The 143,675-nt window shown below is 45.2% G+C and overlaps 7 protein-coding genes, 2 long non-coding RNA genes and 2 other non-coding genes across 19 annotated transcripts; 3 read left to right on the forward strand and 8 right to left on the reverse strand.

Annotated features, from left to right (window-relative positions):
* Positions 1-2,636: 2,636 nt before the first annotated feature.
* LOC144932576 (UBA-like domain-containing protein 2) lies at positions 2,637-16,106 on the reverse strand. The gene is made up of 3 exons (XM_078856783.1): positions 15,841-16,106; positions 14,148-14,210; positions 2,637-4,899 (listed from the first exon to the last, which is right to left on the reverse strand). Exons 1-3 carry the CDS (start codon positions 15,958-15,960, stop codon positions 4,543-4,545), a joined length of 540 nt encoding a protein of 179 aa, XP_078712909.1. The 5' UTR covers positions 15,961-16,106; the 3' UTR covers positions 2,637-4,542.
* A 38,641-nt stretch (positions 16,107-54,747) lies between these two features.
* On the reverse strand, positions 54,748-59,105 carry RPSA (ribosomal protein SA). The gene is made up of 7 exons (XM_078856784.1): positions 58,998-59,105; positions 58,403-58,572; positions 58,151-58,269; positions 56,669-56,914; positions 55,944-56,072; positions 55,078-55,246; positions 54,748-54,971 (listed from the first exon to the last, which is right to left on the reverse strand). The coding sequence occupies exons 2-7, from the start codon at positions 58,533-58,535 to the stop codon at positions 54,871-54,873; spliced, it is 897 nt and encodes a 298-aa protein (XP_078712910.1). The 5' UTR covers positions 58,536-58,572; positions 58,998-59,105; the 3' UTR covers positions 54,748-54,870.
* On the reverse strand, positions 56,419-56,573 carry LOC144932811 (small nucleolar RNA SNORA62/SNORA6 family). Its single transcript, XR_013636954.1, has one exon. It is a non-coding gene; the product is annotated as a small nucleolar RNA SNORA62/SNORA6 family (small nucleolar RNA).
* On the reverse strand, positions 57,860-58,014 carry LOC144932810 (small nucleolar RNA SNORA62/SNORA6 family). Its single transcript, XR_013636953.1, has one exon. It is a non-coding gene; the product is annotated as a small nucleolar RNA SNORA62/SNORA6 family (small nucleolar RNA).
* A 534-nt stretch (positions 59,106-59,639) lies between the features above and the next one.
* NDEL1 (nudE neurodevelopment protein 1 like 1) lies at positions 59,640-70,795 on the forward strand. Of its 3 annotated transcripts, none has more exons than XM_078856787.1 (9): positions 59,640-59,681; positions 61,403-61,543; positions 61,658-61,811; positions 66,372-66,520; positions 66,638-66,774; positions 67,981-68,193; positions 68,382-68,473; positions 68,625-68,761; positions 69,101-70,795. In XM_078856787.1, exons 2-9 carry the CDS (start codon positions 61,458-61,460, stop codon positions 69,198-69,200), a joined length of 1,068 nt encoding a protein of 355 aa, XP_078712913.1. In that variant the 5' UTR covers positions 59,640-59,681; positions 61,403-61,457; the 3' UTR covers positions 69,201-70,795. The 3 variants fall into 3 exon arrangements, with proteins under 3 accessions (XP_078712913.1, XP_078712912.1, XP_078712914.1); XM_078856786.1 differs by lacking the exon at positions 59,640-59,681 and adding an exon at positions 59,688-59,995; XM_078856788.1 differs by lacking the exon at positions 59,640-59,681 and adding an exon at positions 59,688-59,991.
* A 172-nt stretch (positions 70,796-70,967) lies between these two features.
* On the reverse strand, positions 70,968-76,510 carry SLC25A38 (solute carrier family 25 member 38). 4 transcript variants are annotated; one of them, XM_078856789.1, is made up of 8 exons: positions 76,184-76,510; positions 75,496-75,620; positions 73,449-73,533; positions 73,224-73,297; positions 72,642-72,747; positions 72,395-72,563; positions 72,002-72,165; positions 70,968-71,662 (listed from the first exon to the last, which is right to left on the reverse strand). In XM_078856789.1, the coding sequence occupies exons 1-8, from the start codon at positions 76,196-76,198 to the stop codon at positions 71,540-71,542; spliced, it is 861 nt and encodes a 286-aa protein (XP_078712915.1). In that variant the 5' UTR covers positions 76,199-76,510; the 3' UTR covers positions 70,968-71,539. The 4 variants fall into 4 exon arrangements, with proteins under 4 accessions (XP_078712915.1, XP_078712916.1, XP_078712917.1 ...); XM_078856790.1 differs by lacking the exon at positions 76,184-76,510 and adding an exon at positions 76,080-76,165; XM_078856791.1 differs by lacking the exon at positions 76,184-76,510 and adding an exon at positions 76,060-76,146.
* Positions 76,511-77,671: 1,161 nt separating this feature from the next.
* MRM2 (mitochondrial rRNA methyltransferase 2) lies at positions 77,672-78,780 on the reverse strand. Its single transcript, XM_078856184.1, has one exon. It carries the CDS (start codon positions 78,778-78,780, stop codon positions 77,935-77,937), a length of 846 nt encoding a protein of 281 aa, XP_078712310.1. The 3' UTR covers positions 77,672-77,934.
* On the forward strand, positions 78,777-80,852 carry NUDT1 (nudix hydrolase 1). The gene is made up of 3 exons (XM_078856185.1): positions 78,777-78,990; positions 79,730-79,875; positions 80,214-80,852. Exons 1-3 carry the CDS (start codon positions 78,842-78,844, stop codon positions 80,378-80,380), a joined length of 462 nt encoding a protein of 153 aa, XP_078712311.1. The 5' UTR covers positions 78,777-78,841; the 3' UTR covers positions 80,381-80,852.
* A 2,300-nt stretch (positions 80,853-83,152) lies between these two features.
* On the forward strand, positions 83,153-116,331 carry LOC144932580 (stromal interaction molecule 1-like). 4 transcript variants are annotated; one of them, XM_078856794.1, is made up of 13 exons: positions 83,153-83,379; positions 83,622-83,851; positions 84,023-84,115; positions 100,878-101,005; positions 101,994-102,108; positions 103,171-103,282; positions 105,349-105,464; positions 105,772-105,949; positions 106,401-106,728; positions 107,842-107,942; positions 108,679-108,824; positions 109,405-109,675; positions 110,778-116,331. In XM_078856794.1, the coding sequence occupies exons 3-13, from the start codon at positions 84,043-84,045 to the stop codon at positions 111,082-111,084; spliced, it is 1,875 nt and encodes a 624-aa protein (XP_078712920.1). In that variant the 5' UTR covers positions 83,153-83,379; positions 83,622-83,851; positions 84,023-84,042; the 3' UTR covers positions 111,085-116,331. The 4 variants fall into 4 exon arrangements, with proteins under 4 accessions (XP_078712920.1, XP_078712921.1, XP_078712919.1 ...); XM_078856795.1 differs by lacking the exon at positions 83,622-83,851 and having other exon boundaries at positions 84,001-84,115; XM_078856793.1 differs by lacking the exon at positions 83,622-83,851 and having other exon boundaries at positions 84,021-84,115.
* Positions 116,332-121,775: 5,444 nt separating this feature from the next.
* Positions 121,776-125,700, reverse strand: LOC144932239 (uncharacterized). Its single transcript, XR_013636872.1, has 4 exons — positions 125,645-125,700; positions 124,997-125,041; positions 123,782-123,896; positions 121,776-122,222 (listed from the first exon to the last, which is right to left on the reverse strand). It is a non-coding gene; the product is annotated as an uncharacterized LOC144932239 (long non-coding RNA).
* A 12,145-nt stretch (positions 125,701-137,845) lies between these two features.
* On the reverse strand, positions 137,846-141,763 carry LOC144932582 (uncharacterized). Its single transcript, XR_013636921.1, has 4 exons — positions 141,708-141,763; positions 141,064-141,108; positions 139,827-139,941; positions 137,846-138,711 (listed from the first exon to the last, which is right to left on the reverse strand). It is a non-coding gene; the product is annotated as an uncharacterized LOC144932582 (long non-coding RNA).
* Between the last annotated feature and the right edge of the window lie 1,912 nt (positions 141,764-143,675).

A 143,675-nucleotide genomic window follows, 5' to 3' on the forward strand; every position in this document is an offset into this window, starting at 1 on the left:
GTGGCCAGGCTAAGCTCATAGCACCAGCTGCATGTGCCCATTGCTTCATACCACCATCGTGGCGGTGCGGCAGGCACACACCAACAGAGGTTGTTAGAAAGTATTTTGACAGCTAAGGCAAAAAAGAGCCCTCAAAGTCTTGAGAAATTAACAAAGGGACACTGACACATTTCGGCGCTCCTGCCACGGTTATGTAGCTTGACCACCTGAATGTGAAATTGAAATTGTTGCTCTGAATCCACATTGGTCGATAGATTGTGATAGTTTTAAATATATAAAAGTTACGGATTATGTGCAGTACTACAAATCACTGTGTATGTAAATATTAGTGCAGAAAGTGACGTGAAGATTTAAATGTCTGTGATGTGACGCCAGAGTATTGTTACATGTCCATGAATGCCAAAGGGTGTTGCGTAAACTACAACAGTTACAAGCCTTGGAAACTGGTCACTTGCCAACTGTGATGGATTACCATTACCCCTCATGAATGATCCACGTGTTATGCTGATCTAACTTCCGGTCACAAGGTCAGTGGCACATTTCCTATCATGTGATCACCTCCCAAGGTCATACACCACTAAATGTCACTTAGTGTCGTTTGCTGTGTACATGGGGGAATTGCAGAAATCCAGTTCCCCCTCCTATGGAAATGCATACAAGCCGTATGTGCAGTACAGTACTGTTATTCGATTACCGTGCTACACTCAGCTGACAATTCTCCATAAAATTACCATTTTTAGTTGTACAAAAATATTTAAATCTTAAAATACTTCTAAGTAAGTTTTCAAGGTGCGTTATCAAATGCACCTGCATTGCTGCAGTGTAAAACAAAGGCCAACTAACTGCACAGCTTCCATGATTCATATTAAGTGTACAATATGCATGTTTATTATAGTAAATGTTTAATACTTTATGTATACAGTATAACACCCATTAAGAGACCAATTATAAAATGAGAACAAGAATATTGCATTTAATTTTGCATCCAAGTTTCCTCTTCAGTAACGTTACATAGTGTACTCAAAGGACTTAATACTGGACAGTACGTGGATGATTTTCCCCACATTTAGGGTATAGATACTGCATTTTTGTCCGTAATATACATTGAGAGTCACCGACAAAAACGACTGGTCTGGAGTGACATTTTTTTTTTTACGTCAGTACATTTTGACCTCCTGAAGCTGGACTCGTGGTTGGTGGTAAGGGTGTGGGGAAGAGGCTTTCCGATTTCGGGGGGTTGCCAGACATACTGCAAATAATTCACTTATTCATGCTTGCGACAGCGACGTGACATTTATAACGTAATTAACCCGGAACATATTTAAATAACATTTAATACCCGAGTAACTAATTATTTACTAACTTAATACTTACATTTTAAGAAAACCAATTCGGTCACGTGTACTGCACCGTTTACCATCACTCGATGTGGAAGGCTGAAGGTTAAACTTTTAAATAAAAAACAATGTGGAAAACGAGAGCACTACAGGAAAGGTCAAGTGCCCATCCAAGGGCACAGGTTCACCAAATTCTACACGATAGTGAAGTGCATGCTTTAGAGAGCTTATGAAATGCGAGTACACAAATGCACATCAGTTATATCTGCTGTAAGTGAATTACAATTGTCAGGGGAAAAGTTGAACACCCCCTAATCGAAATAAGTGAATATGGACGTATTGGCGGTACACCGGTGCAGCATGACACACGTGATACAAGTCTGAAATCTAAATTTTAATCAACAAATCTGTGATCAGTCTTTAATTGACACTGTCACCTAGTTTGACGCGATCCTAAGGGTTATTTCATTCGACTGAGACTTGCTATAAAAAAAAAATGCCAATATTGACCGTTCATTGGGCTCTGGGCACTTGATTTTTTGGGCCGACCAGGAGGTTCGAGCCCCTGGGGCAACAGCAGCTTTCTTGCGAGCCTTAGGTGGGACTGGAGCACCATCTTCGTTGTCGTCGTCGTCGTCTTGAACCGCCGATGGATAGTACGACAAGCAGAGTGTTGGGGTCTCTAGGGCTTTTGTGATATCAACGATAAATGAGGACAATATATAAATATTTCATGAAGAACCAAATTATTCATGAAAAGTCAGTGCTCGTATTTATCTAACCCTGACCTAACCCTAACCATCCCACCACGTTTAGGGCACGATTGAAATCTGACACGAGTCAAAACACGGAGCCAATCGTCATCAAGCTGGGTGCTGTACGGCAACAGACCGTGAAGCTTTATGTTAAGCTGCTCATAACGTGAGTCTTCCGACTGCTTCGACATCATGAGAACTGATTTTGACGCAATATTTTCTGACAAGGGTTGCGAATCGCAGGAAAACAAATAAAACAAAGAATTATTGCGAAAAATGTGCATTTTATACTGAGCACAGGTGTACCACCAATACGTTCATATAGTATTTCCTAAACAAGAGAGGCATTAGCTCATGCTGTATCCTACCGTTTCCCGAGACCAGCTAAATTCGGCTTAACCTGAATTCCGGCTTACTCGAGTCAGGCTTCGTCAGAATTTTGTTGACATCAGTCGCAATAGGTGCAGGTGTACATTACTTCACATTAGCAAGATAGGCTACATACTGTGCGAAAATAAGTTCAACATACATGCATTCACATTATCGTAAACCAAAATGCCACCACAGAAACATGAAACTGGACTTATATGTTTTATCTTTAAATGACTAGATTCGAGAAATCTCACAAAACCACCACACCAAGTGAAAAATAACTAAGAATTTTATTTTTCACACAAGCCATGCGCTAATCTCTGAATGCAGCGCTCCCAAACGTTTGTGACGATGCACGACAAGCACGAGGAACACACATCATAAATCGGTCACTACAAGCGATACATTAGTAACTATTTCCATGAAATAAGTAGGCCACTTTGGAACCCGCGTAATATGCTACTTGAGTCTCCAAAATTGCATCACAATATGCAGAGGTGATTTCACGGAGATGACATTAAAAGGCATTAAACCAACATGATTAAGATGCCTTATTGTCACATTTTATGACAATTAGCTGGTGACTTTATCTGGAGTGCTATTATGCGGGTCTTAACTGTGCTTTATGAAAGAAAAACACAAACAAGTTCAAAGCCTGCCTTCCTCTCTAAGAAAACCACGGCTGGCCCTGTGGCCATAAAAGCAGGTAGAAAACTTTAATACAAAAGACTGACCAAAAGAAAGGACGATTTATGTATGGAAAAAAGTTTAACAAAACTATGTAGGTGAAAGGATGTACAAATACAGCCAAAACAATGAATGCTATTTTCATTTTTTCGCACATAAAGTGTATTATTAAAAACCACCGTACTCAAATGACAATATATTAACAATGTGCTACATTGCCAAACCATGGCATGCATTTAAAAATGTTTCCTGACAAACAAATGAAAATGTGACGTTTTGATGGCAATAGGTGTTGCAATGCTATTGCTGGTTATCAGTGTGCTGACCAGTGTTTCAATATCAATGTAAAATCATCGTTATAAAAGAGCTCATCGACGGTTCTAACGATCGGCGATGTTTACATGATATAAACGTGTTCTATCCCCAATGTTAGTTACAACATTTAATTCTACAGCATTTAATATCACCTTGCCAATGAAATCACAATTTTATTTTATAAGTAATTGAGTAATCTCAATTGTAGATTTTAAAAAGGTCCAAGTTAATAGCAATTTCATGATGGCAAATATCATACTTTGTTGTCATACCTTCGCATTTAAAGAAAGAAAAAAAATATTTAAATTCAGATATGTTTTTTAAATTACATTTTAAATATAATGTAAATGTGACTAACCACCTTGTCAGCTATGAAGAAACACTGACAGCACTGAGGAATACTGATAAGAACTGAATTTTCCTTGTATGAAAACTGAGAATAAAAGACTTGTTATACTTAAAGTTAATCGAGTTTCCTCCAAAACGTATAAAAACAAGATAACTCTAATGATAAACCAATAACTATTCCTATGCAGTTATTAAACGGATTTTATTCACATAAGTGCAGTTACGACCTTTGCTAAATTTCATTTTTAAACATTGCACTCTCATGCTTTTTGTTTAAAATCCCATAATTTTTTTACAAAAGCCTAAAGTATATCAAAGATGCAGCATACATTTTGAAAAAATGTTTCCCATTATTTAGCTTAATGGGAGGTTTAAACCACGTTACCAAAAAGCGAAGTTATGAGCTGACGCACATTTACACCAGACAGCTAAACATTTCCCTGATCAAAATGTGTTTCACAAAATGAAGTATGCAATTATACCACACAGGCTTGCTGCAAACCCAATATAATGAACACCATAATTAACTACTTCACCACAGCACTAAAACAAGACAAACCATTCTGTAATTTTGCAGCCTTCCAAAACGCTGCAATTCCAAATAAAGAGGGAAATCAACAATGAAAGTTTTAAGCCAAGCTTTCTTCACGTTTCAATAACCGTCCCATTACAATGCAAAAGTAATCTTGAATGCACAAGGTCTAAAAGTTGTCCTTTGGTGCTGAAAGTCATCTCTCTGCCTCTGGCACGTGGTTTGCTTGCGGTTGCTGGTAGTGCATTTGTGCAGGTGCTCCAGGTTGCATCCTGGGATGGAGCATGAGGGGAGGAGACATCGCTGCTGTAGCTGCCACGGTGCCACCAGACATTGGGCCACGAGCGCCCATGCTGGGTGGGGAAGAGGCGGACGCGGCCCATAGCTGACCGTAGTTGCTGTAGCCGCCACAGCTGCCAAAGGCTGGCGGCGAGGTGGCCATGGCAGCGGGGCTGCCACCCTGGAGGGCTTCCGATGTCCTGAGTCGCGAAAACATGGCCAGCGCATCGGGAAAATTTGGCGGCGTTGCTGGTGTGTTGGCTGGGGTGCCCATCTGTTCCAAAGAATTATAAGACAGGGAAGGAAATGAAAAGAAATGACCCAACACACAAGTGTTATATGTTGTGATAGACTAATTATAAAAGACCACTTCATGAGAAGATAATTGCTCAGAAAGATATGCTATCTATCATAAGCAAGAGGTTCATATTGTATATTACTTTTTTCTCATAATGAACCGTTCATATGCAAACGTTGAATTCCTGTCATTAGTTTTAAACCACAAACCAAAATGCAATTGTAACATCATTATTATAAACGTTTGTTCCCAAACGTAAACAAGCATTAAGAGTGATCATCTCCATTGGCAGTCCTAAACCAGTGAAAATTGCACATTTGTATGGTGGGGGCCAGATTTTCCATTGGACAACCACTGCTGACTTGACACATTAAAATGCACACACATTAAAATATGGCATAAAAGTTGATAACACATTTACAGGTTAAATGTATTTATTTTACAGAAGAAATGTGTGGTGGCAAGAAAATAACAATATTTCATTAAATGTAAGTGAAACGTATCATTACTATATAACTTTCAAAAATGAAGCTTATTTAAAAATGTTCTGATGTAAATGAAAGACAGTTTAAAACTAATTTAATCGGTGGCACAAATCATGACCTTATTTGACTTTCCATGAGAAAAAAAAGTTGTGCCAAAAATCGTCCCAGTACCATTATTTGCAAGTAATTTTTTTGTTCAGCACAGCTCTATTCTGAACGTGAATATGGAATTAAATTTCATGTAAACAGACCCTGGCTATTTATATAACCTGGCACAGTACAACAACTTCTAACCACTCAGGATAAAAAAGATGCCTGGCAGCACACTGCTCTTCACATTTAAAATTCACAAGCGTCCGGTTCAAATAATATGGCTTTTTGTGATTTTAAACTATTTATTTTATGTAACGTCACATATTTGTTGTGAGTCTTCTCATAAAGCATAAAGTCATTTTTTGGTTATGAAAATGTTTTCATGTAAACATACTCTTCTTCGCACAACCTTGTGAAACCAGTGAAATCTAATGCAGAAACAAGTTTCCCAAATGTTAAGAACTTGTGATGCATACCTGATCTTATCAAGCCTTACATATAACTGTTGGAAATTCACACATTGGTAAGCGCATTTTTATTATTGCTGGTTCTGCAGTAGTCGACAGTCCTTTGGATCTTCTGGTCAATATGTCCTTACTCAATTCATAAAAATCCTCCCTTTAAAGTTGAAGGAAATTAAATGTTTGTGTTTTTTTACATGGAGCACAATATGTTGATCACTAAAACTTTTCAAACAATAATCAGTCTGCTTTCTAAGTGTAGGAACAAAACAATAAAAACAGATGACCCTTATTGTATGGCTAGTGGCCAAACATTCAGCAACGGAATGCTCTCAATACAGCCATACAGTGTGCATTCACTATGTGTAGCAACTCAGATGCTTTTCGGTCTGTTAGCTATGCACTACACTGGCATGCTTGAGCAGGTCATGTGATAGCAAGAACATTACTGCTGCGTGTGACTTTACAGTACTTAACGCATATCGTTTTACAAAAATGCTGTTACCGCTTCCAATAATAGCACCGTTGATTGCACCCACCCTCGAGTTGAAATGAAAACATTGCACTTTCAAAATGTAACAGAAACTAAATGTTCTTTTCGTCAGGCAACGCTATTAAAAGAACATGGATCCGACCCGACTCAAAATCAAGTGGCTTTGTTTGCGACCAAACATTTCATTCTCTGAAAGTCACGTGCAAAAAAAGGTTCCTTTCCTTAAAAGTTTATTTCCTTTTTCAATTTCATCCCGCTGTATTGGCGATGAGGCAAACTAGTATTTCTTTTGTCAATCCAAAAATGTGCATTCGCCAATTTACGTTAACAAAAATATTTGCACGTGAAAAACGTTATTTTTTCCATCGAGGACTGCAAAAAAAAGCACGAACCATTTTGGAACCAAATCAAATAAATTATTTGCAAGGGCTTAATTAATGTCCAGACAGCAGTTTAACGATATGATGCAATGGGCTAAATTATTGGTCAGTCATATTCATAGTTTAAATCCAAACCAGTGTAGAGAGAGAGAGTAATATCCTGAAATACTAAATATATAGCTTGTACAAAAGCAAATGTGTAATTGTTTTCTACTGTGCATCATCTAAATACCAAAACGTGTTATTTTTATTAAAACATACGTAACTAATACTATACGTGTAATTCAACCAAATAAAATATCAATATTTTTGCGACAAATGTTGTCACGGTAGGACATGGTTATAAACAATAACCATGACAACTCCATTGTATGTTCCTGATTGTCATTAGTTATTGAATTAGGTTATCGGTAAATTACAGATGTCATGTTCATTTCATGGTGAGACCATGTGCTTTGCCGTAATATCCAAAGCCTGACATCTCTGCGTGGCATGTTTTAAATGTGAATAACATTTGTAAAGTAACCTAGGTGCGATGGTGTAAATGTCACAATTTTTCGTAGCTGGTTATCAAGACTACCACCCTACCTTAGGGTTACACTATACTGTACAACATGGAAATTAAATAATTATTCCTCGCTTCCAATGCACGCACCACAATAGAGATGCTGAAAACGTGTCAAATTAGTTTGTGTTCAGTTCCATCGACCATGAAACAACCCATACATTTCACTGCATCGCAAATCCCTCCTATCACGAGATCCATAACCAGCAATTCATATTTACATAATCATCAATAACCGCAAATGCAGTTTGAAAATGAAACTCGGCGTAAGATGCAAGAACATTTTATCGTAAACGTGCACTGCACTTCAGATTACAAGATCAAACACGAGCTGGAGTTCAAACTTGACTGGCATAAGGGGGAACAGCATTTCACGGTGTGCCATTCTTCAGGAGACAATGTTACCACCATCGCCGTCTCACTTGCTAACACTGAATACTTGCATCTCATATTACGAAGACTACCCTAAGAAAAACCAGCTCCCAGTAAAAACACAGGATGTTGTCTCAATTATTCCTTATTAGATGTTATGCTGTTTAACGATAATCGCACGTGTAAAACATTTCACACTATTCAAATGTTTACCTGGCAACATTCAAACTGCATATTAATTATGTAATCCTCCCCATATGTTGACAAATGGTACTCCTTGGATAACACCCCCTGTAATTACAGTACTCTACTTACAGAACTAAGCTGCCTGCTTATGCAATTGGTTCGGATCTGGGAGGGGCTTTAGAACATTTAGTTAATTCTGTATGAGTTTAAGATTTATACTCTAATTAAGGGGTATTTTGTTAAGAACTACAGTACAACCCGGTATACTTGGTGCTGTCTGATTGTATTAACTGTAGATAAACCTGCCTTGTTTGCACAGATCATGGACACGATCTTTTCCAAAATTGTCTTTCTATATATACTGTACTGCATAGGACTTGTACAACCCCTTTGTTAATCCACTGCTAGATGTAATCCTCCCCACATCTAGCGGGTTGTGGGGGTTTTACGAACTACTTAACTATGCTGTATAATAAGTAAACACATTGAAACACTCTTTTTAATCACACTGACACATGAAGGCCTCCCTCCCCATGCCATGTCACCATAAAAATGTGTTTGACAATGCTTCACGGCACGAGCCAATGCTGGTTTGTGAAGGAAGGGGGACCAGGCGCATTTCAGGTATCTATCATTCAAAAGCTTGACAATCGAGCTCAGTGCCCAGGTTTATCGCGCAAGGCGCAAACCACTGCTCCAACCCTGTATGTTGTAAAACGTACATCTTAAACTGAAAAGTTATGATCGCTTACTGAGAGCCCAGAGTAATGTTAATAAGCACAGTCGACCAACCCTGCTCAAGTTATGAGATTGTGGTTAAGAAACAAAATGCCACTCTTAATTATGACAGAGATATTTTCAGGTCTGTACATGTAAAAAGATGCTGCTTCGTTAACAAAAAACTATACTTATTATGTTGAACTTCTTTCTCACCGTACGTAGCCAACCGTGCTAATCGGAGGTGCGGGGGAAGGACAATGAACTAAACACATATATCCTGTAGTAAAATCGTGTATAATAATATAAAAGGGAAATTTGTGAATGTGTCTGTTAGAAATGTTTAGCATACTTCCCAAAATGTTACAAACTTGAAATTTGGCATGTGGGTAGCTTCCAGACTGTACACAATGCAAAATATATAAAAATAGACTTTTGTATTTTTGGAGGGGGGGCGCAATAATGCATTAATATTTTGCACGGCAAGTGAACGGTGACGTCACATCTGTGATGTCACCCGCATGCGGCAGCGTTACTCAGTGTGCCTGCTGACGTAACGCATCTCTCCCCATCCTCCGCGTAGGCCGTGTATTAATCCAAGACAAGAATCCAAATCTCGGGCGAAGCCAGGTAAAGCTAGACGTGTATAATAATAACTAGGCCGCAGTGACAGACTTATTTCATTTAAAGGTTATAATCCCTTGTTCATCATGACGTCCTTTTTACTTCTATGTCTCAAAAGCGTTATGGAGATCGCGTGACGTGAGGGTTCTGCCTTTGTAGTCAGGGTTGTAAGTTGACGCCGAGGAGGTGGGAGGAGGTGCCTCGCCCCCCCCATGTGAAGTAACGTCCCCTGCTCATGATTATTAATGAGGGGGGCGGGCCGACGTGGAGTGACGTCACGCGAGGGACACACAGACATTCTTGGCTCATTATAGTAGTAAATTAATGCAATGGGAAAGTGGCCAGATAAAGAGGGATGGCCTCTCTACAGGGAGTGGGGGATGGCGGAGGGGAGGGGACATAAACCCGAAATGTCATCACGCCATGTCCTCCTCCCCATGTCTCCCCCGTCCTCCTACCAACGCCTCACCCCTTCTCCCAGCCGTCCCCCCACTCCTCGTGTCTCCCATGCCTCCTCCTCCCAACGACTCACCCCCCCCCTCTTCCCATGAGCACTCCAGCTTATGTCTCATGAATCTCGTGCAGCTGGCTATACTCATGCTGATTTTACATGGCACCGACACAGTTTGCAAGATGTGTCTTGAGCTGGTTAACAATACAATTTACATAAGTGGGAGTCCAACTAAAAATAAACAATTAACTTTTGAGATTAATAAACATTTCCAGCCTTTTGTCAATCCACTTCTGGATGAAGGCCTCCCGTGGGAATTTTCACACCGAATCAGTTTAGATACCACTCATCACCGATGTTCACCATGGCTGAGAATCAAACTGAAGGCGATCGGTTGAGTGTAGTGCGCTAACCAATGCACCACCACCACTACACCCCGACTTCCTTTTCAACTAGACAATGTCATAGACAGCAGAAGCAAAACTTATATGTTATATATACAATATAATTTTACCTGCAATTACTTAATTCAAAAGGCACCCAAACGTATCTGGAATACCAAGTACTGTATGTACTACAGTACAATAACAAGTGTTAACTGACACATTGTGGTGATTAAAATCTATCCTGTACAGCTCAGGGTATAATTTGTACAAAAACGTTATTTATATGTAGCACTGAATAAAGAACTGAATATAGAAATATTAAGAATCATGTAACATTTTTAAGTCATTAGCTTTGTAAGTGAATTTTAGAAATATCGAAGTGCAAAATGTGTGGTACATTAGCTAAACAAAAGGCAGGAGCCGAGTGGAAGATACCTGGTTATTCCTGCAAGTGGTGTTAAACACAAGTAATTTCTTCAAATAAATTAGTAAATCACATCTCCCATGCGTAATAAACTTAAATACACTAAGGTGACTCACATCTCACTTTGCCAGTAATGCTCTTGATTAAAATATATCCATTACATTGTGTTCTTCCTAAGACGGGATATATTATTTTCAGCGAACCCGGATGCCTTGCTATGGCTTACAACATAAAAAAACATTGTATACCGCTTCTTTTTCGAATACTAAATGCAATATTATTTTCAGTCGAACAATACTTGGCAGCTATACACCATTATATGCAGATAACGTGCTACAGTTTCAGAAACTTCTGTACACAAGTTACTTGCATTGGTGAAACAAGATGTCAAGATTTTGGCGAACATACTCCTGAAAACTTAAGTATGGCTTGCCAATCAGAATCTACCTTTAGTCTTCATTGTAACATTGATCTATTATTCTTTTCAACTCATCCATATATATCGAAGAACAATAGCAACGAGAGCTCAGCTCTCATGGAATAAGTTAAATGTTTACATGGTGAATTGAACTGAACAAGCATAGAATGCAACATTTAAAAATTAACCATTCTGGTAAAATATTGTCTCCACCTTTCATCCTAACAGAAGTACAAATTAAAGAGGGATAGGAGTTTGTGATATTTACAGAGCAGTTAATTCACAAGCATAACTTTATAACATGTGTGGATTTTAACGCTTTCTCTAACTGAATTACTAGAAAGCAAAATAAAATGTGGGAGCGTTTGAAAGTTTAGTTCTGCAGTAGTTATTTAATGTTGATGTCAATGTCATCTAATAAGAGAACATTGGGTTAGAGAAGCCTTTACCTTCAAAACCTGAACATCACTTCTCCCAAACTGGATGTCTGTCCTGTTTTGTGTAATGTAAATTACACAATCTTTTAGATTTCCATTTTGGATTACCATCATTCATTGTATTTCTAAGCAAATAGTTCTTCTTCTAAACGCCATTAAATCCAGAACGCTGTACTGCTACAACACCAAACAAAGAATATGTCAGCAACATTCTTTGGAAACAGTGACGCTGCACCCATCACTCACAATTCCACTCACATCCCTTCCACCCATGTGATCTTGTTGCATGAAAAGTACACTGGAAGCCTAAGACGATGGATCCAGATCAGGTTTACGCACATGCATGTGCCAATAACACATATCTTCAAACAGCTCCATATTAAGCAACCTTATGTGTGCTATTAAGACAGTCTTAAAACCAGAACCATATTTAGAAACCTTGGGTGTGGAGCCAGAACCAAGTGTCATCAACGAGTTTTCCAAGCACAGCACAAGATTACACAAATCGTAGCTGTAACAGAAGCACGGTATGGCAGGATCACGGCTGTGTGTACAAACACTTCATTGTTTAGTGTTTCATCAGCTAATGATGCAACGCGCTTTGGTTTATATATAATTAAATAATTTGTGCCCACACAAATGTTGAAATAGGATACCACTTGAATAACAATCATATTAACAAATAATAGTAATTCTTTAATTCCACGAGAGCTAAATGGAAGGCTATGATCGCCGACATCTTTGAAAGAGGACATGACACGTATACAAAGAATAATAAACACACGTTAAACAAAGGTAGGATAGGTACTACCAAGTCTTTATATAATCAGATGTCTCACAAACAAAAGCTTAACCAGAAAACTTTGAAAGTTGTGTATACATTTACAAACACATGCTACAGTATTTGTTAAACACGCCTGTGTGATCATGTTATGCTTGGGAAAGCCATGCCCGGCAATGGGTGTGGTGTTTCCATTCAAATCCTCCCAGTCTGAGAAAACCCTCCAGTCATAACAACGCAGCCATGCAGGATTCCAACAGAATCCCTCTCACATGCACACATCCCACATAAACGTTCTAATAAATGTAATTTTCATGTCAAACAACTCGTATCACCCTGCAGCAGTGTAAACAACCAGTGCTATTTTCGTGAAAGATCTGTCAATCTGTCAACCATTAACATTGATGCTACTTATTGACTAACCTTACCCGGTAAGCATACATGTAATTGTGTATTCACGGGCAGTCTCTGACCCCCCACCCCACCCCTGCCGATAAAAACATTTCCACGATGCCGATGGTCAGTAAGTTCTAAGCTTCTGATACCTAAACACCATGCGTGAATCACAGCAGTGTATAAAAAAGTCATTCATGTCAGCCGTGCAATTTCCCACGGCCATTTTTGTTCGGACGACACGTCCAGGGATGACACGTGCCACGGGTATTATCACTTCCTCGATCTGGCGAGCCAAGGGTACTGAATGTACCTCAATTCCATGAAAACGCGCAGACAAAATCAATGCTATCTTGAATTCCTACGTCAATGTACACAGTGTAGCAACTCATAAAGGCCTCGGTTAGAAATTGTTTTCCCGTGATGTGCTATGTTAGTTAAGTGCTGTTGTTAATGTATAAATAAAACCTAAGAAAGTGCAACTGGGTAAAACAAAGAAAAGCCCCAGACGGCATTACGTTAGTGACAGCAGCAACTGCTGCTTTAATGAAGTCCATATGCACTGCGCAATAATTAAAATAAAAAAATATATACAACGCAATTTTGCTCAAAGTGAGTAAGTTGAATGAATGGCAAGGTCAGCGTCTTTCCAATTTCAAGTGCAAATTCTCGGTCAAACATAATGCTTACGTAAAGCACTGTAACACTACATAACCGCTTTACAAACATGGATGCTATATATATTCAAGGCCACATTGCAGATTAGTTAGGTTATGGACGCCGAATTGTCGTAGTGGCATTGTAATCATCACAATATAGACAACATAATGTTGTATATACTTAGTTGTATATCCACTAATCCGATGCCCGAGTTCTATTCTCCAGCGAATGACATCTGAACACGGTCCTGGTGGCTCTCCCCCTGCCCTGGCCCCTTCACCAACCCGCAATGACCACCGTGACAAAGTATGGTCAAACTACCCCTGTATGCATGGAACTCAACTCCTGCTTAACCCATAGTTTCACACAAAGGTGAAAATGTTCAAACATGGTTGGTACTTTCATTTTTACCTGGTCACCATGGTTGCAGTTGACAAAGAGTTGTAATATCCCTCATTTCTCAGCAGTGTTTGCAGCATATGCAGACTGCTCCACAACTGGTGTTAACAACCAGTGTGCCGCTAGATCCCGGCAGAAAAACAATGTGAGCACGTGATCCACTTTAAACATCTCCAGCGACAGCATCGTGACCACGTCGGCAAAAGCCAAGCGTAATCAGAACTCACGCATCATCACCTACGGCAAACACTTGTACCAGTGGATTTGCAGGGCCTGCAACTGCACATCCGGGCCCACGGACCCAGGCGTCAGACCAGAGAGATGACAGGGGAAGGCCACATTTCAATACTGGCACCAGGGTCCACACTAACCAAGCTACGCCAGTGACAAGTACATGTACCGCAGTGACCATTATAGCATCGTCTGCAGTTCAGCCGATGGACAGGGTGGCTTGGGGTCATGGCATAGTCAACGCTGGGGTCATGTGGCAGATACTCACCATCTGGTGGTACTGATGACTTTGGGGCATATTCCCGTCTTGAAAAAACGTACTCAGTGCAGTCTGGGGGATAAAAACAAAAGAAGACATACGTTGGGGAGAGAAGAGGCAAGAGGAGATGGACCAGGAGGGAACGGCGAGTCGGAGAACGAGAATGCAAGACGACGGATGAGACAGGGAGAAAACTGGGAGATAGGTTAGAGACACAGGGTCGAGACGGGAAACATTATAATAGACATAAAGATAACACGTAAAAGGGGAAAATGGCGAGACAGGGAATACGATGAAAGCGAGACAGAGAGGGGGACACTTTTAGATGTGTCGGTGTCAAATGGGGAACGGGTAAGGAGATGGTCAGGGACAGGTGGACACTTGTGCAGTGATGATCGGCAGGGCGCAGCCAAGGCAGAAAGGGTGAGACACAGTAAGACAGGCATAGAGACGCAGTAAGACAGGCATACATAGACACAGTAAGACAGGCATACATAGACACAGTAAGACAGGCATACAGAGACACAGGAAGACAGGCATACAGAGACACAGGAAGACAGGCATACAGAGACACAGTAAGACAGGCATACAGAGACACATGGGGGGGGGGAGGGTGAAACAGGTAGGAGACAGACACGAACGGGACACGAGACAGCTGAGAAATAATGGGAACCGAAAAACCAATGGGACTTTGACACGTGGACAAAGTGAGCAGACAGCCAGACATGGACAACCAAGGGACAGAGAGACAGATGAATAGACAGACACGGCGAGGGTCGTGGTGGTGGTGGGGGGAGGAGGATAGGGAGACAGTGGCAGAGGAGGAAGAGAAGGAGGAGGGGGGCTCAACGAGGCGGGTCGCCATGTTTAGCGCTCAGGCTCCTCTACGGCAGCACGAGGCTCTCTAACATGGTCGCTGCTGTTGTTGTTGTTGTTATCCTCCACCGCTTCCATTGCTGTAGTGTCAGTGTCATTGTTATCCTCTACCGATTCCATTGCTGTCGTGACAGTGTCGTCGTTGTTGTTGTTACGTGTGTGTTGGCTGTTTGCTCGTGATACGTGTGTTCTCATGCTTGCGATTGTAGTGTATTGTTATGGGTTGTTGTTGTTACGTGTGTGTGTTGAATGTTTGCTATTGTTACGCGTGTTCTCATGTTTGTAATGTGTTATGGTTGTTGTTGTTGTTTGTGTGTCGGTATGTTACGTTGACTTTGTGCTGTTATTGTTGCAGCTCTGTGTTGTTGTCTTGTATGTCTTGTTGTGTACGTACTGCTCGTTGTGTTTAGTTTACGCGAGTTTTGTTTGTGTATTACGTTTCTGCCGCTGGTGTTGTTTGTGTTTATAAGCGATTGTTGTTGTTTATACTTACGTACTGTATTCTGTTAGTTATGCTCTTATTATTTCTGTTGTTTTGTTACTCATATAATTATTCATATCATATTTATTGTATGTTATTCCTGTTTAAACGGTCGATGCCGTTATTTGTATTGCTTGACGACCAAATTGTATTGCCAATAATGTCATTACCATTAGTCATTGCCGATGTATTAATGTCGTTTGGCGCTCATCTTATTCGCAAGTTAACATCGATGTTGCTATCCGTACCGTTCCAACTCTCGACGTCGCTATGCCTTATTATTGTAACCCTTGTAGTCATGACTTAGTTGTCATTATTTACGTGTCGTCGTGTTGTCGTGTTCACCTCGAATTGCCAATGCGCCGCCTGCAGCAGCTGCTTCGCCTGGTCCGCGGCGCAGCCAGCGGTCAACACGAACTGGTTGATCATCACCTGGTGCCTCAGCTCGTCCATCTCCACCGACATGACAACAGCGAGCACAAATCGACCACCGCCAACCTAATACTTGAACGAATACGTTGTTAATTGGGCGGCAAGGCCTCGTGAGCTGACGCCGCCTGCGCTAATGCGTCCGTCCGTCCGCCCGCCGCGATCTAAATATTTACATCGGCGCGTGGGGGGTTCGGCCGGCGCGGTGACGTCACCACGCCGGCGTGACGTCACCACGCACGGCGTCAAACGCCGTGGTTTTCGCCGCGGCGGTCGCGCGTCATCTTTCCGAAGGGCGCAGAGAGAAGAGGAGGGCGGTTGAGCGCCTTGCGTGCTGACGTCACGCCCCGATGAACGCCTTGCGTGGTGACGTCACGCCACGATGAACGCCTTGCGTGCGGATGTGACGTCGTCACGCAAAAAAGGGGGATGTTTGTGCGGCGCTCGCCGGGGGGAAGAGGGCGTTGCGCCAGACGTCAACACGCGGCGCGTGACGTCACCACGCAAGGCATTTTACAGCGCCGACGTCACCGCCCACGTTGCGGCGACGCTCGTGATGTCATCGCGCGCACAGGGTTGTAAATCGACCACGCCATGGGCGTGTGACGTCATAAGGTGTGGGCAGTTCCACGTGCGTGGGAGTGTTTCTGAACGAACACCTGCGGTGTGTCGGTGGTCGGTTAACAAAACAAAACATTGAGTGACTTTCTTGTAAAGGCCACGTCGTACGTGGTGACTCTTGTGAATGAAAATCCCGTGAGGTATTTTAACACAAATCGAGTCAAACTTCTGCCTGCTCAGAGAAACAATTAATGGGGTTGGGAATCATCTCCCATCGGGGAATGGTTTTGGATTACAAATTACCATGGCATGCACGTGTCAGTCTATTCGTAGAACATCAACAAATACAGCCGTTCATCCACTAATACGGCTGTTAATCCACCGACCAAAATTGTATCCGCTGGTCAGTGCGGGCGAGTGAACTGAGTGGGGTGCAAGGCCCGAAACGTCTCAGATCTCACGAGCCACTTAATGCCAGCCATGGCTGGGAAACAAACTCACCGTGCTGGAGTGACAGCGCAGTCCGTGAACCACTGCACCACTACTCCACAAAATGATTTCCCACAAAATGGTACTCATGTTATCGATTCATTAGGGAAGACGAGCTGAGTCATCTCCATCCTAGACTTTTTGTGAGTCACAGCATTACCCGGAGCACCGTTTAACATGTGAGGCGAGCAGGCCTTTTATGTCAGCACCGAGGCTTTACAAAACTAAACTATAAAAACAAATTGCCAGGTTAAGGCCCACTGAGCTAAAAACTCTTTTTCATAAGCAACCTGGCCACAAATGTTATCCCAACGAAATGGCTTATGTGTAGATTTATAGCAGCCAAATACTATAAACACATGATGTTGATTCCTAAATGTGAAGGGAAACCCCCGAGGAACCGGAGAAAGATCCACACGGCCACGGGGAGAACATACAAACTACAAATATACAGGCATCAGGGTCGGGGTCGAACCTGCAATCTCCTGTATATCAGGCGAGGTAGTTAACATTTCACTACCTTTGCACGTGGTGGGGTTTGATTTCGTGGGAATTTTGTCAACAGGTTTACTGGAAGGGTAATAATTAAAGGGGAATATATTTTTTATTGAGCATGTGAATTATAGTTAAAGGTAAACGTGCAGCCTTACCAGTGTTTGCTCACGCCACTGCTGACGGAAGGCCCTCTACGAGTAGGTGATTGGCCTACTCTTCAATGCTGGCCAAATGTCACAGAAGAGGTACGTGACCTGCCAATCGACAACCAGTGACAGCTGTATATTTGAAGTTTGCATGTCTCTCTTCCCGTGGTCGCATGGATTATTCTCTGGGTCCTCTGGTTTTTCCCTCCACATTTAGAAACATGCGTGTCAGGAGGAGCGGAGTGTATTGCTCTAATGTTGCCTCTTTCGTTTAGGGTATTTGGCTGCAATTAATTTCCACATGATCAGGCATTTCGTTGGGCTTTCATTTGTGCCCAGGTCGCTTCTGGGCCTTACCTGGTTAAATAAGAGCTAATACTGTTGGGTGGCCAGAGGTGAGGGAAATGAAGTGGAATAACCATTACACTATGGCAAGATCCCCAAATTACAGTAATATTTACTGAGATGATTTTCTTTGTTTTTAAAGTGGGGGATAAGTCATCTCCAGAACACACCACATGCATTACACGCAGTATTAATGGACACACCTGACGGAGATCAAGTGCATTTGAGCAGAGCTTTTAAGTCTATCATGCAATAGCCATCACTTTTGCAGCATGCACTGGGCCTCAATTTGTTATAATAATGGTGGTTTGATAAATTTCCCCACCAACTACTTTTGTTCTCGAATATTAGCATCTGTCACCCAAAATTTTATGAGAAATTTCACAGCTTTGTTGCTTGCTTGCAAAGGTAGATTTTTCAGAGAACATACACAATAAATACAAGGTTGAATAAAAACTAGAGATATTAATCTACCACGGCAGAGTGATGTATGAAAACTAGGAATGTATATATATATGTGTCTCTGTCACTGAGTCTGCTGTGTCTATGTGTGTTTCTCTGTTCCTCTGTAAATGCATAACACATTTGAAGGGTGTTGGACAAATATCCCAATATAAGACCCTCACAAAAAAAGGCTTGAGACTTTTCCGGGAAATAGAGGATTTTTCTTGGTAAATAAATATCATTACCGTATTATTAGGTGGAATTATAATTGGTGTGAACAGGTGGTGTAGTGGATAACAAAGTACGCTATGAAATTCGTGGCCTGAGTTTGATTCATTCCCACGGGTAAATCAGTGACAAGTGACACGAACCAATACTGGGATTCTCAATTTATCAACCCTTGCTTGGAATTGCGAAGTATGGTCAAATAATTACCATGCCTGGCATGATTTTTTTTGCCAAAATAAACACAAACCCGTATTTTGTTCGTCTTGTGGATCAACAAAAATGTTTCTACAGTAGGTTCACAAGGTTACAACGCACTACAGTAATGCTGCTGGTAGAATCGGAAACTCTCGCCTGCCAAAACGCCCCCAACGTCGGCTCGATAATCTCCCTACTGGCTCCAAATCCATTCCTGGATCAAATACAAGACTGCATTCACCATCTTCAAGATCCTCCGTGGATTCGCCCCTGAGAGGTCGCTCTATCTCCTGCGCTACCCACATAGCCTAAAACTCCCCTCTGCTATTGGTGCTCTTGACTACCCACCCCTGTTCAAATCGAGGTTCAAGACCTCCCTCTTTGAATCTGGCTGTAACTTTCCATGTATAAACGTAATAAATCAACATGCCTACTTTCTGCAGGATACCCAGATCCCATTATTCTGTACAGTGTCTTGAGATGTGGTTGCATTTAGACACTGTACACATCCAAATACTATTATAGAGAGTGTACGGTATTTTAAACACTGCGGTAGAAAACACGACGTTGTTTATTGTTGTCTGTATTGTATAGAGTTGCATATAATTTCAGACATCCATCATGTTGTTACAACATGACACCAGCAGTATGGGATATTCGGTGACAGGGTAAATCACTAACAGTTTGTCCAAACTAGAGGTGGCAACTGAGGATGCGTTCACACAACTTTCTGATTGCAACAACCAATCCTTCATTAGATCAGATAAAGTAATGATTATTTTGGGTTTGGCGGAGGCTTTATAAAGAATTAATTTCAACACATCACGTGTTATGAAATATTTTTTTTAATTAAGGATCGTACATGTTAAAATATGCACTTATGGTTAAAAATGTTCATATTCTGACCTTATACACTTAGTATTGATTTTGCACCAGTGTGCGACTGTGGTCATTCAGAACAGGTCATACAACATATAACGATTTAATGCCCGATCCACAAATACGAAGTAGACATCACAATGATACAATCTGCTTGCACCTGACGCGGTTGTCTGGCTTGACCACCTGCATGTGAAATTGTAGTTGTTGATCTGCATCTACATCAACCATACAAAAGCAGACGACTGCAATGTTCGTATAATTATTCAACATATTTTGTACATGAATCCAGGTGTTCCTAGCAAGAGAGACTTATCTTAATGGTCTCTTTACCTGGTAAGGGTAACGGACCATTCATAATGCCATTGTACAAATGCCACCGTCCAGCATATGCCAAGTGACGCTCTTGTGAGTCCAAAGTCATAATTGTGAAATAATGTGACAAACATTTACTTAAAATGAACCTCTGTAAGGAGGTTATTATAAGCATGATGTATGCACTATGTTGAAATTATTTCCCACCTTATGTAACCAACCGTGCTCATCGGAGGTGCGGCACACTTAATTAATCTCAGTCTATTATTTGATTCTAGTGGTAGCTTCAAAAAACACATTTATATACAAATGTAAACACTTCAAATACAAATAATGGTTGTTATCATTATTATCATTATGTACAGGCCTTTGCCAATCCACTGCTGGATGAAGGCCACTCCACGCCATGTCAGTTACGTGCATTTTTTTTTACCATACTTTACCATGCTGGTCAGTGTGAGATGGTGAATATGGAGTCCAACACCCACCAGTTCATATATCACAACTCCACTGATGCTAGCCGTGGCAGAATATGTAAGTCAGGTCACAGGGTTCATGTGCGAAAAATTACTGCGCCACCGCTCGCTATACTCATGGTAACAGGATATTAATATCGAAGTAAAGTGCAGCACATTGGAAACGCATGTTTTGCTGTGGTGCTGTGAAATTGGCCCCATTGCTCAAGGTGTCGTTCTTGCTCCCGCCTGCAGAACAGCTGCTGTCCCGTCTCCGTGTCACATGCAGCTTTGCAGACAGAGAGTAATTTCCATACTATGGAGAACAAAAATAATGTAGCAGCTCGCACAATTTTTGCCCAGAGAAACACATACCGTGATGTGTTTAATGTATGTCAATCAAAACCACAATAATTTAAAATTACAGTATACCGCAAATACAAATAACTGAAATGCAATCATTAAAACATACGCAAATTAAGTTGGTGTAATTTCTCTGTTCCTGCAATGTGGCTAAAGTGATTTTGATTGTAGGCTACATACCACCAGTGACCAAAATCCATTACTGTGGTACTGTGCTTCTGTCCTATGCTGCCCGCCTTCACCAATCTGAGGCCACGGCGTGGTGAAGTATGGGCAAATAACGACGGTACTGCTTTTTAATTTTAACAATCACCGGGATGTGATGTTTCAACAACAGCTTGCGTTGCCAAGGAGTCGCGATTATGACGTTCTCCTTTAACTGTTGGGGTGGAGAAAATGACGTGCACTCATTGTGACCTATACAACGCCGGTAGAATTGGAGCCGCAGATATTCACACAGTGAACAGTGTTTGAAAGTAGGGAATGCATAAAATAATGACATCATTCGAACTGTTACAAAAAAAGTCATTGTGCTTGGGGCAGGACACCTCGCTAGAAGGGTAAATAATTATCATGTTGATAATTTGCAGATGTAATGCGCATTTCAACCGAAGATTCCAAATAGCCAGATGGCTAGAAGTGGCATTCGAAGTGTCTTTAATCAAAAGCATAACCGAGGAGTCAAGAATAAATGACAAGAGTGGCAGCCGAGAAAATGGTAACGCGTCCGGGAGGACAGCCACTGGGGAGATGCAGCAAATGAGATCAGAAATCAACCGGTGGATCATTACCTTGGCAGGCTCGTGAGAGAAAGATGTACCTGTCAACCCATACTGTTTATCCGTATTCTTATACAGGGAAATTGAGTTTTCAGGTCCGCACGGCGTACAGCCGTTTCAATCCGGCCAAAAAATGTGTTGTATATTTGTTTGTGTTTCTCCCTTGTGATGGGACTTTTTAGGATGAACGTTGAGATGTATAAGGGGCACGGGGTGACCAATAAGGTCTGAATTGGTCTGTAATAAGATAGGGCACTGATAAGGGTATGACAGGCATGGAACTATGGCTGGGGAGACCTTCGTATCCAGCAGTGGATTGATCATGGCTTGATGAGGATGACGACGATGCATCAGTGAACCTCATGAACGTCATGTTGAGGGTGCACAGGCTGGTGCATTGTGTGTAACACGGGTTGGTGGAAAGCAACGCGCTTCTCTGGGACCCAACAGCGAGCGCAGTGTTTCAGCCTCGCCTCGTATTCCCACCACCGTTAAATGTTCACACCACTGTTCACAAACACACAGCACAATACTTGAGTATATATATATTTTTTTTCAAATCAATAAAAATGTATACATTTACTGTGTTCCGCTTGATTGAATGCGCAGCAGCTTTTGTGCCGAGTGCAGCAACACATCAGCACCCGCGTTCATCTTCAATGTAACACAAAAGATGGTGTTGGGGTGGTTGTTGCTGGGGGTGGTGTGGAATTCTGGCTCACCGTACGACTTGTTTTGGCTCGGAGGGCTTCCGGACTTCTGCAAGGACAGCCAAGTCAAATTAAACTCAAGTCTCGTCACTCACCGACTCCTTACATTTTCCCCACCCCATCCTCCCTTCTCCTACCTAAGAGGAGCATGCACGTCTGTCTGTCTATCTGCTGCGAGCCACAGCTTAACCCTGGAAACAGGAGCGTGACCACTGGCAGTGCCATTTGAAGTGTCTTTAATCAAAAGCATTTTTCTACGTGCTGCCTCCCCCCTTACACACGGCTCAACTTGACTGGCAGTCTCCCATTCACGGAGACCTATACCATTTATTATTTAAATGGATTGAACTTTAAATTCAACGCACGCAGAGGCCACACACACACACGGGTACTGTATGTAGTGCACTTACACTCTTCTGTCTCCATTGTGTATCCCTATACAGTGGTATTGGATAATACTCATCCAGCAGTGGAATGGACAGCTCATGATTATGTATATATACAGTGCTGTAGTCAGCCATCACACACCAAGGGGTGCAGTATTGTCATAACAGTTCGTAGGTGCTTTTAATAAGGACCTCTCTTAATGTGTTTTTTACATACATTAGCTGCACAAGCAGTACATCTTGTGTGGTAAATGCAGTACAGATGTATTTCAAAACAGTACTCTATTATTGGGTCTCATTGGTGCACATTGGCACATTCTTACTCCAGAATGGCAAGATGTCTCTATGTGCATGTCAAGTACGGTCAAACAATACCGACGACACGTGGGCTGGGGGTCTTTAGTCAGCAGTGCATTGGCATAGGCGTGGTAAATTCTTATTACAATAATTACAGGATGCTCGTCATCTCAGATACTGTAATGCAGTACTGTATAGTATTCACTTTATTTGAAACAGTTCAATAAATGTAATTCCCACATTTGCGTATCGCCATTTACCCCATTCCCCTGGCAGTAAATGGGGTCATTTATAAGAATCGACTGGAGGAGGTGAGCCATTAATAACATAAACATTCCCTCGTTATTCGCGAGGGATACGTTCCGGAGATGCTCGTGAAGAGCAAATTTCGTGGAAAGTTACCTTAAATTAATACTTAAATAGGCTATTAAATACATTGCAATTATCACAACACATATTTTTTTTTATTGGTTATGATAAACATAAAGTAAATACAACATGAATAATAAAGTATTAAATCATAGTTTATTAATGAATTTACCTTCAGTTCTGATGATGCTGCGAGGTAGAAGGATGATGATGGTGACGATGATGATGATGATCGTTGTGATGTCGTTACTGCTCCTACATATACGTAGAGTTCCAGATGCAATTCGCAGATAGCCAAAAACGCGGATAGCAAGTTCGTGAATAACAAGTTCAAGTTCATTTATTAGGTAAAGCCCTGTGAGCCATTCGGCTCTTGAATCGGGTGCAACCGCAACAAACAAAAAACAAAAACATGAACAAGAAAACATCTTAAAGTGAATATGTGACTAAGTGCAAACAGAAAATCCAAGAAAGTCAGCAAAATATTGCAGAAAAAACACCGTACACCAACGCTGTGCAAAAATCCCAGTGGGATGCAAGGCAATACTGAACTAGCAACGTTTTACCCATGCAACACCATGGGGATAGGAGTAGAGTCAATGATCTCATGTATAGGAAAAGGAAAAAAAGAAACGTAAAGGAAAGAGAGAGAGAGAGAAATTGTAAATGATAGGAAATGATAGGAAAATTATAAGAAGAACCTGATCAAAGGCTCAGGAAAGATGATAGGGAGGAAGAGGCTCCGTGCAGCGCCTGTTTTCACAGGGGGCAGGGAGAGGGGAGCGATTCATAATGGGGTGGACACATAGAAGTCGCGTAATTTACGGGTGATTTAGATATAGATATTTGATGTGCTATAAAAAAAAATACAGATCTATAATGCATATTGAAGTGAGCTGTGCATTGAGAGTCATCATGCTTGGTAGACTTGGCAGACCTTCGAATCTGCCAAGTTGGATTTAGTGCAGGTTGGTGGAGGGAACCAGGCAGAACCGGTTCGAATATCATTGTCACTGATGTTAGCCACGGTTTAGGAACCGCACACAAGAAGCCACCACGTTCGTGATACAGTGCGCGGACCACTGCGTCACTACTCCCTCCATGCTTGTAATTGTTTCTCCCAAAATAGGGATGTGATCCCTTGCATTGTTGTATTTAACCCATGTGAACATTTATTTAAATGAACTAATTGCAGCAATTACTAATTGTGATTAAATCAGGCACACTTTACATTGATTAGCTAATTGTAGTGTGTAATGGGCCCCGTGCTTTATGCAAATCTTAGACAATTTTAAGTCAGGGTTTCATAGAGAAGTGGCAGCTGGTATGTTCTTTGTAGAGTATTGATCTGTACTTGATCCCTAAGGAGCGAGGACATTGCATAGTCAATGGAATTTTGAGACGCATGGCTTACTTTGCAAACCAGTTAAAGGAGCTGAAAGTGGCAGGGGTGCTGGCTGTGGGGGAGGATGCTTGAAGATTCACGGATAATCTGACCTTGTGGGTCTTTGCTTAACTTAGAATTATCATAAGAAAAGGGTTGCTTGTTCGAAGCACGCATAATAGCGCTCAGTGAACCCAATACACTACGGATTTAACGCACTGACTGCAGGTGCGTCCTGTCCTCAGCACAGCACTTTACTGTATTACAATTGCACAACTGACACTTGTCCGACTCAACCGCTTAATTACCACTATGGGTAGGCCAGCCCACGTGCAATTATTGTCCAAAACTTCTCCGTGGCTCGTTTCGAAATCGATCAAATGTTTTCACGGGCAGTTCACCCTTTGCATATGGAATGCTTACTGGGCACATTCACAGTGGCGGCCTTGTCCCATTTATAAGTTGGTGGGCATTACCCTACCGTTCATTCATCCACACAAATTTACGCCGCCTAACAATTTTCCGGCTGGGTGCACCATCCCTGGAATAAGTAAATAAATAAATAAGCAAAAAGGACAAATCCTGGTTGCACAATCACGACTTTCTACTCCATCACAAGAGGGCTTTTTTTTTATTTGTCCGGCGAATGTGCGTTGCCACACCGTATCAAGGGAGAAGGAAGTGAGGGCCAGTCCCGGTGTCGTTTCACTTTATTCTTTGGTTCTTTCGGTTAAGTCACGTCTAAAGATAAAATAATAAATAAAATAATAGCATATTACGACGTTTCGATTGCAACACAAACAATCATCATCAGGCATAAAAGAAATAGCAACAAAAATCTAACTAGAAAACTATAGACTTTGGTTTTGATCTCATAAAGTTGACAGCCAGCAGGTGCACTGCTAATTTCGATTGCTAAGCTGATTTTTACATATAATGTTTCCCTGAATTGTTATCACTTTAGCCACTTTTAAATGTGTGAAAGTCGTTTGTGTTATGGTTGCCTACACGTAGTAACATTTACAAGGGTTTACGATGCGACAACAGTTTATTGCAAAATAATATAATTGGCTGAGGTTCAAATCGAGAAACCAATTATATTTTAAACATTGCAGTAGTGTAGTTTTCAGGTTACACTATCGCTTTTTGTTATTTTGGTGACTCCATGCCACTCTTGCAAATGAGGCTGTCTTTGTCTCTTGAGTTCTCACCTGGCTAACAACGTAAACTTGAAGTTGGAAACTTTAAATGTTAGCGCCTTTAAAGCAAGCTGCATAGCTCACAACAATTATTCTGTTTCATAAAACGTACAGGAATCCACGTGTAATTCGACGCATGCAGCAATATGAATCCACGTTATCGTCCCAGCACTAAGTGTCGCAAGAGTGTTCGCAAATGCATTTCTTTCGCATGCTTTGCTTTTGTAAGGCCAAAAGGAAGCAGTGACCTGAGGATTGTGTGTGTCAGAGAATAATGTCGACAGTAACAGCTGGTCTCAACATGTGGAGCGACGCACACTGTGGGACAGGGCGTCCACACTCGGGAGGATAATAGAGTCGTCACTGGATGACATCATTGTTATTCATTCTGATTCCGAGAAGGGATCATCGTGTGTATGTGCGGTCATGCAGTAAACATCGCATGTCGCCGTGTTGCACACTGGACTTTCCATCCAGAGGTCGATCGGTTCGATCGCAGAAGTTGAAACATCGGGAACGTTTCTCAAAGCCGCTCCATCTCTGTCCGAACTACTACCTGTGGGCACAACACAGTTAGTTAGTAGTTCGGGGCAGGTTTTGTGTGGAATCATCATTTATATATCCACAGTATAAATGATTCCAGCCTGATAATTGGTTCTTTACCCTTCTATCTGGCAACAAAACTGTCAGTTTTGTTGCCAGATAGAAGGGTAAAGAACCAATTATCATATTTTTACTGGCAAATGAGGTTCCCATAGTGATTCCAGCCTCTTCAAAATTCAGTCAAATGGTTCGCGTTATCGCTTTGTCTTTTGCGTATGTCATTTATCTGAATGTTTTTTTCATCTCATTCAAGCACTGGCTGATCTTGCTTTTACTGGAATTTTCAATACCAAACTGACCACTTTACTAAAGCATCCTGTTCATTCGTCTCATCCCTTTGTGATGCCGTTGCTCGCACAGAGTGGTTTTCATCCCGTGTCAGCTCTGTTGGTCTGGTCATACCAAACTCCCTGTATGTTATGGACTGCTTCCTTCTCCTGCTTCAAGTTGTTTTAAAAGCCTCCTCTTTTCATGTCAAAATTATAGCCTAGACTCTCAAGCCTTCCTCCTCCAGGATTCCGGTTTCTATATATCACATTTAAAGTCTCACTTCGGCACTTCTCTTTACGTTTGGAGGGGAAATAGGACATTTGTCCAGTGCCAAAAACTTATGAAAATAATAGATTCCATGTTTACAAGTGGGACTGTTTATGCATGTTATTGTGTTAATATGATGAAGAATATTTGTATAAAGAGTACTGCACTACCTTCATTAGATTTAGTGTTTTTGGATGCGTATGGGGAGTAGTGGCGCAGTGGTTAGTGCACTGAGCTACGGACTCAGCGACCCGAGTTCGGTTCCCGCTCACGAACAACACCAGTGACGATTATCTGAACTGGTCGTGGGTCTCCGCTAGGTCGACTCAGCCTGAAATTAATACCTGGTGCGATGTGTAAACATCACCACTTGGGAGAGCGTGGTGCTTATCACCCACCCCTTTGTGTGCCGTGCCGGTCTTCATCGGTGCTCGCTAACAGCATTTGAGCCAAAAGTTGGTCAAGGCTACACGGGGACCTTTGTCTTGGGGAGGGGGGCAGGGGGTGATGTCTTTTCTGCTCTGATGTCCGTGGAGAAAGGAAGCATAAATTCGGTCCTGATGACCATCCTGCCGATCCTTGCGCAGACATCTCTTCTCTCACTGCTGCTGTCCTAAACGTGTGTTAGTTAATTATCTATCTGACAACGGGGTACATTTAACCTTGTTGATTGCCATAGGAATGTTGTTGTTCGTGGAAAGATTTATAATTTACCGTCAGTATGGGTTATGCTCGACTGATGGATACTGAGTACAGTTCTGTTATTCTACATGGTTAATTACGATCTTTTTATATTGTCGTTTTGTGGCTTGCCTTTTAAAAAACTCATTAATGACATTATTACACATGTGCAATATGCCATAGTACCTTTCTAGCACATGGGCTAATAAGATCAAGATACCAATCTTTAATTGACTTTCGTTGTCATTTTGAATGTTAATGAAATCCGGTGTTCATTTGTAATGCCAATATTGCACCATAGTGCTGAACAACGCTGATTTTTTTCGGATGAAATTTCATTAAGCCTGTAATAATGTAGTAAAATGTCAATCCCTTCGAGTTACAAAAACAGGTATTCGATCCACAGATTCAGATACAAACGTACTGTATTTCGAGTGCCATTACCACTCACATCAATTTCAGTGACTCTATTGGCCAAAACAAACCTCTGCCTCATTGCAAATTCATGACTCAACGCATCACAGGACTGTGTGTACAAACCATTCAAGCAACAGAGACACGCCCAGAGGATCGGAGTCGGTGCCATAGAGCCCCATTGATACATGGTACGGTTTTCATTGCTGTAAACAGAACTACAGTGCTGCAAATGAAATACAGTACCATCATACACGGGTGTGACATCCTGCTACCGTTGGATCTCCAAGTTTACATTTGCTAAACATATGTGCGGGCTTTCCCCGTTGATTTTGGCTCATTTACACGAGCACAGTCTAACAGACAAACTGGAATAGAGAAACGTAATTATGGTAATTTAGAAGCGTATGTGTGCAGAAGGTTTGCGATGAGAGGTTAAGGTCTTATGAATGAAGTCAAACTTCCGCAACAAGAAAACAGGATATCCTTATGGAAGGAAGTTGGGGTTGTTTTGAAAACATGGCACTGTATTATCAGGACATATATCCAAAGTACAGCATATGAACGAACTAACCTTGAACATGATAAGCAAGGCAGAGAAACAGTATTTCAAGATCACACATTAATTCTGGAGGGAGCACGTGTAATGTGGCGCATTTTAAAAATAACGTACGGTCCTTTTTTTCATGAAGAATGATTAGCCTGCAGATAAAAAATGCCAGTGGGTGCATAGTCACGAGAAATGATATGATCATGTGTTGTGTATAAAATACATAGTTGACAGTTTTTAGAAAAATAAACGGCCTATGTGCTGAATCACTTTTGCCCGTGTTTACCCGTGATGTGCACATGCTATGAAACATAATATAGCTTTGTGTTTTGCTAGCAAATTTGAACTTTATACTGTACAATAATGCCCATGGAAATAATCTCACGTGAGAAAAAGCACGCACCATCTGTGGTTTTAAATGTGTATAACTTGTATAAAACTGGATGTAGCTATTATACCGATTGTATGAAATATGATATTATGCAGCACTTTGTCAATGCAACTACTGGATGCAAGTATTTCCACGTCGGGTCGTTCAAGGGGGTTGTTTTCATCAAACTTCAACATGCCGGTAGAGAGCAGTACAAGACTCGTTCGGCTCTGTTGGTCTCTCGGCATCTCCACTGATTTTATCCGTGATTGGGAATCAAACGCAGGTCGCCTGATTCAAAGTGCAACACGCCACTGCTTCACTCCTCCACCCCTGTACACAGCAGTCGAGTAGAACTCCAATATTCCTGGTGGAGGGAAACCTCCAGCGGACCCGTAATCCGCGACACACCATGACAACCCTACAAAAAGGAGAATTGTCAGTGAGTCACGGGTTTTAGGAGGAAATATCCACCTATCTCATATTTTTTGCATGCTATAGAATTAACTCGGCACGTGACTAGTCACTGGAAAAATCTGTGTTAAAAAAGCGGATTACAAGAGTTTTGTCATGTTTTTATAAAAATCAAATCGACAAAATCTGCCATATGGGACTTAAGTTAACAATATTTTAGCCTTCATATCTAAGTGTAAAAAATGCAATATTCCCTAACTACTAAAAGATCACGTCAGCACGGTATGTGCAACATAAACCCCCCAAACAGCAAATTAATCCGAATGTATCTTTGCATCTTTATTTACCTCTTTCCATCTCCTATTTGTCTCATTGGACCTCTGTCTTTGTGTATCTCGGAGATAGTCAGAGACGCGTGGGAAGCGCTTCAAATAAAGTCGTCTCTGTATGTCGCGAGGCACCGCAAATGGCATGCTTTTTGTTGTTGTATATCGCAGTGGCTGCTTTTAAACTCGCCAAGCTTAAAAAAGAAGAGTCAGCGTGGCGGACTTCAAATCCTTGTCGAGAGCAATAAGGTAGACTGCACTTCTGCGAGGAAAATATGGCCAGTCTGTTACTGTATATGTAGTCAAAGATAGAAAACATTTTTTAGAGTATGCTGAATTTCATTGTTTAACGTTCGTACACCACGACTCTACTGGAAGAATATACAGTCATCAAACAAACATTTTACACACTCAACTGACTTGGTTATGCACACACCAAGCCCATGGCCAAACAAATTGAAACCCGCCTAGTCTGGAATCAGCAGGAAGGGGTCACAACCTTAGCAAGCAGACATAGGCATCCAGACTCTTTTAAGGAAAAGTGAAGTCACTTCAGTACAGTTCAGTAAATGACATCTGGAGTAGATACAGTTAAATACCACAGTGTGTCTGTAACCAAACACCATACTTTGATGACTTTTTTCCAGACTGATTTAAAAATATATTACAAACCCATGCCAACATAGTCAGAATTTAAACTGTTGTATGCTATTTGACACTTTTTAAGAACACATTCTGCGAACTGTTCTCTACATTTCACACTTTTTAAGAACATTTTACAGAATGTATTCCACGATTCTAAGATCGCGTGAGACTGAAATAAATTACATGTGACCTACAGTAGTGTAATTTTACTTTTACGTTCATTGGAGACAATGAAGGAGAGTGCCCAATTTGAACAGGCCACGTTATGGATGTTGACAAACATGTGTAAGCTGTGTTAAATGTTCGCAGGATGTGTTGGGAGAATTGTTAGGAGCAGGGAAAATGACCCTGTCCCTTGAGTGTCAAAATAAATAAGCAAATAATGTCTCTTTCACACATCCGTCTTTCCATATAAAATAAAAACTAAAATATTTCTAACACAACCCATCATTGCACGGCCTTCTGGGACTGCATAACTTAAGCAGCATTGATTTAAGCAAACTCTGGACTAGCTTTGAAGCAGACAGTGTCTCATCAGCAGAGTCATGCTTACTTGAATCAATGCTGGTTAACCGCCGACCTTACCGGCAATGACCCTCTCTGTCCCTTGAGTGAATGCGTGGCTATAGTGTCGGGTACACGGTTTAATGGACGTCATGCAGTCTTGCTTAGGTACATTTGCTGTCTGTCAGTTGATCTGTTGTACGTGACGTGAACCATCAAAGCGCTAGCGTGGCAAGCTCACGATGCTGAGGCAGCTGCATTGTTCAATACACAGTAAGAGCGGTTTAAATCTTGGCCACAGTTCTCTGTAATCCTCCACTGTCTCTGTAAAATGTAATGAATCAATTGGCAAAACACTTTCAATTTTCCAAATGTGTTTGGTAAGAGTGGGACAATTGGCCGAATATCCTTCAGACTTTCATTTCATGTACATAGAGCAATGCCTCCTACACTGCAGTTGGGTTGCACAATCTCACTTTTACTGTCATTTGCATTATTTATCGTTTTTTGCTTGTCTTTAGACTCTCAGTGGGTTCTATCAGGGGTGTAAGCTACACAGTATGGTGATATCCTGTGACATGCCAAGCATGATGGGAGGACAAAGCTTAAGGTCACATTTGCACCAACCCAGGTCACCCTTGCAAAAGAGCCAATCTTGTTTCATGTGTCTCAATGGGTTTATTTCATCTCCTGATTACATAAAGGATACATTCACACATTTTTTCCCTGTCTACAAATCGTCCAATTTTGTCTGATTAATTTCTATTCTCATTCCTTTCCAGCCTGCATGCACCTTTCTCACCGATGAGTTTCTTGTCGTTTGTAGAAAGTGTTAGATTTGGTTCTATGTGTAAGGCGTGCAAAGCTAATAACGATATTGCACTGCAGTGGCATTGGTGGCGCAAGATGTGGCAAGCTATATTACTCGCGTGAAAGTACAAGCCGTACGTATGTTGTTTTCTTTCACATTATGAAAGTCCTCGGCTTACGAACAACATTAGTTCCTGGGGCCCATTCGTAAGTCGATTTGTTCATATCTCGGAACTCAATATTTAATTGCTATGGCTCAACGACAAAGGGAACCATTGTTAAACTCACAAATAAGAAGCAATATTGTACATTTCCACGTAATATTGTAATAAATACTGTATAATAAAATAAAACATGAAGTGAAGTAACATGAAAAGAAAAAAATGAATCTGTTTTATTTTCAATTACGTTAAGTCCTGATGCGGGCTTGCTTGTCAGAAGGAGCGTGCATCATGCGGGATGCTTAGACTCATTACATCTAGGGGAAGATCGATCAGCTGAACAAAATAGTTGCGCGGTTCAGTTCGTAAGTACGACCAAACGCTCATAAGTCAGATGGTTAAAACAATATCTTATTGTTCGTTCGTAAGTGTGGATGTTCATAAGTCGGGTGTTCGTATCTCGGGGACTGTATGCACATTAAAATTAAAATCTTTCAAAGTTTGACCTTGAAACAATGAGTATGGATTTTTAACATTCTCGTTTACGTTACATATGGAAACAGTAATATAAAAAGAGAGATATAGGGGCAGGGCGTTGAACAAGCCTTTGATCAATCAATCACAATACATGCATTGTATAAGATACGATAATTATAAGTTCATGTACTGGATACCTTATGTATGGATTCACCTAATCCTTACAGCCACTAGAGGCGTTACCTTTCTCTGCAACGTTGAAAATACAATTTAATCAAATTGTAACATTGAATCATAATTCATACCAGCCCTCATACTGTACTGTATCAACATTCATAGTTATAAATTGTAGAACTGCGCTTTATATGAATGCACGTTTGGTAATTAGCAAAGGTGGAGATTTAAAAACAATCTTTTGTTGGGTTTTATAAGTAAATGTTATTTTGGTTAGATCTTCCTTTAGATGTATTAGGAATAAGTTTCCTTACGTGTATTTTTATATTAACGTTACGGTGTGGCTGGTTTAAGCTGAATTATTGCCAGAAGCCAGTGCTCTTGGCTGGAGGCTAACACCAGGATAACCCACGAGACACGACTTGCGAGGGAGCCCATACAAGCCACCCGCACACACATTTTCATTCAGCCCTGCATTGAAAAAAGAAACCGTTGGAAATCGCTTTAATCGATCCCTATCGGGACTTTTGGCCAGTGACTCATTTCGTGGGCCTCCACAAGGGTTATGCTGGTGAGATCATGTGGCAAGATGTCGCTCCCATCGCTAGCAGCCAATCTCTGGGCTTTTTTTTGGTAAGTGACACCAAGTTCTGGCACTCTTTAGCTGTACAGGGAACCGGTTTTACGGGAACTGGTAAGGCGGGCCGTACCCTCTCTGTGTATATTTCCTCTGTAAATATCAAGAAATCATACATTTTTAGGGTCTGAAGAAGGGGCGGTGGGGTTGGCGACCTATCGTCACCCCCATCGCCCCTGTAGGATCCTACCAGAGGTGGGACAAAGTCATTGTTATGCAAGTCCAAGTCGAGTCGCAAGTCATCAAATTCATGACTCGAGTCTGACTCGAGTCCAAGTCACATGACTCGAGTCCACATCTCATAGGTGGGACAAAGTCATTGTTATGCAAGTCCAAGTCGAGTCGCAAGTCATCAAATTCATGACTCGAGTCTGACTCGAGTCCAAGTCACATGACTCGAGTCCACACCTCTGGATCCTACACTGGTGAAATCTGAACCTATCCAACTCACACTGATCAGCATGGTGAAGGATGGTCAAACTCCATGAAGGAAAAGTGAGGAAGGCTTCATTCAGCAGTGAATACATGATTATTGTGTGACAATTCCCAGTGTTATTATATATATACGAATAATACATTATTCATGGCACGATTTACGATTCCAATGTTCCTGTTATTCGTTTTGTCAGGTTTAAACTGTTAGTACCTTATTTCTAGTGATGTTTGTATACATTTTTACATTCAAAACACTGCCTTGTCATGCATTACACAGATATCAGATGTCGGTTTATAACACAATCTGTTATCTATACCAAAATAATATTTACACCTTATCTTATTATCAAAAGGGATGCTGTAAATCAAAGGGCTATGATTTTCATTGAAAATAATGAACTAAACGATAAAGTTAAGGTGCTGCTGAGACACATCTCATTGTGGGGTGGTGAGTGGATTCAATTATCGCATGCGTGCAAGATAGAGGTAGCGAATGGCCAGAGTTGAGAGTGAGTTGCGTCATGTTGCGTGTTGTTTACAAATATGCTGTTATCATAGCTGCTGACAGGGCTGTGTTGACCAACTGCAGCCGGTGCCGCGGTGGTTGAGATGTTAACTATCTCACCTGGTATCCAGGGGGTCATGTGTTCGTTTCCAACCCCGAACCTGACGCCTGTATATTTAGTGTGCATGTTCTCCCCGTGGTTGCATAGATTTTACTCCGGGCCCTCCGGGTTTTCCCTCCACATTTAGACACATGGGTTTTAGAGCGTTTGGCTGCTTTACATTTCCACATGATGAGCCACTTCGTTGAGCTATCATTGGTGGCCAGGTCGCTTCTGGGCCTTAGCTGGTAAAATACCAAAATAGTTTACTTTTCGTCGATGAGCCACCGATTTTCTTTTTTTCTTGGGGGAGCACTGGAGCCAGCAATTCCCAAGCTGTGTACCGCGGACCCCTGGTGGTCAGCGAGGCAACTACAGAGGTGGTCCGTGGAAAAGAAACGAAAAACATCATCCTCAATCAAGCGAATGTACCATTTCAAACAGCTGGTAAGCGTGCGGTGGTCCGCGAAATGTTTGAAGGTTGAAAAGGGGTCGGCACATTCGAAAATGTTTGAAACCGCTGCGCTAGAAGAATGAACATACTGGGCAGGCTAACCCAGGGGTTCTCAATCATTTTGTTGGCTGCTCTACCCCTTGTTGAATTTTGTTTCCAGCGATTACTCCATTGCAGTGGCGGCTCCTGCAAAATCTCTCAGGGGGGGGGGCAAATGTCTGGATGATTGATAAGGATAAGGCCCACCCATGCAATGGATAAATTAACAGCTTAAGCATGTAAAGGCAATTTCACTTCTTTAATATTAATGAAAAATAAAGTGACTCTTACAATACATCTTGTTTGTTTCTATACTCACTATTAAAACTAACCACTCAAGTTTATTTTATTAAAGATTCCACTAGGTGGCGACAAATTATATTGTTGGATGAAACGTGCTCACGTATGATAACGTAAGCATGTATGATGACGTAAGCACGTTAGGGCGAGCCCTCCCGGAAGCCATAGAGAATGCATTGAAGCGCCCCCGTTCGAAAAAAAACATCTTTGAATGTAAGTCTATGGGACCACTCGGGGCGATTCTCAGCCGGAGGGAAATCGCCCAAAAAGAGGCGGTACTCCACAGAACGTAGCATGACGCTGATTGGACTATATCCAGAGGCACAGTGACGGCTAGCGTGACTCTGTGGTTGAATGACATTGGTGGTGCGTCGCCCAATCGCCCTAATGAAGAAACCGCCCCTGCTCCATTGCCTGGCCCAACATGGTTCTGAGAAATAAATGTATGAATAATGAACATCAATATTTGAACCAATTGTCCATTTTGTTAGGTACCCCACACGAGCTAGCAAGCGAATAGAACAATTCTAGATTTGAAGTTTTCGTGACTGCAAGGATCCATACTCTTTGGTTCTTTCGGTAAAGTCACGTAGGTGAAAAAATAATAAAATAAGAAATGAATAAATTTAGATTTAAACCAAGCTACGTGGGATGAATTACATCTAATCTCATTTCAATGAACACTTGAAAATATGAGCAAACTTTCAACCAATGCTTAAATCACCATCAAAATAGTAAGTTACACAATTTACCAGAGGTGGGACAAAGTCATTGTTATGCAAGTCCAAGTCGAGTCGCAAGTCATCAAATTCATGACTCGAGTCTGACTCGAGTCCAAGTCACATGACTCGAGTCCACATCTCATAGGTGGGACAAAGTCATTGTTATGCAAGTCCAAGTCGAGTCGCAAGTCATCAAATTCATGACTCGAGTCTGACTCGAGTCCAAGTCACATGACTCGAGTCCACACCTCTGCAATTTACAGGACATTATTATTATTAAAATAATGATCTGAGATATTTATCTGACTTAGTGACTGATTAACAGCATCAAACGATTGGCTAATGAATGTTTTTTCAGTGATATGGTAAAATATTTTAATCCAGCACATTCGTCAAAAACACACGGATCTTCTTCACAACGGGGTGTTGTTAAGTAAAGGGCCGTTGACTAAAATGCTTTAGGGCGATGCTGTTGAAGAATTTATCGAGTTTTCTTTTTCAGTGCTTGTGCATCACTACCACCACAGTATCACATTTTTTGTGGAATATTTGTTTTTTTGTATAAAGTACTTGCTCTCATCAATCAAATAATGAACATCGGGTTGATGTTTCATGTTTTCCTGTGGAATATTTATTTTTCTCCGTGAGTGTTAACCTTTGTATTCACCATCTTTTATCATATCTGTGAGTGCACATTTCAAACCCCAGTGAAGCATTCAAATTGGAAGGAGGAAAAAACCCCTCTTGTGAAATAGCTGGTGGCAGGTAAACCGAGAGGAAGCAGAAAGAATGAAAGACGGCAGGGTGACGCAAAAATGTGTCATTGTGCTTAGTTTAGAAGGTTAGCTTGTGAAATCGAATCTAATATTTGTGGTTGGAACAACGGCAATATTAAGTTGTCCATCCTGTCAATAACGTTTCAACAAGGCCTCCATTGCCCCCTAGTGGGACGTCAATGACATTCACGATTGTGACCACTTGGGCATGCTCAAGTGTAGTTATGAGTACTGTATTGTTTTCCAATACAGGTCTGTCTGTACTGCACTGACACTGGCCATATTAAATACACACACATAAGGGTTGCCGCGATGTAGTTTTCACGATATATGATATTTTACAATGACGATTATTGCGATATCCGTTTCCCGTAACTTTGCAATTATAATTTATATGGTATTGTTTCGTGCTTTGCTGTACTTCTATTACGAATAAAGAGTACATGACAATTGTGCAGTTACACTCAGCATAAGCCTACTATACTTATAACGCACATGCTGTCTGTTTCCACACATTCATGCAATAATAACACCAATTATGAAAATGATGATTACATATAATAGCCATCACTAAGGCAACCGGTTAATTGGAGTGGTAACAGGTGTATGTGTTAATGTGGATGTGAATTAAAGCTGTTAAAAATGCACCACGGGGAGTAGTGGCACAGCGGTTAGTGTACTGTGCTGTTAATTCATCCAAGTTCGATTCCATGCCATAGCCAATACCAGTGGCGTGTGATATCCGAAATGTTTGCTGGGCTTCCTCTACACCCATTTGCACTGGCCAGCATGAAGAAGCATGGTCACACAATCTCCACGACCGATATCACGAGGAGACCTTTATCCAGCAGTGGATTAACAAAACACTGTACATAAGTCGTTGTTCTACTCGCAGTTCTGTTGGGAGTATGAAAAGTGGTCTGTACCCGCGTCATGGTTCCACAGAATTCCTACACAAGCCCGAATCTAACTATGTTGGTACTTGAGATTTCTATGCATGACTCATTCTACTCTGGGTGTTTCTCCTGCCCACTTGATTTTCCAGAGACTGCGCTTGTACAGGGTCATGCAGAGGTTGCATTGTGGATACCTGTACGTGCGTCTCTAAGCAAGGAGCCGTCAAGGCTGCAGATCCCTTCGCATGGAGGCATAACGGCAGGTGTCTGCTCTAACAGTTCAGCTTTAAAACCGCGACCTGAAACGCCATCACAAAATCTGTAGACGACATTTCACCAATTTGGATTGCAATGGGAATAAGGATATTACATCAAAATTGATGGTATGTGATGTGCATATGAAGGCTTCCCTAAGCTGTCGCTGCCTCTAGTGGGTCAATAATCCGTCCAGCATGTGCAAACTCGCCTATTTCATCTCCACGTCTGCAATAGATGTCTTCTCGGACGTGGTATCTCCTTTGGCTGACCCTCCGTCATTAATCTTGACCATCGGCTACCATCCGTCCGAGTATCAGTACATTATATTTTTCTTGCGTGCGGAAATATGTTCAGGAGCTACATGCCAATGTCGAGGTCTTTCTAGCCACAAGAGTGTTTCAGGAGAGAGTTGGTGTAGTTTTGCTATTGCTCCTCCATTTAAGGAGCTACAATGGTTTACTCTATGGTGCGTAGTTTGGGTTGCATGGCCACAGTTATAATTGTAGCTTTTCTTTAATGTTCCATTTACGACGGAGATGTGCTCAACGACCTGTTGATGTTCTGATGCGGTCGAATGTTACTCCAGTGTCTTCGAGGAGGAATGTCAAAGCCAGGAGGTGCGATATTTGGGTCTCGAATAAGGTGTTTATTTTGGATGTCCGCATTGTTGCATTCTGTTCGTCAGCGTTCTTCCAGATCTGGGTGAGATTCTAGGATGGTGACAGGACGAACCCGTGAAGGCGATCGGCAGGTACGTTGCCGAGGTGAGTGGCCTCTGCAATACCAAATCTTGTCCACCTGGCGACGCACCACTCATTGCGCTCATCACCTTCATTCTCTCACAGCCACACCCCTCGAATCTTACCCCCATCCTTTCCTCCATCAGCTCAGCCACTTCCACCCATGTCAGGCGCCATCTCAGTCAGAATCAGAGTCTTTTCATTTATTTATCCTGGAGCAATCGGATGAGCAAAAAAGCATTTTTTTACACAGATGTCCATAACCGGCGTTTCAGAAAGTAACAACAACAAACAATAGAAAAACCGATAGTCACTGATTTTCTTAGACCAGATCGATTTATAGCTTGATCCATGATGCTCTCTGACAACTCGATGAGTTTTTTAACGTATTATTATGCTTGTTTACCTAGGATAACCTAACTGGGTCTCAAAACAATCTTTCAGGACGATCATGCTAAGTTTTCGGAAAATGTTGCCCTGTATAATCCCAATTTGAGTAATTTACAGGTAATTTTTCAGCATTGGAAAGTTTGGCCAATGGTAATTACATTGTATCTTTTTTTAGCTATGGGAGGAAATCGGGGAACCTCGAAGAAACCCATGCAGAACTTGGGGGAGAACATACAAACTCCACACAGCACAGTGCCCGAGTCGGGAATCGAACCCATATCCTTGTTTTCAATTGTGCGGTGCTTCAAGACGTATTTTTTGGTGGGACGTGTACATTTCAACTCGTATGTTTAGGTGAAAATGCTCAACATAGGTGAGTGTTTTATGCTATTGCTTGTATGTGCAGGCGAGTACGCACACTCTTATCAAGTCAAATGCCACGTGTCGTCTTCTTCCGCTTGTGGCATCACAAGGTGCAGCTGCATCCCCAGGCACCTCCCGGGTGTGGCTCGCTTCAAGCGGCACCCTCACGGGGACCCGACCAGGAACTTCGGTTACAGTTAATACTAATAATAATGGTTCGTGGTGATTAATTTCTGACATTTGGTATTCGCGCCAATATAGCAGAAGGCTACCAGGAAGGCGCCATGTTTCACGGAAATAGCTTGCAGTAGTTTCACAGGAGGAGGCGATGTTACGATGCATAATCCCGTTTGAATAATTTGGTGATATTAATGTTTAAATTTGGAAATTACGGCAGCACACAATGCCCTACTCTTTTCCAATTACGTCAGGAGATCTTTAATGTATGTGTGTATGTTTAACAACAAACTAAACACAAAAGGTCCACTGTGAAGCAGCCAACACGCATTTAATATACCTGCAGTATTTACCAGTGGGACCTGCTGGACTCAAACCTCTGCAACAATCAGTGAACGCATTGACACTCGGCCATCTCAACGTCCATTCGTCATTGCTCCTCACCCTCCCCCAACACCCATTCCCCATGCCTCGATAGTCCTCCCCGACCTCCACGCGTCCGATGATCACGTGTTTATGTAACTTTGTATTTACCTGTAATAGGAGTTCCCTGTTCATCTCCACCTGTGGAGCGCTTGGTGTGCTGCACACTGCTGTGTACATTTCACCTCACCATTTCCTCGCACATGTTTGGAAATATTTTTTTAACACTGACATTTAAAAGTAGTATGTATGCAATGCGTTGCAAATGAATGATTACATCATAAAACGTGTGTAATTATATAAAAAATGCTTTGAAGAAGGGCCATTTCCAAAAACGTCTCCTCTGATGTATTTTTCTTTTAAGGCCAGTATTATTGACAAATTATTTGAGTTAATTACTTCTCCAAACGAATGTTCTTGGTCCACGAATATGGAAATGAACCGTCACCACAAACACAAAATTTTGTTTTATAATGCGTCTCCCTGCCCAAACCAAAGGGTCCCCCTGCCCATTCGACCAAAGTGGGCATTCTAATGGTAACCATTTCACAATTCTATAACAAGGTTAATCACATATAGCCATGGATTAACTTTCGCCGTACCGTCCTGTCTGGAAGAGAGTTCCACAACATATTACCCGCAACCTCCTTCTGCACCTCCGATTATGACGTTTGATGTATGCGTGTGTGTATACACACACGCATACATACACACAACAACCGCCATTCGCCACTAAGTGGCGGTGACGTCACCACGACGCTTGTGCCAGGCCATGTGCACCTTGAGGCCACGTGAAGTGTCGAACGCCCGCTGGCAGGAGGTCACGGGGCAGACCCAGGTGCCACGGGTCGACTGACCGAGATGACCGAGATGACTGGCTGATGCACCACCTGTGCCCCCTACTGTGCCAACTTGCTGTGCTTTAGCCACCCGGCGCTCCGCTCGTTGTTGTGAGCGTCGCTCCTCCGCCCTCCGTTGTTGTTGGAGGGCGACTGCCTCCAACTGCCCAGTAGCGTCCTTCACGAGCCTCCTCCACTGAGGCCGATCTTGACACCGCTGGTACCAGTCATCGGCAAGTCCACTCAGCTCCACGTCCTCCTGTACCACATCACTCCATCTCTTCTCTAGCCCGTGCCGCGCCCGTTTAGCCCCCTCGATCCGGCCGAACAAAAGCTGTTTAGGCATGCGGTGGCTGGGCATGCGGGCTACATGACCCAGCCAACGCAGCCTTGCCTGCCGGAGGAGCTCACTGATGGGACTTTGCCCAGATCTTTCAAGGACTTGTGAGCTCCTCACACAATCCAGCCTGGTTAAACCCAGGATGGATCGTAGGCAGGCCAGCCTAAATGTTTCCAACCGGCGAAGATGCTCCACTAGGGGGGTCCACGTTTCGCAAGCATAGAGAAGGGAGGGAATGACCGTGGCCGAGAAGACCTGAAGCTTCGTGCGGAGCGACAGACCAGGTAGCTTCCACACAGCGTTACGCAACCGATGAAAAGATATTGCCGCTCGACTGATTCGGAGTGAGACCTCTGCTGATAAACTGGAGCCGGTCATGAGCACACTGCCCAGGTATGGGAAACTCTCTACTCTCTCCACAACTGCCCCATCACCGATTGGGAGTTGTGGGGGCGGAGTGCCCGATGGTACAAAATACCCAGGCAGGTGCTTAGTTTTGGTGGGGCTGATGGTAAGGCCCCACCTCTTAGTGGCACGCTCCAGTCTCAGCAGCAGCGTCTCCAACTCCTCTTCTGAATGAGCAGCTATTACCAAATCATCGGCATACATAACGTGGTTGACCAATAGGGAGCCATCCCTTGATCGCACCCGGGCGTCGATCAGCCTCCCATTGTATCTGTACCAAATGGTAATTCCCCCGGTACAGCTATTGAAGGCTTCACGAACTACGCAGTCGAAATAGATGTTAAATAATGTGGGAGCCAGAGGACATCCCTGTCGCACCCCAAGGTGTACAGGGAAAGGCTCCGACTCCCGGCCACGTAGTTTTACCCGGGCCCGCTCACCATCATGAAGGTCCTTAATGATCGTGAGCAGAGGGTCAGGGACTCCGAAAGCACGAAGAACAACCCAGAGCCCAGTCCTACACACACATACACACACGCACCGCCCACCGCGCCTTCCCCACCCACTGTGTCGCGTCCGGTGGGTTGTGTGGGTCGACAGGCTCCGGAAATTGTTCCATGAGAAATTAAGCTCTGACTGAACATTAATAGGGCATTATGGAATTTTTTGTACTTTTCTTAGTTTTTAACAACATAGCTAACATCGCTTCAAATGAAAGCGCTGCTGCTGCCGCGGTGCCCCTTGCAACTGACGGCAGAAAGTGCGACCGGCGCGCACAAAGCTGCGACCACCTCACGATGCCACCGCTAGCTACTTCAGAATCACAATCTGTATTTATACTGGAGGAATCCGATGAGCTATAAAGCTCTTTTTTTCACAGATGTCCAGTAGGGACGGGTCAGAACGTTACAACAACAAACAATAAAAAAACACGATAAGAGTGCAAAGTATAGGAAACGTCCATAACAGAGGTTTTTTGGGATTAGATTATGGACAATATTGGTCGCGAAAGCCTACGTGTTAATCTATAGGAAAGGTACAATATCACTTAAATATTTCTACAAATAAAATATAACTTTTATCCTACCAGGTAAAGCCCACCGAGCGTATGAGCTCATTTTCTAAAAGCGACCTGGCCACAAATAATAGCTCAACAAAGTGGCTTGTCACGTGGAAATCTATCGCAGCAAAATCACCTAAATGCATGTTTCTTGATGGAAATAATAACGTCTTCGCATTCTTCTCCCCTGCAATGCGATGCGGCGTAGGAATAATCGCGCAGCAAACTGCGCAACCTTTTGCCAGGTGTTATGGCTTCGTGACTCGGTTCTATTCGCGAACTAAATGCCAATGTCGAGGTCTTGTTCGTGCTGCGATGGGGTTTCCACTGCCTCGTGCCCACCCACGTGCTTCGAGACGCGCACATCAACTCGCACCGCCTCCTCCACGTGGTCTTTTGTCGCGCGCTGATCAAGTCGCCGCTTGCGTTTTTAGAATTTCGCCTAGCGTCTCTATTTTCCTCGTGCGCACGAGATTCTATATACAGTACAGTAAGGGGAAACTGGAAAATGCCATGTACGTGTGATTAGACTTTGGTTAAAAATGCAACTTACGAAAGTAAATATACGTGTGAGATGCTCAAAATGAAAATGGATTCGTAACACTGAGACACAAGTTACATGCAGATACGTGGTGCAAAACATTTACATTTAAAACTATCCGGTGTGCGACTGTGGTCACCCAGAACAGAACGTTGCACGTGCGATTATCAACGGAGACGGCAGGGGTGCTGGCTGGGTCTGTGCGGTGAGCCTGCCTGTTTGGCCGCTCTGGATGACTATATATTTGTATGTTGAACTTCTTTCGCACCGTACCTAGCCAATCGTGCTAATCGGAATTACAGAGGAAGGACAACAAACTAAACACAAAAAACAGTGTTAAAGATATGAGTTTTCAATCTATATTTCAAAGTGCATAGCTCCAGTGGCTTCCTAATATCGGAAGGAAGAGTGTTCCAGACGGCCGCAGAAGCGTATCCGAAAGAGCGCGATGCGGTGACCGTCTTTGTTCGATGCCTGGTCGTATGAACATGGCTACGTTTCTGAGCGCTATTGCCACATTTTAGGCCTTGGCATTGCATCCTCTGGATTCGACTCCTGCACTGTGATGGGCCCTTTTGCAGCAAAGCAAGTGAGTCTTAGAGACTGAAGTCGCATGCAACAGCATATCCAGATTATGCGCATTGCACAAAATGTGGCGGGGAAACATCCGCCATGGAAACACGTTCGTCATCTGCATGGAAAGTTTATTTAGAAGGGCGCATTGCAACAGTTGTAAACCTGTTGCTTGAACGAAACTAAACATTCCCCGAGCGGTGTTACCAAACGTATACATGGTGATTCCCAGTCCGTGACAGTCAGGATAGATACGTCATGCCTCTTGGCCACAATATATGCTCACCACCACCACATGCTGATTAGTCTTCTAGCCTCGAGGACTCATGGAGGAAATAGAGAGTGCAACAAAATTAAATGGTGTGGGTGCAGCAGGCAAGAGATAGACTGCAGAAGAACATTAGGGTGATTGATGGAGTACATCAGGGGCCATCATCATCAGCTGCCACTGCCAATCCACTGCTGGATGAAGGCCTCTCCGAGCAGCTACTATCTCTCAGTCCTGCGATATAATAATCCACCTAGCACTTGCAGAACGAGATGATTTGATGGCTCCGTCTCCTCAGCGTATGGCGTCTCGAACGTGTCCCATCCCTTGGCTGACTCTTCCGTCATTATTCTTGACCATCGGCCATCATCGCTTGTACCAGCGTGCTCTACCCAAGCCCACATATTTTTTTGCACATTTTTTATTACGCCAATAACCTACATATGTATGCTCTCTAATCCATGTGTTTCTCTTTCCATCTCTCCGTATGATTCCAAACATGTATCTCTCCATGCTTCTTTCGACACTATTCGAGTTCTATATTGTCGTGTTAATGACCGTGGTTGTTTCTGAACCACGTGTCATAGCAGGTTAGCAGAGGTGGGACAAAGTCATTGTTATGCAAGTCCAAGTCGAGTCGCAAGTCATCAAATTCATGACTCGAGTCTGACTCGAGTCCAAGTCACATGACTCGAGTCCACATCTCATAGGTGGGACAAAGTCATTGTTATGCAAGTCCAAGTCGAGTCGCAAGTCATCAAATTCATGACTCGAGTCTGACTCGAGTCCAAGTCACATGACTCGAGTCCACACCTCTGCAGGTAAGACACACTGATTTAATTTAAAAAAAACTTCTACTTTAAGCACATTACTATACAATGATATATTTTAACATCACAATCAGCTTTCAAAAATCACTCGAAGCCCCTCTTGTCCACCCCTTTATTTTATCTCTTTGATTTCGGTCCGACGTAAATAGCTGTCCGAGGTACAGAATACTCTGCTGCACCCATCTCAGGCCTATAAAAGACCTTGTTTCATTAGCTTTCTCTCTCTCACCTGAAGACGGTCGCTTGTGTTGCGATCGAAACGTCGTGATCTATTAATTTCCTATCTACGTGACTTTACCGAAAGAACCAAAGAGTATGGAGAAATTTGAGACAGATGCCATCCAGACATCCGCCCTATGTCCTTTCTTGTGGTAGAGATACGTAGATGACACGTTCGTCATCTGGTCACATGGCCAGCCAGCACTAAACCAATTCTACAACCACATCAATTCCATACACCCAGCCATCAAATTCACCATGGAAGTGGAAAAGGATGGTAAGTTGGATGTTTTGATCAAGAAGAGACCTGATGGCTCGTTGGGACATTCTGTCTACAGGAAAGCCACCCACACGGATGCCTATCTAAAGCCTGACTCTCACCACCATCCAGCCCAGAAGAATTCCCTCATCAAAACACTACACCATAGGGCCCATTGCATCTCCGACCAGCACCACCTAGCCAGTGAGCTGGAGCACGTACACCAAGCCCTCAGAATGAATGGATATTCTGCCCTGTCCAATCCGCAAAGCTGTCTCCCCAGCCATGGAGAGACAACCATCTGAGGACCCAATCAAAACCATCACCTTGCCATACATAGCAGGGGTTACCAAAAAGATATCCTAAATCTTAAACAAACACAAGATACAGGTTCGTTTCAACACAATACACAAAATCCGTGATTTGATCCCATCTGTAAAGGATGTGATTCCTGACATGCAATATCCTGGTGTCTACAAACTAAGTTGTGGCTGCGGCAGCAATTACATTGGGGAAACGAAACGACATGATTCGGACCGTGTTCGCGAACACAAGGCAGATCTGAAGCACGGTAGGACCAATACCTCTGCCGTTGCTGATCATTGTTTTAACGCCGTGGGCACACACGAAATAGATTTTTCCAAGACGAAGGTACTCTACAAACCCACTGGATATCATCAAAGATTTGTTCATGAAGCCATCCAGATATAAAAACACAGACACAACTTCAACCGAGAAGATGGGTACAAATTGAGCAATCATTGGAAGGACGTGATTAACCAGGTAAAGTCTTAACCTGCTGTGATGTTTCCATCCTTCCTGCGATTTTATCTGACTGAGTTTCATTATTAGGTTGGATGTCTTTGTATTGACGGGCTGGATGTCTTACTCGCTCTGTCACCGATGCTGCGACATACTAGGCAAGCCACCGATGCTGCGGCATACGAAGCTCGTACATTGACATGCTAACCTCTCACAACACAATGGCCACTTCCACAGCCTCAGGGAGACCATCTCTAGCCCCGCCCTCTTACCCTGAGGGGACTCCCATCTCAGGCCTAGAGAGACCTTGTTTCAGTAGCTTTCTCTCTCTCACCTGAAGACGGTCGCTTGTGTTGCGATCGAAACGTCGTGATCTATTAATTTTCTATCTACGTGACTTTACCGAAATAACCAAAGAGTATGGATTCCTGCAGTCACGAAAGCTTCAAATCAAGATTGTGTTTTGTAGCTTTATATCTTCTGACAAATGTCGCCATTTTAGTGAACTTGTTGCACGGGAACCTTTATTATCCTGGGCCCAACTTGGCAGCCTTCTCTACTATTTTTGTAAAATTTCCAGCAGTTCACTGCCAGTGGACGTTATAATGACCATGCTGTCAGCAAATATCAGATGGTCAGTCAATATTGTGTCCACTCTAATTTTCACAAAATATCTCATAATGTCCGTGTAAATAACTTTGACTCCCCCTTTTAATATGAGATGTGTTGGTTATTTCTTTATGTTATATCATTGTGGCTTTTTTGTTTTTGTAAATGGGTTTCATTGCTTTGCAATATGTTTTATTTAGGCATTGGTTTTCAAGAGTTTTGATAACTGCATACATTTTTACTGAGTCAAATGCTTTTTCATAGTTCCCATAGGCCAGGCACATTGGTACCTAATTATTAGGCAGCAGTGTTGATGTTGACCAGGTGCAGTGCAGATTCGACTGTGAGTTTATCGGGGATTAGACTGTGTGTGCAGCAGAGATAAGACTGGAGTGCAGTAGATATAAGGATTCGACTGGGTATGTAGTGAGGATTAGAATGTGTGTGCATCAGGAATTAGACCGTGGGTACAGCAGAGATACGACTGGGTGTGGAGTAGGGATTCGACTGGGCGTGAAGTAGCTATTTGCCTGTGAGTGCAGCAATGATTATACTGCGTGAAGCAAGGATTAAACTGTGCGTGCAGCAGGGATTCGACTGTGTGTGCAGTGGAGATGAAACCGGGTGTGAACAGGGTTTTAACTGTGAAGCAGCGCTTAGACTGCCCGTGTGTAGCAGGGATTCAATTGTGAAACAGGGATTAGACTACGGTTGCAGCAACTATGAGGCAAGTCATGTTCCCCATTCTCTGCGTGCGCTACATGGATGAGCGAGAGCTGGTTCTGTAGGGGACGCGAGAGCAAGGCATGGAGGGAGGGAGCTGGGCCCTGCAGGGGCAGCAGTGGCCACGACGTGCGGAGGCTGGCAGTGTAGCGATAAGGCAGTGGGCAGCACTTCCTGTTGTTGGAGTCGCGATCTGGAAAAAAGATATAATCTCGCGTTTATGCGACATTATTCTGACATCTCTGTTTTATAAATTCATTTCCTAAAACATGTATGTTGAACTTATTTCGCATCAAACGTCGTGAACCATGCTAACCAGAGATGCGAAACATTACTAATTCGTACATAGTAGGGGTGTAAAAATGCATAATTTAAAGAAATGTCAAATGTCTTATTCTTAAACTCGCAATATATATATTGAATGCCACGTTGAATATTCATATATGGCTTCATGTGTACCTTTTCGCCACTATAGGCTGCTACATTCACCGCATTTGCTTGAAAAAACATTAGTAATCAATCAATTCGTGACTGAATTGCAAGTGGATTGAATTGCGAGTGGGTACATCGTGGTGGCACTCCGTATAGACAGCATTGCATATACCTCGAGTACAGCGTCATCGCAAACGGTCTCAAAAATTAGGAGGATTTCACAGCGAGTAAAGACATGCCAATCAAGGACCTCTCCACACCATGCGGGTCGTGGAGGTGGTTATTTTACCATACTTCACCACGCTGGTTACTTTGAGTTGGTGAAGGCGGGAAGCATTAGCTGTGGGAGCACACCATAGATCCACAGCCTATAACACCTGTTGTGCCATGGTAGTCTCCCTATCCAAGCACTATCTTGCAGGCTGGCAAGAAGTAATGCACTCCGGGTCATTTGTTCACGGGCTCACAGTGTCAGACGCAAGCGACGACCTCTTTGCAACCAAGGCAATGAGGGCCGATTTTTTCTGCAGGTCAATCAAGGTGCCTCGTTGGGTCCAGAGAGAGAAACCCATCCTCAAGTGTGCTCTCCCCTCTCCCAATACGTACACAATTCACACAAATACAAGTACGCATTTCTGTGCTGACAATATAGTACCAACTTTAACATTGATCGAGACAATTTTGTACGCTGTTTCCCGAGTAAATAAAACCACCCCAACCCTCACGATAGTGGCAAACACGTGCCGTGACAGCCGGGCCTTTTGCCCCCCCCCCCACCGAGTGAGCCGCACGAGGAAATGGACCGGGCATACATCGGTCGGGGCCCGGAGGCGCCGCGTCGATTCCCGTAAAGTGGCGCCGAGCAGATGCCTCCAAAAACCCAGGTCCTGTGGCGATCGCCGTGGTCGCAGCTGCGGTGGGCTGTGAGGTCATGTCAAGAGGAGATTAGCCCATTTTCCAACCGCATCAACCGCCCTGCACGTAGCCTCCACTGCACCCCCCCCACTACACTGCTGCCCCCCACTTCTCCCCAGCCTACGCTTGCGCCCATGAGCGGTCACACCACCCAATCGTAGAGGTCGATACGATCACGCGACAGGCAACCAAGAGGAGAGGCAATGGTGATTTTGGGTAACTCTGCGAAACGATTCTGCTTTACGTCAACTGCAACGCACACGCCAGGCGATTGACGTGTGCTCATCATCGTCACCACCATCATCCGATACCAACAATTAAACACATGTCCCCCTGGCATTACCCATCGTGCATGCTAGCACAACGAGAAGCGGGGGGTTAATTATTTACTTTCAAATGTACGGGGAGACAAGGGGCTGACTCCTATGGCAAAACGCCACTCTCTTTGCGCGGACTGCAGAAGGCAGGAGGGCAGCTGCTCTTCAGCTCATTCATCGTCTGGTGCTTGTCCTACCGTACGCGTACAACGCACATGTAAATCCTTGACAGCCTTCCAAGGGCTACATTTTTACCTAAAAACCCCGAATCTTGACCACACAGGAACAAGACTTCTGCCGAGGTGCGTGCCCGGGTCGTTGTAGCAGAAAGTCGTGAGTCCGTCGCCTATAATTTCAGTCGCTTTGCCCAAGGTCCTCCAAAATGCTTAGCTCAGCCCTGAAGCAATGGGACGTCCAGAGATTTCAAGGAGCAACAACCATCGCGGAAACTCCGGTCATCTTCGCAGCGCCAGCTTTTGGCTGGCCATCGAACAAAGACCGCCACTGCAATCGCGCGCTTTCAGATGCGCTTCTGTGGCCGTCTGGAACGTTCTTCCTTCAGATATAAGGAAGCAAATGCGAGCTTTGCACTTTTAAATCGAGATTGACGACTCATTTGTTTAGAACAGCTTTTTGTGTTTAATTTGTTATCCTTCCACCGCACCTCCTATTAGCACGTTTGGCTAAGTACGGTGCGAAAGAAGTTCAACATACATCACTGCATGCATACGGTGGCGACCGCGTTACGTTAGCACTCATTTATCAATATAACTCGTTAGATACCGTGGATCCAAATAAAATACATACACTAACTTTACAGGCAGTTGAGAGCTAAAAGTAACAACACTGCGGTGTAGAAACTGACATGGGAAGGCGATAATATAGTTGAGTACACGACTTGGTGGGCAGTTTAGGGAGAGGAAAACATACTTTACTGCAATTAGAATCGTGCACGTTTAGGACAAAACATTCGCTTTATAATTCCAAGTGTTTTCTGTACAGTTGTATAAACGCAGGAATTCGGGTGGAGGTGGATGGGAACCCTTTCGAGCCTTGGCTTAAATCTTCTGAGAGGCATCAGCAGCAACGCGGATGGTTCGTGGATGAATTGGAGCCGCCTCTGTCAAACAAAAAAAGTGATTTACGCAGTTACCATCGGGTCCTTGTGAAACTACACTGCAACACGTTACTACCAACGACGCGAGCTACGTGGCCCTTATCACCAATGCCGCGTGCATTATTAACGCCATACAGCTCACGGAGAGATCTACTCTCAGATATGAATGGCGTGTGGGAGGAAGTCGTGCGGGCTGGGTGCGAGGTGATTGGCCACCGTGAGCTGATAAGGCCACGGGGCGCCCTTAAGTACTGGCACTGGGTAGCTCCACCGCGAGCTTGTAAGTCAATCCTGTTCGTCGGCACAGCACCGAGATTGTCTCCTGTCCTCCTTACCTGTCTTACCTGGCGACCCGTCTGCCTCTTGCCTACTTGGTTGTTGTTGTTGTCCGCTTTGCGTTGCCTGCAGTGCAATCGGCCGGCTTCTGCCACCCGCGGAGAAATGAGGTACAAAACCAAGGTGCACGGGCTAATTGACCCCCGCGAGAAGATCCCCTGCTGTGAGATAAATTGAAGAATTGTTAACTGAAAGCGCTGCCTCGCCGCGTGAGTGTTCGGTGCGTGTATGGCAGGTTCAAATTGCGCGCTTGACATCTGCAAAGGTAAACGTGTTGGCGGGCACAGCGTGTGCACAGACAGAATTGCAGTGCGTGATGCACGTAGCAGCTAGGGAGGTTTAGACCGCGACATCGAGATGATGTGTGTACCGTGAGGCATAGTTGGGGTGTACGGTGAGACGGACGGATCGCTACACTTCGATGGGAGTTGCGCCTCCATACTCGGGCACCACCGTGAAGGTGGATCCGGGGGATGGAGACGCTTGTGGGGGGAGGACGAGGCCCTCTCTGGCCCAGCACCTCGCTCCCCGCCGGCCTTCACAACTGGCTGCTTTACTGTAGAGGAAGGGGTACAGCATCCAGTTGTGTGAGACGGTGGTGGGCTCTCTCTGCAGCTCAAATTGCGTCCCTCGTTGACTGGAGTTGGCGGAGCCACGCGGGAAGGGGAGGCAAGAGGCCGATATTGCAACCACGACGGTGATAGTTGTACCACTGTGATTGTCATTTTTTATTCTCTCACATCGCTTGTCATTTTTGTTTCGTAGTTGTTAACACAATTCCAGTCGTTTGTTATTGTTGTGCCGTTATGTTGCGCATTTGTTACCGCTGTGTTAACGTTACGGGCCAGCAGGGCACGTGGCGTTCCAGTATTGAATTTTGGTTGAGTTTCTGTCGTGGCGTTGAGCAACAAAATAATATAACGTCGGTCCTGCAACGTGGTGGCACGGTTGAAATATTATGTTGATGCGATGTTGAAGGAAGGTTGTGAGTACAACACAAACTGAAGTAGTATCCCAGTAAACATAGAACTTTGGGGCAAGGTTGGTCAAATTGTTTCAGCTACGTTCAAATGTTGGTCCTACGTTGAATATTTACTGAGTTTGTGTAATACATATGGGTATGTGTACTTGTGGAACATATTACATTTGCGTGCAATATGATTAGTATACAGATCAACTGTTCATGCACTAAGTTACTCGGGGTTATAGTGACAGAGTTAAATGGTAATGTTTTCAATTTAAAATATTTAATCATTGATTTTAAAACATCGATTCAAATTTGTAAACACTAAGAATGCTCATTTTCAGAAAGTAATGCTTGGACAAAATAGTTCCATATCGTGCCCCACAAAAAAAACGTGAGACCCAAAATAAAAAAAAATACTTTCAAAATGTTTAGTTATCAGTATCACACCGACTCCATTTGTGTACATTCACAATATTTCGATGTTAAATACCTATTTTATAGTGGTGTTAAAGTTCCAAATTGTACCCCTTAAAATTGGAGGGCTAAAACATATTTTTAAATTTTCAGGTTTTTCTCATCATCATGAACACCAACATCATCAAGATGAATCTTCCATATTTAAGTGTATTAGCTCTTATATAAGTAAAGTTCCAAATCGTGCCTCTCCACGATACAAATAAAGATTTTGGGGAACCAAATTCCAAAATGAAATATAGAAATGCGGACGTTTATTCAGCGTGTGCATTTCTACATCAAAAACGCTTGCGAAGCTCAACCAAATCCTGGCATCAAAACACGAGTGTTGCTCAATGCCAATTCAACATGTTTTGGCAGCTTAAAATTATATTGTTGGTGTTATTTTGTTTTGTGGATGTTATGGTGATTGTGTTGGGGATGTTTTGTTGTTTGGTGTTATTTTGTTGAGTTATTAGTTTTGGGAAGGTCGTGTGTATTATTGCGTTGTGTAGTATTAATTAATTGTGTGGTATAATATTGTTAGTGATATTGTGGCAATTTTCCTGCCACTCGGTTGTATTCCTTATTACATAGATTTACAGCTGTGTGTTACCACAAGGTCGTGCAAGAACATATACCAGTTGCTTGGAAAAGTTAAAATGTGCCAGTTGCTTGTAAAATTGTAGTTTTTCACCACCGTGTCATTGTGAATAAAAACGCGAGAACTGACACGGGGTCGTAAGCCTCGTCTCTCGCCGTGGTGTTCCAGCCCCGCACTGCGGCTCGAGGCGGCTTCACCACAGACCGAGTGAGCTCGGGGCTCTCACAGCAAAGTGCTTCTTCCTCTCTCGAGCCCAAAACCCCACCGCACTCGAGCGGATCCGCATTTTCTTCTTTCGCATGGCTGATGGAGATGCAGAACAACCGAGCCAAGCAAGGACAGCAACAAGCTCAGCCTTGCAGGGGTGACAGGGACATTGCACCTCCATGATCCGTGTTCACAAATCCACAAACCCAGCGCTGCGCATGAAGATGCATAACGGACTGCTCCGCGAGATAGACACATCCACTTAATCACTGTGTCCAAGATAAACTTTTTTTGTCCAAACTGGCTCACATTTATCTATTGACCCACTTGTTCGCTTTCTTTTCAGCTCCTTTCCGTTGACTTATAATTACTATATTGTGAGCGAATTTGAAATGTTTAATACGTTATCTATATTTTTTCTTTATTTCTCCAATCCAAATTGGAAAAGTCACCGTGAATCGTTTTTGATGAGAGCACGTCTCACAACTTGACCTCCATTCGAATTGATACTCTTCGATTTTTCATGCAATTTCAATGTATTTATTCAATTGTTACATGTTTTCCTCCATATTTTCAACATCTTTAAATTAAGGGTCTAAGTTTATGAGCTTGGTTGACATCATCAAATTAATTTCCAAAGTCTGAAAACGCCCAGACTTTGGTAAGACCGTTCCATATGCTTTAATGGCCTGGCAGTTCCCATTGATCTCCTCGTCACAAAGTCGTAAGCTTGTTTAAAAGTTCACAAAGGAACATTCAAACATCCTCTCCATAATCCCAACTTCGCTCAGCTGTCGTGCTGTAAAGATCTGGTTGCCTAAGTGCACAAAAGTTCTCAAGCTTTGCCATAAGTTCGGCAGGCTACAATTGTAACACGATTAAATCGTAAGAGATTACGGTTAATAAGGAAACAAATGTGTTGAGACATTGAACTCCCACTCACGCAGGATCTGTTGATAGGGATTATCACGACTCGCACTGCACCGGCCAATGAATCGCCCGGGGTGAGTGGCACGGTTGCAATTTGAGCGTCAAGGATGTCGCAGCTTCTGTCGTTTCCTCAAGAACAAACTTTGTATGTGAAGCTGGACACGTTACCTCATTCTCTATTTCTTATGCACGCAAACTTCCTTTTGCTGCCCGATGTCCCGAAATGATTCAGTGGATCGTGTTCAAAAGCTAACCACACCGGCGCGTCTCAAAACATTGATTCCATGGCAATTTAGAGCTTGTTAAATCTGCATGGCAGCGTTTGCCCTGTTGTACATGCGTCATTGAGTTGAGGCCCGGGCAGCAGGCCGATAGCTGTCGTTACACAAATGGAGGGCGAGAGGTGGGGGCTGAATTGGCCACTGCCTTTGGGTCGTGCATAAATGACGTCACGCGATTTTTACCCCCCCCCCGCCAGTCAGACCCCCCTCAAATGACGTCACAAAGCTCTGCCCCCCCCAAATAAAACATGCTTCAAATCGCTTCAAGCTATTGTCATTGTAGTTCGTAATGTGCCGCTGCACTCTTGATGTTGGAGAAAACATTTATTAAGTCTATTCAGTAGAACGTGTTGTCTATATTTAAAGTTGCGCATTTTTATGTGACGTACCATTTCTCGAACCCCCCCCAGGTGCGTGACGTCATTTATGGACGGCCCTTTAGCTTGCCAAGGTTTTCCCAAGAGTCCAAAAATACACAACATACTCGAGACTTAGCCGTGGGATATCGGTTGGAAAGCACTGCCATAATCGAGTTGAATTATTGATCCATTACATACCCATTGCTTAAGTGTGTGTGCAATGGTTGAGGCAGCAAAGTCACCAAGAGAGCAATGTTACCAATTCCCCAAACAATACAGCCAAGTGTTCAAATGACCTGTGCCAAGACAGAAAAGTGCTTCATTCCTGTCTTTATGACATTTGCAAGCATTCCATCGTGCAGTTATGCATCTGTGCCTCAACAGTTACGTGCGTCTCGCACTATTTGCACATCACCATTGTAAAGTGTGCCTTGCATCTCATTGAGATTATTTTGACTTGGGTTGAGCACTCATCAACACATGCTTGTTGCAGTCTGTACAAGTCTTAGTTGTATACACGTTATTGGAAAGTTAAATGAATACAAAAAAGCCACAAATCACAATTGTTTTTTTTATTGTGCCACAGTAACGCCGCCTTCTCCACACGGATAGATGCAGAAGCGGCCACTGGTCTGGCTGCCAGGAGATTGTCCCAGCGTTCCCGTGCCTACGGTGTGGTCCTAAGACCAATCGGCAGTGGCTCCACCCCAGTCCTCGGTTTGAGCTGTGGGGGCTGCAGTCCAGTCCTCCATGGTTGCTTGGAAGCCCCAAGTTGCTGCAGCTACACAAACAGAGGCAGCATGTTACACGAGGCCATGGTGTACAGCTGTCAATCACCCTATAGCACACTCCACCGTGTCACATTTTCTGCAGCCATTGAAACTTACCGGTGGGATTCTCAGTGACGGGCACGGAGGGTACCGGCACTGCCTCGGCAGCCCAGTCGGCAACCTCCGGCGGCGGCGGAGCCTCGGTGGGCTGAGCAGCCCACTCGCCCTGGTATTCCGGCTCCTTCACGGCCGCCTTCTCTGCTGCAGCCTGTTCCTCCTTCTCAATCTATAAATGAAAACATCACGAGTCAGGGCCACAAGAAAATAGCATGCACAACATACATCATCCAGTGCAATTGCAGTAACCATCGGCTGTCAAATACTTTAGTCAGTATGTGAGTAATAGAGGCAGACATTGCATTAAGGATATAGAACCAAACATGATTTAAAACCTTCCTGAGGTTCCACAGTAAAATGATAAACCAATGTTGCTTCTTGTTATCAGTCTAGAAAAAATGTATCACGTAGCATTGTACATGATTTTAGTGCAACATGAAAATGCATTTCAGTAGGTGGAAACAAGAATAAAAAAATATATCAGTTACAAAAGCAATTTATAATGATGGAACAGCTAGAGGCTGCATTAATTAAAATCAATCGTCAGATAAGGACACTCACTAAGATTATTCAGTGACATAGAAAATGTTCTGAAGATCAGTTGGGAAAATGCATAAATGTAGTCAGTGACAAATAATATAAAATATAAGCTAAAAAGTAAATAAACAAGCATGGAGGAGGGTGTACACTTGGAATGACACTGGAAAACAACATTTATAGACTCACTGGTCCAGTATAAGCACCACCATTTGAAGGTGCCAATTTAGACTGAACTGGCCACACGTACAAAATGTACAAGTCAGCCTCCAAGTATGATTAGGAACAGAGTACTGACAAGCCCCCTCGATGATTTGTTATGGCTCTACCTCTTCTGGGTCACGGTAGAAGTAGAGATCAGGCATGATGTCCCAGGGGTGCTCCCGTCCAATGGTGCCACGCAGACGCAGCACCTCACGAGCCAACATCCACCACATGAGGCCGATGGAGTGAGCTCCCTGAAATAAGGGACAGGGTGCAATAACAGGGGACAGAGAGGGGGCGATCAGGGGCACAGGGGATACAAGAAAACAGTAGAGATGGACAGAGGGGACAGTTAAGTGGCGACCACACTATTCTTAACTCGGCTTGACAAAAAAGCATCAGATACAATGACAAAATGTATTAGTAATTGCATTTAAATTGCAACTCGTTTGCATTCAACACCATACCTTTAGAAAGTAATTTGTACTTATATATGATATAGTCTTAATTATACTGAAGCTTTTTAACTCGACTGTTTGCCAAGAGTAAAATAACTTTATTGAAAGCCTTAACCATAGGAATTAACATGATCTTTTGCGAAATTGTAGCAGGGCCTACTACCAACGGCCAGTCAGGGGGCACAAGAAGCCCTACTGGTGTCAGCGAAAACCCTGCAGATTGCTGTTGCACACAGACTACGCTCCGCGTTCATCGACCAAGTCTGGTCTCAGCGCAGAGCTCCAGCTGTGTGCCGGCTTTACGCCACGTGGGAAGAAGGGCTCGAGAGCTTTTAACTATTAAAAATGTGATTGGGCTTAAGCAGAAGAGATGGAGGAGACATCAACTGTACCTTGTTGTTACAGGGAACAGCAATGTCCACGTAGCGCAAGGGCGAGTCAGTGTTGCACATGGCAATGGAGGGGATGTTAACGTAGGAAGCCTCCGTGAGCGGCTGATGGTCCTGTCGAGGGTCGGTCACGACGAGCAAGCGTGGCTCACGAAACGCAGCCTGGATCTGGTTGGTGAAGGTTCCGGGGGTGAAGCGCCCAGCAATCGGTGTTGCTCCGGTAGCAGAAGCAAACTTCAGCACTGCACGCTGAGCAGCACAAGATGAAAGCAACTTCATCAAAAAGGCTGCAATTATTATACGAAAACATTCTATAAAACGTTAATGTTCATTGGACTACATATCTGAATATAGTGGCTTGTGACTGCCACACAGGTAAACTTTGCTCTTATAAACAATTTAGAATTTTATATGCAAAAAATCTTGTCCAATTGGTTTAAGTTATGGAATCATTATAGCAAGGCCAAATTGAACATGGTTGATTTTTGATATGAGTGCGGAGATTTAATATTCATGCCATCATTTATAAAAGGGAGCCATTTCAGAATACGAATATTTATTTATACCGGAAGAATTTAATGAGGTATAGAGATCTTTTTCAGATGTCCAGTGGAGGCGGATTAGAACATTACAACATAGAAACACGACATGGGTGCACAGTATAGGAAAACAAATCCCATACAATGTTAAATAAAACTTAACTATTTTTCGCTCCGGTTATTCTTGTATATTATTATTTACTCAATTACTTGCCTGGCTTTTATTTACAAGCCAAGCAGGCGTTTATACCATGAGCCGAGTTCTCCCAGCCAGGCAGCCCAGGCATGAAAGAGAGGGGTGCAGTGTTCCCGCCTCTAACGTACGAGGGATCAGACACAAGGGGCCCTCACTTAGCTTAAGAACCCAGTTAAGCGAAACCGTGTTCCATAACATAAGCAACATCATGACTTTAACATGGTGTTGTACATTTGCAGAATAACTTCTTGACGTGTGAAAAAGAGCTTGACAGTTCATCGGATTCCTCCAGTCTAAATAAATATTCTGATATTCGTGCAGAATAGTTGAACATTTACAATTTTTTACGCCATTATACCAAGTTCGCTCGATCAATCAATTTAAGATTTGAAACATGCCATATTCAGCAAAAGGGTGCAAGCTACCATACATCTGGAGTAATAAGTTTGGGTGGCTTACAAATGTAGCAGGGCCTACTACCAACGGCCAGTCAGGGGGCACAAGAAGCCCTACTGGTGTCAGCGAAAACCCTGCAGATTGCTGTTGCACACAGACTACGCTCCGCGTTCATCGACCAAGTCTGGTCTCAGCGCAGAGCTCCAGCTGTGTGCCGGCTTCATGCCAAGTGGGAATGAATGCGCCTTTGGGTCTCATCTATATCCATCAGAAACGCGTTTAGACTAACGCGAGTGGGATGACCGAGTAGTCCCAACAAGTATCTGGCCATTTCACGCGAGGCCACGAGCCCACCTGGCCATAGGGGCGGGAAGAAATGACGCAAACGTCCGCTGGGTTCTCAATGGCAACGATGGCCCTGGCCGCCAGAAGCAGCTTCTCCCACGTCTTCTTCAAGTTCAAAATGAAGATTCCTGAAAATTGGAACCACGCAAGTAGGCAACCCGCGTTACTACCGTAATGTTCAATTGCAAATCTTCGTCAAGCAAAACAGGCATTCGATAGAGAAGTAACTTATTTTTAAAAGCGTGTGGCGAGACGTCGTACCGTCGTTCTTGCGCTTGTAGACGTACTGCTCCATCTGGAAGTCACAGTTCGTGGTGCCAAGGTGGGAGTTGGCGGCCAGGAACTTGAGCACGTCCTCCTCGCGCATGGCCAGCACATCTAGGCCCCCGGACATCGTGTCGCGTTTCCCGAGTAAAGCAACGATGGGAAACCTGCGGCACCACAGATGAAGTCGCCCGCCATCAACAACGTGGCGGCGTGCACGTTCAGCGCTAAGCTGCAGCTCTCATGGCGAGCGCCAGGATCACCCAGCGACCACCACTCGCGGCTGCGCCTCCACGAGCAGCAGCCGAGATAGCGAGCGCCGACACATCGCGGGTTCGTGCGGCAGGAGCGAGGGGTATAGGGGGTGGTAGGGGCCGGGGAGGGGGCCCCAGGACAACGCAGGGCCTAGGCCGCGAGGCTTCTCGTCCCGCGCTCCACGTGCCTCAACCACATCGCGCAGCCTCCGCGCCGCACGATACATTCGCGGAGGGAGATGGGGTCGAGTGATGGTGCGGCGAGACATGGTTGTGTGGCTAGGTTAGGGTTGGAGTCGCGTTGGGGGCCGCGTTACGGGATGCAGAGCGGAGCGAACCTGAAAACGACGCCGCATGGAAGCCCGGCCTGGTGAGAGAGACGGGGGTGTGGGCTGCGCCGAGCGATGAACGCGCGCGACGTCACCGCGCATCATTGCGTCATTACGCACAGCCAATCAGCGCGCTGAACGTCATTACGCACGATGCAGCTCGGCCTCCTGACGTCACCACGCTGCCCGTCGGTGCCACATGGAGCCAATGAGCGCCCGCGCTGGCCTCACCGAACCGCGTGTCGTCACGTAATCACGCACAAGCTGGCAGCGTGCGTCGTGACGTAATCACGCACAGTCTCCCAGCGTGCGTCGTGACGTAATCACGCACAGGCCATCGGCGCGCTTGGGACGTAATCACGCGCGCAGGCTTCCGGCGCGCATCGTGACGTATTCACGCACAAGATGGCAGCGCGCGTCGTGACGTAAACACGCACAAGCTACCGGCGCGCGTCGTGACGTAATCACGCACAGTCTCCAAGCGTGCGTCATGACGTAATCACGCACAGGCCACCGGCGTGCGTCGTGACGTGATCACGCACAGTCTCCTAGCGTGCATCGTGACGTAAACACGCACAGTCTCCAAGCGTGCGTCGTGACGTAATCACGCACTGCACGAGCGGCCGTAGCTACGTAAGCGCGTAGCGCCACGGCGGCTTCACGTGACATCACGGGGAGCGATCACCCAGAGAGGTGAGAGAGAGGATCGCGGCCTGGGCCGGGGATCGCGAATCTCCGCGGCTCCTTCCCCTCCCGCCTCTCGTTCTCACGGGCCTCAGGCTCCAGCTTCGAGCCTGGCTCCTGTTTCTGTTGGGTTCCTCTCGCGCTGATCTGCCGCAGGAGATACGGAGCGGAGCTGGGGGGGCACCTTGGTAACGGGTTTTTTGAAAAATACAAAAAGTGACATCACCGAGGCGGCTCGTCGCCGTGACGTCGTCGCGAGGCCGACTGGGAAAGGAGAGAGAAGCCGGCGAGCCGAGACAGCTTCGTGTGGGCAGGAGCCGTGAGTGAGTTGTTATTCGTGTGGGCAGGAGCAGGGAGCGAGTTGTTATTCATGTGAGCAGGAGCAGGGAGTGAGTTGTCATTCGTGTGGGCGGGAACAGGGAGAGAGTTGTCATTCGTGTGGGCAGGGAGTGAGTTGTCATTCGTGTGAACAGGAGCAGGGAGTGAGTTGTTATTCGTGTGAGTGAGAGCAGAGAGCGAGTTGTAATTCGTGTGGGCAGGAGCAGGGAGTGAGTTGTCATTCGTGTGAGAGCAGAGAGTGAGTTGTTATTTGTGTGGGCAGGAGCAGGGAGTGAGTTGTTATTCGTGTGAGCAGGAGCAGGGAGTGAGTTGTCATTCGTGTGGGCAGGAGCAGGGAGTGAGTTGTTATTCGTGTGAGGAACTGCGTGTGAAGGGCTTTAATGTGATGAGGAAACCGTGTGTGAGCTACTGGTATTGAGGTATCTTCGTGTGAGGAACTGCGTGTAGAAGAAGTGTTTGCATGTGATGAGGAACCGTGTGTGAGGAGTTGAGGGTGAGGTGTTTTTACATAAGCTGCTGGTAGTGAGGTATCTTCATGTGAGCTGCTGGTAGTGAAGTGTCTTCACCATGTGTGCGTTTGAGAGTGAGGAGAGCTCCAGGAAGGCGTGAGGGCTGTGTCGTCGTGAGTGCAGTTCCCAGGGTGGGTCTGCGTGTTGTGCCGAACCGCGTAGGGGGCTGCGTGTCGTGCAAGAGTACCGGTGTCGATGGGGTTCAGTATTAAACATTCAGAAACGAGAGGTGATTTATTTTCATACAGTAGACCGTGTATTTGACACGCCCAGTATAGCGCAATTGAGGCAATATGGGGGAGACGAGAATGTGGATTCGGCGTCAAAATTGGTTACTTCTGCAATCTCAGATTGTGAAGGAATGCCTTACTCCTCCCCACAAACGTTTTTTTTGTAAATATTCTATTCCGCACGTTCATACCTGTCATCCCCATACGATTTACCCGTATTCTCGTGCAGGGATATTGAGTTTTCATGTCCATATAGCCGTTTCAATACGGGCTTTGTAGGATGAACGTTGAGATGTATAAAGGCACGGCGTGACAAATAAGGTATGAATTGGTCTGTAATAAGGTCACTGATGAGGCGTTGAAAGGTTTGCATGTTTATCTGCAGCCATGTGTATAAAGTGCAATGCGTCAGATTGCAGATTGAGCTGTACACATCCCTGTCCTCCCGATTTCCTTCCCCCACCTCACCACGGCGTGCCTATTTTAAGCCCATTGCAATGGTGGAAAATATCAGACTGATCATGACTATGATCTCCTTGCTATAATTGAAACGTCTCACTTGTTATATTAGAGGTGGGTGTTCCTGAATGTTACTTTTAAGACGAGCGTGAAAATAATATTGCTCAACTAACTCTGGTTTCTGCCAACACAGAGAAGCTTGCTGTCGCATCACACTGCGGTGTGAAGGGTGACTTGACTCTTAAGTCATGGATGAAGATGAACAAGTGGAGTTTTCAAGCGTGGAGGAGGAGTTGTGCTATTGGAAGCAAAATGCATTAAAATACAAAGCAAGGTAAGGGCACACATCTAACGGTGCCTCTCACCACTCGGTGAACATGCCTGTTTGTTCTGAGGCTGCTATGGCATGAGGCTGAGCTCATGCGAGTGTCTTCATGTCTGTCTTCAGTTGGATCGCTGCACAGGAGGAGCTTGAGGAGTTCACCATTGGTAGCCGTGAGCTGGAGGCAGAGCTGGAGGCACAGCTGGAGCAGGCCGAGGGCCGCACTCGCGAGCTACACGCCACCAACCAGCGCTTGATTAATGACCTGGAAATTATCAAGGTGTTGTACAGCGCACCGCTTTACAGCACCATCACACACACAGACCTGTACAAAAACAACCGCCATTCACCGCTAAGTAGTGGTGATGTTACCATGGTGCTTGTGGCATACTAGCTGCACTTTGAGGCCACGTGAAGTGTCCAAGGCCTGTTGGCAGGAGGTCATGGAACAGTCCCAGGTGCCATGAGTTGACTAACTGAGATGACATTCAGATGCACCAACTGCTCCTACTGTTCCAACATTGTGCGTTTTAGCCACCTGGTGCTCCAACCATTGTGAGTGTTACTCCTTTCACGTCCATTGTTGCTGGAGGGCGACTGCCTCCAACTGCCCAGTAGCGTCCTTCACAAGCCCTCCTCCACAGATGTCAATCTTGATACCGCTGGTACCAGTCATCAGCAGGTCCAATCTGCTCTACATCCTTCTTTACCATATCAGTCCATCTCTTCTCTAGCCTGTGCCATGCCCGTTTAGCCCCATCTGTTCAGCCAAACAGAAGCTGCTTGGGCATGTTGTGGCTAGGCATGCATGCTACATGACCCATCCAACGCAGTCTCACATACCAGAGGAGCTCACTGATGGGACTGCGTCCACATCTTTTAAGGATCTGTGAGCTGCTTATACAATCCAGTCTGGTTAAACCCAGGGTGGATCATAGGCAAGCTAGCCTGAATGTTTCCAACCAGCACAGATGTTATTTTAGAAGGCTCCATGTTTCACAAGCATAATTGTGGTCGAAAAGACCTGGAGCTTCGTATGAAGTGATAGATTGGGTAGCTTCCACAAAGCACTATGCAACTGATGAACGATAATGCCGCTCGACTGATTCTGAGTGAGACCTCGGCTGACCAACCAGAGCTGGTCATAAGCACACTGCCCATGGTAGCTGCTTTGTTTTCGTGGGGCTGATGGTAAGGCTCCATCTCATAGTAGCATGCTCTGGATTCAGCAGTAGCATCTCCAACTCCTCAGAGTGGGCAGCAATCACCAGATCATCCGCATACGTAACATTGTTGTCAATAGGGAACTATCCCTTGACTGCACCTGGGCGGTGATCAGCCTCCCGTTCTATCTATACTGGATATAAATTCGACTGGTACATCCATGGAAAGCCTCTCGAACTACGTGGTCAATGGACATCTTTGTCGCACCCCAAGGTGAACAGAAAATGGTTCTGACACTCAGCCATGCAGCTTTACCCGGGCCTGCTCACCATCATGACGGTCCTTAATGATTGTGACAAGAGAGTCTGGGACCCCAATAGCATGAAGTATAATCCAGAGCCCTGGTCTATTGATAGTATCATAGGCCTTGTCCAGGTCAATAAAGTAAAAATGTAGGTCCTCTACACCTCTGCTGTAGCAGATGGACATAGAATATGGTGTCTGTGAAGGACCGCTCTGGCCTGAAACTACTTTGGGGCTCTGCAAGCCTCTTCCCAGTGTGGCTGGCAAGGTGATGTTAAATAATCCTTGCAAGGACCTTTCCCGGCACACTGAGAAGGGAGATGCCCCGGTAGTTATAATTTGTGCCGCCCCCCTTTTTAAAAATGGGGACAACCAATCCTGTCGACCAGACAGTTATAATAACGTCACATCAGGCAATCTGCACACAAATGCCACCCTCAGCAGTTTGCTTGAGAGGTAATCCCTACCCGGTATAAATTAGTGCTAGGTGGAGGGGTTACCAGCCCCTCGTATACACTGATGTTGTTACATACATAACAAGTATAACCCGTAAAAACAAAGTTTTTCACTATAAATCCTTTATATGCGTGGCGGCGAGAGTCCTCTCGTCCTCTGGCTTGAGATGGCTCCCACCTATGGGTCAGATGATTGCATTGCACCATTAAGCAATTGGTAATTAAATATAATATTTTTGACCTAAAAAGTGTAAAATTTTGGAAAAAAAATTTCACGAACATTAATTGTCACGCACAACGAGTCTGTGTGGAAAATGTCAGCTCGATTGGATCACGGGAAGTGGGTTAAAAAACGACCGATAGATTTGCACGGTCGCAAGCAAGCGAACTTAATATAAAGGATTTAAAAATACACCCTATTCACACTTTCAACCTCACTTCTGGCTCAACACACTCACCCCTATTCACACTTACTTAAGCCTCACCAGACCCCACCCCGTTCTCAACCCTCTCACTCAGGTAATCTTCACCGTATTCACCCTCACACTTTACTAGGTCTGACATACACTGCACTATAAACCACACAATACACTACACTATATTTAATTATATCACAGACTACAATATTTAGAATACACTACGATACACCAGCCTGTACATCGCATGACACTATAGCCCTCTTCATCCTACTCTACAGTACAGTAGTGCACAGTACTCCACATTAAATAAATCATGAATACACGATCATGCACACACACATATATAGACACAGAAACACATAAATACAAACACATATGTTAATTAAATAGTAAACAGGTGCAAAAACCCTGTTAAAGACCTGCACAGCACCATCACACATGCACACACACCTCTACAGAACCACCACACGCACACCATGACACACGCACACACCATCACACACACTTCCACAGCACCATCACACATGCACACACACCTCTACAGAACCACCACGCACACACCATGACACACACACACGCCCATTCACACACATTTCCACAGCACAATCACACACCTCCACAACACTCTCTTGCACATGCATATACCTCCACAGCATAGTCATGGACACCATCAAGCACCGGTCTCCACCCTGAAAAATATTATGCAACACCCTTGCGATAACATTAAATTAACTTAAATCTAAACCTATAAACAACCAACTTTACCCTACAACCTGACATTGCCTGACAATACCGTGACCAATTGGCATGATTAATGATTGACTTAAAGCTTTCGTGACTGCAGGAATTCATACTCTTTGGGTCTTTCGGTAAAGTCATGTAGATAGAAAAATAATACAATTTACGACGTTTCGATCGCAACACAAGCAATCGTCTTCGTGATTTTTTTTCTATCTATGTGACTTTACCGAAAGACCCAAAGAATATGAATTCCTGCAGTCACGAAAGCTTTAAGTCATGATTTAACCGCCTCTGCGGGGAGGGTTTCCACAACCATTAGATGATTTAACAAACTCCAAGACAAGAAGATCCATCTGATCGAGTCGCTCACTTCTCTGAAGAGAAGCTGCGACACCAAGGTCATACCAATCGCCTTTATTTATGTTTGCATTCTGACCACAGGTGTTGTGGTTAATGCAGACATGATTAGCCGAGGTATACCTAGCTCTGCGATCTTACATTGACTTGCAAATTCCATCTCTAGCCCCGTCCACTTACCCTTGGGTTGTACCCATCTCAAACATTTCTGACCTTTAGCTGCAGTAGCTCTCTCGCTATGTTTCTTCCTGCCTCAGCAGTCCGCCTGCTGTATTTTTTCGCCTGAAGACGATTGCTTGTGTTGCGATCAAAACGTTGCGATTTATTTTTTATTTTTCTATCTACGTGACTTTAACGAAAGACCCAAAGAGTCTGTATATTTTTTTTTTCAAGGCCGTGCTTTTGACCATTGTAATAAATACAATTGATGTATGCTTATGAATGAAAAAATCACGATTTTTCGATCGCAACACAAGCAATCGTCTTCAGGTGAAAAAATACGGCAGGAGAACTGCTGAGGCAGGAGAAATATATATATTTTTTCCTGCGATCGAAACATTGTGATTTTTTTATTTTTTTATCTACGTGACTTTACCGAAAGACCCAAAGAGTATGATGAATGATTATTCATAATTAATTATTATGAATCATGCCTGACAAGACAACAGATTATTGAGATGGTACCAATACTACAAAATATGAATGAATAAAAACAAGGCACAATATAAATGGGACACCATACAAGACAGTAAAAATGAACCTATTTAAATCAGGTAATATCTGAAAAAGTACAAACAAGATGAGACAATTATAATTCTAGATTTGAAGTTTTCGTGACTGCAAGGATCCATACTCTTTGGTTTTTTCGGTAAAGTCACGTAGCAAAATTACTGTTGCTGGAGCAGTCACACCTGATGACGGAGGCCTGTGTTGCTTCCGAAACGTCGTGATTTAATTTAGTAGTTTTCATTTTTATTTTGTTTTCACCTACGTGACTTTACCGAAAGAACCAAAGAGTAAGATGAGACAAAATTAATACAGTACAAGCAATACAAACTTTACATGTGGAACAAATGATTTAGAACATATGAGACACAACACGGGAGAAAAACAAATTACATTTTCAAAATAGCAGATAGAAAATTCAAAGAAGACGTACAATAACAATTTGAAAAAGTATGAGATGGACAATACAAACAAAGCAAACAATACAAATGAACCAGAACACATGATACCTTTAATACATTTGAGATACATATTACATATGAGACTGTATAAATGAAATAGAAAATCGTTCTTGAATTGAATCATGACCCAGAATAATGACAATGAATAACATCATTTTGTGTTGATTTTTTTGTTGAATGTATACTAACGGTATATCATGACTTGTAATGACAGGAAAAGCTGGAGCAGCAGCATGGCCAAAGCTATCAACAAATATCTTCCCTGGAGGAGCAGTTGGCACAAATCACTGCTATCAAGGATCAGCTGCACAAATATGTGCGCGAGCTGGAGCAGGCGAATGATGACCTGGAGAGGGCCAAGCGGTATGTTACACAGTGCAGTTACAGCACACGAGGCACAGTGGTGAGGTTTATGATGCAGAGCACCCATCATGGCCCCGTAAACTGACAAGAGTGGCTGTGCTTTTTGCTGGTTCTTAGTGCAACGTTCGTTTCCATGGACGACTTTGAGCAGCGAATGAACGAGGTGATTGAGCGCAATGCCTTTCTGGAGAGCGAGGTGGACGAGAAAGAGAACCTGCTCGAGTCTGTACAGCGGTTTAAGGATGAGGCTCGCGGTAAGTGCACCACACATCCCTGTGGTGTGGTGTAGTACTGATGTTGTGGGACTCGTGTTTGTGTGTGTGTGTGGCCTTAAAGTGCACATAGCCTGGTGACAGTGGCAAATGTTGTTTGCTTATTTACATGACGGTTATCTAAACTGCTCCTGGGTCTCCCCTAGGTCGACTTGGTCTCAATGAATACCTCGTGTGTGTAAACATTGCCACTGGCGAGACATAGTTGGCCAGGCATGGTGCTGGCCACCCAGGACCTCGTGTGCCATGCCGGTCTTTGTAGGCATTTGCTGACAGCACCTGCCCCAACCGTCTGTTCCAGGCTATACGGAATTTTTGTCTCGTGATTGCATGGTGTCTTTGTATGGTTTATTGGTGTTTGGGTGTTTTTCCATGGTGTATGTGTTCTGATGTGTACCATCAGCCTAACTAACACATTTGTGAGACACATTATAAAAGTGGATACTCCACCCGCTCAACTCTCCTAGACCAGTCGGGTGGTTATGGAGAAGTTCGAGAAGTTTTCGTTACTCGGCATTGTGCTCCTGGCCAGCTCTGCTTTGGAAACAGGCCTCGCTCATAATCATATTTAGCACAAGCTAGAAGGGAGATGGGCTGATGTGGTACAGATGGACTTGGCGGTGAGTAGACTTGCCTTTGACTAATACCAATGGTGTCAAGATCTACCTCTGGTGGATGCTCATGAAATATACTACTGGGCAGTTAGGGGCAGCTACCAGCAACTCTGAAGAGTGGAGGAGCAATGCTCACAACAATAAACAAACTGCTGGATGGCTTTAACATCATCATCATCATCATATATGCGTAGGTGGCATCAACCCTTTGCACTAACCTGTATCCATGTGCCACCACGTTGAAAGCCTACTGCAAGCCAGTTTCACGACAGATCTGATGAACCCACGAGTCCCTTGAGCAGCTGACTGGATGTTGCAATTATAGAGTCAGTCGAGATATGCTAAAACACAGCAGGGTGGTCGTGGCCACGACAGGTGGTGCATCTATCTGCCTGTTATCTTGGTGATACCTGGGCCTGTTCTGTGACCTGCCAGCGAGCATTCGGCACTTCATGTGATCTCAAAGTGCACCCATCCTGGTACAAGTGCCGTGGTAACGACCCTGCCACTTAATGGCTAATGGTGGTGTTGTATACACGTGGTTGATAGGCAAGTGTGTGTGTACTGGCTGTAGACCTGCGCCAGGAACTGGCGGTGCAGCAGAAGCAGGTGCGACGCTCGGCACCAAATTCACCATCAGCAGAGGTGGCTCCATCACCGGCTCCATCACCGGCTCCATTACCATCTCCATTGCCTGCTCCAGCTCCAGTGTCCGTGCCATCACCTTCCACCCCCCGTGTCCCTGGAGACATCGCCTTCGAGATGCCTGTCACTCCACGATCAAAAGGTACCTCCCTCCCACTGCCATCAAATTTCAGGGTGGCCTCTTTGTAATTGTGTTTAAGAGGCCAACATGCAACTATAGACTGGGTAACATGTGTGAACCCCGAAGGTATGTAATAGACTATGGAACATGTGTGAACCCCTGTGGCAGTATGTCATAGACTGGGTCATGTGTGTGAACCCCTGCTGCAGGAATGCCCAATGGTTACGGAAGTTCGCCACTGACCCCATCGGCTAGAATCTCTGCTCTCAACATTGTTGGTGATCTTCTCAGGAAAGTCAGTGTAAGTACCACGTTGTCTTTTTGTGTTCGTTTTGCTGATTGCCTGATATAAATATAAAAATATTAACACTGTTATGTTCAAATATTTAATTCCTGAGGTGAGGGTGTCTGCTTCAAGGAAGGTGCTGTAGTGGGTCCGTGCGGTTTTTCAGGCACTGGAGTGTAAACTTGCCTCTTGCAAGAATGTCATGCGGGACCAGCAGTTGCTGGGAAAAGTGAGCGGGAGTCTCTCGGGTACGTCTCGGACCCCCCACAGCCCAAGCCCTCCATCTCCCGGACACGACATGGGGTGAGGAAGGACTGCACACCCCAAGATGCCCGTAATCGCCCTCTCGTACTTCCCATACAAGAAACTCGTGCATTTGATCCATATCTCAATCCCCACGAAGCCAGGAGTAGCAGAGCTTCAGGCTGCACATGCCATTTCCCTTCCGAAAGTGTGCACAACGGGTGTGAAGCACTTTTTGTTTGCTCATACGACATGGTGCAATTGATCAGGAAATGCATCAAGACACTTGCAATAGTGTACGTCTACGACATGAATGTTCAATGGCTGTTTCCCGGCTGTGTTTCATGAGGATGATGCATAATTGCCTAAATAATAATTGTCTGTGTGTACTCTCTGCAGGCCTAGCAAAAGGTTGGAGAGAGCTTCCTATTTGCCCTTTGCGGGCCCAACCCCACCCACGCCTGCCTCCCCACCGGGTGGCATGCAGATCACTGTTTGACCTACAATGCCACCTCTGCAACCTGCCACCACAGTACCATAGCAACCTTGGAGCAACCACAGGCACCCAGCACACCCTACCTCAGCATAGGCTGCATACCCCAACACAAACTGCCATCCGCACCTCTAAATTTATTCGGTGTCCTCTGCAAGTACTGGTCCCCCTATAGTTGTGTTCTTTAGTTGTGAAGTCCATTCGAGAATCTGCACAGAGCAGATGGAGTTGTAATGTTCACTTATGCCACAAACCTTTAAAGTGTGCGCCTCGTGCTGCCAGCTATTTACTGCGTATTTATTGTCTCATGTAGGGATTTGCTCAGCATGCGCGTACATATAGGCGGATCCGTCTGTACGCTCGATACAAGAGTAGATTACATTGTGGAGTGAGTTCAAGGCCATGATCCACTTGATAATTTTTGTAAAGGCAATCGTTGCTTGCAATGCATTTACCATGAGAAACTGGAAATTTGGTGGGAAATGGAATGGGGTGATTGAGTTCTGTCTTGCCTTTAATCTCTTGAAATGACTCGGGGCCCATCATGCCTCTCATAACACATATTTTCACCACCAACTCCACATCAGACTGCCACACCCCATCTCTCCACACAAACACACTATCTCTCCACATCATCACAACACTACATCATCACATCATATCCACAACTCACTCGTGCGGGGACTTAAAGGCACCATTTTTTAAAATGCAGATTGTGTGTCAGTCTTGTGAGCTTTCTGCGATCTAATTTGAAGTTGATGTCCCAGTTGCCCACGAGGGGGAGTTGAGATCAGATTCAGATTTTGGGCAACAATATGTTAACAATGGGTAACGCTGCGGCAACCATTGCTGATTTCCGGCAATGATGATCATGGCCTTGAGAAAGTGATTTTGGATTCTGTGCATCTTAACATGCCGGAGGTGCCTACGCTTGCTGCTTTGGCCTTTGAGCCACATAAAGCAACGTGCGGTTTTATTTTCAAAATGTGTTGTACAGCAGACAGAACTTTTACAATGTTCCCCAGTGCTGCCAGAAAGCTTTGAGATTGCTCTGCCCAATTCAATTCTCTGTTTCAATGGTGGACAACAGAGCTGTAGTTTCAGGTGCATAGCAAGGGTCCCAATGGCACTGCGTCTGTAGCTTGCAAGCAGGTATGTGCTTTTGCAACTGCACATGCTCGTAGTGCCATGTGAGTGTTAATGCAGAGCGGTGGTACTATGATTTGCTGAAACCCCCCCCCATCACCAAAGCAATGCTAGAGGTAGCTGCAGCCCTTAATCACCATCACAGCGTGATAAGTAGCAACCTATGGCGATGCAAGGGCTGGAGCAGCAACTCCGCGCAGTTGTGGCAGAGGTTAAGGTTTGACTTGAAGGGTGTGTGTGCTGCTCTATCTTCTTGCTTTTGTTGTAATTCTCTAACTTTTGTCAGCACATTTCATTGTATATACGATTGTTCTTGTAAAGTGGTGGACTAAGTGAACACGACTATTGTACATAGGTTTTGATCGCTTGAGGAAATGCCTTCCACTCAAGTGACTGAAAACCGTGTGCTTTATCTTTTGTTATAAAATGTATTGGAATAAAGTTGGACTTCAAAAACATAACGATTTCTCTTTGAACATGTATGTACATTAGAGCACTTCACGTTATTACACCATCTCTAATTTATCTTAATTCCACGAACTTTTCAATGTAGAAACCAAGCAACACCAGTCTACACTGAGCCCTAAATACACATTGCTTCTGTAAGGCAGCAAAGATGCATGGCAAATTAGCTTTATTGAAATCTGTACAGCAGCGGTAAAACATTCATTAATGTAACATCCTTTTGCGTATTTATAATCACATCTTCTGTAAACATTACGCACATGCTTTTTAAATACTCAATTGGACCCTTTTATTTAAAAGGCACAACTGCACACTGTCGAGATTAGTGCTAGATGGCATCAAGTTCTGGTAAGTTACCCAAGTAATATAGAACGTTCTTGCTTGGCAAAGTCCTTGTGACTTTTGTAATGTTATCTCCGAACAAATTCAAATGCCGGTTGATTTGTCACGGTGGCAGCATGGTCATGTGGGTCTGTTCAGCACCACCACTCAAGCGAGTACTCGTGAGACGCCTGGGTTACATGGATACCTGTGTGGGAATTGGTGCAAATAGCGAACGCTTTGGTCGTGTAAGACTCATCGCTTTGACTCCACATGCCAGTGTGACAATGAGAAGCAGTATTATGTCATGTGTGTTAATGTCATGTGGCATTGTTAGTCAGAGGCACTTGTATCACGCGTCAGACTGTCATGTGAGAGTCACTGTCCGGTGTGCTGCAGCCATGGTGGTGGTTTCACGTCTTCAGGCCCAGTCCCACCATCATCCTTTCATACACTGTCCATGCCATGGCTGTTACCAGTGTGCGGCGTAGACATCGCGGCACAGCGCCATGGAAGAGACCTGTCAGACCATGGCTCTGTGCACATGCGGACGGAAGTCGCACACAGCATGCGCATGGTGGCAGTCAGGTCCTGTAAACGGCACGAGCAGTAGTGTTCTTATGGAGCCCAGCTACATCCTGTGGCCAAGGACACCCGTTGAGGATGTGGAAAGCGAGCTGGGCTTGTTTTGTATTCATTTGGTGGCAGCAACTTATGACGCCTCTGTCTCCATTGGGTAATGCAGTAAAGTGCAGAGACCGTGGCTATCAATACCGAAGGGCTGTGAATACTGGGCTCTGCCAAGTGCACTGAAGGAAATAAACATCCCTGTAGGTAAAGCTCAGCATTATGGGTGCATGTAAAAAGGGACTCACTCTGCAGATGGCCACAAAAGTTTGTCCTGTGTGGGAAAATCTGTGAGGCTCCATTTGCATGTAGGTTTTGATGGTATCGGCTGGTTGCGTGACGAGAGATGCTACCACTCCAGCCAGCACCCCGCACGCAAACCGCGTCGGCGCCTGGCCCTCCCTCTCCACTCCTGCAGGACACAAGATGCAGTCGGCACCCGATGCAGGAATCGTGGCTACACAGTTGGCATGGTAAAGGCACCACTCTGCAACCCCTGCCTTCACAGAGCCCGATGCAACCAGACCGGCCAGTGCAATTTTCCAACCATTAATGGAGGTCACACGAGGTGAGGACTCATGTCTTCTTTTAAAACCCAACAGAACCCCAAGTGTGGAGATGCTGGTGATAAGGTTTTGTACCGTGTAGCAGCATGTGCTTGGCCTGAGTGTAGATCATGACGTAGATCCCCGAGAAGGGCGCATCGCGAGCGAGCGTTGCCGTCAAGCCACTAAAGAGGGCGCGGATGCCTTCCGTCTTACGGATGCTGCTCAGTGCTCCGAACACACTCCTGTACTTGAAGCGGCCACTCTGCCTTGGAAAAACACAACATTTAGCAAAAACTCACGGTGTTCGCGGGTGCAAAATTATCCGAGGTGGTGATTGTACCTCATATCGTGTTTTTACAACAGTGACGGGCAGCATGCACACTGCAGATACGGTCCTTGCCGACAGCCCCAGCAGGAGCGAGTCCAGGGCGGATGGAGCACGATCCCTGCATCCCCACGGCACAGGACCCAGTGACGTCACTCACTATCTCTACGGAGCAACAACAAACCCCTGTTAATGAGATCGGGCACCGCAAGCTACTCGGAGCCATCGGGCCCCGATGCTTGTTCTCATCACGCTGGCTCATCTGAGCCTTTAGTCCAATAAGTGCAATTCACTTAGTATCAACGTTGCCCAAATACAAGCTCAGGCCCCATGTATAGCTACGTCGCCAATAGGACCAGCACTCGCTTTCGGAGATTATTTGGTCATATTGTGTTAGCAGTGCTAAATCACAAAAAAACTAAAGATATTCAGAAATTACACTACCCAAAAAGGGAAAAAAGCAACGTTTCTGGAAATGGCCCTTCATAGCAAATATTAAATTTTATGTGAGGTGAATATTTTTCTTACGTGCTATGAAGGGCCATTGCTCGAAATGTCACCTATGATGTATTATTTTTCCTTTTAAGGCAATATTACCTGAAGAAACTCTCTTCGAGTGAGTGCAGGGTGCAGAAGTAGATGCCAACGCCAGGTACGCAGCGCACGAGAGACTGCAAGTGACACGGACAAGGAAACAGGCATTTGTAGCGCAGGTAGAATCGTAGCTACAGAACTATGACTGTGCCACGGTAACCTCTTTAAACACATGCGTGCGCGGTTGTCAAATACTTGTGTCCACTCCACGGGGACCTGCAGACTCACAGGGCCAAGTCCCTTCCAGAGGCCACGCACGCTCTCCGTACGCACCACATGGGTCAGCACGGACACCATCCGCACCCTCGGGGACCTGGCAATAAAAGGGGCGACATAGGCCACATTGAAGCTGGGTCCACACCTGAGTTGCATGTAAATGAATCGCTTATATGTTGGCGTCTCTGCAATGAGTTGTGAGCAGTTCCGTAACTGGTTTCTTACAGTAGGCTTTGCAGCAGTGAGCATTGGTGATTATACTTATAAGTCCTGCTAAGAAAAAAACTGGTGTGTGGTTGTCTGTCTCACTTGCTCAAATTTATTGATGGTCAAGTCAATAGGACCACGATGCAGTTTTTTTGCACAATGCATAAGGCCAAGTGTGTTTTGTACATTGCTGTGTTGTCTTAAACTTAGTAGACTTACTATTAAGCGTCACGACCAGCAAAGTGATTATTTCACCACGTGCACATTTGCGAACAATGATTGGTTGTTAGAATCTTCAATATCTTGTTTATTTTTTTAGAGGCAGTAAATTAAGAAATGTTGACCAATAGAATGCATTCAGCAGGCATTTCAATACCATCGGTAATAAATGAAGCCATAATTTAACGAAACTGACAGCACCAAAGGAATCAGTCACTCCAAATACCAGAAAATGTTTAACACACTTCTCAACACAGAAACCTTGCTTTGCAACTACTTACTCAAATGTGGTCAAAGCAGTTAGTTGCATAATTGATCACCGGCCTCGAGACCCGTTTGGTGGAAGAGTTTAGGCATAAACGCGTTTTTATAATTAGTGTATGTATGGCTAGTTGGGGTTAAAGGCTAAATTGGCTTAAAAGTATATGGATTTTATGGATTTCAGACTTGGGGTTTATGGGACTACAGGTAGATGAGTTTAAGGGGTAAATGTGTTTTTTTGTAACAAATCGCGAACCAATACAGAACGCATAGCTTGCATAACGGGGTTGTCACAATTCATGAAGGACAGTGCCGATGCAACTGAACCATATAAAGGGGAAGGGAGGTAAAAGGTGGGGAAAGGGGTCCATTACCCCCACCAAGCGAGGACACCACTTGGGGAGAAGATGGAAAGTTAAATTGGGAGGGGATAATAAGGGAGGGGGAATATAACCAACCAAATGAGGGAAACATAGGACAAGGGGGGGATAGGAGAGGGGGGACAAAGAAGACCCCTAAAATCAAATAATATACATGCGGCTAATGGGCGTTAATGCTATCCTTCCAACATTCCAAGTTTCGCTCCCGGTTAATCATCTTTTTTGAGTCCATTTCCTGGCCCCCTAATCCAACCAGCTCATTCTAGGCTCCATATGGCCTCGAAGTATCAGGACTCATGCTCCATGCCTGCATGTGTGAGGAAGAGGTAAATGTGTTTAAAAGTTTAGGGGTACAAAAGTGAGGGTAGACTCGTTTTAGGGATATTAAGGCATTAGGCTTATGGCAGGAATGGGGAACATTTTCCTTATTGAGGGCAAAATAGGACTGCCAAATCACTTTAGAGGATTACACATTAACATCCACACATCAGCCCCGTTACTCCAAAATGCAACTTTCATTGCCAGAAGTGACGGAGCGCGCTAATACTGTCGTGATAAAGTGTCGTCGTGTCGAAGACATTCCCCTCTAGTAACCGATTAGTGTGGGTAAGATGCATTCACCGACGATTAGCCGTCGATGAGACAGCGTGTTTCAATACCAGTGTGGTTTGTACTAAAGCAATGTTGCTGAAATTACGCAGTCCCACAAGGACATTGGGCCGACGGCTTCTGTAAGAACAGCTTTTATTTGTATTCTACGTGCACATTGCCAGCCTATCTCTTGTTATTTGTTAGGTAGTCGGCCTCGTGTGGCTGCCGACCGTAATCGATAGATAATGTCGGGGGTGGCACAAGTAGCTACACCGGCCCTGATGGTGCACGAGATCGGCGAGGTTCACGGCTTTAGTGGTAAATAGTTTGGACGGGGTCCCAGATGACCGCTGTTGTTATTGCTGTTGTTGTTGCTGTTGTTGTTGTTGTCGGGGTCGCACCGTGGGAGGCTGGCGGCGCTTAGCAGCTGGAGCCGCGTCTTCACCAGGTCCAGGGGCTGGAGCAGCAGCGTGGAGCACGACCCGCTCAGCGCCCCGCATAGGAAGGCGCGCAGCGCAGAGCGCGTCTACGAGCAAGAGGGGCAACAGCAGCAGAGACAGCAGCAGATATATCAGCAGCAGCAGAGACATCAGCAGCAGGGCGAGATATTAGCAGCAGCAGAGACATCATCATCAGCAGTAGCAGCAGAGACATCAGCAGTAGAGCAGCAGCAGAAACAGCAGGAGTAGCAGCAGCAGCGGCAGTAGGAGCAGCAGCAGCAAAGACAGCAACAGCAGTAGTAGTAGCAGAGGCAGCAGCAGTAGTAGCAGCAGCAGGTGAAGGTCTCTCTCTCCCGGGCAAGGGATGATGTCCTCTCTGCCTGCACTGGGCCTAGGGAGGTCCGCGTGTTTACGGCCTCCTCCCCCCGTCCCCACCGTCAACTCGCCTTCATCGCCCTCACGTTCAAAGGCCATCGCCAGATATTATATGAGGATTCACCCTCCTCACCTCCTCCTCACCCTCACCTCCTCCTCCTCACCCTCACCTCCCCGGCCTCACGATCACGTCCTCGTCCTCACCCTCACCTCCCCGGCCTCACGATCACGTCCCCGGCCTCACCACCAACCCCACCTCCGCCACCGTCCTCACCTCTACTGCCTCCATGAATCTCGGCAGCAAGGGCAGCCGAGAAGCGGAGAGTCGCTCGGAGTCATGGCCCCGACAGAGGAGTGGAGAGTTTATAGCCCCGAGAGAGAGAGAGGGGTGAGGGGGGTGGTGGTGGTGAGGGAGAGACGAGGGGGTTCACAAGTTGCCGGCGACGTGGTCCCGCTTGGCGGCGCTGTCTCCCTGCTTGTTCATCGACACCAGAGACCGGGAAGGGAGTGGAGAGGGGGCGACAATTGAACCTCGTGGTAGCATAGTACCCCGGCTCTTGCACAATATCCGTGATGCAGAGGTCGCAAACGGGTTTTGATTCCTTACCCGTACCCGGCCGCACCAGGGTCGCAAACGGGTACCCGTATCCTACCCGATACCCGGCTACCCGTACCCGGCCGGGTATCGGGTAGGGTACGGGTATCGGGTACCCGATTGCGACCTCTGGGATGAAGCCATGTTGCAGGCGCGGGTGGGTTGATTCTAGGAACTTGAATTGTGAGAAGAGACAAGACGTTGGGAAATGAGTGACAAACGGTGACTCACCAGTGACTCACGGCCTACCCGTACCCGGCCGCACCAGGGTCGCAAATGGGTACCCGTACCCAGCCGGGCGGGTACGGGTAGCCGGGTATCGGGTAGGGTACGGGTATCGGGTACCCAGTTGCGACCTCTGCCGTGATGCAGTCATTTGTAGTCTGTGTTGATGGTCGGCGATGTGGCAATCGACTCATCTGGACGAGCTGTGCTCACGATGCACTATCACGGTGTGCCACGTGCTGAGAGCGTTCGGAGTGGCACCGATTTGGGATTGAGTGGTAGCCCAGTCATGGAGTGAAGTTACACCCCTGGGAAAAAAAGTGTACCAGAAATAAAGTATTTAATTGCCTCGGCCATTCTGTATTATTTGGTACCCCGGGGAACCGCTATAAAGATCATATATTGGTGGTGTAGAGGCAGAGGCACGTTGACGGTGATGGGTGTTCACGTGTTCATTTATGTGGGGTTGGAGTCAACGTGTTCATATGTTCACTCATGTGGGGTTGGAGTCAACGTGTTCATCGTGGGAATGGGTTGTTCACGTACTGATGGGGAGTGGGGGGTCCACGTGTTAATTCACGACGGGGCGATTGTGCACGTGTTAATTCATGGCAGAGGGCGATTGTTCACACGTTAATTCACGACGCGGCAATAATTATTGTTCACGTGATGGTCCAATTGTCTTACCTGTTAATTCAAGGGAGTGATTGTTCATGTTAATTCACGACGGGGCGATTGTTCACGCGTTAATTATTGGCGGGTTGAGTGAGCACTGCTGCTTCTATACCTGTTCGGAATTTGAGAACGCTTGTCAACATTTCATTAAGAACGCGTTGAAGTGACATTATTGCTCGATACCGTTTAAACACGAATGTTGTTTAAGAAAATTAGGCATATATACACCCACACGAGATACAAATAAAGCATTTATTTATCCACACGACGAGAAATTGCACAGTATTTTATGCTAATGCACCCACTACCTTGTGTCAGGACACGTTGCTAAATTGAGGGCATCTGCAGCGTTTGGCCACGTGCGTTTGGCCACGTGCACGGTTGTCTGCAGCGCATCAAAACCCATTACAGTTTCGCATGGCCACAACTTAACCAAACGGCAATGATATCCCTGGCAAAGCGAGTTGACATAACCCCCACGGATCCACAGCCGATTTGATTTGACGCGAATCCCAAGAGGGCCGAGAGGGTCACGGGCGTCTTGGCGCCCTGAGGCCGCTGGCCGCCAGGTAGAACTCGGCCGAGTCGCGGCGACTCGCGGGCGGCTTTAGTGCCCGCACCTCGCGGAAGGTGGCACGGAGCCGGCCACGGAGCTCCTCGCTGCTCGCGCCATCCCACAATTTACAGAGGAAGTGGCCCCCTGGCCGCAGGATGACGATGGCGAGCGCCAAGGCGGCCCAGCACAGCACCAGGCTCTGCTCATGGTCCAGGGCGCGCACTCCACTCGCCCGGGGCGCCAAGTCGCTCAGCACCACGTGCGCCGCGCCGCCCGGGAGCAGGGCGCGAACCTTCGTCTCGGTGTCTGCGGCGCGCACGTCGGTGCCGCCCAGGAACGAGACTCCGTCAAGCGGCTCCACGGGCAGCAGGTCCAGACCCAGCACGAACCCCCGCGGGGCACCGGGCAGGAGGACCCCGGTCGCGTTCACCCTGCGCGCAGCCTCCTGGCTCCAGGCACCCGGCGCAGCCCCCAGGTCGAGCACGGCTCTGCCGGGCTGCAGCCAACGCAGCTGCTCGTCCATGTGCGCCAGCTTGAATCCGCTGCGGCATCGCAGCCCCAGCTCCTGTGCGCGCCGCACGAACGGGTCGCGTCGCTGCCTCTGCAGCCAAATCTGCGCGGCCCCCGAGCGCGCCCGGGGGGCCGAGCTCGGGGCGTGCAGGGCCCGGCGCGGCGTGGGGCCGCGTAGGGCCCCGTGAGCCCTGCACAGAGACTCCACGCGGCGCGGGAGACACACGGGGAAGCCGTGGGCCATGGCCTCGTTGCGCAATCGACACGCCTCGCCGCCGGAAGTGGCCGTTTCCGGGTCACGCGAGTTCATTCATTCCGCTTGGCGCCACGTGGGTGGAGGGGTGGTGTGGATTTTGTGGGGTGGCCGTGCGATGTCGCGCCGGCTCTTCACGCTGGTGCTGGTGCTGAGTCCTCCGCGGGTGCTGCTCGGGATGAAGAAGCGCGGGTTCGGCGCTGGGCGCTGGAACGGGTTCGGGGGGAAGGTGCAGCCGGGAGAGAGCGTGCGGGAGGCGGCCAAGCGGTACGGGCGGGTGGGTGGGCTGGAGTAGCAGAAGGGGGGGAGATAGGGGGAGATCTGTGTTAAAGGGAAAAGGATGAGGGAGATAGGTGGGATGATATTGGTGGGTTGGCGCAGGGATTGTTTGAGCGGATGTGACCTGTGCCAAGCATAACCACTGGCACTTGCCATCACACAGCTGGAACGCATACAGTAGTTGTATAATTCCCAACGCTAAACGTTGTCTCCAGATTATAGTCAAGTTGGTGTGGGGGCGCTTGACTCTAAACGCACATAACTAAACATTAGCGCATGGCCCTAACCCTAATGCATGGTACCTAACTCGTGAGACGAGAGGTCAGCAAGCAAAGTTTATATTTGTCACTCATAAACACGTGTGCGGGCAGGGAGGTGACAGTCATTTGTAATTTAACAATCATGTTAAAGTACGTAATTAGTTATTTAATGTTTAAAAAAAATACTATAGTACTGTACGTTAAAATTGCAGAAATATATAATTGGAGGAGCGCGTGTTGAGGTGTAAGGTGTTTTGAGGTGTCTAATGACTTGCAGAATGTATGGAAGGGTATGAGGTGGATCTGTCTCAAGTGACAATGCGTGTGAGGGTTGGCGTGTGTGGTGAAGAGGGTGGAGAATGAGGTGAGTGTGGGGGTGAGTTGCATTAGAGGATGTGAGGAGCTATGTGAAGAGGTGAGTGTGGAGGTGTGCGAATAGTTGAGAGTGGAGGTGTGTGTTTTTGCAGGGAGCTCTGGGAGGAGTGCTCCATCACGGCTCAGGAGCTCATTGAGGCCGGCACGTTGACGTTCGAATTCGTTGGGGAACCTGAGTTGATGGAGGTGCACGTGTTCCGGGCTGACGCATTCACCGGGGAGCCCAGCGAGTCAGATGGTGAGTCACTGGGCAGTCTCGTGGAACAAAGTAACATCTTATTCTTCTTCCACGCGTTCTTCCCACTCATGTGAGGTCCGCTGTCCTTGCCAATCTTCTCCGCACTGCCCTGTCTTGCGCCATCTCATGTCCGATCGCACCGCATCGCACCACCTCTTTTTCTGCCTTCCTCTTGGATCTCTTTCCTTCCACTTGCATCACTTGAAAACGCAATCATATCAATCGCCGCAATAATATCAATCGCCGCAACACAGCGACTCCAGCACCTGTTATCAGTGAACACCTTGAAGTTGCTTCCCTGTGTGACACTTGTACTGCACCCCCATTCCTTCCATCAGAAATGCGCCCTCAGTGGTTTGACCTGGACAAGGTTCCCTTCTCGGAGATGTGGCCCGACGACCACCTCTGGTTTCCGATGTTGCTCAAGAAACAGAAGTTCAGCGGCTTCTTTCGGTTCCAGGGCATGAATACCATCTTGGAACACAGCCTGGAGATTGTGGAATAAGGGTTGTGGCAAGAAAGTGCTCGTAAACATTAGACGAGGTCCAGACACACCTGCCAATGTCACACTTGCTTCGAGCGGTTAACAAGTCGGCTTTTGGAGAACCGTTTGTTGAAGCTGAGATATTAGCAGAGGTTGTAGATATTTGTGATAATGGGGCATTTGTGTGGGCGGTGGGTAGAGGAACTCTGGTGTAATCGCATTGTTTTTTCATACTGTATAGTATTCACTGCTGCAAACGTAAGTGGTGCCTGAATAATTTGTGAACTTTCATCTCAGCACAGCTTTTATATAAACATTCCTTCTACACTATGTAATCCAAGTGAGGACGAATTGAAACCAAAATGATATTTTACAAAATAACCTGGACCACAACGCAATACAATATGCATGCATTTGAAATATGTTCTGTAATATTGTATATTTAAGCTGATGCAATGTGAAAATAAAGCTCATGAGTTTGTCAGCACACGTGAAACACGGCTACATGTAGGTATAGTCTTGTGAGTGGGCACAACCGAAGCACGGAAAACGTGGAGACATTTACACGAGCACTGTCGTGTTGATGTCTTTATTAATCCTTATTATAGAACTTTGCTACTCCACTCTCCTTGCTGCTCCACTCCCCGAGTTGTTTAACTTGTCTCTCTTGAGCCTTGATTCACAATCGGTGAGCGTTGTGTAACGGTGTTTTATTGTCGGTGCAAGACAATCATCAACAACGGGAACGATGAGAGGTGGATGTCAACACTGAATTTTTTTCTTGATTTGAAGCTTTCGTGACTGCAGGAATCCATACTCTTTGGTTCTTTCGGTGAGGTCACGTAGGTAAAAATAAAATACCTGATGAAGATTGTGTGGATTTGTTTTATTTTTACCTACGTGACTTTACCGAAAGAACCAAAGAGTATTAATTTTATTCTTAGCTTGTGGCACACGAAGGCCCTAAAAACTCCCCCCTTAACCAATCACAGTGCCTCCCACTTCCTAATGACGCTCATTGCCTTTGCGTGACAGCATCTTGAGAGAAACGCGTTTCCGACTGTACAAAGCACGAAACACGTCAGCAAAAGCACCGTGGTGCCACTCAAGATGTGGGTGGTCAGGGTTCTTGGGTTCCTCTGTTAGAGGGGGGCGTGGTTTGGGTTCATCTTGGTTCTTTCGGTAAAATCACGTAGAAGGGAAATAAAATAAAAACATGATAAAATACAATTCTCACGACGTTTCGGCCATAACGCATGCAGCCGTCCTCGGGTGAAGAACAAGTCTGTCGGAAAGACAGCGTCTGGTTAGGTTTCTTGGGTTTCTCTGGTAGAGAGGGGGCGTGGTTAGGGTTCTTGGGTTGCTCTGGTAGAGAGAGAGGCGTGGTTAGGGTTCTTGAGTTTCTCTGGTAGAGAGGGGGGCGTGGTTAGGGTTCTTGGGTTTCTCTGTAGAGAGGGAGGCGTGGTTAGGGTTCTTGAGTTTCTCTGATAGAGAGGGGGGCGTGGTTAGGGTTCTTGGGTTTCTCTGGAAGAGAGGGGGCGTGGTTAGGGTTCTTGGATTTCTCTGGCAGAGAGGGAGGCGTGGTTAGGGTTCTTGGGTTTCTCTGGTAGAGGGGGGGGGGCGTGGTTAGGGTTCTTGGGTTTCTCTGGAAGAGAGGGGGCGTGGTTAGGGTTCTTGGGTTTCTCTGGTAGAGAGGGGGGGTGGTTAGGGTTCTTGGGTTTCTCTGGTAGAGAGGGGGGCGTGGTTAGGGTTCTTGGGTTTCTCTGGTAGAGAGGGGGGGTGGTTAGGGTTCTTGGATTTCTCTGGCAGAGAGGGAGGCGTGGTTAGGGTTCTTGGGTTTCTCTGGTAGAGAGGGGGGCGTGGTTAGGGTTCTTGAGTTTCTCTGGTAGAGAGAGGGGGGCGTGGTTAGAGTTCTTGGGTTTCTTTGGTAGAGAGGGGGGCGTGGTTAGGGTTCTTGAGTTTCTCTGGTAGAGAGGGGGGCGTGGTTAGGGTTCTTGGGTTTCTCTGGTAGAGAGGGGGGGTGGTTAGGGTTCTTGGGTTTCTCTGGTAGGGAGGGGGGCGTGGTTAGGGTTCTTGGGTTTCTCTGGTAGAGAGGGGGGGTGGTTAGGGTTCTTGGGTTTCTCTGGTAGGGAGGGGGGCGTGGTTAGGGTTCTTGGGTTTCTCTGGTAGAGAGGGGGGGTGGTTAGGGTTCTTGGGTTTCTCTGGTAGGGAGGGGGGCGTGGTTAGGGTTCTTGGGTTTCTCTGCTAGAGAGGGGGCGTGGTTAGGGTTTTTGGGTTTCTCTGGTAGAGGGGGGGGCGTGGTTAGGGTTCTTGGGTTTCTCTGGTAGAGAGGGGGGCGTGGTTAGGGTTCTTGGGTTTTTCTGGTAGAGGGGGGGGTGGTTAGGGTTCTTGGCTTTCTCTGATAGAGAGAGGGGCGTGGTTAGGGTTCTTGGGTTTCTCTGGTAGAGAGGGGGCGTGGTTAGGGTTCTTGGGTTTTTCTGGTAGAGGGGGGGGTGGTTAGGGTTCTTGGGTTTCTCTGATAGAGAGAGGGGCGTGGTTAGGGTTATTGGGTTTCTCTGGTAGAGAGGGGGTGGTTAGGGTTCTTGGGTTTTTCTGGTAGAGGGGGGGGTGGTTAGGGTTCTTGGGTTTCTCTGGTAGAGAGGGGGGTGGTTAGGGTTATTGGGTTTCTCTGGTAGAGAGGGGGCGTGGTTAGGGTTCTTGGGTTTTTCTGGTAGAGGGGGGGGTGGTTAGGGTTCTTGGGTTTCTCTGCTAGAGAGGGGGCGTGGTTAGGGTTCTTGGATTTCTCTGGGAGAGGGGGGGGCGTAGTTAGGGTTCTTGGGTTTCTCTGTTGGCGGCGGCAATCGCTGTCATGTTCGCGTGGACTTGATCTCCCTCGCAGTTGAGTTTATAAGCCCCAGAGTTCCATCAGGCGCCATTACCTGGTCTTGCCGCCTGTTGTGCCCGTGTCAGTGGACGTACGGGTCTTCATGACGAGCTGAACTCTGCTGGACTGCGGTTTCTAGACCGGGGCGAGTTTGGAGGTGAGGTTCAGAGAAGCGGGAAGTGCGAGTTTCAGGGTGTGCGCTTGTGTGGTCGTGTGCTGACCATAATAGGTGCTCGCTAACCACACCATTCCCCAACAGTCTGTACGTCTATACGGTCATCTTTGTGTGCGTGTCAGTGTCATTGAGTGAGGAGCGGTTGTGTAGTGGTCAGTGCGCTGCGCTACGAACCCGGCGACCCGAGTTTTTATTTTTTGCTCACGGTCCTGGGCCTCCCTTAGGTCGACTCAGCATTAAATGAGTACCTGGCATTGGAGAGACAAAGGCGGCCGGGCGTAGTCTTAGCCACACCACCCCGTCGTATGCCGAAGCGGCCTTCATAGGTGCTCGCAGACTACGTGGAGGATCTTCGTCTGAAGGGGGGCAACTTCGCCTGGGGCACCGGCATCGGTGTGGCGAAATCACCATCACCTGGTGGCGAATAGCTGCTGCGACCACTGTGTATGCGTTGGTATGTCATTGTGCCATAGTGTTAGCGTGTATGTGCTTTTTCATTCGTGCCAATGTATTCGTGTATGCATATCAACGTGTCTTTGTTTTGGGTTGTATGTGTACTTAGGCATTTCTATGCTGTGTATTATAGTCGTGTATTTATTTCAGTGTGTGTGTGTGCGCCCTAAAGTCTGAAGATCTGGGTTCGACATGGATATGCGGGAGGCAGCGCTGACGTGTCTCTTGATGCTGGCATTGGGCTGTGCTGAGAAACGGAGTGAAGGTGAGGAGGGAGGAGGGGTGGTGTGTCTGTGGAGTTGTTGCCTTCTTTCGTGTCATTATTGGGGTATGGGGAGCGATAGTTTCCGTGTTGGTGGTGTCGATTGGTGGTGTAGTAGCGGTGAGCGCGCTGCGCTACGGCCACTAACACCAGTGGTGACGATTTTCTGAACCGGTCATGGGCCTCCCTGAGGTCGACTCAGCCTCAATGTGGGAGACAAAGGCGGTCGGGCGTGGTTGCTGGCCACCCACCCCCTCGTGTGTCGTTACAGCACTTGCCCCAACATTCTGTTCAGGCTACACGGGAGATCTTTGTCTTTGTGTACGGATCGTGGAGAACTGGCGCACTGGTGAGCGCACTGCTACAAAATCCGCTCATCCCTAATATGAGTGTTAAATATTTTAACCGGACTTGGGCCTCTCCTAGGTAGAGTCAGCCTTAAATGAGTACCTGGCGCGGTGTGTAAACATCAGCACTTGGGAGACAAAGGCGGCCGAGCGTGGTGTTGACCACCCACGCCCTCGTGTTCCGTCCCAGCCTTCATAGGTACTAGCTGACAACACTTGCTCTAACAGTCCGTTAATTTACCAAATTCGTGTTACCTCAATGCACCTAGCCTGGCACAAGCACCATGGTAAGGTCCCCACCAATTAGCATTTTGGTCTCCATCTGTGTGTGGTTGCAAGAGATTAGATTAGAAACGGTAGTTTCGGTAGTTTCTAAACGGTAGTTTCTAATCTCTTGCCGTAGATGTGCATAAGGGTGTTGTTAATGTGTGTGTGTGGTTGTGAATAGCTTATTGACTGGTGTGCATAGCTCTGTGGTGGTGATTCCATTTCTTGATCTTGAGCTGGTGGTGTGAGTTCCACACTTTTATGATGTGGGCCAGTCTCGCCTTTCGCACGACATCCACTTGTGATGCCTTATCCAGGTGTTACTCATTCTGCCTATTTGGAAGGGACACTTGTGCCTTCCATACCACAGTTGGGATCAGAACACCTGAATGTAACTTTCGGGGATTTGAATCTTTACCCACTGAGTTCTATCCCAGTCCATATCGTATAACTGGCACACGTATGTCAATATTACACTATGCACTAACAGGCACACACACGAGAGACATTATTATTCCAGTTGTAAAGATGTTTATTGTCATTGGCCTTCTAAGTTTAAACTTTTTTTAGAAGTTTTTAAAATATGCTTGACCTAGGAAGGCCATTTGGTGACATTTTGCATGATTGGCTTTGGAAGTGCATGGTTCCTCATTGGCCTCGTACCTTTCATGTAAATTTTCACTGATAGTGTTGATGCGTTTTACAACACATGCTCTATATAGATGTACATTAGTATTGGTAGTGGTGGTTCTATCACAGTAAACAGGGGGCACATATGTGTGCCCCACCTAATATTAGTGGGGCCATCTGCAAAACACCATAATTGTGATGAGGCTGTAAGAGCCGATCTCGAAGTTCAGGTGTCAACTGTGTAACTCTTTCTGGATCTGAATGGGATGGTAAGAGGTGGTGGAGCTAATGGCATGAAAACATAACTTATTTAACCTGAGGGCCTCCCCAGCACTAAATGTTTGGCCAACTCCTTGCATTTGTTTTGCGCACCAACAGTATGGTAATATTAATATTCATGCATTTTTATCTAGTTAAGATTTCATATTAAAATAAACCCTTGTTTCCTCATTTATAAAATGTTCAGGCACAGTCTTCATTTGTATTCAACTGAGTTGTTTTTTTATGTTGCAAACTGGTAACTTCATGCTGAAATGTAAAACAAATTGATACAATGCTTACATTGCCCATATACATTTCAATACTTGCTGTATACAGTATTCCCTCGTTATTCGCGAACTTGTTATCCGCGATTTTGGCTATTCGCGAATCGCATCTGGAACTTTACTTGACTGCATCGAGAGAAAGAAAGTGATGAGATAAAATGATGAGATAAAGTCATGTGCAGCATCATAATTTAAGCTGAGTTCATTTATAAACTACCAGCTTTACTACCCGGCTTCGCCCGGGACTTGGATTCACCACGCCCGGCCGCCTTTGTCTCCCCAGTGGCGATGTTCACACACCACACCAGTTACTCGTTTGAGGCTGAGTGGACCTAGGGGAGGCCCAGCCAGGAGCGGTTAAAATAATCGTCACTGGTGGTGGCTGTGAGCGGGAATCGAACTCGGGTCGACGGGTTCGTAGCGCGGTGCGCTAACCACTACACGACAATGCGTTACGCTTCCACATGCGCAGGTCACGTGACAGATTTGACGTCACAGCTCACTTGCCGTGCAAACAATATATGCATTATTGAGCTCCCCCCCCCCCCCCCAAAAAAACCCACAAAAGTCTATTTTAATAATTTTTGCATGGTGTACAGTCTGGAAAGTACCCACATGGCAAATTTCAAGTTTGTTGCATGTCGGGAAGTACGCTAAACATTTTGAACAGACACACATAATCACAACTTTGCCTTTTATATGTATGGAGATTATTTAAAACTGTAATATTTATGTTTATTTTCTATGGTTATTAAAACCAATTGAATATTTTCGTGTTTTTCAAGGTAAGTCATTACAAAGATAGTTTTTCGTAGGCCAATATGTTTATTTCAATAAAAATATCTACAAAGCGCTTACCAGTGAGAACACAAAGCAGTGCCAGACGAGGAAATGTACCCGCCTACATCATTCACTTTGCCATTCACAGCGACTTAAGCTGTGGTCACCATTCCATTTTAAATAATCGATTTGTTGAGGGAGGTGAGACCTCACAAGACCAGGATAGAGTCTCAGGCAGAGGTCGCAATCGGGTACCCGATACCCGTACCCTACCCGATACCCGGCTACCCGTACCCGGCCGGGTACGGGTAGCCGTTTGCGACCCTGGTGCAGCCGGGTACGGGTACGGGTAAGCCGTGAGTCACTGGTGAGTAACCGTTTGTCACTCATTTCCCAACGTCTTGTCTCTTCTCACAATTCAAGTGCCTAGAATCAACCCACCCGCGCCTGCAACATGGCTTCATCCCAGAGGTCGCAATCGGGTACCCGTACCCTACCCGATACCCGGCCGGGTACGGGTAGCCGGGTATCGGGTAGGGTACGGGTACGGGTACCCAATTGCGACCCTGGTGTGGCCGGGTACGGGTAAGGAATCAAAACCCGTTTGCAACCTCTGGTCTCAGGCTCCACCTAAAAGAAACCTCACCACAGAAATGTAGACTGAGTACATCACGAAGATCACATAGTTCCTGGAGCTTTTCTCTGAGAATGATCCAGATTTGGAGCGCAGCAGCTCCCCCATGGATCCCTTGGAGGAGTACGGTAGAATGCACTCATGAGTAAAGGATATACAGTGATACCTCGGTTCACAAACTTAATTCGTGAACTGACTCTGGTCGCGAACCGAATTGGTCGCGAACCGAATTGGTCGTGAACCGAGGCACATTTTCCCATAGGGTTCAATATAAATCCGGTTAATCCGTTCTGACCTTTTTTTTTGGTTTTTGAAGCACAAAAATATGAAACAAATTACAATACACATTAGTACTGTACAGTATAGTAATGTATAAAGAGAGAACACTAACCTTGCTTGAGATGACTTCAGTAAGCACTCAAACGGGTGAACTGTACAATACAGTAAGTACAGTATTGTACAGTACAGTAGTACAGTACAGTATTGTATGTGCTAAAAAGCACACCAAAAAGCAAAAAGTCACTGAAAGTGTCTTCACAGTACTCACAGTACTTCTTTCTGTGTCTCTTCTTCTCTCCACGATCTTCCTACAGGAAGTCACGACCATGTGACAGCCTGGAAATAGCATTAAAATGGCCGCGGCTCCTGTTCGTGAACCGAAGCGGAGTTCGTGAACAGGAGCATATTTTTATGAACTTTTCTGTTCGTGAACCGAGTTGTTCGTGAACAGAAGCGTTCGTGAACCGAGGTATCACTGTACTACTGATGTTATCATTCATTATTATTTTTACGTATTAAATAATGTTTACCATTTGTATTATTCGCACTTTTACCGATACCCCAATGAAGCCCTCATATTTTGCTCAAACGAAAGAGACAACACTGTTAGGAACTTATCATTATATATACAACTAGCCAGATGTTTGGATGGTATAATGACCCCTTTTAGCGCTGTTTCGATTCGTGCTCCCTTCTCTTTGAACGCATTTTAAGTGCTAAGCGAGGTCTGCCTGTATTTACAAGATATCGCAGCCTATCGGAGGCAAATTACTTGATTCTTTAAAAAAAAGTGTATTTGTGTTTGGAATGAGACGTAAAGCTACGTAGAACTTTCGGCTGGCCCTATACTGCGATTGGAAACCAACCTTTGGGTGTAATTCTTTGGGGCCTAAATTGTAATACTGTATTACTATTTTCAGATTTTTTTTATATACAGTAAAGCATAGATTAAGGGTGCAGTGGTGGCAAGTAGATTAGTGGGAATGCACTTTTATCCTGGTTACCTGCATTTGATTCCCGCCCACATAAATGGTGAATCATATCTGACCTGTTAGTGGGTTCCAACCTGCACTTATTAGCTTGGTGAAGTTTTGTCAAACAATCCGCAAGACTAACATAGCATGAAGAAACTTTCATTCAGAAGTAAGTTAACAAAGTGCTGAATTTTTTTGTTTTATTATAAGCATCATCAGCCATATTCTATTCAATGCTGGAAGAAGGCCACCGCATGTTGTCAACATCCTTCACTATCATGCGATGTACCCCAACCCGTCTCGTTCCTACACGTGAGCCGATCTTGTAATTCTATCTCTGCAGTAGTGGTCCTCCTGGGTATGTTCTCGCCTTTAGCTGCCATTTCACGTCCTGCCAAAGCCAACTATTCTTAAGTCGGCAGGATTGATCCAATTTGCATTTGTTCTCTGATCCATGTCACTGTCATTCCTAGCATGCATCGATCTCTATGCTTTACATACGTTTCATGTTTTACCTTGAATAGCCTTTGTGAGTGTACTTCCTTGTTTAACTTATTTTATAGTCTATGATACTACTTTGTTTTTATGCAATCTCATTGTAATGTCCATTTTTATAAAAAGTGTCAATATAGCAATCCCTTGCCAACCGCGGGGGTTAGACTCGTCATCGCTTAATTAAGTTTCCTGTTTATTAACTAAACACCGAATAAAATACAGTACATGACACAATAACGTAATAAAAGATAAATAACATTACATACCTTTAATATTCACGATGACGACAAGGAGATGATGTGGGAGGGGCTCAGCCAAACCTCCTGCTCTTCCTCTGGGCCACAGACGCAAACACTGGCCTTCACAATTTACGGCACGCTTGGGGTCCATGATTAAGGGCTAAATTAACCCTTTCCCGGAATCAGGAGAGAAAATTAAATAACTTTATTGGTACAGTATGTCTTTTATAACGTCACACAATACAATTATGTCATGCTGTGATGTAATACACACATCATTTGACTTCCTTAACACCGTGCTTACCCGTGGATGCTGACGTTTCCAGGCCGCGGTTGGTCAACAGGTTTTCAGAAGTAAATCCGCGTATACTCAAATCTCGCAGCTGGAACATTCTCAGTTGGCAAGAGATTACTGTGTCTTTTTTAATCAAGGTTCATGAGAGCTTAGATGACTGTATCATATCCACTATTAAGATGAATTATGTATTTCTGGGTCAATTCGGTAAGCGCAGATAATAGGATTAATTTGCTGCAACTTCTGGTGCATGCCACTTATCTTGTAAAGAATGTGAATTATAGAAAGAATGGTGTTTTTTTTATCCAGTACTTGGAATGTCCACAGATCGATGGGGCAGTACAGATGTAGGAAAACAGAAACATGAGGGCAGATAAGAGAAATTTCACTGCATAAGTAAATGACTCTTATGTCTTAGTATCCAACAGCACGTACATCATTTCTGTAAACGTGCATACTGTACGTCATTATAAATAATAGACAGCATTTTAACGCAATGTGTACTTTATACACTTGCATTAGTGTGCATACATGTAACTCGAAACCTGAGTCGATGTGTGTGTGCTGCTGTAATTTCATACGGGCTCCACAATAAAAGAAAATATTTTTTACGTCAAATATCTCGGTCTAATTTGCCAGTGGAGTAAAAACACATGCTGAATATACTTTACAATTCTCATCACTTAATGACAAACGCTGCAATACCAAAACAAGGAGCATTTTCAAAACGGTACTTAATTTACATATGTCTTCAGTTATTTACCTTGCAGTGTTGTTATTGCGGTGATAAGAAAGCATTCCCATCCTGTGTTTTTTGGTACGCGATAATAAACTTGGCACGATTGCGGCTTGCCTTCTTTAGGAAGTGGTTTTATAGAACTAAATAAAATAACTCGGTCTGTAATGTGTTTTGCTCAGAATACATTTTTATAGTTTGGTGGTAGAGCATGGCTTTCTTCAGGACTTGTACCAATGTCCTGATTGAGGCCAGACATCCAAAAACAGCCATTTCTTTGAATGTTCTTTCAACAGGAGGAAAGCCAGGCATGACTGTATTTTTGCCCCTCTACTTGCTTGTAATCTCTGAAGGAGCAACAATTAATTAGTCCACGTGTATACTATATAGTGCTCTGTAATTGCTTGTGAATGATTGTGTAAAGTTTTATACATGTGTTATTGTGAGAATAGGTTTTCCCCTTTCTGGCAACAAACAGGTGTTAAGAAGATGTTAAAAAACCATACTGAAATCTTTTACAAGGAATCATGTCTGCATTAACCACAATACTTGTGGTCAGAATCCAAACAAAAAACACTTTGATAATATATGCATTGTCTTTGAAACTGATTGGTCCACACCAGAGACCGCTTTCTTTGAAGCCTAGTTTCAAACGGTGTTAGACCAGAGGACGCCAAAGGCGCCAGAAGGCGTCCTCTGGCCAAAAGGCGTCCTCTGGCCAAAAAGGCTTCCTCTGGTTTAACACCTTTGGCACTGTGAGGCCCTCATTCAGCAGTGGAGTGACAAAAGGACTGTACTTGTACAATGAGCGCTCACCTGGTTGAAGATATGTCAATAATGTGTATGAGCTGAAATGCAAACATGTACATCAAAACACATATAGAGGTAACAGTAGGCCCAGCACCGTGACCACAAGGTTACCTTTGGCTCCAATATACCAGTGTTCATTTGTTCTTGACCAAATACATAAACACAAGTACCTTCCACCCATTTTAGGCTGAGTTTGCCTAAGACAGAACATGTTTGTGCACACCTGGAGATACTAGGCCCGTCGATGTTGTTCTCGAGGAAGTTTTCTTTTGAGCCTAGTCTCAAAACGGTGGACGCCAAAAGGCGTACACAGCACAAAGACAATGCACTATCAGCGTAATGAGAGCTCAGGGTGAGTAGCAGCTACATCATGGGACCTCCTTTGCCAGCACCAAAATATGAGAATATTTTCCCCCTTGTTTGTGTTATTGTCTTTGCAGTTTAATGCATGTAACTGTGCCTCTAAATGTGTGGCTGTGTGACTGTATAGGTGTTTGCCTGGCTATGTTTTCCATTGTGTGTCTGGTTGTACTTGTAACTGGTGAAAACACACCTCCCCCTTGTGCTGTGCTGGCCTAAATAGGTGCTTACAAACAGCATTTTCTTAGACAGTCCAAGGTTAAATGGAGGATTATTGTATGAGATGGTGTGTGTGTATATAAGTATGAATTTGGCTGCTTGAGTTCGATTCCCGCTCATGGCCAACACTAGTGACGATTATCTGAACCAGTCCTGGGCCTCTTCGAGATCGCCTCAGCCTCAAATGAGTACCTGGTTGAGTGTGTAAAGATCGCCACTGGGGAGACAAAGGTGGCCAGGCGTGGTGCTGGCCACCCACCTCCTCATGTGCTGTGCCAGCCTTCATAGGTGCTTGCTAATAGCACTTGCCCCGACAGGCTGTTAAGGCTACACAGGGAATCTTTGTGTATGAGTGCAGGACTGTTAAGTTTGAGGAAAGAAGATGCATTATCTGTAAATTGTTGCAGCAGGAAGAATGAGTGAGTGGAGGAGGTTCTGAGTGAGCAGGTTTTTTTTGGTCACTTGTATGAGTCTGATTGCGTGCGATATGTGCATGTGTAAAGCTGATTGCGCTGTGTTTTGCGTGTGAGTGTTTGACGAGGCCCAATTGCACGTCACACTTGGTAATAAGTGAGTTGACAGGCCTGTAAGTGTATAGCAGTATATGGAATGGTGCATGTTTAGTGGTGTGTGTGCGGTTGGGTTTGTGTGATTCTGTATTTTTGGCTCTGGGTGGTTGTGGATGAATGTGTGTTTGGCTGGTCCAGTTTGAGGAGCTGGTAACCCATTTTCATTTATTTCCTTTATCAAACGACCAAAGAACAAAAATCCAAGTAAGAATGTGTCAAAGGTTCTGAGAGAACATGCATCCATTTGTTTTCTAGCCAAATCAATATGGTAGAGCCAGCAGACTAAATCCCCGCCCCCACTTTCAAGAGCTTCTTAAAGCGGCAGTTAATTGATTCAGCTGGCCACGTGGAATATTTCAACGCTCACTGGGGTAGAGAGACTGCCATTCCGCGGTCCGGAGCTCTTCCGGTACCGGCTAGAGAACTGGGGAATACAGGCTCCTGTTACAACGAGGGGTGCACAGTGATTTAGTCAGGGCAGGATAACTTTTAAAAAAATGAGTGGCTCATTCCTGAGTGTGGAGGCGATGATTGGGAGGTGGTGAGTGCTAGGCTGTTGTATACTCACCTGCCTATCAACAGATGTTGAGGATTGATGGGATCGTTGTCATTGGAGTGTGTGTGTTTGGGGTGTGTTTGCGTGCGCATGTGACCTGTGTCTGTGTGTGCAAAAAAGATCTGGACAAAGTCCCATCGGAGAGTTCCTCCGGCAGACAAGGCTGCATTGGTGGGTCATGTAGCCCGCATGCCCAGCCACCACATGCCTCAACAGCTTTTGTTCAGCGGGGATAGAGGGGGCTAAATGGGCACGGCACGGGCTAGAGAAGAGATGGAAAGATGTGGCACGAGAAGATGTGGAACTTAGTGAACTTGCCAATGACTGGTACCAGTGGTGTCAAGATCGGCTTCTGTGGAGGAGGCTCGTGAAGGATGCTACTGGGCAGTTGGAGGTAGTCGCCTCCAGCAACAACGGAGGGCAGAGGAGCGACGCTCACAACAATGGGAGGAGCGCCGGGCTGCTAAAACACAGAAACTTTGCACAGTCCGGGCACAAGGTGGTTAATTTCAGTCAATCAACCCATTGTACCTGGGTCTGTCCCATGACCTCTTCGACACTTCACGTGGCCTTAAAGTGCACATAGCCTGGCACAAGCACCATGGTGATGTCACCGCGACTTAGTGGAGAATTGTGGTAGTTGCAATTTTCGTGGCTCATTGCTCCATTTTTGACAAGAAAGCCATCATCAGGACTCAAGGTATGTGAAAATGAAACAGATTTTTTTCAATTTTTATTACTTTATTTTACGTGTTATTTACTACCCAGTTTTATGAATAAGTTTAACAATACTTCCCTTTGTTGAACTGTAAAATATTTAATAACACTGATCATATGGGCATTTAAATCCAGTACATTCTACATTCGACTTATGAACGGGTCTCAGGAACTATTTGTGTTCGTAAGTCGATGAATGGCCATAGTCTTTCTCCTTCCACAGGTATTCCTGTGCTGTTGTCCTGAATGGCATCCACTCTTTCTAAGTATCTGACAAAGTTGTTTGGTGATAGTGGATCTCCCTTTCTCATACCTATTGTTGTTGGGAACCATTCTATTTATTTTCCAAACTTTACTTCCGACTTAGACCTTTCACCTATATCTTGCAGAAATCTGTATCAGTCTTTTCTCTACTCCATATGATCTTAATGTTGCCCACATTGTCAAATAGGTTCTGGAAATCTATGAAATGGTTGTAAACCAGCCTATTTCTCTTTGCTTTATCTGCTGTAAGCCTTAACATCAAGATTTGCTGTATTGTGTTCCTGTCTTTGCTAAACCCTGCCTGTTCACCCACTAAATATTCCTCAGTTTGCACTTTTAATCGGTTGGATAGTATTATCATTAGTATCTTCCCCATCTGGCTCATGCGTGCGATGGTTCAGTATTTTTTACAATCGTGAGGTCACCTTTCTTGGGTATCGTCGCAAATATGTTTTTTTTCCCACTCTTCCAGTATTTTCTCTTCTCTCCATACTTGTTTTCATAGCTCATGCCTTCATGTCGTCTATTATTACTAGTCAGTTAACCAGTCACTCAGTCAATAGAATATATTATTTACTAGGAAAACAATCAATCAGAAGGCTTTCTCTGTCATCCGTCAAGATCTCACTCATTTGAAAACCCAAATTTTTTTCAGGTGCAGAAAGCATGTCAGACGATTGTGTAATATCCTTCCTCGGTTCATTAGGGATTATCTTTTTCTTTTTAAATCACGTCTAAAAACTCACCTATTTTAACTTGCTTTCCCTGTAACTTACGATAAAAATAATAATTTGTTGTCTGTTTAGATTACTCACTAATTATTACTACAGTATTCACTTTTCATCAAAAGTCTTATTTTATTGGACTTTCGAGTGTAGTTTTATTTATTTTTTATTATCAGCGTTTTATTTTGCTTAGATTTGAACTATAGTTGTAAGTGTAATTTTACTTTTAAGTACCGCACTTTGAGATACTTCAATATGAAAGGCACTTTATAAAATAGAGATTATTATTGGAATTTGCCACCCCAGTTGCCCACTAGGGGACAGCTTAAATCAAAATTGTTCAGATTTTGGGAAATTAGTTTTACAATGAGAAGTGCTGCGGCAACCATAGTCGGTAATGATTGCCTTCAAATTTCCAACGTAGACCTTTTTAAATTTGCTTAATGTTTAAACTGTCAAAAATGTGTAACTTCCAACGCCACCTACAGGACGTGGCTTGCAGTGCTCGCACACAAAACGTGCTTCGTTATCTTTTTAAATCCTTTATATTAAGTTCACTTGCTTGCTTGCGTGCTTACGACCGTGCAAATCTTTCGGTCGTGTTTTAACCCACTTCCCGTGATCCAATCGAGCTGACATTTTGCACACAGACTCGTTGTGCGTGACAATGTATTTTCGTGAAGATTTTTTTCCCAAATTTTACACTTTTTAGAAAAAAAAATTATATTTAATTACCAATTGCTTAATGGTGGCAGGCAATCATCTGACCCATAGGTGGCAGCCATCTCAAGCCAGAGGACGAGAGGACTCTAGCCGCCACGCATGTAAAGGATTTATAGTGAAAAACTTTGTTTTTACGGGTTAATTTTTAGGCTTCTGTCTCTATTGTTTTCTTTCTCTACTTTTTTGTCTGCCTTTTACTGGGCTTTGTCTCCTTGCTTTATTTCCACATAACAACAATGGAGGATGGATGACCGATTGTTACAACAATGAGCAGTGCCAGGCAACTAAAACATAGAAAATTGGCACATTGGGGTATGCAGGTGGTGCATCTGGTAGTAATCTCAGTTAACTCATAACAACTGGGTCTGTTTCTCTTGCCAGCAAGCCTTCAACACTTCCCTTGGCCTCAAAGTGCACATAGCCTGGCACAATCACTGCGCTGATATTTCCACCACTTTATTATGCATGGCGGCTGTTGATGTTGTTTTGTCTGTGTGTGATTGTGTGTGGATGCATGTTTGGCTGGGTGGTTATGTGTTTGAATTTGTCAACGTGGGTGTGTCACGTTTTCTGTGTATGTAGGTGTGGGTGTGGGTTGTTTTGTAAACATTTTGTACACATTGTGGTAATCAAGAATGTGTGTGAGTGAATATGTATGAGATTATTAATGGAATAAACCAGCACTTGTCAGAACAGCTTTCAGACCAGGAGTTGTTTGTCATCATCTTTTGTGTCAACATATTTTTGGTAGTGAGTCTTGTGTGCTTATGCCAGTAAGGATTTGTTTTTAAAGGTCGTGTCTCGTGAATGGTTTTACAATGTAAATGTTGAAGTTGCTGTATAGGTAAATGTCAGAAGGCTTGTGTGAGATGAGGTGCAATTGGTATTTTTTTTACTGCCCTACGGTTCTATTACTCTGGAGTTGATTCCCTGCTATGGATAATATTCGTGGCAGTTAGTATATCAACCTGTCCTTGGTCTCCCTAAGGTCAACTCTTCCCTAAATGAGTACTTGGTGCAGTGTGTAAATATAATAAAACTTCTTAAAGCTAGTTAGGGAGACAGCCTTTCCAGTTATGGGGGGGGGGGGTGTCTGACATACTGCAAATAGTTCATATTTTAGTTTTACAAACGATCACTTATATTTACAGGTAATTAACGCCTAACACATTTCATTAACAATCAATTACTTGATAAGAATGATCTACTCTTGAGAATTAAAGATTAACAATTCAGTAACAAGTGAGATTACTACTGTACAGTTTCATCCAAGACATTGAAGCAGAGGTGTATAGCTGAGGTTCAGAAGATGTGGGAAGTGGAGGAGATTTTTTTAACAGGTTTGAAGAGTTTATTTTGTTGTTGTAAAATAAATGTGAAACCCAAGAGAACTACTTAGCCGAGCACGTTGATGGATTGAGGTGTCCAAAGACATGAATGGGTTAAAAAAACATACACCTTTTGAATTTGTAGCTTTTGATTTTCTAGTGCATAAACATACATCAATTGTATTTATTACAATGGTCAAAAACACGGCCTTGAAAAGAAAATATATACAGACTCGTTGGGCCTTTCGGTAAAGTCACGTAGATAGAAAAAAAAATCACAACGTTTTGATCGCAACACAAGCAATCGTCTTCAGGCGAAAAAAACAGCAGGCGGATTGCTGAGGCAGGAAGAAACATAGCGAGAGAGCTGCTGCAGCTAAAGGTCAGAAATGTTTGAGATGGGTACAACCCAAGGGTAAGTCGACGGGGCTAGAGATGGAATTTGCAAGTCAATGTAAGATCGCAGAGCTAGGTATACCTCGGCTAATCATGTCTGCATTAACCACAACACCTGTGGTCAGAATGCAAACACAAATAAAGGCGATTGGTATGATCTTGGTGTCGCGACTTCTCTTCAGAGAAGTGAGCGACTCGATCAGATGGATCTTCTTGTCTCGGAGTTTGTTAAAACATCTAATGGTTGTGTGGAAACCCTCCCCGCAGAGGCGGTTAAATCATGACTTAAAGCTTTTGTGACTGCAGGAAGTCATATTCTTTGGGTCTTTCGGTAAAGTCACATAGATATAAAAACAAATTCACGAAGACAATTGCTTGTGTTGCGATCGAAACGTCGTGAATTTTATTATTTTTCTATCTACGTGACTTTACCGAAAGACCCCAAAGAGTATGAATTCCTGCAGTCACGAAAGCTTTAAGTCAAAATATATTCAGTAATCGGTGACATGGCAATAGTAATTTTCCATAGCACGTAAAAAAATATGCATACCATTATAAAGAAGTGGCATTTCCTGAAATGTTACCTGATTATAAGAATATTTTAAAGCCGTGTTATTGATTATAATCTATTGAGTTTTTTTTTATTGTGCTTGTATACCACTGCTAACTCAGCAGCATCACCAAATAATGTATTTATGAAAATCGTTGTGCTATAGCGGCTTGCAATTCCCAGTGTTGATAAGCATATCTCCAATTTCCTGCACATGATTAGCATAGAGACGTGTGGTCGACTTGCAATGAGGATTACTGCAGAATGCCATGTTCTCCCGCTCACAGCTTAATTAGCCCACAAACTGTGTTTTAATGCCATGTTCTCCCGCTCACAGCTTAATTAGCCCACAAACAGTGTTTTGGTAGAAGTATTTCTTTTACAAATATTTCCTTATTTTTTTACAAACAGTTTTGGTCGCCTTTCTGGCTTAATCAAGTTCCAGATTACTCGAGTCCGTATTGAAGAGGTTTTACTTTATCAGCACTGTGGAGACAACGATGGCTGGATGTAGTGCTTCCTACACCACCCCAAACATCGCACACCTGGTGTTGACGTTCATCAAAGACATCACAACATTAACTGGCTGATGCGCACATCTCCTTCGTATGTGGACAATTTAAGACAAGCCGCAGTGCGATTGTCGCCATGCAACCAACAACTATGGACGGTATAATAAACCACCGTGGCCTGCGCTCCTTCAATGGAGGAATACTAAAACTACACTAACTCGGTCCTGAAGCCTTCTCTTGGCTAGCAGACCTCTACATTGGCACTTACTCCCTGAACATATTGCCATTCGCAAGCATAGAATATACCACCTCCCCAATGTCTCCTCAATAAGTGTCCATTAACAGTGAGTGGTGGGGGAGGGGTGAATTTACTTTTAAATATTTGTGAGTGACACTTTATGGGACCACACATCCGTGTGCTTTATTGCCTCAGTTCCTTCAAACGGAAATTAATCCGTGAAGCGTGTGTGTACAGAGAACACCCAGTGTTGGGGCTGTTCGCGAGCACTTAAGACCACCTAAGACCGGCTTGGCGCATGTGAAGTTGGCCTGGCCAACACCATGCCCGACCACCTTTGTCTGTCCAGTGCCAATGTTTACACACGTACTCCTTTAAAGCTGAGTCCACCGATGGGAGGCCCATGACTGGTTCAGAAAAATCGCCGCTGATATTGGCCGTGCCAGCAGGAATATATTTGGGTTTATAGTGCAGTGCGATAATTACTACGACTGCTCCCCACAATAATATGAAAAAAATACATTCAAGAAAGATCCCCAGTTTTAACATGTAACAGTATATTAGGGCAAGTGCTGTTAGTGAGCACCTTTGAAGGCTGGTACGGCATAGAAGGTGGTGGGTGGACAGCACCACGCCCAACTGCCTTTGTCTCCCCAGTGGCGAAGTTAACACATTGCACGAGGTACTCATTTGAAGCTGTGTAGACCTAAGGTAGACCAAGGGCCAGTTAAAATATTTTCTGTCACTGTTATTTATCTTACTCGGCAATCGAACTTTGGTTGCTGGGTACGTAGCACAGTGCACTAACCACTGCACTTCTGCTTTGTAACCACACACTGATGTACATTTACGAAAGACATATACAGTATGGTATATAAAGGCACACACAAGTACTAGATATGCACACATACACAGACATAACACGTGAACACTTCATAACGTACATGGTAATACTGTACACCATACACAACACTGGTACTTACATAAACTTTGAACCCAGGTTATAAGTAGCTGTGTGCGTGCTTACTGACGTGAGCACACAGACGAATGGGCCATGTCACGCAAAGAAAAATATCCCCCTTTCGCCATACAAACTGTTGGGGCAGATGCTATTCGTGAACACTTTTGAAGGCCATATTCATAAACACCTACATTCCGGTATGCACATACACACATCCCGCAATATGTAACGCATGTATGAACAACTGTCCAACAATATCCAGAGCACGCCTCAATTGCTGAAATAAAAAAAAAGGATTTGCAATGCCCCTGTTGTGAAATCCATATATGTATATGCTTGGCCATGGTACTGGATATTAAATCAAAGACCATTAAAGGCATATTTATGGCTCATTGACGAGACACTAGAGCTCAACACACATTTACAATGAGACTCTCCCAGCAGTTACCCATCCATAAGCTTTAATCCCTAAACCATAACGCCTTAAACCTATACAAAGTAAAATGAAGCGGCATCTGATAATATTTCATCTATTGAAAGTCAAGGAAGGTCTGTGATTGCATGAAAATCTGGTCTATGATTTTTCGATACAAAAATCTGTGGGAACAGTAGAGCCAGATATTATTTAAGTACAATCGTCACTTTTCACAGTTAAATAGGTGGAATTGTTGAAGTTTCCGGAATGAAAAATCCTTAGTTTGACACCATCCTCAAAGAGTACCACTTCTTGCCACATGTAATTTTGTTGTTTTAAGGCTGCGAAATGTACGTGCCAGTTATAAAGTTTGGATATATGAGGCTGATAGATCTGCATAGACCTGTGTGCCCATGTCAGGTGTATTGTGTACCTCTGCATTCTGTTCATCGTGTGTATTATATTGCGCCTTGGAAAGGGCACGCTATAAATGCGAAATAAAATAGAATCCCTGTGTTGTCTACATATGTAGTACAGCAGTTAGATTGCTGCGTTACGAACCCGGCAAACCGAGTTGTTTTCCTGCCCACGGCCATCATCAGTGACAATTATCTGAATTGGTCCTGGGCCTCCCCTCGGTTGACTCAGCCTGAAATGAGTACTTTGTGCCATTGGGGAGACTAAGACAGCCGGACTTAGTGCTGGCCACCTACCTCCTTGTGTGTCGTGCCGGCCTTCATAGGTGCTTGCTATAAAAGCACTTGCCCCAACAATCTGTTAAGGCTTTAAGGGGGAATCTGTGTCTTTGTACAGGCCGATGTACGCACTTCTAGCTAATTGTTTTATTCTTGCCTATGGAAAAATGTTCAGTAGCTAAATTCCAATGTTGAGGTCTGCTAACCACGAGATGGCTTCAGGAGAAAATTTGTCTAGTTTAGCTATTCTTCCATGGAAGGAGCGCAGACTACATTGGTTTACTTTATGATCGATAGGTTTGGGTTGCATGGACACAATCGCACTGTGACTTGTTTTTAATTTTAAATTCATGAAGGAGATGTGTGCATTGGCCTGTTGATGTTCTGATGCGGTTAATGGTTACACTCATCTTTTAGAGTAATATCAATGCCACTTGTGTTTGTCTGTTGTGTGTGTACACGTGTTGTTTAGCATTTTGTTGTTTTCCTGTGCTTCTTATGTGCAGACAAGTGTCCTCTGCCCGGATGCAATGTGGACCCCACAACACAACTGAGCTTCGATGCCGTGAGCTCGATCCACGCGCGCATGGACGATGATGACGACGGCACCATTGACACGAGGGAGAGCGACGGCGTAAGCAACATCATCGTCACTGTCACGATCAAAACATTATAATCGTTGTCATCATCAATATCATCAACAAAAATTACACCAGTTATATCATCATCAACATACCATCATCGGCAACTTCACAATTGTCATTATTGCCAGCATCATTCACACCGTGACGGGGAAATGGCATAAGGATTTCACCAACACAAGCCTCACTAGCATTGTGTGTATGTAAATGTGTATGTGTGAGTGTTGGGTACAGGTGTCCATGACATCCCCAGGCTAAAGCCCATTTGCCCTTAGTTAAGGGACTGAAATCTTGCCCCCCGTAGAGAGCCTACAGAAAGACTGCACAGGTGTAGTTCTGAGAACTTAGGTTTAATTCTTTGCAATGTAACACGAGTTATCCTGATCCGCACCACTCGTAGTGTGGCTACTCAACCGGAAGCTAGTCTTTGATGAAGCGTGTTTACAGCAGCATCGGGGAGACAAATGCGCCTAGGCATGGTGTTCGTCACATGACCCTCTTGTGTGCCATGCCCGTCTCAATAGATACGAGCACCACTTGGTGTTCCGGTTCGTATGATTAATAATAAAAAATAATGTCTTGGACACAGTACACACACTAGAAAAGTTTAACATACATACAAATAAAGGCATTCAGGTGGTGAGCTGGTACCAATTTTCGCCAAAGCTCTGTTGTCCTCTATATATTAAAGTGTTATTTGTAAATTAATTAGTGTTTACATGTTAGTGTAAACCGGACCACCTGGAGAAAACCGACACGTGTGAGGGGGAAACACTTTATCCCATGCAGATGGAAAAGGTGGAGTCCACATTTTTTATAGCGCCTTCTCCTGGCAAGTAAGGGTAATACACATTGACACCAACAGGATTTGTGTGATCCACCATCCCTCACTGCGTTCACAGTACTGGATTATATGCCTACACCACCATCGCCTGGTGATGTAAAGACGTGTGTGTGTGTGTTTGTCTTTGTACATCCAAGTTCCTGCGTGAGGACATGGAGTACAGTGACCCGGCCACACAACACCGTCGCTTCCACGGCGGAGACCAGACAATAACGCTTAAAGAGATGTGGGCAGCCTGGCTTGCATCTGATGGTACACTCATACACACTCACAATCTTGAATGCAGTGCTTGTACCTGGACTCATTGCACATTCTCACTCGAATTGGTTAATTTGCAATTTCGTTTTATCGGCTACGTAACAATGTGTGAAAGCTACTTAGCTTGTTGCTCCACAAGAACCTCTGGGTATTCTCGGCCACAATTAATGCTCAAATTTATTTTTACTTGTGAACCATACACCCATTTAAAAGAACACCTGCGCTGGCTTGAAACATTTAGGCTGGCCAGCCTATGATCAACTGTTGATTTGACAAGACTGGATTGTGTGATGAACTTGCATATTGTAAATAATCTAGACTTCTGTTTCCATGCCCAGCCACTGCATGCCTATTGCATACTTTGTTTGGCTGAATGGGCCTAAATGGGCATGGTATGTGCTTAAGAGGAGATGGGCAGATATGGTACAGCAGGACACGGAGCTGAGTGGACCTGCGAACGATTTGTACTAGCGGTGTCAAATTCAGCTTTTGTGGAGTGGAGTCGTGAAAAACGCTGCTGAGCAGTTGCAGACAGCCACCCTCCAACAGCAACAGAGTGCATAGGAGTGACACTCAAAACAATGAGCAGAGCCCTGAACAGATACAACACAGCAATAATTTTTATTTCTTTTATCAGGTAAAACCCACTGAGCTATTAGCTATTTTCAGAAGCAACCTGGCCACAAATGATAGCTCAACAAAGTGGCTTATCATTTGGAAAGTTATAGCAGCAGCCAAATAATCCAAATGCATGTTTCTGAATGTGGAGAGAAAAACCGGAGGACCCGGAGAAACATCCACGCGACCATGGGGAGAACAAATAAACTCCAAATATTCAGGCATTGTCAGGATTCAACCCCTGAGCTTCTGCATACCAGGCGAGGGAGATGACACAGTGGGGAGCAGTCACCTCAGTAATTTAAAACAGTTATGTGACTGATGCGATAAAACCTGACCCTGTTCAGTTGCCTCCTGCGAGTGAGCCTACAACACTTTACATGGCCTTAGTGTGAACCATCGGTTGTTATTATTGTGGTGTCTGTCTGCCCCCCTCAGTTTACAATTGGACAGTGCAGGATGTGGCACTGTGGCTGGAGACTATGGTGGAGCTGCCGCAGTACCTGGAAAACTTCCTCGAGAACAACATCGACGGGCCTAGTCTCCCCAGGTGTGCACAAACATGTTCTGTCTTAGGCAAACTCAGCCTAAAATGGGTGGGAAGTACTTGTGTTTATGTATTTGGTCAAGAACAAATGAACACTGGTATGTTGGAGCCAAAGGTGACCTTGTGGTCACGGTGCTGGGCCTACTGTTACCTCTATATGTGTTTTGATGTACATGTTCGAATTTCAGCTTATACACATTATTGACATATCTTCAACCAGGTGAGCGCTCATTGTACATGTACAGTCCTTTTGTCACTCCACTGCTGAATGAGGGCTTCACAGTGCCAAAGGTGTTAGACCAGAGGAAGCCTTTTGGCCAGAGGACGCCTTTTGGCGCCTTCTGGCGTCCTCTGGTCTAACACCTTTTGAGACTAGGCTCCAAAGAAAGCTGTCTCTGGTGTGGATCAATCCGTTTCAAAGACAATGCATATATTATCAGTGTGTTTTTTGTTTGCATTCTGACCACTAGTATTGTGGTTAATGCAGACATGATTCTTTGTAAAAGGTTTCAGTTTGGTGTTTTTACATCTTAACACCTGTTTTGGCAATAAAAAGGGGAAAACCTATTCTCAAAATAATTACAATTTTATATTTACAATTTAATACCACTTAAAATGAATACAGTTTAATCAGTCACTGACAGTCACCATGAAGCAGAGATGGAAGGCTTGAGGCTCACCATATATGAGAGGCTGAAGAGATTAATTGACAGGTTTGAAGAATAAATGTATTCATAATATAAATATAAATAACAGTAAAAAAACAAAGGCACAAACGGAGAATGTAGATTATTGAGAGCGTCCCAAGGGCATGGGTTTACAACATTCCATTCAACACGTGGGACTTTAGACCTTACAGTGCACAAGCTAATGCCAATTATATGCATTACAATGGTTAGAGATCGTGTTTTTATCGGTTGTCAAGCCTTATCCCGAGCACAGCTTAATTAGAGAGCAAATAGTGTTCCGGTTGGATATCTCTTTGTTTCTTGGTTTGGGTTAGTTTTTCCAGCTTCCCCAAATTTCAGTGTACTCTGAGTCCAGTTCTGAGAGGATTCACTAACATCTGATGAATCCATGTTATTTTGGGAAATAAATTTTTTGATTATCCGGAAAAGAAATAGTTTCAGATTGCTCTGAAAAAGTGGCATGACTTCTTAATGTTGAAATGGGTACATTACATCATTGTGATGTCTTATATTTGTGGGAATATCTTTGTGCTAGTTTGTGTGCATGCATGTGTAAGCGAGTGTATGATTGTGTATCTGATAGTATGCGTTATGGCCGTGTGTGTGAATGTGAGTGTATGTGGGGAGCGGTGGTGTTGCGATTAGCGCGCTGTGCTACGAACCCAGCAACCTGAGTTCGATTCCCGCTCACGGCCAACACCAGTGATGATTATCTGAACCGGTCATGGGCCTCCCCTAGGTCGACTCAGCCTCAAATGAGTACCTGTGTGTGTGTGCTGTGCCGGCCTTCATAGGTGCTGGCTAACAGCACTTGCCCCTACAGGCTATATGGGGAGCTTTGTTTTTCTACAAATGTGAGTGTGAGCTTCACACCACGACCTACAACCACTTATCAGCTGGCAGTGGTATTAAATGCCTGTGATCTAGTGCTTTGGAATCAAGCGTTGATAAAGCTCAGAGATTTGTGAAACTCCTAAACCTGCTGGGCTGTGAGGTGGTGACTCAGGGTGTGGTAATACAGAATGTGTGTACACATATGAATTTGCCTGCATGCATATGTGTGTGTATGTTCAGTGGGGAGTGGTGGAACAGTTGTTTGCGCACTATGCTACGAACCCGGCGACCTGAGTTTGGTTACCACACAAGGCCAACACCGACAATTATTTGAACCCGTCCTGGCCTTCCCCTATGTCGACTCGGCCTCAAATACCAGGTGCAATTTGTAAAAACATCACCACGAAGGAAACAGGCGAACAGGCATGGTGCCGGGCACCCACCCCTTTATATGCCGTGCTGGTCTTCATAGGTGCTTGCTTAACAGCACATGCCCGAACAGTCTGTTAAGGCTATTTGAGGGATATTTATCTTTGTATGTTCCAGGTTGGCCATCACCAACCACACATTCATGACCACCATTCTGAAAATCCCGGAGAGGAGCCACCGACACAAACTCCAGCTCAAGGCCCTGGATGTGGTGCTGTTCGGGGCACCACTGTGTGGGTCTACGCACCCCATTCCTCCCCACCGCATCCCATTACTGCATATCACATGACCATACATAAAATCACATTGACTAAATATTAAGCCACATTGATATACATCACAGCACATGTATTTATCATCAAGCCACATTGCTACATGTCAAACCACATGACTGTCCTTCATACCATGACTGCGCATCACAACACACATGTGCATCACACCAAACGGATTTACATTACACTCTATCATGCTGTCACATCCTTTTCATCCACATCTCATTGCTCCCAATCACTTTCTGTCTGTGTATGTGTGTGCAAGCAGCGGCCCAGCGGAGCCGCGTGAAGGATGTGGCTTTGGCTGTAGCGGTGGTGGCAGCTGTGACAGGCTGCTGGCTGGCACTGGTGCAGCGTCGTCGTGCCCTGGAGCACGTTGCTCGCGTTACTACCGAGCTTGACAGCCTTCAAAGGGCAGAACAGAGTCTGCTCGACATGCAGGCCAGGTGGGGACACGGGAGACTGTGGGGCAACGGTTCATGGGAATTGGAGCTGCACAGGGCCAAAAGTGATTTATCAATTTACACGGTGATAAGTTGCATCACGTATTGTGTGCATGACATCGATTTAACAACTTTGGACCACAGTTTTTGATCCAACTGTGCAATTGTAATACCAGGTCATGAGATAAAGTAATGTCATATAATAATATCCAAGTCACCCTTGCTAATGAGACTCTCCTGGTCTCTTGAATTCTCACCTGGTTAAATAAACTTGCCTCGACTTTACGAAATCACAGGAAACAGAGAGACTAGGACCCGAAGACACACAGTTGATGCTTTGTCTCGATGGCTGATGATGATATGTCTCTGGCTGACTCTGTGAGGCTCTGGATCGTGGGTATCAAATTTCTCTTCTGATGACACTGCCACCATCTCGCTGTCTCTCTCTGCACAGGCTTCTGAAGGCCCAGGAGGAGCAGCGCCAGGCAGAGGAGGAAAAGCAGAACCTGGAGATGCGGCTGCATCAGGAAGCGACCAAGCGAGCACAAGAGTGCTCTGCCCAGCCCGCGGATGAGCACGAGTTGAGGGGGCAGGGCGAGTGGTCGTTGGGCGAGTGGGCGGTGGACGAGCGGGCGGGAGGCGAGTGGGTGGCGGGTGAGCGGGTGGAGTATGAGCCGAGCGTACTGCAGGCGTGGCTGCAGCTCACGCATGAGATGGAGGTGGTGCACCATGCGACGGCTCGCTCTCATGCTGAACGCCAGCTCTCAGTCGCCCGTGACATGGTGAGGCTCGTGTGCGCTGCTCACCGACACACAAAGTCTTAAGCTAGATCTGAAGCTTTCGAGGCTGCAGGAATTACTCTTTGGTTCTTTCGGTAAAGTCATGTAGAAATAAAATAAAATAATAATATAATACAACGTTTCGATTGCAACACAAGCAATCATCATCAGGTACAAATGAATGAGAAAACAAACATATTCTTGGTTCTTTCGGTAAAGTCACGTAGAAGGGAAATAATAAAATAAAAAAAATACAATTCCCACGACGTTTCGACTGCGACACAAGCAATCATCATTAGGTGTGAAATCAATCGCCTTGTCAATCCATTGCTGATTCTTTACGCACTGAACCACACACACAAACATACACAAACACATACAAAGACAAAGATCTCCCATATAGCCTTAACAGACTGTATGGACAAGTGCTCTTAGTGAGCACCTATGAGGGGATGGGTGGCCAACACCACGCCCGGTTGCCTTCGTTTCCCCAGTACACCGCACCAGGTACTCATTTGAGGCTGAGTCGACCTATACATATGTACACACGGACATGCACACACTTACATGTCCTCTTGCTCACGAACACACACACTCACTAACATTCCCACAGTGGATTCACTAACACGCACTGGCAGCCCAACGTGTTTACGAAACAATCACTGCAGCATGACAACATGAGCCAAATAATACATTCTCCAGCACACATCACGCTCACTGATATTGAACACTCAACGGCATATGCTCATTACTTACTTGCTTACTCCTTTTCGATCCCTGTGGAGCATAAGGCCGCAACAAGCCCACGCCATGCCGGACGGTCTTTAGCAGCTTTCTCTCATTTGCTCATTAACACATAATAATGTTGTTTTTTCTTACACCCTGATATACTCACTGATATACTCGCAAGCGGCATTCACCCATATGCGAGTACACACTCACGTATGCATGCGCTCACCAGCTTAGAATCAGGATCACAATCTTTATTTAGACTGGAGGAATCCAATGAGCTATGAAGCTCTCACATATGGCCTCGGGCATGCATTGGTGCGTGTGCGTTGCTTTTGTCTGTGTGCGGAATTTTACGTGTGCATGTGTGTGCGGGTGCCCATGCAGGCCGAGAAGGTACAGCGAAAGCGCAGCTCAGTGCTGGGCGCATTCTACATCGCTCACAGCGCCTCCCTCGACGAGGTCGATCACAAGATCCTCACTGCTAAGTACGACCTCTCCTCCTCACTCACCCCCTCACTCACCCCATCACTCACCCCATCACAGCCTATCGTTCACCACATCACTTCCACCCTCATGTTGTGTGGTATAATCTCATGGGTTGGAGTTGGTTCTGCCGTAGCACGTCCTGTTGTGTGATGTGTTGTAATATTTCGTGCAGTGTAGTTGTGGGCCGTCCATAAATTACGTCATGCACCTGGGGGGGGGGGTCAGATATTTGTGATGATGTGTGACGAGGGGGGTTTGATAAATGTGACGTCACATCAAAATGCACAATTTTAAATAAATATAGACAACACGTTCTACTTCATTAAATATACTTTTTTTTCAATTGTTTTCTCCTACAATATCAGAGTGCAGCAGTACATTAAATACGTGCTACAATGACAATAGTTTAAAGTTATTTGAAGCATGTTTTTTTTTTGGGGGGGGGGGGGCAGAGCTTTGTGACGTCATATTTGAGGGGGGTCTGACTTTTTGTGATGCCGTGTGACGAGGGGGGGGGGGGAGTAAAAAATCGTCCAAAATCGCGTTGTCATTTATGGACGGCCCCTTATATAGTGTATTATGTTACACTGTATCGTGTGTTGTGTTATGTCATGCTGTATTATATGGAGTGTTGTATTACTTGTGGGTTCTTTGTGTAGTCTTTTGCCATATTACGGTGTTGTTTTGCTATTAATTTTTAATTTTATTGTGTTGTTGTGGTGGGTGAATGTCCAGGCAGGCGCTGTATGACGTGACCAACAGCCTGCGTGAGCGGCTCCATCGCTGGCAGGAAATAGAGAGAGTGTGCGGCTTCAATATTGTCCAGAACCCAGGCCTCAACTCCCTGCAGGCCCGCCTGATAGAGGGGCGCCAGGGAGACGGTATGGAGAGATGGGACACGGGGAGAGACACAAGACACGGGGGGAAGACATGGGAAATGGGGAGAGACGTGGGACATGGGGTCACACCTGTATATGAGGCATGGGGACACAGGGAGAGACGAGGGAGTGGGTCCACCACACAAAGGGTTGCCTGAAATCCTATGGCTGACGGTGTGAGAGCATGGGTAGGGTAGACAGACAGAATGCGGGAGAATTCACAGGGACATAGCAAGAAATGTCAAGGTATATAAAGACACACAGGACCCGGGAGGACACATGGGATATGGGAGGCAACATACAATGCATTCATGGGCGCATGGTGACACGGGATGAGACACAGGAACATGGGAGGACATACATTACATTGGAAGGAGACCTACGGATACAAAAGAAGACTGAATACATGCCAACACTAGAGGGAACACATGGACAAAGGGACTGGGACTTGGGGAGGAAGACACAGGTATATGGATGGAGATTGTAATAGCACAATCTCCACCCATCTTACTGTCTCCTCCTCCCATCATTATGCATCTTCATTTCCCTCCCTCCCTCCCTCCCCCCCCCCCTGTCCCCACAGACGAAATCCCAGCCTCGGCCTCCATGCCTGTCTTATCCTCGCGCCCATCCTCGTCTTCCTTGTCTCTCTCATCATCCCAGTCGGCTAATCAACTCCCCTCCAAGAGTCACGTGACCCGCTCGGTGGCCAATGATATGGCTCCTGCGGCACTGCGAGCACGTTTTGCCCACCTTCCGCAATCCGATTGGTCAAGGACCGTGTCACATGACCCTCTCCCTTTGGCGGGGCATCTCCACAAGCCCAAAGTGGCTTTCACTGCAGGCTACGTGCGGTAGGAAAATTTGGTGAACTTTAATGAACAAACTGTGCATCCATATAAGCCGATGGGCGACCTGGGGGTTGTTATAGGCAATCAGCCAGTATCACTTAGAATATTATGTTTTAATTATCAGGCTGGGTGTCTACAACTGTTAGCTCATAATTGTTGGGGCACCGAGTCAGCATCACTGATATCTTAGGTTGAAATATTAAGCTCTTATCAGCCACCTTTGGTGAAACCAGGTTCAACTATGTTTTTATTATGACAGTCCCAACCCAGTTGCTGTTGACTGCACAACAACAATTGTGTGATAAAAATACAAAAAAATTAAAACAGCAACAGGAATTAATTTTATATCGTGTCTCAATGCAAGCGCATTTTAAGACGCTTTAAAAGAATGAAGGGCAAAAAAATGCTTGAGGGTAGAAGGCTGGTGGAGAGGCCAATGTGAGAGCAGGGAATCATGGGATAGAGAAGAGAGTTACACCGTGGCAGCGCCTGGGACAAAGCAGCCAGGACCCAGCACCAACAACAACAGCACGAGCTCCAGGGACAGCCGCAGCAGCCAGGGCGGCACCAACAAGTGCAGGACAACCACGAGGGATCTATCACCATATGTGAAACCCCCTCCTGTAGACATCGCCTCGTCCTTCCACTGCATAGCACCAATGGAAGGCATTTGTGAATACTGATTTGTAATTGTCACATACATTTGCTTTGGTAAATTGGCACTTAAATAGGTATTTAGGTCGTCATTACCATTTAAAATGAAACGCAAGCAGTGAATTAATCGCTACCAAATGCATTCAGATTATAAATGGTACTTGAATTATCGTGTTACATTTGTTTAACTACAGTAACATAATTTTGGTGACACTGTACTAAGTTCGTGTTTGTCTGTGTTCTGCATCTCTGCATCTATTTTTTTCTATCTCAACCTCTTTCTCTCTCCATCTCTTTACCCTATTCCATCTCTTGCCATTCACTCTCTTATGCTGCTGCAATACCTCTCTCCTCTCCTCATTATTTGCTCGTTTTCCAATCCTTTCCCTATCCTCGCTATCTCCCACAACCCGTGTATGCTCCCTTTCCTCTCTTCCTTTTTCCCTCTTAGGCAGGGAACCAGCATGGAGTCACTGGGCTCCATATCATCTGCCCCCCTAGGCTGCACCTCCCAATCACCGACAGGACAGGTCCCATCGGGTCCTGGCCACACTCCTTCGGGCCCCGAAGACTCGAGTGAGAGCGACACCAGTGGCGGTGGTGCCAGTGGAAGTCTGGGAAGGGGAGGGGCGAGCAGTCCAGGCAGCCATGTGATGAGGTCTTCGCCCACTGCGGCTGCGGTTGCTGCTGGAGCTCCAGTCACCAAGAAGAGCCGTGCCTTAAAAATCACGCGCATCTTCAAGAAGGCGAGCATCTGAGGCCTCTGTACCATTGCACGTAAATAAATACAAATGTAGTGTTGCTTGTTTAGGGCCTCATTCACTTGTTGAAAGGTATCATTTTAATTTTGTCACTTTTATTTTTGTGGAAACTGCATTTCTATCAGCCTATGCATTTATTCCTTAATTTACAGATTTGAACACAATTGATGACATTGCTGTCACAAACCGGTATCTAGGCTGTCGATTGAATAACAAATGAATAGATTTTATACAAATAAAAACGTATTTTATTGACAAGGTTTACTAAGAAAGGCTGAAACCCAGTGTACACATGACTGGCACAGGGTAACAACAGTGCAAACCCAAGTATGCATTTCCCTCCCGCTGTGTCACTGGTGCGTGTTCCTGTGTCATCACACTGGCACTATAACTCGATCATCTGGGCTATTGAGGGGCGAGGGGTGTACTGGATAAAACAAAAAGACAGATAATGGAAAAGATTTTTAAATTAGGCTATAACAACATATTTATTGTTTACCAACTTGTAATGAGGATGAAGGCGCAAAAAGCGTAGTGTGTGTTGCTTACTAAAGCAATCGATTTGCTTGCTGACATGTGTTTTTGGTCATGTGGACACTGAGTCGCTGACTCTCAACAAGTGAGCCACTGCTCATAAACCAACAAGTGCATATAAAGGTATTTTATTTCTTTTTTTGCAAGTACGGTTAGTCCGCAACCAAGAGAGACGGCCCATGGACAATCGAATGGTTCACTGTATTTGGGCAACCAAGTAGTAGTGAAAGAATGGCTTGGTGAAGACCGGTCAGTCGGTGACAACTGTGAACGGAAGTAGGCTCAGTGCAGTCCCCCAGTCAGCACAAGAACTACTTCATCACTGTCGTAACATTTATGTTTGTCACCATTATGGTTCATTCATCATAACAGTCACTGTTATTGACATGTTTCTGGTTATTTACTGTATGCACTATAATATGTATGCTAGGCATGTAATAATGCATTGATTTATTGATATTGATTCTTATGATCGTGGTCATAGAATTGTGTATAAAAGAATCGATAATTTTTTTATCCTGTATATTGTCTGTGGCAGCGGAGCCGTTAACAGCAATGTGCCATCAACCCAGTAACTAGAGTTACATTTCTGGCCATAGCTGCCTTCAGTGGTGAGTGATATCTGAACTGGTCCTGTGCCCCCCACCCTTAATCAACCCCCAGTGACTAGTGTGGTGAATAATAGCGAAATTTGCCCTATAATTGAAATGGTGTGTTAACGCCTCAAGCACTGGATTGAGAAAGGGCTGATATTGCATGTTATATGTAATATATTCACATAAACCTTGCAACCACCTTAGATCCCACATGGACTGCGGTCAGTGGCAAAAAAAGTATCGATTCTTGAAACATTTGGCTACATAATATTTACCTGTCAGCTCATGATATGTATGTGTGTGAATGCTTCTTCTCCTTCTGAAATAACCCGAGTCTACATGTCTCATGTAGACTCCGAGTCCAATGAATGTGGTTTAATGGTTTATTTCACATATGAATAAAAAGCATGAAACTTGAGTTGAGAAACACAAAAGGCCATTATAACCTCAATTGTTGCAATTGAGTCGAAGCATGGATTAACTTGTATTTGCTGATTGAGAGACAATGTCTTAAAAAAATCTCACGCAGTTTCTAGTTGACAATTTACAGTAGGTTCCTACTACCGTGGACTTCTTGTTTGCATGAGTACAGTGACTGAAAGTGATATAAAAATAAGATGACCGTTATAGCAGTGCATTGTCATCGAAACGTACCACGTTTCACCCCAGTGCTGTTGGGAGTCCGAGGAGTTATCGCAGAATGTATGCGTTTTGTTTTTATTTGTTGTTTCTTATAATGACTGTGTCAGGACCTGGCCACTTTGAGCCTCTTCAGAGATTAATACTTTTCAGTGCCTTTCGTGTTTTGTTTAATAACATTGCATGCTGTGCAACACATTGCCACCGGTTAGTAGTGGTTGAGCTGGAAAGTATTCCTTTTTTTATATCATCGTGGTACATTGCATCTTTAAATCCGCTGAATAGCTTTTTTCCAATGAGAAATGTGTGAGCTCCAGCTATTGGGGGTCCCCATTAAATATGAATTGCTTTACTTTGCTTTTGCTTTCAGTCAAAGTGCCTTAATATTTATAAGCCAAAGAATTAAACGCATGTTTAAAAAGAGCAATGATTGTCGCATGCATTATACAATTCATGCTATAAATCTAGACCAGTAGGCATGTAACAATACATCAGTTTTCTGCAATTTGTAATGTATTTCATGTCAATTCTGCAGCCTTTAAGAGACTATCGCTAATTGTGATGTTTAAACAACAACAACCATTTATTGAAGTAAATCATGACCCTCAATTGTGACAACTTGTCTACTCACCAGTAGTTTTTTGAAGTGAATCATTCCACTCCTGCTAGGACAGCCTACTTGTTTGGTATGTAGGAGGTCGTGGGTTCGATCCCGACCCTGACGCCTGTATATTTTGAATTTGCATGTTCTCTCCGTGGTGGCATGAATTTTTCTCCAAGTACTCCGTTTATTCCCTCCAGACTTAGAAAAACATGCGTTTTAGAGTATTTTGCTGCTAGAAATTTTGACATAAGCTATTTCGAGCTATCATTTGTGGCCAGGTCGCTTCTGAAAAATAGCTACGTAGCTCATTAGGCTTTACCTGGTAAAATAAAAAACAGTTTAATAGTTATAAAAAATAGTTTACTTCAGGTTATATATAGTAGTTTGAATTTTAATGATTTATAATTTTGGGGGAGTTTTGTCTATAGTTGGTTAAAACGTCATTCCCGAAGGACAATCTGCACTATCCAACCGAGAGTTAACACTTTTGGTAAGAGAACTGTTGGTTGGTGAATATATGGGTGAGAAGATTGAGAGAAACATATTTTTGGGAAAACTCTGCAATAATATATTCCATCTCCTCCAGAGGGGGTGTTTCTCACCTATGTATTGCCATGTGGAACCACGGGAGAGCATTCCTGTATTTATGCAAGTGTCGGTACACCTTTATTTAAACAGTCAGGACATTCCGTTATTCAACCAGTGAGTGCATTCCTTTATTTAACAATAGTAAAACATTCCTTTAACCAGGGGAGAATGTTTTAATTATAAAAGTGGTTGAATGCTTTACATGGGGGTTTGCAAAGGGTTGGGGCTTGCCCCGTGACTGCTCTCTGGTAGCCCTTCACCTCACTGTGAATCTGATGTGCGTTATTTTGCCTTGATCCGATGTGTGGTATATTGTTTTGGTCTGCACATGTTTTCCCAGCTGATGGGGATTGTTATTATCAGGAGATGGCGTCCATTGCTTCGCATACTTGGTAAGGTTGTTCTTTGCAGAGTGTAGACGTGCTTGAGCTATTGACGGGGTTGGCACTGGTGCTGAGACATGTTTGTGAACACTCTCAAACGTATACACTCACACACAATAACACTAATCATCACCATCTCATATGCCGACACTCAAATATACTACCAAGACGCACACCATCACTCGCACTCAAATACATCAACACACTAACATTCACCAGCACTTGCACAACAACACATACACTCACACTTACGTACTTTATCTTTCAGCCGTATATCTTGAATACACCGTAATTCACATACACCAACACTAAACACATACAGCAACGTTCACTATAACTAACATACAACACTGACGAACACATACACCATCACTCGCATGCACCAACACTCAACCACACAAACCTTACATGGCAACAGCCAACACTCACAAGTCCTACACTTACACTTCGACACCAACACTCTTAACGTACACACGTAAGAACCAACAGTCACTTAAATAAAGTCGCCAACACTCACTCGCAAGCACTTGGTCACCAACGAGTATACATTTACCAATGCGTGCTGTTGCCCATCAATACAATATCACCAACATACACACACTTTCCTACATACCAACACATACTCGCATTCGCTAATTATACACATTCGCCCTCTCTTACTCTTAGGCTGGATTCACACTGGATTTTAGACGTGCGTTTAGTGGATGTCACATGCTTTGTGTAAATCCATTCAACCATCCACAAACTTCTTAACTTTAGGGTTACTTGGTGTCACGTAGTGTGTGTTTATCGTTTGGGCCGATATTTGGCCCACATTAACATTTGGACACTCTCCAACAAAATATTAAAAAAATCCTTTCTGATTTTTTCGTTATCCTTGGAAAGTAATGTACAATAGCTAATGATTTAAAGCAGTTTTTTCACCAATTAAATTGAATACCCATTACAAATACATTTCTCACCCATTACACTTAATAACGAAGAACTCTGAATTTGACACCAATGTTCTGACTTATTTTTTAAATCCTTTATATTAAGTTCACTTGCTTGCTTACGACCGTGCAAATCTTTCGGTCGTTTTTTAACCCACTTCCCGTGATCCAATCGAGCTGACATTTTGCACACAGACTCGTGCGTGACAATTTATTTTCGTGAAAATTTTTTTCCAAAATTTTACACTTTTTAGGAAAAAAACATTTTCATATTTAATTTAAAATACCAATGTGATAAAAATGAAACTCTTACTCAAGAAAAACTGAAATGAATAATAACATAAAACCGATGCCACGCATATAAAGGATTTATAGTGAAAAACTTTGGTTTTTCGGGTTAATTTTTTTTGCCCTTGAAAGCAGGTCTGCTACAGTCATACAGCAGCTATGGAAATGTCCTCACTTCTGCTATTAACATCTCGTTGAATTCCACTCGGTGTCCTTTATGGGAAGCTGCTTGCCACTCCCCAACCCTGATTGGCTACAGTTCCACTCGCTGAACTATAAAGTTCTACTCGCGTTTATTAAAATGTATTCACGTTACAGCCCGTAATTGATGTCGCCTCTTTTAAATAATTTAGAACTGCTTTTTGTGTTTAGTTTGTTGTCCTCCACCTCTAATTAGCACGGTTAGCTAAGTACGATGCGAAATAAGTTCAACATACATAATAGCCATTCGGTTTTGTGTGTGCGTTAAGCGATCCTGTGTGAACTCAGTCAGGCACACTCCCAACAAACCTCCCAATGGCCCCACACCCCTCACTAACACACACCCTTGTTGCCACAAATTGACACTTGCGCAGTTGAGCTTTCATCACTTGTGCTGGTGGAACCTCAATGTTGGTGGTGCCTTCCGTGTGCCTGCTTCTGTGCCCATTGTCGGTTGAAATAAATATAGTGCTTTATGCCATCGCTGTATGTTTGGTTGATGTATCTAGTCCAGGGGTTGGCAACCAAAATAACAAAGAGACATTTTTTCGAATTTTGTACGAAACTCAATTTCAAAAGCCGTAATGCATGTGAATACATATGTAATGACTCGGACAACACGAACATTACTACGTGTTAAACGAACATTACGTCACAAAGCAGTCCTTAAAGAGGCGCATGCAGTTCCAGAGCCTGCAGGTTGCCGACCCCTGAGCTAGTCGAACTACTTGCGCACACACTCATCACTGTATAAACGTGTAATGACGACTTGACACACTTTCTTGAGATGGTTTATTTTATTGTAGACACGTTCACTTGAGCAGGCGGAGACCCCACTGCAACAGCCCCGAGTCTCCCGCGCATCTCCCTTATGTACGATCCAAGGCCACGCCCCCATTCCCAAACCTTACTGATTCTAGACGCTTGCTCTACCAGCAGACTCTACCGTCCTCTTCTGTCACCTGGCCACGCTCCTATTCTCGATCATTCCCATAGCCACCAGTCCATTCGTACTATAAGATGACTCCCCTGTCATTACCTACCGTGGCCACTAGTCCACCCACACCGTAGGTTGACTACTGTCATTACACATGTAAGGATGTTAGACATCCTTGGATAGCATATTTGTAGGACATGGGGGTGACATGGATATAAATACCATAACTGTCACGAGTTGGGGCGTTACTGCATAAAGATAGCTATGATGTGGCTTGCTAGATGGTGATTGGTTGGAAGGTATTCAAGAGTGAGAAGATGGATATTTGAAAAAGGCAATGGCTCCATTGGGCACTTACAAGGGGAGCAGAGGGATTGGTTAGGAGGAAGGGATGGGCGGCGATTGAAGAGCGGGAGGGAGACGAGTATAAAAGGGAGGAGTGGGGGAGTGGAGGGGGACTTGGAAGAGGGAAGCAGGGGAGTTGTGTTGGTTGGTGGTGGGCATTGAACGTTTTTGTTGAGGACAAACTTTATCCAGTAAGTACCGCCTTTGGAGTCCATTACATTTGGTGGCAGCGGTGGGATACTGCATATTCATATCCTGCTAAATACGAGGGACTCTCGGACAGATATGTGGAAAAGGAATATGGAGTGGTATGGGGCAGCGCGGAAGAGATGAAAAAAGGCTGGGATGGCAGGTCCTCAGGAAGGCTCAACCCGATCACCAACTCCTCCAATACGTGACACAAGATCTGCAAAGTAGGTCCGTACAACAGTTACACAGACGCCACGAATAAATACGTCCCGCGTGGAGAAGTTGGACAGACTGTTGGATGCTGTTACATTGTTACTGCAACAGCAAATGAGAGGGATGAGTCTGCAGCCAGTACCGGTGGAACCAGAGCTATAAACTGAGGGGCCAAGGCTGCCTACCCCACAGCTGGTTCTTGGGGAAACCATGCCAGATCAACCTTCCTTGCCGGATCAACTGTTACCTATCCATCAACAGCAGTTGCAGCAGCCACAGCAGTTCCAACAACAGCTGCAGCAGCCACAGCAATATAAGTTTCAAAAACAACAGCAGCTTCTATAGCAGCAGCCAGTGCTAACAGAGAGCCCATCTCACCTCCAAGAACAGGGGGCCCCGGGCTTATAGGGTTCCATGGCAGCGGAGCGGCGTGGAGGTGCAAGACAGCTGCGTTGGCTGGCAGCGACAATAGAAAAGTTCGTGGCAGATGAAGGAAACTGGGGCGCCTTTGTGAGACGGTTTCAAACAGCAGCATTAGCGCTGGCATGGTCGGATGGAGAGTCGTTAGAACCACTACCGTCAGCCCTGGGTGATGGGGCACTCATTATTTTATGTTTTATTTTACACGCTTTTATTTAACTCTGTCTCTTGTTGTTGTCGTCGTATCCTCAAATCTTGTAACTAAATTTTAACCCACTTCCCAATGTGGTATCGACTGCAAACTTGGTATACTTATGTCATACTGATGACAATACTATATTCTGAAAAAAAAAACGTATTTTTAAACATTCATTTTTATATGTTATGTTTCGGTACGGAGGACACTCTTCACCAACACTTCTGTTAAAAGCACAGCCGTTAGCATACCCAAATGTTGCACTTCCTTTCACTCCAGACACGGATGCCAGCGACGTAGGCGTTGGTGCCGTTCCATCTCAGACACAGGATGGCCAACAATTTGTCATAGCATTTGGGAGTCGCGTCCTGTCCACAGCCGAACAGCGATATTGCGTCATGCGCAGGAAACTGTTAGCGACGGTACATTTCACACAGCAATTTCGCCCGTATTATATAACAGGACCCTGCAGGGTGGGCTGGTAGGAATAATACTAATACCGGTACAGGGATATCGACCGCACACACACGCGCACACACACACGCACATACGCGCACACACGCACATACACGTACACACGCACACAGACCGCACGCACACACACACACGTACACACACATGCACGCACGCACACGCACACGTAATGAAGTTGTGTTGCTACGCTTCCAGTTCGCCGTGAATAACGATCCGAAGCCCAATAGCGCCCATTCATCACGCCGCTCGAGTGGGCCGGACACGCACACACGCACGCACACACACGCACACAGTCACACATATACACACACGCACGCACACACAGACACGCACGCACGCAAACACACGCACACACACGCACGCACGCAAACACACACGCGCACACACACACACGCACCTCTCACCTGCAAGGCAGCGGTCGCCGCTTCTCCTCCCACATCTCTCGTCGCGGCAGCTGTAACGATGGTGCAAGTTTGTTTTTATCATCAATTCCTCCTCCACCTCTCCCCGCCACTGTTCACCCACCAGAATAAATGAGTTCGCCCATAGTCAGTCGATCAAAAAGTTTCGCCGTGAGGCGCCGGAAGCGACGGCCATCTTGTTTAATTCACAGATCGCAGGGGGAGCGGGCGGCCATCTTGTCGGACAGGGTCATGCCAAGTGTTTGCAGTAGGGGGCGATGTTGATAAACGGACGGACGGACGGACGATATAATCTATTGGTGGTCTGGTCCACTTCGTTCCTACCAGTATAATGTAAACTTATGGCGGGACCCTGGGGTTCCATAAGCCCCCGGCTCTCGCATAAACATTATAATGTAAACAAAAACTTTGCTCTTTTTCACCAGTGGGTTTGAAGGATGGTGGCAAGTGTTGTCTTGTTAAACTATGCCTTTAAAACTGAAAACTATTTACCTGCAGTACCTCTATTTAAATACACTATCTAAAATAATTTATACACCTCTCAATTGTTGAATTTCTCAGTGTGGATTTGTGAACACACTTTGTAAACAGAACATACGGTTCATATGGGCACAAGTTTACTATTCGGACTGATCGTACATCACTCCAATTTTCATTACGCATCGATCAACCAACTGGCTAGCTAGCACGTTGGATAGTTTCTCATAGTGTATCGAAAAGGCTTGCACCACACAAACGCTGCGCTCTTTCCAGACTACGACCCCGCTCGCTGTGTACTTGCACAATCGGCTTAGCGCGTTGCAAGAAATTTGACTAGGGGATGTCGGCTGTTGTTACACCTATTCTTTGGGTCTTTCGGTAAAGTCACATAGATAGGTTGAAAGAAAATAACAAAAGACTACGACGTTTCGATCACAACACAAGCGATCGTCATCAGCGCTGAGTAAACTTGGAGTAACTTCTAAAACATTCTAGAACTTTCCTAGCGATCTTGAGGCATTAATTGAATTATTGGCAGGAGGCGGCACTAGCCACATCGACATCTCCGCAGGCTACCAACAAATGGATTTGGTTAAACAAGTAAACCCGTAAAAACAAAGTTTTTCACTATAAATCCTTTATATGCGTGGCATCGGGGCGGCTAGAGTCCTCTCGTCCTCTGGCAGCATTAAACAATTGGTAATTAAATATTTTTTAAAAAAATCCCTAAACAGTGTAAAATTTTGGAAAACATTTTTTCACGAAAATGCATTGTCACACACGAGTCTGTGTGCAAAATGTCAGCTCAATTGGATCACGGAAAGTGGGTTAAAAAACGACCTAAAGATTTGCACGGTCCTAAGCAAGCAAGCGAACTTAATATAAAGGATTTAAAAAAGATACGGAGATGATTGTCGGTGCTGGAGAATTGGCTTAGTTGTACTGCCCACAGGTGCCTCTTGGAACATCTCCCCAGTAACGATATATTCTTGTTTGAGGCCGAGTTTATCTAGGGGCGGCCCAGGACCGGTTCAGAGAATCGTTACTGGTATTGGTCGTGAGTGGGAATCGAACTTCGGTTACAGAGTTCACGACGCAGCACGCTAATCGCTACACGACAACACACAGTCACACACAAGCATATGTAACGGTGTTATTGGACGGACGTCCACCGTCTCTGGGGGGTTCCCACATCTGTCCCATAGGGGGCAGTCAACGGGCTGAGCCAGTACCAGGGGAGTAGGGCTCAAGGGGCAAACAGTCAACCGGCAGATCGGATCCTGGAGCGAATGGGCCAGCCCCCAAGTAGGGGGCTGTGGGGGAATGATGTCACCCTTCTCGGACCTGGTAGAAGGTTCGGGAAGGGAGGCGTGGCTAGGGCGGAGCAAGCCACAGGGTAGGATAAAAGGCAGAAGCCCGAGAGGGTCCGGGCAGTGCTGCCAGCGAAGACAGAAGGACCAGTTGAAGACAGAAGGCCGGCTAGCCTAGGACTATGGGACTCATCTGACCAGCAGTCCTTATCAGAGCCGGGCAGACTGAGCCAGTGGTGTGACCCTGGGAACCTCGGAGCCCGACGTCCTTATGAGGGCCAGGTCCGTGTAACCAGTGGTCGGGACCTGCACTCTTGCTGGGTGAGGTCAGACTAGCCCGAGACCTTTAGCTCAGGGATAGGGCGAGTTCTGTGGGGAAGTGTATCCCCTTAGTTAACGGGTGGAAGGGCCGCTACCCTTCCTGTTAGAGCTGTTGTGTTGTGTAAGGTTAAAATAAATAAGTGTTGCCTCAACCATACGTCTACGTTGTCAGTAGAACCCACTACACATACACACACACTCACGTAGGCGCGCGTGTACACATGAACAAGGGGTAGTCTGCTTTAATATAAGCAAGGCTGGGTTTATTTCATTGCATGTGTAAAAATCCATCCATCAGAACGCTGGGCTGCATTTGCAGACAGAACCGTGTTTGCATTCTGTACACTGCTGCCTTTCAGGTTACCAAGCCACGTCCAGCATTCTGAAAGTAGTGTTGTTCAAGAGTGATCTGTGACTGGTATTTGAGAGTACGTGTACTGCACTGAGGTGTTTATTCCATAGTGAATGGATGCATTATGCCTCGTTCGAGTTTGTGTCATTGTGCACAATACATCTGAAAGATTATTGAAATGCTTTGTACTAAAAGTACATTTAAATGGAGCATTAGTGGTTGTGCTAATTAGCAGTAGTGTCAAATATAGTAGTAATAGCTATAAATAGCAGCAGTAGTTTTTTTTAGGCATGTAAAGATTACCCTCTGATTCAGTGAAATGTCAATTCTCTCTATTATATTCAATAATCAATTCCTTTCTTAGGTCTTATTTGTAATGTATTTAATCCCATTCATAGAATTAAATTTGCTCAGCATAAATATAATGTTTGCATATAATATGCAATGCCATTTAAATGACTGATTCTTGTACGACCGATTGGAGGCATGAATGATAGAGTACGAATTCATTTTAATGAATAAATACATGATTACATGCCTAATACTTATGGAAGGGTTGACACTGGTCATGATGATTAAGAAGCAAGGAGTGGAAGCCTAACAAACTAAGAGCAACCCTTTCACCCCGCAGCCATGTTCTTGGAGTTCACTTTTTCAGCTTCAGCTTCTCCTTCTGCTTGTCAGAGTCCTTCTTGTAGAATTCAGAGAACTCTGGCATGGGAGAGAAATGTAACTTCAAATGGATGGCATACGTACAGGTTTCCCTCGCTTTCTGAGGTAGATGCGTTCCAAATGAGGGTGGACAAAGTAAAATTGCGTAGCGGAGACACATAACTCACAATGGACCGCAGCAGACAGCTGAATGGCGAGTAGCGCAGATGTAGACACAATGTCGCATGTCCGACCACAGCCGCATTTCAATGAATTCAAACCGCACATCGCAAATTTTGGGTATAAATATGTTAGCCGTATATACACGAAATCACACAAACCGAACCAGCATGAAGCAAGGGAAACCCCTTATATATTACAAGAAGGCCCATCACTGATCGATGCCCACACCCAATCGGTATACCTAAATGACCCCACCCTACCTGAATGTACTGAAAATATTACACACGTTCACTTACTTCTAAAGTACAGTATAGAAATTCGTAATGTTTAAACCACTTTGTTTTGGTCCAGCAACCTATTTGTGCAAGGCCCAACTGTAATTTTATTTAGATGTTCACTTATCCGACCTTGTTACATAACCACCTATATTTTCCCATCAAGTCGGGTATGCGGTATTGTACTGTATCGTTGGTAGAAGGGAATGAAACAAAACAACCTGTAAAATAACCACAATTCGACCTTGAATTTCCTTAGAATGTTGTGGTTATGTGCTAAATTTAAAATGAGAATTTAAAAGACACAATTTTCACTTGGATGTAAATTACAGAAGATGGCAGTAGTGCAATTGATTCTCAAATGTTTGTGAACATTTGACTGCTGTTCTCTTGTATAAGCGTCATTTCTGTGGGTACTCCAATTTTCTCCCACAAGTGAAACAAGAATTTACGTAATTGGGAAGACATTCCAGTTCAGGAGAGAGTTTGGAATATTTTCTTTATAAATACGTGCCATGTTATAAGAATAGGTTTTCCCCTTTTTTCTGGCAACAAAACAGGTTTTTGGATGTTAAAACACCAACCTGAAACCTTTTGCAAGGAATCATATCCGCATTAACCACAGATGCTTGTGGTGAAAATACAACAAGAAAAAACATGCTTTGACAGTATATGCATTGTCTTTGAAACTGATTGGTCCACACCAGAGACAGCTTTCTTTCGAGCCAATCAGTTTCAAAGACAATGCATATACTGTCAGAGCATGTTTTTGTTTGTATTTTAACCACAAGTATCTGTGGTTAATGCAGATATTATTACTTGCAAAAGGTTTTAGTTTGGTGTTTTAACATCCTAACACCTGTTTTTTTGACAGAAAAAATGGGAAAACCTATTCTTATATTTTGACACTGGTAAAGGAGGTCCCATGACGTGCCATTTTTGTTCATATAGCAATGCCTTTCCCTTGGCTTTGTCCTTTCTACCTTCCGTGAGTCCTATTATCCCTAGCATCAGCGAGGTAGAGCATATATCATGGTCGCAACAAAGGCAGATGTCATTATGACTCACGGACTATATCATGCCATCCTGAGTTTGTGTATGTCCCTTTTAAACAAGGTAACAGCCCTGTGCCACGATCTTCCGTAGACCATGGCCACACACCTTCGAAAGAGATCTTGCCATCTTTGTTTTTGTCCACAGTGCTGCAGTCTTGATCCACACCGTTCATTTCCAAGAATTCATGGTAGTCGGCAAACGAGATGAAGCCGTCGTTGTCCTGTTTCCGCAGAATGAGGAGGAGACATTGCCTTGCTCGTTAATGGCAGCTTTGTCAGTGCTGGTGCAAATTAATGGGAAGGTGGCTAGTGGTCAAGACTAGCAACAGATTCACATCCAAGGGAGAAAACGTGTCTGTGATCTACCACGGATATGTCAGTGATGAAATTAGCTTGTGTGCTGTTCATTGGTGGATTGGTATATCGTAGAACTGTGAGTAATGGCTTTTTAACCTCAATGTCCCCATGTCCACGCTCATCACCTTCAACTCAAAATTATCAGTGTGGTGAAGTATGGTCAAATAACCCACAATCCGCAAGGCATGAGGAGGCTCTCATCCACTCATGCACGGAATTAATCAATCACAGGAATGGATGACCCTGCTGGAAACATCTTGAGACGAAGTTAGACTTTTGGTATGAATAATGGGTCTCATGATCATCCTTAATTTGGAGCTTTCGTGACTGCAGGAATTACTCTGTGGTTCTTTCGGTAAAGTCACGTATAAAGAGAAAAAAAAAAAATATTAGTATTGCTAGTATTTAATTTATTATTTCTCTTTATACTTGACTTTACCGAAAGAGCCAAAGAGTAACTCATGATCATCATTATATCAGCTGGTACAGAGGTGAGTGTTGGCACTGATCAGGGATACAAGAAGTCTCACAGTAGCTGAAGGGTCCCACAGGCTTGTGAGGGCCATGATCCAGCGATGCACAACAGGAAGCATGGAAATGCTGTGTGGAAATCGCACCTCTTAGAGGCTGCATTTCAACTGCCTCAGGTAAACACGAGGGAGATGAACTGAGACACCCATCTCGTGTCCAGGTGCCATGGCTTGGGCGCGACAAGAGTGAGTAGTTTCAGTCGTCAATGCTCATAGAACAGCAGAGCTAAACACGACAAATAAGAGCAGAGGTGCTAGCCCATTGGGGGCTCTAAGCATTTATGTTCCCTCCCTTTCAATTCGTAAATTCCCAAGTAAGAAAGCACAAGATGTAGACAAGTGAAACATGAGATGTAGCAAAATAAGATAAGCTGGACAAACTAAATAGGTGTAATCAGATAAAAGAGGATACAGATGCAACTGCCTTCACTCACCATGTCAATTGCTTCGAAATTAGCTTCCACCTGTGTTTCCCAGTCCTGTTTTTCAAAACAAATCACAAACAAAACTTTTAGAATCTTATCATCATACGGAGCTACGACACTGCATATGGGTCATTGTGTGAAGTCAACGTTTGAAAGTATTTTATTTGAAGAGATGAACAGATGTATATTTATTTATGTATTTCAGAATACTTCACAAGAGTAGAATGTCGAGAGCCATGAACCCCAGCAATCCATTTTACTTTACATCCTTGGCCAATCGTGTGGTTTGATCGTAGCTTATGACGATGCAAATAATCAACAAGCCATGAACAATTAAAACAAGTATCCTACGTTCGTCTGCACTGGATTCAATTATCGATTTCAAGACTAGCGTATGGATATCAATGTCCAAAGCCGATTTTTGTATTCATGGATAATTGTTTAACAACCTTCATAGGTAAAGGAAAGTAATTTTTTGCGTCATCATTGAGAGAAAATTTGTCTCTCCAAATAAAATATATAGAATGTTTTTATACGAATATATAATATTTTTCCTAATTAATAGGTGCTCTCTAACGAAACGTTCGGTATCAGCGTGTATGTGAAAGGCAATGCCAGGCATCTTTGTCGTGATGGTGCAATGAGTGTATTCCCTACCATGGCTGAAGTCGTTGGTGATCCGTGAGCAACTGGAAGGTCGAATCTGGAGCCGCTGATGTGAGGATCGCAGCGATGCGCGCACTTTTATATGCGAGCACCCAGGTGAGGGTGGGGCTCTCCAGGTGCGTGGGGCTCGGGAGGGGTGGGGGCGGTCGTGTGGTTGGGGTTGGTACATGTGCCTGTTCACATGTGGATGGGAGAGGTGACACTGTGGGGAGCCAAGGTGGTGCATCTGCCAATCTTCTCGAATCTTCAACCCACGGCAAATGGATGGATCTGTCCCGTGACCTGCCAGGGAGCCTTCGACACTTCACGTGGCCTCAATGTGCACCTGACACTCATGTATGCTGAGCTCTTCATTCTCAATGACAAAAATACCCCTAGTTATGTTGCTTTATTCAACCTGTTACTCTGCTCACGTTGAGAAGGGTTCTTGAATGGAGAATGTTAAAATAAAGAGAAAACACCCAAAGATCCGCTTTTCTGGACTCAGTCATTTGTCATACTGCGATCTCATGGCAAAATCCATTGTTTTCATATTCTTCTATGCTCCCACGTCCATACTCCATTATTTTACCAACCAACCCGTACAACCAGGATAATGGTGAAGTCTGGTCAAATAGGGGGGGGGGTTGTGTGAGATTAAGAATAGCCTGTTTCCTTGGTGTGTGTGCGAGTCAGTTCATTGGTTGAGTATCAACAACACATAGGGTTGATGTTTGCATTGAATCTTGAATAAATCATGCTCAGGCTTCCAGAAGACAAAAAAGATCTGATGAATTAATGAGCATCATTTTAATGTTGCTCATTTAAGGAAGCATGATTCAATTACGCCTTCTAGAAGATTACTTTGCAATGAAAGCAAACACTTTCAGCGCTCTAATTCGTCATGGCAGAAAGCTACCAGAACATTCTTTCAAGCTATGAATAAAACAAATGCATCGTCAACACTGTTCGTGTGCTCATTAAACTGTGCACAGTACATGCATCGGTCTACCACGTACATTGACTAATGGTGGTCAATTTACACTCCCTTTTATTAAACGTTATTCTTAATACATTTAATACATGCCATTTGAAATACTAATAATTTTCTATAATTGTTTGTATTGAATTCAGGAAAATGTATGTAAGAAATCTACACTGCAAGGTCACCACCAGACCACGTGGTACAAATAAGGCAGTTGGTGGACTCTTGGATTCGTAAGTTGTCCAATTGTTCTGCTCGTGGACTCTTTTTTCCCTTTGATATTAAAAATACATCGCTGTGAATACTTTTTGGTAAAAAAAATTTAGCCTTCCACCTACAAATGCGTTGTGTAAATATGTATTTTTCTCACGAATCTCTTTAGCCTTCCACATCCAGTAAATCTGAAGCGTTCCACATCTGCTTATGGTGATGAAGAGGGACTCAATTTAAAAGTAGATTTTTATACGTATGTATGTTGAACTTTGTTTGCACCGTATGCAGCCAGTCGTGCTAATCGAAGGTGCAGGGGAAGGACAATAAATAAAAAACAAAAGCAGTTTTAAAGAAGTAAGTTTTCAATCTAGATTTAAAAGTGCACCACTCCAGTGGCTTCCTGATATCGGAAGAAAGAGCGTTCCAGATGGTTGCAGAAGTGCATCTGAAATCGTGCGATGCAATGACCGTCGTTGTACGATGGCTAGCTAAAATCCGCTGCAAGGATGGTCGGAGTTCGCGTGATTGTTCACGTTCCTTGACGAGATCAGCAAGGTATTGTGTTTCATTTGTAGCAAGTACTTTGTGTGTAATGAGTGCGACCTTTTATTAAACGTTATTCTTAATACATTTAATACATACCATTTGAAATACGAATCATTTAATATAAAATATATCTTGATTTGAAGCTTTCGTGACTGCATGAATCCATACTCTTTGGTTCTTTCGGTAAAGTCACGTAGGTATAAAATAAAATAGATCACGACGTATCGGGCACAACACAAGTATCTGTCATCAGGAAAATGTATGAAAGAATTCTACACTGCAAGGTCACTACCAGACCACGTGGTACAAATAAGGCAGTTGGTGGATTTGTAAGTTGTCCACGTGTTCTGCTCGTGGACTCTTTTTTTTCCCTTGATATTCAAAATACATCGAAAGGAGTTTATGAAATCGTGAAAACAATTTCTCTAGGGATCATATCCCTTCCAAGATAGCGCCACGCCATGAACTCTCTATTTTGGTTGGGCTCCAACTCTTTGTGCACGAAGAAACAAGAGCCCAAGCATTACATTATGCTTTTGGAGTTACCAGATACTCTGGTATTATTCAACCATGATTCACATTTTACTGACCAGAAATGGTTAGGATTCTTTTCCCAGTACCTGTCAAGATAAACTCCTTTACAGCTTGTCAATGCCCTGTGGAATTTAGCTATTAGGTACTTAAATATCGGCCTACCAACATACTTGAAACCTTTCCTCACCATTAATTTTTTCATCTTAAGCAATAACCCCTTTTTAACATATGTGTATCGGCCTCGCTGTGCGCTGCGTTGCACCGCTAGCTGATTAAATAACCTCGCATACAATAAACCCTGAGAGCCAGAGTGAACATCCGACTCCAAACGTCATTTATTGAATTGAACGAGGTAAAACTGATGGAAAAACATAGCACAGATACACCATCTGTTAACACTTGGAAACATCAACACAATGCATGAACACTACAGCATTACAACATTGTCCTAGATAACATGTTTCTCAACAATAGATCCTGGATGGACCAGGCACCCACAACAGTGTTGAATAGCTATACAAGAGAATAAGCTACTGTGTTAAATAAAGGCACATCGTGTAATCATCACACTGCACCCCAGATGTACAGCATTACATATAACACTAAAGTGTGGATGAGATATTTCGTCATCCTTGCTCTCAAGATCGCAATATAGTTACTTGGGTACAAGTGAAGTACCGGTGAAGACGCTGGACACCCAGGTTGAGGCACACGTATATTTATTTTCAGCTTATCGGTACAGGACAACACTAGAGGGGGTAGCGGCCCCCTCACCCGGATAACTGGGGATACCCCCTAGCTAATCTCACCTATCCCCAAGTCCTCCTCTAACGAGCTAGGGGAGGCTAACTGGCCCGACACTGGTGAGTCGGGCTACGGTCTCCGGAGTCCCAGGGTCTAACCCTGGTTCACGGAACCACGCCTCTGGCTCGCTCCTCTGCAGCCCTGACAAGGGCGGCGTCGAGGGGAGTCCAGGGCTCTAGCTAGAGGATCTTCACTCTTCCTCCTTTGTTCCCAGACTGAGCCCCGAGCTCTCTTTGTCCTCCCCCTTTATACCCCCCATCAGGATCACAACCCCCCAGGCTGCCTGATGCGGACGTCGCTGCGGGCACCCCCCCCGTGTACTCCCGTAACTCCGCCCACTGTGTTTGTTACCCATTGGATCGTATGCACTTACAGCCCTCCCGTAACAGCCCTACATCACCCCCCCCATTACAGCTCGCAGCCGTCCCGGCTGCAACAATTCCAAATAAAGGAACAATTACCCCTCGACCCCGTGTGTGCCTCATTTTTTCAACAAAATGCAAATAGCAGAACAACAACAAGAACAACAACCATACCCCCGAAGGGAATGTCCGGCGCACCCCCCCCCCCGCATAAATACGAAATCCGTAAGCACGTATGTACAACTAGCCAGGAACTCCCCCATCACACACAGCACACCCACGACACACAACGCACCCACAACACCCACACCGCGCCCACACAACACAACACACTCAGTGTGCAAGGAGCACACCACCGACGCAGCATACAGTAACCATGACACGTGAAGGAAAATAAATAAGAAAAGTTTTTTTTTTTCTTTTTCTTCCTGCTGTATATTATAAGAGTCTGCGCATTTTAGCGCGCGTCCTTGCCGCAGGCCCGTCACACGGGGCAACCCCGGACGGCGGACCATCCGGTGGCGGCTGTCCCATTCGAGGTGAGGTCGCGATTGAAGTCGCGCGACTGTCGGCATCACCTGTGGGGGTTCCAGGGCGTGAGCCCGTCATTCCCGGTACACCTGTGGGTGGGACAGCCGGCAACACATCAGGCGAGAGCAGCGACGGACCCTCCGAGTCGGTCGACCCCCCACATGCTTGGCCTCGCGTGTGTGGCGTGGGCCCCCGCACCGCAACAAACGGCTTCAGCCTAGAGGGGTGTACAAACCACCGGCGCCTCCCCCATTGGATTCGAACGCACTGAGGCCTCAAAACCTCAACAACCTCGACGGGGCCCCGCCACGGGCGTACGAGTTTAGAGGAGGTCGCGAGTGGTACCTGGGGACAGTGCAGCCATGCCCTGTCCCCCGGCTTCCACTGCAGCACGTGCGCGCGAGCCAGTCTGAGGCGCTCGTTCGCCTTCTGACGCCTGTCAGAATTTAGCCTCGCCGCATCCCGCGCCTCAGTCAGTTTGTCAAGATTAAATTTAACGTGATCGTCCAATTTAGATTTGCCCAGCGGCACGGGGATCTGCAACTGTGCCCGAACAGGTGGGTCGGGTTCGCGGCCATACATAAGAAAGAAAGGTGAAAACCCCGTCGCAGCATGGGGAGCCAATCTGTATGCCGCTAGAACCCCTTGAATATGTAAGTCCCAATCAGCCTGTGAGTCCGAAACTTGCTGCGACAACATAGACGTGATGGTGCGATGCAGACGCTCGACCATCCCGTCCGTTTGCGGGTGATAGGGGGAGGTTCGAATTTTTTTCGTTCCCAGGAGATCACAGACTTGTTTTATGAGTTTCCCCGAAAAATTCCTACCCTGGTCGGTCAACAACCGCTCCGGGGCACCTTTGTCCATGACATAACCTTGGACAAAGGCGTCGACGATGGCTGCTGCCGACTGATTCGCCAGGGGCCAGGCCATAGGCCAGCGCGTAAAATATTCGACCCCAGTAAGCAAATATTTATTTCCCCTGGAGGTGGCGGGGAATGGCCCCAGAATATCCAGTGCGACCAGTTCATTTATTCTGGAGACCTGGATGGATTGCAAGGGCGGGTTCGACTCCCGTGCCGGTGGTTTGCGCTGCGCACACTGAGGGCATGCCGCCAACAGGTCAGTGACATCCTTTGTCATACCCGGCCAAAAAAAATTCAGCTGGAGCAAGGCGAGTGTTTTCTGGGTACCTAGGTGGAGGAGGCGCTCATGAGCAGCCCACACCACCTTACCTCGTAGGCCAGAAGGGACCACCAGCCGGTGACGCTGGGATTTCCCGTCCCAATGCATAAGCAAGCCCGCATGGGTTTCCCATGCGTCGGCATGACCCGTCACACGCCCCCTCTCCCCGGCGCGACGACGCAACGCGAGGAGGGAGGCATCCTCCAACTGGAGGCGCCCCCATTCATCAACGGGCAATCCAAGCAGGGAATCTCTCCCCTGTTCGGCGATATCAATGGGGACTACCGTTTCATCGTCGGCGGCCGCCGCCAGGACCGGAACCATCATGTCCCCTACTGGCTTGCAACGCCCCGACCCCAGGAGACATGCGCATTCGGAGGCGGTTGGCATCCGTGACAGAGCGTCAGCGTTGGTGTGGCGAACGCCCTTACGATAAGTGGTTTCAAAACTGAAATCCTGGAGGACCTCCAGCCATCGGGACAATTGTCCCGATGGCTGTTGAACCTTCAGGGCGTACTGCAGTGCCGCATGATCTGTGCGGACGGTGAAATGCCGACCGTACAGATATGGGCGATACTGTTGGATGAAATAGACAATTGCCAACAGTTCCCTACGGGTGACACAATATCTTTGCTCCGTTGGAGACAACACCCGACTGCCGTACGCGACCACCCGTTCCACGCCGTCAACCACCTGGGAAAGCACGCCTCCAATACCCGTGTTGCTCGCGTCGGTGTCGAGCAAAAACGGCCTCGAAAAATCTGGGTAAATCAAGGGAGGAGCCTTCACCAGCGCGTCCCGAAGGGAGCAGAAAGCAGCTTCCTCATCCTGACCCCAGTGGAACCGAACCCCTTTAGATGTTAACGCGTGTAGGGGTTTGGCAATCGTTGCAAAATTAGCGACGAAGCGTCGGTAATATGATGCGAAGCCAATAAAACTCCTGACCTCTCCCACCGAGGTGGGAGTCGGCCAGGAGCTGACACACTGCGTTTTGGCGGGATCGGTAGCAATACCCGAGCGCCCTACGATGTGCCCCAAATAACGCACCGACTCGCGTAACAAATGGCATTTTTGGGGCTTAAATTTCAAATTAGCAGCCCGCATCTTTAGGAAAACCGCCCGCAACCTCTGGAGATGTTCATCAAAAGTTTTACCAAAGACAATAACGTCATCCAAATAAATCAGGCACGATTCCCATTGCAATCCAGCCAAAACCAATTCCATCAATCGCTGGAAAGTTGCCGGCGCTGAGTGTAAGCCCATCGGCAACCGGTTGAATTGGAACAGGCCGTGCGGTGTACGGAAAGCAGTTTTAGGCTTAGAATCATCGTCCAGAGGAAGCTGCCAGAATCCCGAAAGTAAATCTAGTGTGGAGAAGAATCGCGCTCCCGCCAAAGCGTCCAGCGATTCGTCCATCCGTGGGAGCGGGTATGCGTCGGCAACCGAAATTTTATTAAGGCGCCGAAAATCAACGCAAAACCGCAACGAGCCGTCCTGCTTTTTAACCAGGACGATCGGCGCTCCCCACGGGCTGGTGGAGGGAGAAATGATGTCGGCGGCTAACATGTCATCAACAGCCGATTTGACATGGTCCTTTTCGGCGGGACTTAACCGAAACGGATTTTGGCGAATTGGCGCGCTGTCACCCGTGTCAATATGGTGACGCAGCAGGTGAGTGCAACCCAAATCATATTTATCACGACTGAAAACGTCGGAAAATTCCCTCAGTAGCGTTCTAAGCTGTTGGCGCTCTGAATTTGTCAGGTCCGTCGATCCCGCACAAAGCGCGTCGATCCACCCTTCATCGCTGTCCGAATGTGGGAGCATCCGGGAAGCAGTGCCAACGTGGTTCGCGACAGGTTCCTCGCAGGGCACTGGCGTCGCGTGAGCGAGCACCGTCCCTTGAGGAACCACCACCGTCTGCGATCCCACATTGAGGACCGCGATGAAAGGGTCCCCGTCCCCTCTTACGACGGTCTGGGCCGGAATCAAATGAGGCCCATTAACCCCGGCCCTAGACGGTCCCAGCAAAACACCCTGATCCCCTATGCCCTTAGCGAAGGGCCTACGAAGTTTCAGAGGCACTAGCATTTGAGCTCCCGGCGGCACACGAACAGTTTTAACGACGAACGCCGGTACCGTCGCGAACGCCGACCGAGCTGCCGCAGGGGATGGCAGGAACGCCATGCGCCGCCCCGATGGAAGCTCAATGCATCCTTGGTCGATCAAAATACGAATGGGCATTTTACCTAAGAAATCCGTCCCCAGCAGGCACGGAACCGCCAGCGAGGAGGAAACGAAAATCGGCCCCGACAATTTGATGTCCCCAATAGAAATTTGCGCTCGAATCTGTCCCATGATGCCGAGAGAGCCCCCGTTAGCGGCATAGAATGGGACGTTAACCGGCAGTAAAGGCCGGCTTTGTACGGGCAGAATATTGTAAATTAATTCCGAAATGATTGTCGCCGATGCCCCCGTATCGACCAAGATGCGTACTTCTACCCCGTCAATGTGTCCGACTACGGCCGACGACCCTGACGACGCGGCTACCACGCGATGGGCCAACACGGACCACTGTTTGGGCTCGATTTGAGTCCCCGCAGTGATCCGCGTTAGCCCCTCGCAACGCGACATCGGCCCCCCGTTTGTTGTGGTGCGAGAGCGTGCAACGGGTAGGTGCTTTGGCCAAACATGTGTGGTGCCGCGACTCGCCGGGTCATGTTGCTGGAGCTTGGGAGGAGGAGGCCCGGCGTCCCGTCGAGCCGTCGTCCCGCGCTGTCGAGGAGAGCGGCACCCCGAGGCGACGTGGCCCCGGACGCCGCAGTTGAAACACCGCGGGAGCCCCGGTGGAGACGACGGGCGGTTGAAACGGCTTGACCCGTCCCGGGCCGACCGTACTTCTTGCGCCTGTTGCCGTCGATGGTCGACGGCGAAGAGCTCCTCCGTCGGAAGGGTGGCTGCAGCCACCGCACGCCCTGCCGATGCCCTGCTGGCTTTCCGCCGCAGGGACAGAAGGTTGGCGTGAAGGAGGCGCGCCGCCTGAAGAGAGGTCATCTCGGCGTCCTCCTGTGCGACGACAGCGATGTCCAGGTCGTCTGCCAGGAGGAGTATTTTCTCCGTGACCATCGCGTCCACGCCATCGTCGTCCATACGGGGAAAAGCCGTCTTAGCCAGCGCTAGGAGGCTCGTCCTGTATGCCAGGGGCGACTCCTTCTCACCCCGCTTGCGCTCGTAGAACCGCTCTCTGCATTCCGCTGAAGGTCCATAGACCCCGGCCAGCAGCTGTAGTGCCTTCGGCAGAGTAGACCGCTTCTCTTTCGGCGCCGATGTGAGGGCGGCGAGCGCGTCTGCGTCGAGGAGCGCCGGCAGCGCGCAGAGGGCTTCATCGTCGGACCACCTTGCCATTTCTTGGTGGGCGATGAAGCGTCGCTGGAAGCCGCCCCAGTCGCCCTCTGCACCAACAAATTCTTTAAGCGGAGGCAGCCGTTGTTGTAGCGCAGCGTTCGCCTTGGACGTCTGTAGGCTGCTATCCCCGGGACTCGGCTGTGCGTCGGCGCGAATGGCAGATGGAATCGCCTGTCGCGGATGTGATGACGCTCCCTCCGCTGGAGATGACGCAGCTGTCCCAGCGAGAGCGGTGTCGGACCCAAGGTTGAGCCCGGCCACGCCCTCCGCAGCTGCCGTGACGATGGCGGGAAATTCAAAGCTTGAGTTTTCAGAAATGGCGGGAAGGCGCTCAGGTTGACGGCTCCCCTCGCCCCGTGGTGGACCACCAGCCCCCAGCCGCGTGATGTTTTCCAGCGTGGCGGCAGCGGCGTACAGTAGCTCCGCCAGTCTCTCGTGAGCCAGCCGTAGCGCGTCTGGCTGCGGCCCCTCTTCATGCCGATGCCCCGGTAGGAACGCGTCGGCCCCCGGCTGCGCCATGTCTTGGTGAGCCGCCTCGGGCTCAACGACTTCAGCAGTGTCCTCCTCCGGTACTCTGGCTCGAGCTGTCTGACGTGTTTCCATGTCCGTAGTACTTCTGACACCAGATGAAGTACCGGTGAAGACGCTGGACACCCAGGTTGAGGCACACGTATATTTATTTTCAGCTTATCGGTACAGGACAACACTAGAGGGGGTAGCGGCACCCTCACCCGGATAACTGGGGATACCCCCTAGCTAATCTCACCTATCCCCAAGTCCTCCTCTAACGAGCTAGGGGAGGCTAACTGGCCCGACACTGGTGAGTCGGGCTACGGTCTCCGGAGTCCCAGGGTCTAACCCTGGTTCACGGAACCACGCCTCTGGCTCGCTCCTCTGCAGCCCTGACAAGGGCGGCGTCGAGGGGAGTCCAGGGCTCTAGCTAGAGGATCTTCACTCTTCCTCCTTTGTTCCCAGACTGAGCCCCGAGCTCTCTTTGTCCTCCCCCTTTATACCCCCCATCAGGATCACAACCCCCCAGGCTGCCTGATGCGGACGTCGCTGCGGGCACCCCCCCCGTGTACTCCCGTAACTCCGCCCACTGTGTTTGTTACCCATTGGATCGTATGCACTTACAGCCCTCCCGTAACAGCCCTACACAAGTTTGACTCGACTTATTTGATTACAAGTAACATTCACAATTAGGCAAGTTGCAGGCTTCGTTGTTAACTAGGCCTCGTATTTATCATAACAAATTAACAGCATTATAAAGGCATTTATAGCATTATAACGGTCATTATAACATTATAACAGCATTCCCAGTATTATAAGAACATAAACGAACGGACAGACAATGCTTCTTAAAGTCCCACAATGGACAATTACAGCTGGCTTCACTGGGATGCGATGTGTGCCGCCATTTTGAATTCTTTGTAATGGCGGAACCCCAGCCTCGTGGTTGAAAGGCTGTCAAATCGTAACTTCCTGTTCACGTCACCAAATGCACCCTCAAAACAGGAATTTCCTGTGTACTCACACCCCCACTCCCGCATGGAGCAAAACACCTGCCGTGAGGCAGAACAATATGAAACATAACGCTTACATCTTCTTGGTTCTTTCGGTAAAGTCACGTAGAAGGGAAGTAATAAAATAATAAAAATAACACATAATACTTATGATTACTTCCCTTCTACGTGACTTTACCGAAAGAACCAAGAAGATGAATCCCTGCAGTCACGAAAACTTCAAATCGAAATATAACGCTTACAATAAAAAAATAATCTTAAACAACTAACAACCATATGACCACAGCTTATATCCTGTCTTGATCACCCAAGTTGTAGGGCTTCTTCTTCACCGCCAGCTCCGTCGTCAGCGGGAACTTGATTATGGTGTAGTAGTCCGTCTTGTTGCGTGTGGGCACGCTCTTGCCCGGGTACTTGGGTTGCAGCTGCAGCCACAGCATTTGAGGCCTGGAGAACGTGGGGAGGTGTGCACCTTGCGGTGGCGCACCGCGTACACCCTGCACAGCACCATCTTCTTGGCCTTGAGCGCCTTGGCCCTCGCCTCCCCCGTGGGCTACGCCTCGGCCCCGCGGGCCTTGCTGCCCTCAGGATGCCCCTTGCCTTTGACCCCCTTGGGCTTGGCCGGAGCCGCGGCTGCTGCTTCCTTGCGGGGCTTGGGTACGATGATGTGAAGAGTGTTCAGATCCTTGCACGACTGTCTTTATCTATGGTGCCCATACAATTGCTTGGTCCATCTCGTTGGAAGAGGTTATCCCCGTCAGTGAACTCTGGGAAACTCTCCTGCCAGGCTCGCCAAAATATTTGGGAAACTCTCCTGCCAGGCTTAGAGAATTACAATTACAGTATGTAATTACAGTACGCCATCCTTTACAGTGCTAAAACCCCTCCAATTGAATATATCACGAACGAACAATTCAAAGTCAAGCTTGAAGTCTAGAACAAGTCGAGAACAAGTCTAGAACATTTCTCTAACGATAAAAAAAACAACCTTTGGGTCCTTTACTTGTGTAGGGGTGTTAGAGAGAGAGCCCGTTATGCATGGCAGCTTATGGCAAACAAACACAGTGGGCGGGGCTACGTGAGTGCACGGGAAGGTGCTCTCTACGACGTCCGCGCCAGGCACCCCGTGGGGGCCCCACCCCTCAGCGGGGGGTTGGGTATAAAAGGGGATGTATCGGAGGGCTCGGGGTTCTTGTTAAGCTAACCAGTGAAGACTGAAGTCGTCTTAGCTAGAGCCCTGGACTCCCCTGGTTCGCCGTCCTTATCAGGGCCGAACAGGACCGAGCCAGCGGCGTGGTCCCGAGATCCAGAGCCAGTGCTCTTGTCAGCGCTGGTCTGGGACTCAGGGTACCGGGCCCGACTTACCAGTGTCGGGCCAGATAGCCTCCCCTAACCCATTAGAGGAGGACTAGGAGGCAGGCTAGGAAGTAGCTAGCGCGTGTATCCCCAGCTAGCCGGGTGAGGGGGCCGACACCCCCTCTAGTGTTGTATGCCAGAACCGTGCTGTGTGAATAAAACCCGTGTGCCTCCAACTCCGGCGTCCAAGAGTCGTGAACTCTATTACACTTGTAAGATCCAACAGCACGTGCGTCACACACAGCAATTATTGAACAGAGTCGCCATTATCCATGTGACTGGTGTATAAGTGCGGTTATTCAATAACCCTGCTAGCCACCTATAGGCCCAATTCAGTCACCACATGCTGCTGTACACACATGCATTGATGCCCTGCACAGAACATCAGGACTTTCCCAGAACCACACTCCCTTGCTGCACTAGGAAATAATTAAAAGAGTGGTCCATTCCTAATGTGCCACATGCACCTCCGGTCACGAGCCTCCCTGGAGTCACCGGAGCCAAACGGCCCGACTTAATCAGGGCACTCTAGTTCGGTCCTTCTTCCGCTCCCTGTTGACCCGGGGCCGGTACTTAAGGCCAATAGTAGTGGCGATTGCGCATCGTGCCCAACAATGCAACTACACATGGATTGATTTTATTGTCACTGGTGTTGGCGGTGAGTGGGAATCGAACTTCGGTCGCAGTGTTCGCAGCTACAACACACAAGCACACACAAGCAAATACACACACTCACGTATGCACACGTGTACATATTAAGAAGGGGTAGTCAGCTTTTATTTAAGCAAGGCTGGGTTTATTTCAATGCAAATGAAAAAAACAATCCATCAGAACGCTGGGCTGCATTTGCAAAAAGAACCGTGTTTGCATTCTGTACACTGCTGCCTTTCAGGTTACCAAGCCATGTCCAGCATTCTGAAAGTAGTGTTGTTCAAGAGTGATCTGTGACTGGTATTTGAGAGTACATGTACTGCACTGAGGTGTTTATTCCATATTGAATGGATGCATTATGCCTCGTTGGAGTTTGTTTCATTGCGCTATTTTCGATCATGGTGTCAGTACATCGTACAGCACAGTACATCTGAAATCTTACTGAAATGCTTTGTACTAAAAGTACATTTCAATGGAGTCTTCGTGGTAGTGCTAACTAGCAGTAGTGTCAAATACAGTAGCAATTGCTATAAGTAGTAGCAGTAGTTTTTTTATTAGGCATGTAAAGATTACCCTCTGATTCAGTGAAATGTCACAATTCTCTCTATTATATTCAATAATCTATTCCTTTTTTAGGTCTTATTTGTAATGCATTTAATCTCATTCGTGCAATTAAATTTGTTCATCATAAAGGTAATGTTTGCATATAATATGCAAAACCATTTAACTGACAGATTCTTGCACGACCGATTGTAGGCATGAATAAGAGAGTACGAATACATTTTATTGAATAAATACATCATTACATGCCTAATACTTAGTGGAAGGGTTGACACTGGTCATGATGATTAAGAAGCAAGGAGTGGAAGCCTAACAAACTAAGAGCAACCCTTTCACCCCGCAGTCATGTCCTTGGAGTTCACTTTTTCAGTTTCAGCTTCTCCTTCTGCTTGTCAGAGTCCTTCTTGTAGAATTGAGAGAACTCTGGCATGGGAGAGAAATGTAACTTCAAATGGATGGCATACGTACAAGTTTCCCTCGCTTTCTGAGGTAGATGCGTTCCAAATGAGGGTGGACAAAGTAAAATTGCGTAGCGGAGACACATAACTCACAATGAACTGCAGGAGAGTAGTGCAGCGGTAGACACAATGTCGCATGTCAATGAATTCAAACCGCACATCACACATTTTGGGTATAACTATGTTAGCCGCATATACACGAAGTCACACAAACTAAACCAGCATGAAGCAAGGGAAACCCCTTATTTATTACAAGAAGGCCCATCACTGATCGATGCCCACACCCAACCGGTATACCTAAATGACCCCACCCTACCTGAATGTACTGAAAATATTACACACATTCACTTACTTCTAAAGTAGAGTTTAGAAGTTCGTAATGTTTAAACCACTTTTTTTGGTCCAGCAACCTATTTGTGCAAGGCCCAACTCTAATTTTATTTAGATGTTCACATATCCGACCTTGTTACATAACCACCTATACCTCAATTCCCATCAAGTCGGGTATGTGGTATTGTACTGTATCGTTGGTAGACGGAAATTAAACAAAACAACCTGTAAAATAACCACAATTCGACCTTGAATTTCCTTAGAATGCTGTGGTTATGTGCTAAATTGAAAATGAGAATCTGATTTTTTTTCACTTTAATGAAAATTACAGATTGCGGTAGTGTAATGGATTCTAAAATGTTTGTGCACATTTTACTGCTATTCTCTTGTATACGCGTGATTTCTGTGGGTACTCCAAATTCCTCCCACAAGTGAAACACGAATTTATGTAATTGGGAAGACATTCATGTTCAGGAGAGAGTGTGGAAGCTTTTCTTTGTAAATACGTGTCATCTTTGTTCATATAGCAATGCCTTTCCCTTGGCTTTGTCCTCTCTATCTTCCGTGGGTCCTATTATCCCCAGTGTAGCCCTGTAGCATACGCAAGGTAGAGCATATATCATGGTCGCAACAAAGGCAGATGTCATTATGACTCACGGACTATATCATGCCCTCCTGAGTTTGTGAATGCTCCTTTTAAACAAGGTAATGGCCCTGTTCCATGATCTTCCCTAGACCATGGCCACCCACCTTCGAAAGAGATCTTGCCATCTTTGTTTTTGTCCACAGTGGTGCAGTCTTGATCCACACCGTTCATTTCCAAGAAGTCATGGTAGTCGGCAAACGAAATGAAGCCGTCGTTGTCCTGTTTCCACGGAATGAGGAGACATTGCCTTGCTCGTTAATGGCAGCATTGTGAGTGCTGGTGCAAATTAATGGGAAGGTGGCTAGTGGTCAAGACAAGCAACAGATGCACATCCAAGGAAGGAAACGCGTATGTGATCTACCTAGGATATGTTGGTGATGAAATTAGCTTGTGTGCTGTTGATTGGTTGATTGGTATATCGCAGAACTGTGAGTGATGGCGTTTACCTTCATGCCCCCATGTATGCGCTAACCACCTTCAACTCAGTGTGGTGAAGTATGGTCAAATAACCCACAACCCGCAAGGCATGAGGAGGCTCTCATCCAGCAGTGGACTAGCCAAAGGTTTGTACATGTACTACTCATGCACGGAATTAATCAATCACGGCAATGGAGGAGCATGCTGGAAACATCTTTAGACGATGTGAGACTTTGGGCATGAATAATGAGTCTCATGATCATCATTATATCAGCTGGTACAGAGGTGAGTGCTGGCACTGATCAGGGGTACCAGTCTCACAGTAGCTGAAGGGTCCCACAGGCTTGTGAGGGCCATGACCTAGCGATACACGACAGGAAGCATGGACTTGTTGTGTGGAAATCGCACCTCTGAGAGGCTGCATTTCAGCTGCCTCAGGTAAACACGAGGGAGATGAACTGAGACATCCATCTCGTGTCCATGTGCCATGGCTTGGGCACGAGAAAAGTGAGTAGCTTCAGTCTTTAATAAGTTCCACACTGCCCACCAGGGATTATTTGTCTGTCAGGTCTGTCGTGTAAAGCCACGCCCTCGATTTGTATTTCATAGAGCGCTTCGGGCAGGCTCAGCACCACGTGACGCGCCGTCCCACGCAGCTTGCGCCGTGTGACACGGATAACACACGAATGTGTTATCCGTGTATAGAGCAGCAGAGCTAAACACGACACATAAGAGCAGAAGGTGCTAGCCCATTGGCGGCTCTAAGCATTTACGTTCCCTCCCTTTCAATTCTTTAATTCCCAAGTAAGATAACACAAGATGTAGACAAGTGAAACATGAGATGTAGCAAAATAAGATAAGCTGGACAAACTAAATAGGTGTAATCAGATAAAAGAGGATACAGATGCAACTGCCTTCACTCACCATGTCAATTGCTTCGAAATTAGCTTCCACCTGTGTTTCCCAGTCCTGTTTTTCAAAACAAATCACAAAACTTTTAGAATCTTATCATCATACGGAGCTACGACACTGCATATGGGTCATTGTGTGAAGTCAACGTTTGAAAGTATTTTATTTGAAGAGATGAACAGATGTATATTTATTTATGTATTTCAGAATACTTCACAAGAGTAGAATGTCGAGAGCCATGAACCCCAGCAATCCATTTTACTTTACATCCTTGGCCAATCGTGTGGTTTGATCGTAGCTTATGACGATGCAAATAATCAACAAGCCATGAACAATTAAAACAAGTATCCTACGTTCGTCTGCACTGGATTCAATTATCGATTTCAAGACTAGCGTATGGATATCAATGTCCAAAGCCGATTTTTTTATTCATGGATAATTGTTTAACAACCTTCATAGGTAAAGGAAAATCATTTTTCGCGTCATCATTGAGAGAAAATTTGTCTCTCCAAATAAAATATATAGAATGTTTTTATACGAATATATAATATTTTTCCTAATTAATAGGTGCTCTCTAACGAAACGTTCGGTATCAGCGTGTATGTGAAAGGCAATGCCAGGCATCTTTGTCGTGATGGTGCAATGAGTGTATTCCCTACCATGGCTGAAGTCGTTGGTGATCCGTGAGCAACTGGAAGGTCGAATCTGGAGCCGCTGATGTGAGGATCGCAGCGATGCGCGCACTTTTATATGCGAGCACCCAGGTGAGGGTGGGGCTCTCCAGGTGCGTGGGGCTCGGGAGGGGTGGGGGCGGTCGTGTGGTTGGGGTTGGTACATGTGCCTGTTCACATGTGGATGGGAGAGGTGACACTGTGGGGAGCCAAGGTGGTGCATCTGCCAATCTTCTCGAATCTTCAACCCACGGCACATGGATGGATCTGTCCCGTGACCTGCCAGGGAGCCTTCGACACTTCACGTGGCCTCAATGTGCACCTGACACTCATGTATGCTGAGCTCTTCATTCTCAATGACAAAAATACCCCTAGTTATGTTGCTTTATTCAACCTGTTACTCTGCTCACGTTGAGAAGGGTTCTTGAATGGAGAATGTTAAAATAAAGAGAAAACACCCAAAGATCCGCTTTTCTGGACTCAGTCATTTGTCATACTGCGATCTCATGGCAAAATCCATTGTTTTCATATTCTTCTATGCTCCCACGTCCATACTCCATTATTTTACCAACCAACCCGTACAACCAGGATAATGGTGAAGTCTGGTCAAATAGGGGGGGGTTGTGTGAGATTAAGAATAGCCTGTTTCCTTGGTGTGTGTGCGAGTCAGTTCATTGGTTGAGTATCAACAACACATAGGGTTGATGTTTGCATTGAATCTTGAATAAATCATGCTCAGGCTTCCAGAAGACAAAAAAGATCTGATGAATTAATGAGCATCATTTTAATGTTGCTCATTTAAGGAAGCATGATTCAATTACGCCTTCTAGAAGATTACTTTGCAATGAAAGCAAACACTTTCAGCGCTCTAATTCGTCATGGCAGAAAGCTACCAGAACATTCTTTCAAGCTATGAATAAAACAAATGCATCGTCAACACTGTTCGTGTGCTCATTAAACTGTGCACAGTACATGCATCGGTCTACCACGTACATTGTCTAATGGTGGTCAATTTACACTCCCTTTTATTAAACGTTATTCTTAATACATTTAATACATGCCATTTGAAATACTAATAATTTTCTATAATTGTTTGTATTGAATTCAGGAAAATGTATGTAAGAAATCTACACTGCAAGGTCACCACCAGACCACGTGGTACAAATAAGGCAGTTGGTGGACTCTTGGATTCGTAAGTTGTCCATTTGTTCTGCTCGTGGACTCTTTTTTCCCTTTGATATTAAAAATACATCGCTGTGAATACTTTTTTGCAATTATTATTTTTAGCCTTCCACCTACAGTAAAAAAATACACAAATACTTTACAGAGAAGTTTTCTTATTGGATGGAAGTTTGGGAAAAAGTCTTATTTTCAATTAAATATTAGCCACACTTTTTTTGCAAAAGTTTGTTGTGTTTATGTCAGTGGAGCAATCACATCTGTATTGTACACCACAGCATCGACTTCATTATTTTAGGGTTATGATCATTGACATAAAGTATTTTTTATCGTCTGATAGATGTATTATATCAACTTTTCTTTATTATTTTCTATATTCAGGATTTGCATTCATATCAGCATCATCAATGGTCGATCTACTGATGATTGAAGGCTTTCCCAAATATATAATAGCACTGAAATAATAAAAGAACTAAAAACTTTAAGGCACTAATACATTTCATAATGATTGCTTGTTGTAACTGACACATTGTTCTCAGTCGATTCCACGTTTATTAAAACCAAAGCTGCTTGTGACTGAGCTGTTGTTCAGGCTGAACGTCCATAGTGGGTGGTCAAATCACATGACCTCACTTTCCCATGTCGGTCGTTGTGAGTTTGTGAAGATTGCAACCAGAAAAAGACTGCACCAATCTCACAGATTATCCCAGAACTTATGCAAAAATTTTAATGTGCTAATTTAATGCATTGCCACAAATATGGTTGAAACTACACATT

Source organism: Lampetra fluviatilis, chromosome 5, assembly GCF_964198595.1.
Source record: "Lampetra fluviatilis chromosome 5, kcLamFluv1.1, whole genome shotgun sequence".
Lineage (NCBI taxonomy): Eukaryota > Metazoa > Chordata > Hyperoartia > Petromyzontiformes > Petromyzontidae > Lampetra > Lampetra fluviatilis.

Excerpts from the sequence above, each read along its gene's own strand:
- NDEL1 (XM_078856787.1), top strand. The coding sequence starts at position 61,458 with ATGGATGAAGATGAACAAGTGGAGTTTTCAAGCGTGGAGGAGGAGTTG. Across the intron at positions 61,544-61,657 it reads GCATTAAAATACAAAGCAAG|TTGGATCGCTGCACAGGAGG; the intron begins GTAAGGGCACAC and ends GTCTGTCTTCAG. Across the intron at positions 66,775-67,980 it reads GTTTAAGGATGAGGCTCGCG|ACCTGCGCCAGGAACTGGCG; the intron begins GTAAGTGCACCA and ends TACTGGCTGTAG.
- RPSA (XM_078856784.1), bottom strand. The coding sequence starts at position 58,535 with ATGTCCGGGGGCCTAGATGTGCTGGCCATGCGCGAGGAGGACGTGCTC. Across the intron at positions 55,247-55,943 it reads TCTACCGTGACCCAGAAGAG|ATTGAGAAGGAGGAACAGGC; the intron begins GTAGAGCCATAA and ends TTTCATTTATAG. Across the intron at positions 54,972-55,077 it reads CGTCACTGAGAATCCCACCG|CTGCAGCAACTTGGGGCTTC; the intron begins GTAAGTTTCAAT and ends CTGTTTGTGTAG.
- MRM2 (XM_078856184.1), bottom strand. The coding sequence starts at position 78,780 with ATGAACTCGCGTGACCCGGAAACGGCCACTTCCGGCGGCGAGGCGTGT.
- NUDT1 (XM_078856185.1), top strand. The coding sequence starts at position 78,842 with ATGTCGCGCCGGCTCTTCACGCTGGTGCTGGTGCTGAGTCCTCCGCGG. Across the intron at positions 78,991-79,729 it reads GTGCGGGAGGCGGCCAAGCG|GGAGCTCTGGGAGGAGTGCT; the intron begins GTACGGGCGGGT and ends GTGTTTTTGCAG. Across the intron at positions 79,876-80,213 it reads GGAGCCCAGCGAGTCAGATG|AAATGCGCCCTCAGTGGTTT; the intron begins GTGAGTCACTGG and ends TCCTTCCATCAG.
- LOC144932576 (XM_078856783.1), bottom strand. The coding sequence starts at position 15,960 with ATGTCGGTGGAGATGGACGAGCTGAGGCACCAGGTGATGATCAACCAG. Across the intron at positions 14,211-15,840 it reads CGGCGCATTGGCAATTCGAG|ACTGCACTGAGTACGTTTTT; the intron begins GTGAACACGACA and ends TTTATCCCCCAG. Across the intron at positions 4,900-14,147 it reads GTCATCAGTACCACCAGATG|ATGGGCACCCCAGCCAACAC; the intron begins GTGAGTATCTGC and ends TCTTTGGAACAG.
- SLC25A38 (XM_078856789.1), bottom strand. Across the intron at positions 72,748-73,223 it reads CTCGAAGAGAGTTTCTTCAG|GGATCGTGCTCCATCCGCCC; the intron begins GTAATATTGCCT and ends GTGGGGATGCAG. Across the intron at positions 72,166-72,394 it reads CAAGCACATGCTGCTACACG|GAGTGGAGAGGGAGGGCCAG; the intron begins GTACAAAACCTT and ends TGTGTCCTGCAG.
- LOC144932580 (XM_078856794.1), top strand. The coding sequence starts at position 84,043 with ATGGATATGCGGGAGGCAGCGCTGACGTGTCTCTTGATGCTGGCATTG. Across the intron at positions 108,825-109,404 it reads AGAGGGGCGCCAGGGAGACG|ACGAAATCCCAGCCTCGGCC; the intron begins GTATGGAGAGAT and ends CTGTCCCCACAG. Across the intron at positions 109,676-110,777 it reads TTCACTGCAGGCTACGTGCG|GCAGGGAACCAGCATGGAGT; the intron begins GTAGGAAAATTT and ends TTTCCCTCTTAG.